Source organism: Pan paniscus, chromosome 11 (assembly GCF_029289425.2).
Source record: "Pan paniscus chromosome 11, NHGRI_mPanPan1-v2.0_pri, whole genome shotgun sequence".
Classification (NCBI taxonomy): Eukaryota; Metazoa; Chordata; class Mammalia; order Primates; family Hominidae; genus Pan; species Pan paniscus.
The window spans coordinates 32,628,650-32,772,828 of NC_073260.2; the positions used below are offsets into that span (position 1 = coordinate 32,628,650).

A 144,179-nucleotide genomic window follows, 5' to 3' on the forward strand; every position below is an offset into this window, starting at 1 on the left:
TACACTCAAGTTTCCTGGTGCTTTCCCTCATCCTGCCAGTGCCATCAAGGTTAAACTTTATCCCAAACATGTAGTTTTCTAGTTCAGATTCTTGATATTTGACAATTTTAGAAGATTTTCTTTCATTCTAATTTCCAAAGGTTCTCAGTCAAGGTTTCTTTTTCCCATAAATGTTCTCGGCCATCCAAGGAAGCAGTTGTTCACATGTCCTTGTTATTCACTCTCTTGAGGACTAAATGCATCCTGAAAGTTTTCTGAACCTCTGAGTCACAGGGCTGATCTTATTCCCAGTTTCTCAACACCCACTCAAGGATCCACTGCTCTTCTCCTTCTTTTCTTTGCAAGATATGACCAAATGGCCAAAGTACTCTAGACATAGAGCCATACATTTGGGTGGGAATTCTGGAGCTTCCACTTATAAGGGGGCTAATTTTGGGGAAAATTATCTTCTGAGTTTTATTGTATTGCTTACACAATGGGAATGATAACATCTACCAGACAGAGTTATTGTAAGGCTTAAATTAATGAACATGGAGTTAAGAACCTGACACAGTCCAGCACTGTCCAACAAAACCTGGATCCCACTTGTAAAGCTGTGTGTCACTTTATACAAACGAAACAGTAGAACAGGGTATCTTGCTTGCAAGAAAGACATGCACGTCAGAAATCTATTAACAAGAGTCAAAAATAAACTATGCTGACATTATCATTTTGTCTAGGGCTTGGTAGGGGAGACTTTTAAGGGTCTTGGTTTCAGTGAGAAGTTTTGTTATTGTGATGGTTGTTTCTATATTTTATGACACGACCATGAGACACTATATTTTCCCGTCTCATATGGGAAGCAGTGGACTGGAACATCTTGGAGTGAACGAGCTATATCATGTGCCCTCTTGCCGTCCGTTCTCCTGAAGTTGTTTCCTACTGTTCTTCCCGGCTTTCTTCACTCCAAGGCTCTCTGGCTGCCTTGTACCTCCCTGACTGTGCAGAGCATGCTTGCACTTGTTTCCTCTGGAATGTTCTTTTCAGGTCTCTGCTCGAATGTTACCATATTTCTGAGACCTTCCCTGGCCACCTTGTATAAAATCACAGCCCCTGACATGCCGACTCTTGTGTGACATATTAGATATTTACTTCCTCACATTGTCTCCCTGTATCCATGAGGGTGGGAACTTTACCTATTTTATTGATTGCTGTGTCGCCAGCATGCAGAGCAGTGTCTGGAACATTGTAGGAACTTATGGCACAAGTATTAAAAGAATAAGTGGATATTCTTCATATTATTATAATCATGAATATTATGATAAAGAAAGTGTTTCCTGGAGAGGTTGTATGATGTCTGCCTCTTTTAAACTCACCCTGAATTTGGTCATATCTGGCTTACCTAACCAACCCTGCCTCTTGGAAGCCCTTGGCCTGATCCCATTTTTCTATTGCCTACTATATTATCCACTTTTTTCACGTGGAAAACAACGGAATTGGCATGTCTTGTAGTGAGAAAGCTACTTGAAGTGACCTTGCTGCTGTGTTCCTCCCAGCCTGCCTTCTCAAGTGGTTTGCTAGAAGCCAGCTTTACAACCCAATGTATTGCTAGATGACTTGGTTCTCCTTGTTGCAAAGAGTGCCAGTGTCACCGGGAAAGGTGAAACTCAGAGCTTAGACAGTAATTCATTCTTGCTTACTTAGCACACATTTATAAAGTGCTCAGTGTTTGCCGGAATCTGTTAAATGGAGTGGACACAAACAAGAGCGGCCCCAGTGGAACAGCCAGTGAAGTCTGTGGCTAGCCTATGATGTGGGACACAACACAGGGGTGCCCTCAGGGGTCTCAAGATTGCAGAGAAAGAATCCCCACTTTGCCTAAATTCCTGTTTGTTTGTTAGAACTGGGCCAATCATGCTATGCCTGGTTATGAAAGTGAGTCATCCATGCTGTTGAAATAAACAGGCAACATCAAAATGCTGAAGGTAGTCAAATGTAATAGATTTTTCATAAGACGTGTTGAAGATACGCCACTGGGGTGGCTTCCAGTGGTTTCCAGAGATTATTCAAGGTTTCTTCATGCCTTATAGAAGTGGCCAGTTGTTTGTTTGTTTTTGTCATAGCCCTATGGCCCTTTAAAATGCTCATTATACTCAGGGATTAGGCTGTCTCACTGAATCTGGTAAGGGTCTTCACAGAGTTTGTATCAGAACACGTGCTATGTCCAGAAAGACAAAGTCATATGAGTGTCTTCAGAGGCCAAGAAGTGAAATACTAATCCTGATTTTTGTGCCAAAGACTAAAAATAATTCAAGCTCAGAGCACAGTGTATCACAGAGGTCTCATCAGCTGAGAAATCTTATTTTCCTTCAAAGTCCCGTGCTTTTCATATGCCTCCTTTATTTAAGTTCATTGGTTTATACTTCATGGAGGCAAGATCAAATACTGCACTTCTCAGTTCCTAAACTAGAGACATTATTATACCCTCATTCACCTAAGGAAAACACACAGTCTTGGAGAAGTTTCACTTTTGGAGTTAATAAACAGGTTTTGATATCATGCTTCTGAGGAGACTGGGCTCAGATTTTACCTGAGCCCACAGGCTCTTTGGGACTGTGAGATTAAAGGGGACAGCCAGGAGTTTCCTTAAACATGTTAGGTCTTACATATGGTTCTAACTATGGTCATGGTTTCAAGGGACTATGAGATAGACTTCACAAAGAATTGTTCTTGTGTCCGTGTTAGAAATTGGCTGTAGCTAGCTTGGCTTACAGACATGCTTAATATTTCGAAAGTTTGAAACACTTTGAAGTTACTTTCAAAACTTCTGCTTCTTCTCCCTATTCTTTCTGACTTTCTCTTCCCACCCAAGAGTCAGAGCTGGATATGAATTTCTTTGAGAGGGGTGGCTTGATCCTTATCTCTGCCACTCACATGCAAGGGAGGAACTCACAATATTATGAGGTGCTTACCTGTTACCAGGTTTATAAACAATCCCAAACATGGTGACTCTGTCTCCACAGGGCTCAACCCTGCCCAGTGCAGGTCCTGAAGCTCATGGCCTTAGTCCCACCCATTCACAGACTTGGCCCTTTGTCTGGGGCTCCTCCCCGTTAGAAGGTGAGGTAAGATATGTATCCTGCTGCTGTCATTGTCATCTCTGTTTTCGGAAGGCCTGGGCCAAGCCCAAGTACTGGCAGGCCTGTATGTTAGCTTGGAACCCTGCCCGGCTTGGCTTTTTGATTATGCTCCACTTCTAACACATGCAAGCTGGATTCTTGGCTTGGTCTGTTTGTGCTGCTATAACAAAATACCTGGCCAGGCATGGTGGCTCATGCCTGTAATCCCAGGACTTTGGGAGGCTGAGGCGGGTAGATCACATGAAGTCAGTTCGAGACCAGCCTGGCCAACATGGTGAAACCCTGTCTCTACTAAAAATACAAAAATTAGCTAGCTGGGCATGGTGGCGGGGACCTATAATCCCAGCTGCTCGGGAGGTTGAGGGAGGAGAATCACTTGAACCTGGGAGGCAGATGGGTGCACACCAGCCTGGGCAACAAAAGAGTGAAACTCCATCTCAAAAACAAAAACAAACAACAACAACAACAAAAACACACACACATCTTAGCCTGGGCGATTTATCAAGAACAGAAATTTATTTCTCACAGTTCTGGAAGCTGGAAGCCCAAGATCAAGGTGCCAGCAGGTTCAGTGTCTGGTGAGGGCCTGGTCTCTACTTCCAAGATGGCACCTTGAATGCTGCATCCTCTGGAGGAGATGAATGCTGTGTCAAAAAAAGCTGAATGCTGTGTTAAGGCTCACTTATAAAGGCCTTAATCCCACTCATGAAAGAGAAGCCCTTATGACCAAATCACCACCTGAAGGCCCTACTCTTAAATGCTGTTGTATTGGAGATTAAGTTTCAACATGAATTTTGGAGGGGACACAAATATTTAAACTATAGCAGCCTCTGAGTCCAACCCATTGGCTGGGACACTTGCTGGCCTAAATGAACATGGTCTAACAGAAATGTAGTGTGAGCCAGGCTTATGAGCCCTGGGCCACACGTGTAACTTTTAATTTTTCTAGTAGCCTCATTAAAAAATGGAAAAAGAAACAGGTGAAAATAATTTGGCGGTGGTAGGGAGAAAATGGAGAGATATGGGTCAGAGGATACAAAGAGGCAGATATGTAGGATGAACAGTTCTAGAGATGTAATGCACCACATAAGGATGATAGGTAATAAAATTGTTCTGTATTTGGAAATTTTGCTAGATGAGTAGATTTTAGCAGCTCTTGCCAGAAAAAAAGGGTAACGATGTGAGCTGATGGATATATTAATTTGCTTTACTATAGTGACCATTTTACTATATATATGTATCCCAATAACATCATGTTATATACCACAAATATACACAATAAAATTTATTTAAACATAATTTTAATAATATATTTTATTTAACCCAATATAACCAAAGTATTATCACTTCAATATGTAGGCAGTATAAGAAAGATTATAGAAATACTTAACTTTTTGTACACTAAGTCCTTCAAATCCAGTGGATTTTACACTTCACATCTCAATGTGGAACCACTTGTGACTAGCAGCTACCATATTGGACAATGCAGGCCCTGACCCAATTCTGCTTAATTTGGACATTGTTGTAACCTGGTTGTGGAGCTACCATTTTCTGTGAGGGCACCTCTGATGGGAGGTTACTGTCTACCAGCCAAGACCCCTTCTTCCCCTGGAGACTGAAATCAGTCTGGAAAGAGCATTACTTATAGTTTACCATTGACCAGGCCATGTGCTAAGAACTTTACAAGCAGTATCTCTTTCTAACCGCAGAACAATTTGGAGGTTCTTTTATTACTTCTAAGGCACGGCATAAGAGGTTATGTAAATTGCCCAAGGTCAGAAAGTCGCTAAGGGGCAATACCAGAATTCCAAACCAGTTTTATCTGACTTTGGAGTCTGAGGTCTTCCCTGCTGTCCTGTAGTCCCTCTCTTGCCACTTTGAACATTAGGATTTGGATGGCTGCTCTCTCCCTTGGAACCTGTCCCACCGCCGGGTCAGCCCTCCTCTCCCAGCCATACCTGTCCTTGTTTACTCACCTTTCTCAGTTGCCTCAGCATGGACATCGCAGCAGGCCCTGCAGCTAAGTCTGCATTGGTTACGGTGGTGACAAGCCTCTGTAATACAGGGTCCTAAAAAACACAGATCTACGTGAATATATGTAAGGCACACTTCCCTCTTCACTGCTTAGAAAAGCTGGTACCCTGCGTTTCTGGCAGGCTTATAGTTAATGAACACAGGAATATGGAATAGAAAGCACACCCAAAGACGGTTGCTTGGCTAATGGAGACATACTGCACGTCTCAGGAGCTTGTCTCAGGTCTCCAGGGACGGGGAGCCTCTTGTGTTAAACAGCTGGTTTAGCACCTTGTCTGCCCTGTGAGCGGGTGCAGTGGAAAGCTCTTATGACGAATCCTTAGGGACTGGAAGAATGTTTGCTAAGAGATGGATTTTTCTTGGTGCAAACACTCCCAGCCGATCTGGTTTTCTCCTGGGAGAAAAGAAGGGTTGGAGGGAGGTGTGTTGAAGATGCAGAGAGCTATGGGTGCACTCACAGACCTTCGGAACCCTTGTGGGCATTCAACGTGATGGGACCTTCAACTGTGTTCTAGCAGCATTTCTTCCATGCCCCAGGAGTAAAACACAATCCCTGCTCTCAGCTAGCTCACTGCAGACCTGGGGAGGCAGAAGTCTAGGACAATGTGAAGCCCTAAATGCAGGAAGTGTGCATTGAAACATCATGCATGACATCTGGGTCCAGATTGACTAGGAGCTGTGTGTTCTTAGATGAGTCATTGAACTCCGAGTCTCAGTTTTTCCCCCTCTAAAATTGGGATCTCACTTTACAGGAATTACTGGGTATGTAAAAGTGACTAGCATATCCCTGGCTCACAGAAGACACTTAATGTATGCCAGTTTCTGTTCCTTTAAAGTCACAAATGGTAAGCAGTAGTTAATAGAGAAAGGAGGGATGAATCTGGGCAGAGAAGAATCAGAAAACGCTTTATGAAGGAGATAGTTTGGGGGCTTGACCTTGGCAAATGAAGAGTTAGAGAGAAAGTGTTTAGAAGCTATTGGTGGGTGTCTTTGGGCAGAAGGGGTGAAGTTGTCCCTTGACAAGTAAACTCTTGGTCTGAGCATTCACCAACTCACTGTCTTCCTAGATTCTGAACTTTCTTGACTCTTCTGAGTCTGAATTAGGTCCCAGTTCATGTGTTCCCATAGCCCCCTGTATTTCCTATCTGGCACTTGTTGAGTCTTGTTGAATGTGTGTGTGCTTGATTGAATAGTGTTCCCTCCAAATCCATGTCCAGTAGGAACCTCAGAATACTAGCCTTATTTGGAAATAATAGGGTTTTGCAGATAGAATTAGTTAAATGGAGTCATATTGGATTAGAGTGGGCCTTAAATCCAATAACTGGTATCCTTATCATAAGGCCCTAGGAAGACAGAGGCAGAGATTAAAGTGATACAGCTACAAAGAATGTAAAGGATTACTGGTAACCACCAGGAGCTAGGAAAAGGCAAAGATTATTTCCTATAATCTTCAGAGGGAGTAACAGAGTGCACAGCCCTGCCAAAACCTTGTTTTGAAAGTGGGGTCCTCCAAAACTGTGGGACAATAAATTTCTATTGTTTTTAGCCATCCGGTTTGTGATAAGTTGTATGGCGGCCCTAGCAAACCAATACAGTGGGAATATTTAATTTCTTCTCTCTGAGACTAAGAGTTTTCTTCATGTTGGCTCAGTTAAACCAACACTCCCTGGTACTGTGGCCCAGTGAAATGTCTTGGAATTTGGACAACTCTTTCCCTTGGGATAGAACTGAAGTCATTAAAAGGAGAGATAATTCCAATCTCCCTCATCTAGAGTCAGCATTTAACAGACAATATGACTTTATTATTAAGGATCAGGAATATATTTGAGATAAAATTGTCTATAACTGAAAGAATGACTGTTGATCAATCCAAATGTCACTATTTTGGATACATAAATCAATTTTAATCTCATTTTTCATGTATAATCTATACAACAAATGGCATAAATCTGTTAGGTTGTGGATATTTTGTAGTTAGTTACTCCTGGCAAGTGGCCCAGGAAGGCGAGTTGTTTCCAAACCATTTATAGATGTCATCTGTGTGTCAATACTTCTAATGAACTTTTACTTAGACTGTGTGTGTGCATATGTGTTTGTGTATATATGGCTAATAGGAACATTACTATATACCTGCTTGGAGTTTTTTTTTCTTATACCTAGGGCATGTCATATTTTGATGTCCCTTCTCCTGCCTCTGTTCATTTATTTTTAGTCGAATTGTTTTTGGTGTGATGAAATTGCTCGACATTGAAGAACACAAATTATACTTATCACTGACATATTTTGAGAACAATGTTGAGGACATTGCTCATTACATGATACATTTCTTCTTAATGAAGATTAGTAGGTGAAAGTAAATTCTGATTTCAGCATCAGGGACACATAAAATTCTTTTAAAAAGTCTGATAATCTGATACAGTCTTACATTGTGGATATAGTGAATGGTCCAGTTTGTTATTCTTGCTTCCTTTTTAGCATTGGCTGCTAGGAAGCTCAGGATCAAATTTTAGAATCACTTTTCTTGTGATACATAGGATTTTCTGTACTATATTTGCTAAACTAACCTTATCTTTGAATCCACTATCTATATATATTCTCCTAAGTGCTTCTGAGAGGATTTATTTTTAATTCAATTTATGGAACAATGTTGTATTCGTCTTCATAATTTACCTTAAGTACCTCTTTGGAGCCAGGCAGAGTTGTAAATAGAATAATACTACAATTTTGTTCTTTAGCCTTCGGATAGAGGGAAAGGTAAGGATTTACAATCTGTAGACTTGCCACAACTCACTTCATTTCCATGATTCTTAATGTCCTCACTTATAATATAGGGCTAACAGTAAATTGTATCTCAGAGAACTCTTGTGAAAAACGAAATGAGACAATGGATGTAACAGTGCTTTGTAATATTATTTGTAATAGTGAAAACAGGAGACATCCTTCCTTTTACACTAAAAATCATGAGTGTGACATACATAGTTTAAACATAAAGTAGTGCCAAAAGCATAAATGAAATATGACAGCTGCTTGCCCCAACCCTTTCCATACCCATTCTACTCCTCAGAGGGAGCTACTTCTAAGTTTTTAGCAGTTTCTTCTGACATTTTCATTCAAATGTCTACTTTTTACAAATTGCATATTAAATGTCTATTATGCTACTTGAGGATTTATATCTCTTATAAACCCATGTCTTCTTTTTCTCATCCTCCAGCCTCGCAATACAATTATATAACATTTTCTGCCCAAATCTCTAGAAAGAATAACACGATCACGAATATTTAGTTTAGTGCCTAGCCAAGTATGATATGAACTCTTTCTCATTTAACTTTTTGTTTTTTATGTGGTTATTGTCTCATATTTTATTTATTCAATTTTCTATTTACTTATCGCACTAACAGTTTTCTAAACACACCAACAAATATGTCAAACAGATTAACCAGCAGTAATTCTTCCAAATGCTTAAATACGTTAGATAAAACCTATCAATTGTATATATTTTTTTCCATAGGGATTTATTTCTTACAGTTTCTCTCTAGGCCTGGTGCACATCAGAAAATTCCATTTGCCATTCTCCAGTGTTGAAGCCTTTAATTCCTAAGTCTTTTGACTTCCATTTTCTTGACACAGTTTTTCTCTTGCTGAGGTATATTTTTTTTAGTAGCTTCTAGAGAAATTTGCCTAAGAAGTAAACATTTTTGAGGCTTTCCATGTATAAAAAATTTTCCATTTTTCATTCTAACCTGAATGATAATTGAGCTTGATATAAAATTCTACCTTGAAAAAAAGTTCTCTCCAAATTTTTAAGACCGTGCTTCATTGACTAAAAATCCATGCAGATGCTGATAAGTCAAATGCCTCTTATATCGGTTCCTTGTCTGTGACCTGCAATTTATTTCTGAAAGTTTTTGTATTTTCTTTTTATCTCTGGTGTCTTAATTCTTTTTTCTTTTATTTTCTTTCTTTCTTTTTTTTTTTTTTTTTTTTTGAGACAGAGTTTTACTCTTGTTGCCCAGGCTGGAGTGCAATGGCATGATCTTGGTTCACCGCAATCTCCGCCTCCCAGGTTCAAGTGATTCTACTGCCTCTGCCCCACAAGTTGCTGGGATTACAGGCATGCACCACCATGCCCAGCTAATTTTATATTTTTGGTAGAGACAGGGTTTCTCCTTGTTGGTCAGGCTAGTCTTGAACTCCCGACCTCAGGTGATCTGCCCATCTCAGCCTCCCAAAGTGCTGGGATTACAGGTGTGAGCCACTGTGCCCAGCTTAAAATATTATGATAATTTGCATTTTGTGAATCTGTTGCAGTTTTGGTCCTAGGCCTGCATGGGCCCTTTTAATGTCAAGCTTTGTATTCTTTATTTCTTCCCTTCCTTTTTCTTGGTTCTATTTTTCTTTAACTATCATTATTGGGATGTTGCTCCACCTGATTGATCCTCTTTCCCATATTTGTATCTTTCTGTTTTGCTTTTTGTGGACTTTCTTTACTTCAGTACTTGCAATGAACTTTTACTTAGGCAAATATATTTTTAACACTTGAGTGTTTTCTTTTTCTCTATTTCCTTTCTATAGCACCCATTTCTTATTTTATGGATGTAATATCATTTCTTACCACTCTAAAGATATTAAATGTAAGATTCTTTAAGAAAAAAAGAAAAAAACCTTTCCTAAGCTCCCTCTATTCATCTCTTTTTCCAATTTTTTTTTTAATGTTTAACAAATGGAAAAACATTCCATGTTCACGGATAGGAAGAATCAGTATCATGAAAATGGCCATACTGCCCAAAGTAATTTATAGATTCAATGCTATCCCCGTCAAGCTACCATTGACTTTCTTCACAGAATTAGAAAAAAATTACTTTACATTTCATATGGAACCAAAAAAGAGCCCATATAGCAAAGACAGTCCTAAGCAAAAAGAACAAACCTGGAGGCATCATGCTACCTGACTTCCATGGTGCTGGAACCAAAACAGATATATAGACCAATGGAACAGAACAGAGGCCTCAGAAATAATGCCACACATCTATAGCCATCTGATCTTTGATAAACCTGACAAAAACAAGCAATGGGGAAAATATTCCCTATTTAATAAATGGTGTTGGGAAAACTGCCTAGCCATAAGCAGAAAACTGAAACTGGACCCCTTCCTTACACCTTATACAAAAATTAACTGAAGATGGATTAAAGACTTAAACATAAAACCTAAAGCCATAAAAACCCTAGAAGATAACCTAGGCGATACCATTCAGGACATAGGCATGGGCAAAGACTTCAGACTAAAATGCCAAAAGCAATGGCAACAAAAGCCAAAATTGACAAATGGGATTTAATTAAACTAAAGAGCTTCTGCATAGCAAAAGAAACTATCATCAGAGTGAACAGGCAACCTACAGAATGGGAGAAAATTTTTGCAATTTATCCATCTGACAAAGGGCTAATATCCAGAATCTACAAGGAACTTAAACACATTTACAAGAAAAAAAAACCCCATCAAAAAATGGGCGAAGGATATGAACAGATACTTCTCAAAAGAAGACATTTATGTGGCCAACAAACATATGAAAAAAAGCTCATCATCACTGATCATTAGAGAAATGCAAATCAAAACCACAATGAGATACCATCTCACACCAGTTAGAATGGTGATCATTAAAAAGTCAGGAAACAACAGATGCTGGAAAGGATGTGGAGAAATAGGAATGCTTTTAGACTGTTGGTGGGAGTGTAAGTTAGTTCAACCATTGTGGAAGACAGTGTGGTGATTCCTCAAGGATCTAGAACCAGAAATACCATTTGACCCAGCAATCCCATTACTGGGTATTTATCCAAAGGATTATAAATCATTCTGCTATAAAGATACATGCACACATATGTTTACTGAAGCACTATTCACAGTAGTAAAGACTTGGAACCAACTCAAATGCCCATCAATGATAGACTGGATAAAGAAAATGTGGCATATATACACCATGGAATACTATGCAGCCATAAAAAGGATGAGTTCATGTCCTTTGCAGGGACATAGATGAAACTGGAAGCCATCATTCTCAGCAAACTAACACAGGAACAGAAAACCAAATACCGCATGTTCTCACTCATAAGTGGGAGTTGAACAATGAGAACACATGGACACAGGGCAGGGAACATTACACACCGGGGCCTGTCGTGGGGTGGGGGACTAGGTGAGGGATAACATTAGGAGAAATACCTAATATTGATGTTGGGTTGATGGGTGCAGCAAACCACCATGGCACGTGTGTACCTTTGTAACAAACCTGCACGTTCTACACATGTATCCCAGAACTTAAAGTATAATTTTAAAAAAAGTTTGTTTCAACTAATTTATTTGAAAAAATAATGTTGATGGTATTTCTTCGATGCCTAATGATTGCTTTTGTTTAAAATGAAGCCATTATTTGGATGGTGTGTGTGTGTTTGTGTGTGTGTGTGTGTGTGTATGTGTGTTGGGTGACTGCTTGTGAACCTGTGGGCTTCAGTTTGGGGAGATCAAGGACCAAGACAGCTTGATCACTGGTGAAATCATGGAACTTGTGTGCATGGTCTCCAGAACTACTTCATTTTTCCAGAGATAGATCTTCAAATCTTCTACTTGAAACATTTTAGATGACTGAACTGTGGTGGTAATCTGGAGAGGGCTGAAGGGGTTGCGGTTCAGGAGGTCAGCTTCCTTGTAAAGGGCCTGTCTCAGTCGGCCACCTCAGCCTTGCTCGCCACTGTGCCTGGTGCCTCTGAGTCTGGGGTCGCTCTGAAATAAGCCTCTGTCTGACCACTGGGGAGGATAAGAAGGGGTAATTATCTGACTGCCTATACTGAAGAAGGGCTTGGGGAGCCCCATTCCTCTCCATATAGACTTTTAGCCAGTCTCTCTCTCATTTCTATGTTTCACTGCTCCCTCCAAGTACTAAGCTTCCCCCTACTTCTTTCTCCTAAGTGTTCTGCAGGGGAAACTGCCCACTAACTTCTCATGATTTTTCCATCCATCTGTCGGCACTGAGTTTGTAATTTCCTCTGCTAGGCTAAGTTCTGAAATCTGTTGAATTCTCATGTTCTGAAAATGTTTTTCTCTTCTCTTTGTCCTTGAATGTCTTTCATCCATTCCTTTACTGCCATTCTAGTGAGGCTATGGGAAAGAGAAAAGTCAAATAAATTTAACATATTTAGCGGGGAGCCCAATTTGATTATCCTAATAAATATATCAGTATTTCTAAAATTTTAATCAATTTTATTGAGGTATAATCTACATATCATAAAATGTACCCATTTTAAGTGTGTAGTGTGGCGACTTTTGACAAATGAATATAGCCGTGCAGCCACCATGATTGAGATATGGGACACTTTAATTGCCCTGAAAAGTTTCTTCTTCCCCCATTCAGTCATTTCCCCTACTCTTGGGCCCAGGCAACCATTGATCTGCTTTCTGTCATTAGAGATTATAAACATATTGTTTTTGCTTAAGAAATGGTAAGAGGGGTTATGTGTTTGTGGAGTTATAAAGAAATGGTTTTTCTTCTCTGTATTAAAAAATGAATACATTTTAGGAAAAATGTAAAATGCAAATCTGATAAAAGAGTGCTTTGTAAACCATAATGTGCTTGCCAAATATTGCTTAACAATTTTTTATTTTATTTTATTTTATTTATTTATTTTTGAGACAGAGTCTCTCTCTGTCGCCCAGGCTGGAGTGCAGTGGCGCCATCTTGGCTCACTGCAACCTCAGCCTCCTGGGTTCAAGTGATTCTCCTGACTCAGCCTCCTGAGTAGCTGGGATTACAGGTGTGCGCCACCATGCCCAGCTAATTTTTTTATTTTTTTTGTAGAGAAGGGGTTTCACCATGTTGGTCAGGCTGGTCTCATACTCCTGACCTCGTGATCCAACCACCTTGGCCACCAAAAGTGCTGGGATTACAGGGGTGAGCCACTGCTCCCGGCCAACAGTTTTTTAATATCAGTTTACATGTCACTGAAAATTGACTGGAAGATGAGTATTTTGCTATGAGAAGGTGGGTAGAGGCTGGGCCAGGAAGAAGGGTATGGGAGTGACAATAGGACCAGCTAGAGATTTCCAGGTAAACATCTACCACGTGTGTTTCCGTTTGGAGAAACTGGCTACTAGAGAACAATTATTAACTCAGAAGTGAGCAGCCAGTTAAATGTCTGTTAACCCCTTCATATTTGGAGCAGAGAAGGATTGTGTCCTCAAGAAATATATAAGGAAGAATTGACAAGGTAACATGTTCAGATGGTATTTTCCCCATCTGTTAGCAGTACAAATCCAGATAGTCTAATTATTCAACAGCAATAAACATAAGCAATAGTTTACAGATCTGAATTAGCAAAGCTTAAATTAATAGCCACTGTTTCTCATGGACATAAACAGAATGGAGGGCTGAAATGTTCCTAGAGCCAGGAGGGGTTTTCAAGTCCTTGAACTTCAATGTTTTAAAAGGGCAGAAAAGTACGCTTCTTTAGGATGAAGGTGATTAGTAGCTGGTTGGAATTATATGACATATAAAATTTTCTTTTTATTTTAAATTTCAATAAAAATGCTTGAACTTTAAAAAAATGAAAGATGGTTTTTTTTAAAGCTTGAAATTTGATACCACAAATATTCTTTATAGTTAACATGTATTCTTCATGGACAATAGAAATGAAGAAACAAAGTGGAAAGGGGAGAGAGGAAACAATTTTCATCTCTCCAAACACTTAAATCCAGTTTAAGAAAAATCAATAACCATATTGAAGTTATTGTGGAAAAATGGAGCAATTAAAATTCACTTTACACCTGAAGCTGCATCCTAAGAACATTTTTAAAAAAAATTTTGAGACTGAAAGGGAAATGTAATTGGGAATTTAATGTTTTAATTTATTGAAAGCACTTCATAGCTAGGATTTCTGATAAATCTGAACATTACTAAAAAGACAAATCAGTTTTATCAGCAAGAATGTTGCTGAAAACAATACCGTAAGGCGTGAAGCAGAATAATATATGTCAATTTAGAATTATTTGATTGGAGTTGGCGACCTAGTTTTTGCTGTAATCCTGTTCTACAAACCTTAGTGTTTTTCTTGCTGTTCTCTCTTTCCTAACCCTTGACTAAGGGAAGTAGACACTGAGTGAATGGTCAAACAGCTATAATAAATGATATCCATAATAGTCTTATTTGCCTTTGCAAGGCAAGTGTTAGCATGGTGTAAACAGTTTCTTCAGTTGCCAAACAAGTATCCATCTGACAGTGGGAAGGAAAAAAGAAGAAGAGGAGGAAGAGGAGGCCAATCCAGCTCCAGCCCTGAAACTGTAAATATTTTCAGATACTTTCTTGAATTCTCTCTTTTAGAAATACATTACTACAAAGGGATCTGAAGAGAAAAAACACAATTAATTGGGAGATCAGTGGCTTTATGACTGAGTTTTTACTTAGTCCCATTTTACTACAGTAAAAATAAAAGTAAAGCCTAAGTGTGTTTAGTAATGGGCTTGGGATATTTTTATAGTTAGAGTATAGGGTTCAGGGCACTGAGTTAAATGCACTTTGGCCCATGCCTCAAGGCATGGAAGGTTTGCTATCATTACAACTATCATCACCACCCCCACCAATTATATGTTTTTGTTGTGAGTTTCTTGTTTTATTCAGAGAGTCTGGGGAAAACAGTTTGTGATGAGTTTGGTTCATTTTGTTTAAGATACTTGATATTTAACTGTGTTTACAAATACTCTGTAACCGTAAGCCCTATTTTAGTTTACAGCACAGATATGAATAGCACTAAACTGGGCTTCAGGAACCTGGGAATTCTAGCGTAGGCTGTGCCAGTAGCATGCTCACTGTGTGATCTTGAGCAAGTCTTGCCATCTTGGTTTTAGTTGTTTTTTTGTTTGTTTTTGGTGGTAAAATATACATAACATAAAACTTACCATTTCAGCCCCTTTAAAGTGTACAGTTTAGTGGCACTAGGTATATTCACATTGTTATGCACTCATCACTATTATCCATCTCCAGAGCTTTTCTGTCATCTCAAACTGAAACTCTGTACCCATTAAACAACAATTTTCCGTGGTCCCCTTCCACAAGGCCCACACAACCGTCATTCTACTCTTTTTCTCTGTGAATTTGATTTTTCTAGATACTTCATGTAAGTGGAATCATACTGTTTGTCCTTTGGTGTTTTGCTTATTTCACTTAGTATAACATCTTCAAAATTCATTGATGTCATAGCATATGCCAGAATTTCAATCCATTTTAAGGCTGAATAATATTCTATTATATGTGTACTACATTTTGTTTATTTATCTGTCAGTGGACATTTAGGTTGTTTCTGGCTTTTGGTCATTGTGAATAATGCTGCTGTACACATGAGTGTGCAAATATTAATAGCAGTTTGAGTTCCTGCTTTCAATTATTTTGGGTATATATCTAGAAGTAGAATTTTTGGATCATATGGTAATTCTATGTTTAACTTTTGAGTAACTGCCATATTGTTTTCCACAGTGGCTGCACCATTTTACATTCTTACCAACAGTGCACAATGGTTTTAATTTCTTCACATCCTCGCTAACACTTAACAGTTGTCATTTTCTGTTTTTTTTTTTTTTTTTTTGGAGGGGAGTTTGTTTTTGTTTTGTTTTGGTAATAGCCATCCTAATGGGTGTAAAAAGGTATCTCATTTCGGTTTTGGTTTGCATTTCCTGAATAGCTAATGGTACTGAGCATTTTTTTCATGTGCTTATTGGCCATGTGTATATCTTCTTGGGAGAAATGTTGATTCAAGCCCTTTGCCTATTTTAAAATCAGATTGTTTGCCTTTTTGTTGTTGTTGAGTTTAAGAGTTCTTCATGTATTGTGAATGTCAGTTCCTTATGATTAGTATTTCCTTGTATTCTATGACTTGCCTTTTCACTCTCTTTATAGTATCCTTTATGCACTAAAGTTTTTTATTTTAATGAAGTTAAATTTATCTATTTTTTCTTTTATTGCCTGCACTTTTGGTGTCAGTGTATTCCCAAATATTTTATCCTTTTTGATTCTATTGTAAACGGAATTTTTAAAATTTCCTTTTCACATTGTTCATTGTTAGTGTGTAGAAATGCACTGGATTTTCATGTTTTCATCTTTGATTTATGAGGATAATAACAACCTGACTTGCAGGGATTTGTGATGATGAAATTTATGTCTAAGACAGGCCTTATTGAATCGCAGGTGCTCAATAAATGGCAATTATTATTAATAATATTATTACTGATTGATTTGTTATTGGCATTCTGGGCTAGATTCCCATAGAGAAAGTGTAGCTCAACTCTAAACTTCCAGGTTATGGAGAGGTATCAGTCATTGGAAAAACAGCTTGATCTGGGGTTAATCCAGCCTCTGACATTTCTTATCCTCATGATCTTGAAAAAATTATTTCACAACTCTAAACTGGAGTGTGCCCATTTGAAAATTGGGAATGGTAATATCTGACTGATAGTATTTCTGTAAAGATCAAAGAAAGTAATGTGTGTGGTATATGCTAGATCTGATACCTAGCACACAGCAGTGATTATTACTATAGCTAGGTACCCTACAGCTAGACTAGTTGGGCTTAAAGCTTGACTCTTACACTTACTAGCTGGTGAACTTGAGCAAGTTATTTCCCTCCTGTGCCTCAGTTTTCTCATCTATAAAAGGGAGATGATAGTGGTACCTACCTTGTAGTGTTGTTTGGAATTAAATGAGTTAAGATATGTAAAGTGCCCTGTGCCTGGCATATACAAGCAGTATGTGATGGCTATTATTATTATCATCATCATTGTAGCTACTATAGTCACCTTGCTGCCCTCTATCAGAAAGTATATAGATTGCCTTATAAAACTATTTATAATCTTTTTCCCCCACATTAAGTGAATGATGTCTTTTAAAAAAAGGAAAAGGAGGAGTCTCTACCCACAGACAAGAACTCCCCCATTGGGAGTGCTTCCTCTGTCTCCTGCTTGCAGTGACACCACCTGGAGGGAACCCACCACCCCCCTCCCCCCACCACCACCACCCCCAGCAGCTCCAGCAACAGGCCTGCCAGAGATCTGAGCAGATGTTTCTGCTTTTCAGACCCAGGCGTTTCCTCTCTTTTAGGAGCACATGCCAGCACAGTCAATATCTGGAAACCCGCTGCTTCACAGTAGGGCTGAGAACTAAACTGGTACTTTACTAGAAAATGGTAATAAAGCAATTTGAATTGCTTTTCATCCTCCTTGCTCTTAACAGCTTTTTAGGTTCATATGAGACCAATCAATTAATCCTGCTTCAGAGCTACAGGAATGGGGTGTTTTCCAGCCTCTGAATAGGAGATGGGCCCATAACAGAGATTTTTCCAGCCATATTTCACAAGGACCATTTAGTCTGGCATCTAGAGCAATGGTGGGCAGAGGTGCCACTTGGTTGGCACCATATTCTTACAGCCTGGCCAGTTCCCCAGGTGCAAAAGAATGGCTTCTACCCCAAAGGCAAACTATAAATGTGATTCTTCTTTGTATAGTCTTTTCCTTCCATTCTCACTTCCTTCAATCCCAGGTTTCTGTATGAAAGAGTTAATAAGGTAGAGGATGATTCACCTGCATGGAAACTGATATGTACATTAAAAAAGGAGCTGCCATTTCCTTCCTGATCAAGTGTGATGTAGTTCCTTTGAAAGCCTCCTCTCTCACCTTGAGGAAGTTCTTACAGATCTCAGCATCCATAGATCTGTGTCCAGCACACAGTAACACTCAGAGAATAATGGTTGAAGTGGATTAAAATAGAAATGAAATGAAAATTTAGAAAGAATGGAGGCGAGGGAAGGATTTTTTCCTATTTTTTCATGACCAAGTATTGAATATTATTATTTTAAGAATTCATATATTTTAAAAATCTTCACATTAAAAGATAAATGGGGCTGGGCATGGTGGCTCATGCCTGTAATCCCAGGACCTTGGGAGGCCGAGGAGGGCAGATCACTTGAGGCTAGGAGTTCGAGACCAGCCTGGCCAACATGGTGAAACCCCGTCTCTACTAAAAATACAAAAAGTAGCTGGGCATCGTGGCAGGTGCCTGTAATCTCAGCTACTTGGGAGGGTAAGGCAGGAGAATTGCTTGAACTTGGGAGGTGGAGGTTGTAGTGAGCCGAGATCTCGCCACTACACTTCAGCCTGGGTGATAGAGCAAGATTTTGTCTCAAAAAAAAGAAAATTAATAAATAAAGACAAATGGTTAGTCCATAAATGGAAGGTAACAGATTAAAAGTGGTCAATGCCCGTGGACGAACATATTTACTCTGGCACACGAATTGGTGTTGAGAGAAATTTATGTTCTTCTTTCATTGTGAAATTAGTGGAGGGTATTTATCCACCTCAGCACAGATATTTGCCAGAAGTTGTCTCAAGACCTCAAGCACAACTTGTTTAGACATTTTCCAGTTGTAATTTTTTTCTAGGCTGTTAAAAATATTGACTTTGACAGCTTTAAAATGATGGCCTCAAAATTGGAATAATTTACATTCTGGAATTAAGATAATTCAAGCATTTCTGCTGGCAAGGACCGAGGGTAGGAGCCAGTTATATAAATCCCAGATTTGTGGGAGACTGAACCATTAGCATAGATTCGTCGTCTGTGGATATTCAGAGCAGTCACCTTCCCATGTAAATGAATCTTTATGTCTCTTCCAGGCAGGCCCAGATTCTGAGCTATTTTCGTAACTTCTTTCGGATCAGGTGATCTGGAAGAGGGTGGGCGAAGGCGTCAGACTCGGGCCACACTCATGTTGCCGGCCTCTTGGTGTTCTGCAAGAGACACAGAAAGCCTGAGGAAAAATTCTAGCCACTGTCTGGCTGTTGTGTGTTTACCTTAGACGTTCTCTCCTTTAACTCCTGAGTCTCAGTCCCAGAGAGTCAACATAGAAGGCATTCAGACCAGCTCAGTGGTCCTGGACCTGACCCAGCTCTCTCTGCCAGATTCCAAACACACCTGCTAAACAGATTCTTTTCTCCCAGCGCTCTGCTGACATTTCAGCTGGAACCAAAGTCACTCTCTTAGTCCACAGCATTCCTCTGACTGCTAACAGGACCATTTGTCCTCTCCATTCCTTAGGAGCTTCTCTTTGACTCTGACTGGAAACACCTAAGTCAAAAGAAAACTTGGTCCAAACCCTGAGGCTATGGCTGGGAAATAATGGAGTGGTAATCATATTCAATAGGAAACAATGAAAGCAACAGCTTCCCTCAAATGGATTCATCCTCATCCTTGGTACTAGGTACACTTGTGCTTGTCACATTTTGTCATCCTCGAGTGGCTCTGAGGTGTCATCCAGATTTCACAAGTGAAAAAAAGATTAGAAAAACTAAAGAATTTCCCCAGAGGCACCTGACTGGTGACTAGGTCAGAGGGACCCCAAGCCCATGGTTTGGATATTTCAACTGTCACCTCTAGCAAAGATGTAGATGACTATCCCTGTGGAAATCAAGAGGTGGAAGAGACACTGGAGATGACAAGGGCTTCTCCCAAATACGTATCATGTGCATGAGTGTAAGTTCAAATCAGTCACAGCATCATGGTCATTTGGAATTCTGTGATTGGAAGATATATTAAAGCCCTTCTAAATCAAATCTTTAACACTCAAAGCCTGACACCCTTAAGCATATGGCAGATTATTAACTGGGGATGATTTTGACCCTCTGGGAACATTTGGTGATGTCTGAAGGTATTTTCAGTTGTCACAACTTGGGTGGGACGCCTGTGGGTAGTAGAGACCAGGGATGTTGCTAAAACTCCTGCAATGCTCAGGACAGCCACACCCCACCCCATTCCCTTCAGCACAAAACAGAATTATCCGAATCAGATCATGTCAGTAGTGTTGAAGTTGAGAAAGCCTGAAAAATGGAAAGGCAAGATGAGAGAAACATGGACACTGGAGATCATCTGGATCAAGCCCCTCAATGTTATTAAAAAAAGAGACCCAAAATGGTGAAGTCACTAACCCTTGGTCACACAGCAAGCTTTTGGTAGAGTTGGAGTTGAACTACACTGGACATGAGCATATGAATAGCTATATTAATAAATATCTATAATAATATGAACAATCACAATTGCAATGCATTAATAGAAAAATGTAAAAAGAAAAATATTGACAGTTATTATCACCAGGGATAGTCACATTTACTCTGCATATGTAGGTACAACAAGTATGACAGGAAGATACTGCCCATATATAATTCCTGTTTAAAAAAAACTTTTTTTTTGAGCAACAAGAGAGGAATGAACCAGCGTAAAATCTCACAGCTCATAAGAACCTGGAATTGAACTCTTTTCTCTTAAATCAAAGGCCTTTGGGATGACCAGCAGGGCCTTGGTTCTTTCCATGACTGAAAGGGCATTAAAAAGAGAAAGTTTATACCCATATACATGAAAACCGCAGGATATTCAAACATCTTTTGTAGTATCACAGTCATCTGCATTTGATATATCTTTTGAGTCTATTGCTATGAAGGATGTTGCATTTACTCCTGCAGGCTCTGCTATTGGGTATATAAATCGCTCTAAAATTTCTGGAGGATAATTAAGCACTATGTATGAAGAGCCACCCTTTGATACAGTGATTTTACTTGTTGGAATCTGTCCTAAGAAAACAATCAGAGTTGCAGATAGATTTATGCACAAAGATATTATGATAATAATAATGGCTGGGATTTATCGAGCTCACACCATATGCCAGAGTCTGTTTTAAGTGCTTTCCATGCATCATCTTATTTGCTCCTCATAACACTATGAGGTAAGTATTATTCTCATCCCAATTTATACATGGGAAGCTGAGGCTTAGAGAGTCTCAGTGATTTGGCCAAGGTTACTTGGCTACTATATTATAAAGGGAATTCAAGGCCAGGCAAACTGATTCACAGGGTTTCTTCATTTTAATTGCTATGCAATACCAACTGATAGCAGTAAATTACACATTTATCAGGAAACATTGGAAAGAATCTGATGTCTAACATGAGTGCACTTGGTTAGGGGAATTATGACCTGTTTCCTCTTTTGGTATCTTGGCCTAAAGTAAACCTGGACTATGTCTTCCTTGGGTAGAAAAGGACGGCAGATCTGCTTGGAGGCTTTGCAGATAGTTCACACTTGTGCAGTCTGTCATTTAATAGAGCTTAACTCTGGTCACAGGAAGGAGAAAGCAGCAGACTGGAACTCAGACAGACCTCAGTTTGAATCCTGGCTTGCCACATCCTAGAAGCTCAGCCTTTGATAAGGCACATTTTCTTCACCAAACCTCACTTTCCACATCGTTAAAATGGGGAAGTCACATCCACCTGGTGGAGTGGCTGCATGAAACCCTTGACTTGCAGAAGTGCTCAATGACACACAGTGGGTGCTCACTACGAGTTAGGTGACTAGAAATAGGCAGAGATGGAGCCCTGCATTGGTGACCTGAGAAGGAAGGCTTGCTGCTCTCTGAGGGAAGGGGATTCCCAGCTGTGCTTGGGGAAGAGGAAGTCAGCGAAAGCCACTTAAGAACGTTGAATTCTTGTGGACAGGTCCTGTAAACAGCTTTAGAACAATGTAAATAGGATAACTGACAAGTCCTGTGAACAGCTTTAAAACAATGTAAATAGGATAACTGACAAGTCCTGTGAACAGCTTTAGAAAAATGTAAATAGGATAACTGGCTGTGAAAATTAACACAAGCGGGAAAAACAGACTCTGAGAAATCCAGAGACCTGAATGCCTATGGGAGAGGGCTCTTTCTTCTGTAGAAGCCCAGGCAGGGTCTTATGGCCCCCCATCTGGGTGAGCACTTGAGGTGCAGAAGCTTGGAGAAGAATGAGTAATCAAGGAGCTGCCCCAGCCTCAGATCAGACCTACTGGACCCTAACTCTGGAGAATAAAACTGGGGATGTCACTGCAGTGACTGGATTCACATTTCTTGGTCAGCCCCCAGAATAATCCCTGCTTCAGAGGTGACTCAGCTTGGGAAAGGCCAGCATTGATGGCCCCTTATCACAAGTGTTTGACTCACAGAGTGTGACAGCTGGAGGGGGCCTTGGAGTTAAATCATCTCAGCCAGCCCCTCCATTTGAGAGACAAGAGAGACTCAGAGAGGAGAAGGGACTTGTCTGATGTCCACACAGTTACTAAGCAGCGGTGCTAGAACACCAGCCCATGCACTGCTGACTCAGAATCCAGAAGAGATTTTTTCTTCCCCTAGCACCTTAATGCTGTTTATTTGTAATCGTTGATGATCTATTCATTGAATTATGTGTCCTTGCTCATGCATTTAGAGAGCTTATGCACATTTTGTACACGCAAAGCATGTATGGTGAAAGCACGGAAGTATATATCCATTCTGTCAACAAATGTTGTCAACTCTTATCCAATAATGTCTCTTGAATCCATTTCCATCTCTCTGGTTCAGACTTATCACCTTGCTTCTGGATCCTTGTAAATGTCTAGCTGATTGTCTTATCTTCAGTAACTGCTTCTCTTCTGAGACATTTTTCAACCCTGCAGACAGAATCATTTTTCAAGGAAATATTTCCATGGTTCCATTGCTTACCGGACAAAAATAAACTTCTTAGGAAGACATTCAAGGCCTTTTATGATCTGAGCCCATCCTCCCTTACCAGGCTTTTGCCTGGTAATCTAATGCTTTTGCCTACCCATGCATGACACCCATACCTACAGAAGCCACTTCAGGACTCTGTGCTCTTTTTCACAGTGTTCCCTCTTCCTAAAAGGCCTGTCTCCCATACTACAGCCCTGGAACTTTTGCTCATCCCTTAAGCACAGCTGAACCATCACCTTCTTTATGAAGCCCTTCATCATGCCTCTCCAGGCAAAACCCATCACCCTCTCTGCTCTGTTTCTCCAGCGTTCTGCACACGCTTGCATTACAGCTCTCCTATTGGATTGAGACGAGTTATTTATTTGCCTGCCTGCATCACCAAGGAGTCTGCGAGTGAGCGTTTTCACAGCAGCGACTATGTCTATCACATTCACTCGCAAGTCCTAGCATAGGGCCTGACACAGAATAGGTGTTCAATAATGTTTTATGAGTTAATGAATGCATAAATTATTGAATTAACACACATAAAATTATTTATTGCTTGTAAGTTGCCCCATCAAGCAAATAGCTAGATAGATGTTTACCAGACCTGGAGGGTATATTTGGCATGGTCTGAATTAAATTACAGCTTATGTAGGACAGAGAAATGTGCATGGATAGAGAAAACATGAGTGATTTAAATATAGCCCCAAATAAAAATCCTAAGAGAAGACATGTTGAATTGCAGGTATGGAATAGAAGTGGGAGCTGCTTCTCATGTGGGCAACTTTACATCCCATACTCTAGGGTGAGTAGTGGCAGGTGTTTATTTGGATAATGAAGATGTGATAATTTCCAAATGCAGAACCAGGGAGCCCAGCTAGAATGCAATAATTTTTTTAAGTGAACCTGATGAACGCTAAAGTGTTGGGTATGGCGTAATGTTTTCTAGGCAGTCAGCATAAGAGAGCTGGTTCTTTATCAAGGACAACTCCTTGCCGAAGTTAAGTCCTGAAATCAACTCCCCTCCACCATTACCACCAAACATGGACCCACGTATTTAATCCCCATATTTAATCCCTCATGGCTTTAGACATAATCTTCTGACTTATGTATGTGTTAGATCTGACCTCCTGTGTTTTGAACTTTTGTGTTTAAGATAGTAATTCTTAGGGGGACTTGATGTTCTTCAGTCAGTCTATGTTCAGAGGAGAAATGAAAGCTAGGAAGTTTTCACCAGCATTTTAATAGAGCTTAATTGTAACTCTCAGGTGACTTAATTGACAATGAAGTCTTTTAAGTCCATGTCTTGTCATTTGCTAATATTTTATATTTGCCCAGAAGAGGGGTGGAAATGGGTTTAGAAGACAGATGAGAAATGGTTCCATTGAATTTTTAAAAATTACATTGTTGTGTTATGGAAGGTTGACATTTTTAGCTAAAAAGATTAGGATTAGTTATTTTTAACTATCCATCTACACTTATTTTTTATTTAGATGAATAGGTTGAAGGCAGAGTGAGTTGAGCAATATTTCTTTACAGTAAAGAGTACAGGATGCTTTTATATTTGACATCCCATGGTATCTTTCTAACAACCTGGGATGTAGGACTTAACAGACCTATTATACAGATGAGGAGTCTGAGGTGCAGGGAAGTGAAGTCATTTTCTAAAAGAAGTGAAGTGGTGCCAATGGGACTTAAACAGATTTTTGTGACTTCCATTGCAATACTCTTGAATGGTTCAGAGCTCCTGAATTCCCATCTTATCTCCACCACCTCTACTAAGTGATATGACTTGGGCTAAGTTACTGTACTCTCTGCACTACATTTTCCTCATCTGTACAATGGGCATAAAGGTCTCCCTCTCTCAGGATGCCCTGAAATCAATTGAGGAAACACACAAAGTAGGGAAGGAAATAAGATTGGCAAATCCAACAAATTGCAATTGCGTCCCTCTGTGTGGTTGAAATGCAGGGTAGGAAGTGGGAATGGTGAGACTTAATGACTTTAATATATTTGTCCAGTCATTCAAGATCACAGGATTTGCATTTTATCCCAAGGGCAGTGGAGATCATTGAAAGTTGTAAGGTGATCATTTAAGAAAATGGGAAGCTTTGCATTTTCTAGCAGAGTCTATCTGGCATGAGCTCTTGTAAGAGTGTCCTAATTGGTCCCCAATCCTACATTCTCTCCTTCTGCAGTCCAGCCTCTGCAAGATTATCACAGTGATACTTCTGCAACACATCCCATCATCTCCATCTCCAGCTTACAAACCTTCACCAACTCTGCATTTCTCATAGGATAAAAGTACAAACTAGCATTCAAGGCTCTTCACTGCATTGTCTCTGTCAATTCTTCTGGCTTCATGTTGCTCTCTCTTCCCCAAGATTCTGCAGATTCTCTGCAGGGGCTCATCCCGATTAAAACTCCATGACTGTTACAGCTGTTTCTTACCTTTGTACATACTGCACCTGGGGGTGGAATACTTTGTTCTGATGTGTTCCAAGATGTATAATCCTAATCATCAAGACCCAGCTCAGCCAGCACTGTTGCACCTTACTGTAATAATGTGCCTATCTCCTCCATCAACTGTGAACTTAGGAATAGTGGCATGCCTTATTCATCTCTGAACCTTCACATGTGGCACAATGCTCAGCACAGTGTGGATGCCACAAATGTGCCACGAACCCATATGGGCTCCAGGATTAGACTGCCTAGTTTTAACTCCAGCGTCATCACTCACTAGTTATGTAGATTAATGTAAACTATATGTATCTTGGTTTCTTTATTTGTAAAGTGTTCCTACCCTCTGGGGTTGATTATATGTATTTATATATTTATATGTAATAGTAGTATATAGTGGTATCATACATTAGTATACATAGTGTGTTTAAGTATATAGTGTACAGTATTTGTGTATATATGTGTGTGTATATATATATATATATGCCCCTTTATGTGTGTGTGTAGTATATGTAGTGTCAATAAAAGAGCCTGTTACATAGTAAGTCCTCAATCAATGTCAGTTGTTAGTATCTTGACGGCAATTGGAAACCATAAAATGTTTAATGACTTTCTCCTCCTGGATTACAGTTAACAATGGAGATACAATGAGACTTGGCATACAGCAATCTTTGAAGTCAGAAGTTAAGTTTATGTTAAATTTCCACTTTTAGCAGAGCAAACGTCTACATTTTCCCAGTTTCCAAAAAAAAAAAAAAAAAAAAAAAGGTTATCAACCAAAAAACAAAAATTGAAACAGTATCCTGGAATGGGAGATTGACCCCATTCCCCCCAGGTTACTATGGATGAACACATTCATGCTGAACCACTCTAATGACACATGCCAGTAGCATCTAGAGAGAGACAGCTCTGTACCTAGTGGTGAAGTGGCTAAAGTCTGTCTTTGGTAAATCCTTTCTCTTGTTCTTTGTCTATTTGCACATCTCAGAGTTGTTCTAGCTTCAGATGATGCTCAACCCTTCTTACTTTTCTTCGCATATCAAAGCTTTTTGTCTGTGTTCTCAATCTCTCAAGATGCTTTTCTGTTTCTGCAGTGGTGTGATAGTTCATGGGAAATGGCTTTTCAGATTAATGTGTTCCAATTGCCATGTCGGAATCATCCCAGATGAAAATAATCCCTTAGCAAGCGCTTTGGTCTGAATGTTTGTGTCCCTCCAAAATTCAGTTGTTGATACCTAATCTCCAATGCGATAGTGTTAAGAGCCAGGGCCTTCTGGGAAGTAATTAGGTCACAAAGGCAGAGCCTTCATGATTGGGATTAGTACCCTTATGAAAGAGGACTGAGGAAGCTTGTTCTCCCTTTCTACTATGCGAGGACACAGCTAGAAGGCACCATCTTTGAAGAAGAGAGAGAGCAAGCCCTCACCAGGCACTGAATCTGTGGGCACTTTGATCTTAGACATCCCAGTTTCCAGAACTGTAAGCAATACATGTATGCTGTTTATTAATTACCCAGTCCAAGATTTTCTTTTTATAGCCGCTCAAACAGAGCAAGTCATGGAAGACTGATTGGGATCATGAAGTATTTACATATCTAAGCCTCTTAACTGACAAATTTCTGGGGATTTCAATGTCCAGCTCTATGTTGATGTTTCCAATGACATATTTATATATATGTGTGTGTATATATATATATATATATATATATACACACACACACACATATATATACACACACATATAAAATTGTTTTCAATGACATATATAATATATATTATATGTTGCTGCAAATGGACTTATATATCTATAAATGGAGTAATATATATGTCTATTTGCAGCCATATATAATAGATATTATTTCCAATGACATATATTATGTATAATTATAATATATAAATGGACCAATCCCTATGTCAATTTATATACATATATGTGTGTGTGTGTGTGTGTGTGTGTGTGTGTGTGTGTGTGTGTGTGTGTATTCTCACCCTCAGGGCTAAACTTGTTCCACTTTTTTGAAGTCCCAGTTAATAGCTGAATGCCTTGTAGGTGGATTCAAGGATGCTTGGGAAAAGGGTCATCTCTGGTGGTGGTGGTGGTGGGTAGCAATGGGGAAAACAAGAAAGAAGGAAACCTAATAGAACCTCTGGGAGAGATGCCTATACTCCATTTGGCCAACTTCCAACTCAGAAAGAGCTCTGGATGGGAAATAAGATGAGTGAATGTATTATATTATGAAACTAATGGCCCAATCTTTAATAAATTGAATGATTGTATTATAAATAATATATAACATATAAAGCCAAAAATGCTTGTTCTGTAGACCTGTTTATTCAGCTGCTAAGATATATACTAGGCCACTTTCTCTTTTTTCCATTAAAAAATCTATTTCATTGAAAAAATACAACATCCTCCTGACATAAATTCTGATGTTATTTCTTAGATATGTGAAACTTGATGAAAATATAGAGCTCCCTAAAAAGGCCTGGCAAACCAGCTGGTTAATACGTATCTGAAAGAACAAAAAGGGATATAATGTGAAACTGTGTGTGTTTGGGGATGGGTGACATAAGAAATTGTGGATTCTAGTTCCCCATCTTGAACTAACTAACTGTATTACTTTGGGTAACTTACTATTAAATCTTTTGGACCTAGAATTAACCCATTAGAAGACAACTCTGAACTATGTTAAATATACATTCTAATAGAATTATGTGTTCAAATGACTGGAGGATCACTAAATTCCTTTCTTGATCCCTGATGAAAACATATAGCAGCCCCCAAGAGCTGGAAAGGTCTTCAGAACTCATCTTTCTAGCCTCCCGCCCAAAATGGGTCCCGATGCACACTGCGCTTCTTAGAGCTTTCTCTCGTGCTTTTCTTAAAAGATCTCCCATGAAAAAGAGTTCTACAACTTGCCTCTGTAAGTCAGTCCACTGTTTAACAACACTTACCGTCATCCTGGAGTTTTTCCTCTTATACTGAACATCGTAGAATGCCTTAAAGAACACACACACACACACACACACACACACACACACACACACACACACACACACACCCTGGCTGCAGAGGACTATTCAGATGCAACAGGTGCAATGAGTTATAGATCTTACAAAGAGCACAAAGAAGCACCCAGTCAGCAGGAACAGCAGTTGCCAAGAATTTAATTCATCAGGACAAATCCAAATTTACAAAGAACTAATCCCACATAATGGATAAAGGACAAAAAGGAAGGATTAATGGGGGAGAAGGGACTTTCTAAAAATTCACATCTCAAGTCCACTAAACTCCTCATTTGGCCTGCTTCATTTTCCTTCTTTTCCCAGCCAATCTTTATTTAGTTTTCTTAAGAAAAATGAAGTTGACTGTGATGAATAATTGCAACCTAAGAACATGTATGTGTTCAACCGCCTTGAAGTTAGTTTGTTTCTGGGTGCAGAATAACATTTATATCAGAACTATGGAAAGACTGCAGTTGAAAATAATGAATCCCTTCCTCGTGACCTATGTTGTCTTTGCAGAGTCACAGCAAAAATCTGTTTCTTCTCCAATGAAAAGAAGCCTTCTTTCTCTCAGCCATGGAAAGAATATTCTCCTGGTGACAATCCAAAATGAAAGGCTCAGTCTACCACCCAACAACATTCTCTTCAAGACTTACTATCAGCACTTCACTGGTAGGAATTCCTGCCCAGGTTGGAAATCAGCCCTGTTGTGCTGGTTTTAGAGATTACATTTTTTTCCCCCTGGTATTTGTACCTTGAGGATGACCTACATGTAAAGGAATGGAAGGAGAATGACTTCTCAACAAACATACATACCTTGGCTTCAAGGACTCAGGTCTTCCCCTGCTTTCAAAATATTCTTTTTAGTTAACTTTGTTGGACTTTCTTACTCCCTATCTGTTCCTTATCTTCTAATATATGAGCCCCCATTCTCTATTATTCTCACCATGTACTCTCCCATTTGTTGAGTTCATTCACATCCATAACTTGAAACCTTATACCTCTGTAGATGACCCCCAAATCTTCATCTCTTGTAATCATTTTTCCTCCAATCTTCCAACTCCATGATGAAATTGGTCAATTACACATTGCTTTCTGGATGTTTTATAGCCATATCCAGTGGAACTTGTTCCAAACTGAATGAATCATAATTCTCCTCAAACAAAAACTACTCCTCTATCTAGTTGCCCTAGGGAGCAATTCAATATATTTTTGAATATAGACTTAGGTCTGTGTTCACCTTTTCTGGAAAGTCACTACCTTTCTTTTCTATTCTTCGAATATCAGTTTGACTTGTTATTTTCATGCTTTATTACTGTCCTGAACTCCTTACTAGGTTTTCCATCTCTTCCTTTGTACTCCCACACACATTGAGTGTATATTTTTACATTGATTTCACACTAGTCTTTCTGTCTTTCTTTGTTTTGCCATGAAATAGCCTCATTTACTGTTGAAGACAACCCTGAAATATGCTAAATGTACTTTATAATGGAATTATGTGTTCAAATGCCTGTCTCCCCATAAGAGTGTAGGGTTTCTCAAGGTCAGCTTTATCTTTCTTACCCCAAGCATCCTGTACAGTATTTAGTGTCAAGGCTCAAGATGGTGCCTGAGGGTTGACTCTAAACCTTGGATGCGTTTTCTTGGGCCTGCATGTTTTGTTTTGTTTTGTTTAATTTGTTTTCTGTTTTTGTAAACAGAATTATTTTTCAACTTAAAAATTCAAGATATTTTATACAAAATTTGTTTTTCAAGTTTACATTGAATAATCAGAATGGTTGATAATGCTGGGCTCCATTCTTACTCAGCAACAATGGATGGGGCAGATAAATGGGTATTCGCTTTAGACAAAGCATGTCTGCTCCAGCATGTCCCTCTCTCCACCACTTCCCAGTGATACCCAATATGCATCCCCCTTCCTGATGAAAGTCACCTTCCTCACATGTCACCTGTAAGCAATTGAGCTTGTGTTCCTTTCCTTTCCTTTCCTTTCTTTTCCTTTTTTCTTTTATTTTCTTTTCTCTTCTCTTCTCTTTTCTTTCTTTCGTCTTTCTTTCTTTCTTTCTTTCTTTCTTTCTTTCTTTCTTTCTTTCTGTCTGTCTGTCTCTCTCTCTCTGTCTTTCTTTCTTTCTTTTTTTCAGAGTCTCAGTCTGTCATCCAAGCTGGAGTGCAGTGACATGATCTCAGCTCACTGCAACCTCCCCTTTCCAAGTTCAAGTGATTCTCCTGCCTCAGCCTCCCAAGTAGCTAATATTACATGCACTCACCACCACACTTGGGCTAATTTTTGGTAGAGACGGGGTTTCACCATGTTGGTCAGGCTGATCTCGAACTCCTGACCTCAAGTGATCAGCCCACCTGGGCTGCCAAGAGTGCTGGGATTACAGGGGTAATCCCAGCCACTACGCCTGGTCGAGTTTGTGTTTCTGATTGGAGCCCAAAGTAGGTGCAGAAGATGTTTATAGAATAAATGCTACCTTGCTATATATAATCCAGAATTTCTGAGTGATACAGGACTTCAGAGATTTTTCCAGACCCACATTCCTATTAGATGTTAAAATCTTTACAGAGGTTTGGGGATTCATTTCAATTTCCTGACAATGACTGAAACTGCCTGCAAACTTAGTGAGGATCAGTTCACTGTCTTCACAGGCAGCTCCTCCCTCATAGGCAGTCAGAGAGCTCTAATTGTTGGAAAGGCCTTCCTTGTACTGAGTTAAAATCAATTAGAGAACCCCATAAAAGCATGTATCAAAATGCTAAGTGGTATGGTGTGAATTTTTAGGTACAATCTGAGTGTTTGGAGAAACTAGAGATCACACCAATTTGGGAAGCCAGGAAAGATTATAGACCATTCTTTGAAATAGGTGATACTTAATATGAGCATTGACAGAAGATTAGGATTTTGTCAGAGGAGAATAAGAGGAAGGCTATTCCCAGGGATGAAAACACCAAGCAAACAGGCATTGAAAAGGTTAGCCTGGAGTGCATTGCCAACACTTGGGAGGTGCAGGTTGACTGAGGCATGGCACGTGAGTAGGGGAGGGAAGATGGAAGAGGGTTTTCGGGGAAAGGGTGGGGGAGTTCTGAGGAGGGGTTCAACACTGCCAGGCCTTTTATCCAACTCCTACTTACTTGTTCATTCCCATTTCCAGCACTTCTGCCAATGTTCTCCACTGATCCAGCTGCACATCTGAAGTACAAATGCAGCTTCCTTGGATCAACTCTCCACCTAGGTACTTCCTTGCTCCCTTGTAATGCATCTTGCCCACCAGGACCAGGACAATTTTCCTAATATAATATTCTGATTAGGTATTAGGCAATTCTCTTACCAAATGTACCTACTTTTTTGTTTTGTTTTATCTAATTTTAAATCCCCTTTCCTGATTTTTAGTGACATAAACCCATGCTATCTACATAAGCTTGTTTGGTAGAGACAGGGTTTCTCCATGTTGGTCAGGCTGATCTCGAACTCCTGACATCAAGTGATCCACCCACCAACAAACTTTGAGAAACAAAATTTGTTTCTCAAGTTTCTTTTGAATAATCAGGATGGTTGATAATGCTGGGCTCCATTCTTACTCAGCATCGATGGATAGGGCAGATAAATGGGTATTTACCCCCACACATGTCTCCCTATGGCTAACATGGACTCCTTGTTGCTGTAGACACACACACATACCATGAGGGACAAGCGTTCCCACACCAAAAGATGCCGGTGTGAAACGTGCGTTTCATCCCTTCATCTTTTACTAGTTGAGTGACCTTGGGTAAGTTCCTTAACTGAGTCTCGGTTTCCAAACATTTTAAAAAATGAGCTAATAAGGCCAATCTGGTAAAATATGTGAGAAGACTGAGATCCAGTAGCTTCTATTTTTTAAGGCTTTTCTAATCTCCCAAACAACTGAGCATTCCCCCCATTCAATATATGTCTTGCCTAGAACTTTAATACACCTCTTAGTAGACTGTATTTTAATTATTTAATAATAAGAACTAACTTTTTGGAACACTAATTTTCATTTTTCAGGCACTGAGATAAACACTTTACATGTATTTTTCCCCCATTTAATCCTATTCATCTAGCCCTATAATCTTGTTGTGCTTATCATCCAATTTATAACTTTTTGAAGACAACACGTCAGATTATTGTTCAAATTATTTCTGTCAATTATTTGCTTGGCAGATAATAGATGCTTGTGGTAGGCAGAATTATAAGGAGACCCTCAAGAATCCCACTCCATAGTGTACATACTCTATATAATTTCCTGCCTTCGAGTGTGGGAAGGATCTGTTAATATGATGGATGCCAATCTTGGGAGTAGGTTACATTATTTGGTAAAGGTGAAGAGATTTTTGCAGATGTAGTTAAATTCCCTAATTACTTGGCTTTGAGAAACTTATCCAGGGTGGGGCTAACCCAATCAGATTAAAACCCTTAAAAGAGGGACTGAGTCCTCCTGGAGGGAGAGAGATTTTCCTGATGGCCTTGAAAAAAGAAGCCTTCATGTTGTGAGAGGGCCTGTTGAAGACGGCCATGTGGCAGGAATATGACAGTGGCCTCTGGGACCTGATAGGGGTCTCCAGCTGGCAGCCAGCAAGAAAATGGGACTTCGGTCACAAAGCTGCAAGTAATGAATTCTTCCAGTAATCTGAATGAGCTTGGAAGTGGGTTCTCCTCCAATTGAGACTCCAAATAGGAATGTAGCCCAGTAGCATCCTCATGAAACCCCAAGCAGAGAAGCAAGCTAAGCCATGACTCGACTCCTAACTCATGGAAAGTGTGAGATTATATGTATGTGTTTTTTCAAGCTACTACCTTTGTGGTAAATTGGTATGCAACCATAGAAAAGTAATACAGCACTTGATAAATGGTTGAATGAATAAATGAACCAAAGTCTTCATGCATATGCTCCAGATGCCCTTGTTATACATTCCTACAATGCTGGATCACACCTTTCCATATTCTGGATAGCCTTCTCTTTTTTAATATTTACCCATTTAAATTCTACCCATTCTTAATGGTCCAAATCTCCCCATGAGTCCTTCATGGCACTGACCTCCAGGGAGCTCACCATCTAGGTGAAGTGGTACCACTTGGGGCCTCTCCATGATGTGATAATCTTCTGCTTGGTGCTGCTCCTTGGTGGTCTCCTGACTCCCTAGGCTTCAGGGTAAATTTGTGAGATATTTGTCTGAAGCTGACAGTAGTAATAATGCAAAGAGCTGAGCTTGACAGGAGAAAGGATGTAAGGAGAGAAGGGGAATATAGACAGAGCATTGGCCATCATCTTCTACACCAGAGGAAGAGAGAAAGAATTCTTGAACAAAAATAAATGTAGATACAAGATAATTTCTTGATACAAACATCAAAAAAGTAACATTTTAGCAGTTAGAGTACCCATCACTCAATGGGTCCTAAATTCATATTAATTTTGCATTACCTTTCTTTCTCTGTACTATCATGTCTAACAAAATATTTTTGAGGAATGTCTTATATTTTACCAAGTATTTTTATTTCTGTAATCTTACCACAGGTCAATGAACTAGGTATTATATTTTCATTTAACAAACGTGTAAATCAAGTTATGGGGACATGGAATAACTTGCTGACAACTCAGTCACCTAAACTGTGATGAAATCAGGATTATACCTAAGTTTCTTACTCTTGATACTCTTTTTTACTAATACCCACAAGATAATAATGAAGTGTCAATGTCTGTATAAATTTATTTCAACCATATTCTGAGCTGCTGGCTGGCTCAGGCTGACAGGAGGGCAGGGAGGCTCTGACGAAGGGACTCAGAGAGGAAGACATAGTTCTTCATCCCACAATAGCTGGGAATTCTTGTGTTCATAAGAAGCATTTGAAATTGGAAATTATAATACCTAGCAGTAAAGGGAAGTGTGTGTGTGTGTGTGTGTGTGTGTGTGTGTACAAATGAAAGAACATGCTTCTCTAAGCTGCAAAGGGATTTAGAAATTCCCTTCTTTAAAATGATCAAGTGGGGTGGTAGTTGCCTACAAAAAATACTGCACATAGCAATGAAGGTGGAATGAGGAGATTAAATGACTCAGGGCTGGTGAAAGAGAATGAGAGGCGAATAATCTAGGAGGCTTTGGGTTCTTCAACTGGCAAGTCAATGAACTTCTCCCCAGGAAGCTGGAGATGTTGTTCTTGCCTCTGGGGGTTGCAGTGTGACATGGAAGACATGACAGAGTTAACATTTACTCATCTATTCTTGCAGAAAATTGAGTAAAAGCTTTCCTATCTCCAAATCAAGTATCAGTTATCAGTAAATTGCCTTTTCTGCTGTTGACAATTCTGTGTTCAACCCAAAAGACTTTCTTCTTTCTCTTTAGGGACACAATAATAATAAGAGTAATAATAACGATGATGATAATGATGCACAATCAATGCTTTTTAAGTGCCAGACATTGTGCTGCATGGTTTACAGATCCGATTTCATTTTGCCATGAAGATAATCCGGGGAGATTTTAATTTTTACCTCCATTTTGCAGATGAGGAAACTGCAGCTTAGGAAGGTTTAGTGGTGTGCTAAAAAACTGACATCTGGGAGAGGATAGAGTGAAGTTTGGGGAAAAGACCTGATTATATGCCCTCTAACTCTGAACAATTAAGCTATATAACCATTAAGGTCATTGAGATATATGACTTCTGAGTTATATGACCAAGGAGCTATGTGACCACTGGCCTATATATATCACAACTGAGCTATCTGTTCATAGACCTCTATAGCTACTGAGCTATATGATCACTGAGCTCACTACTGAGTTACATGACCATGGAGACATATGACCACTGAGGCTTATGACCACTGGGCTATGCAACCACTGAGCTATCTGGCCATAAAGCCATATGATCACTAAGCCATATGCCAAAGTGCTGTTTCACACAGGTGGTTTTAGGTATGAAAATAAATATTTTATGGTATAGAAATAAACATTCCCAGTCTACCTGTCTCACTTGGCATCTTCTTCTTCTAATTTTTATGAGCCAACAGTAACAATAGGTAAATAAAACACAGCTAAGGCTTTAAAAGAACAAGTGACGTGGACATCTGACATCATGTCTCCATGCCTCACTAGTTGTGGGAACTTGATCAATTCAATTCAACAAATGGTTATGGAGCACATACTGCACATCAGATGCTGTGCTAGGACCTTGTTTCCATGAAACTTAGAGAGGAAGACACGCGTCAAGTAATCAGACACAAGTGAGTGTTACAGACAGAGGGCTCTGGAAACAGTGAGCAAGGATATGTTCCCAAGTCATTTAATGGTTTTGACCAACCTTAGTTTATCCAGCTAAAAATGGAGATGATAGTAATACCTGATCTACCTATTTCATGAAAATCAAAGTATTATATATGACTGTGTTGTATGAACTGTAAAAAATATGTTAATTATCCTATTATTTGTGTTTGTTATTGTTAGAGTGATAAGATTTCTTATAAGTTACTAAGCTCCCCATTACATTTTGCTTGCCTGTGGGTATCATATCCCCAACTTGTAGTCTAAAAAAATTCTTAGAAGGTACAAATTCAACACTACGCGTTAGCCAGAATGTGAATATTAACCAGCTTATGGACTTCAGAACTAATGCGTACATTAAAAATTTGAGCAACAGAAATATATTAGCATTTAATACCCTGAATCACATAAATCTTGAATAGTGAGTTGGGTGAAAAAGATGTGGATTCATAGCCTAGATATATAGTCGCCTGGAGATTACAAAACAGTAGCTGTGGCTCTGGGTTGATAAACTTGGTGGGAGATTTTACTTCTTTCTTTCCCTCTTCTGTTTTTTTCCAGTTGTTGCAAGTATTTGCCTCAAGAAAAGGAAATAGTTCTATTTACTCAAACACATATGCATTTCCCATAAACTCTACAGTCATGATCTTGAAGTGAGATCTCAAAACTAAATTTCTAAGAGAATCAGTTGGAAACTGATGCTTTATGTAGAGAAGGAAAAGCTTTTACTCAATTATCTACAACAACAGCAGGGGAAATGCTGAAAATTACTGACATAGTAAATGGATTTTTTTTTGCATAAATGTTCTCTGTTTTCAAGTTTACTTTAGTGTGAAATATCTTTATTATGAAATGGTCCCTTTATCTCATTCCCTTGTTTCTCGAAAAATAGACTTTTTTTTTTGGTCAGAGGCAATGGGCCAATCATCATGGAAGATAGTTTAGTCTTAAACATCTGATGGCTCCCAGGACTTGATTTTTCATAGTTAGATGGACAATGTTTGGTGTGATTGTATAGAGTGGTTTGATCTTAGAAGTAGCAGATATATCTTCCTATTTTTTCTTTTTTTTTAAACAGCTCTATTAAGATGTAATTTACATACCATAAAGTTAGTCATAGAAAGTGTCCAGTTCAATGGCACAGAGTTGTGCAACCATCAACATAATCTAAATTTAGGACACTTTCATCACCTCAAAAAGAAACCCCATATTCATTAGCAGTCACTGCCATTTCCCTCCACTCTGCCATCCCCCAACAATTGCTAAAACACTTTCTGTTGCTGTGGAATTGCCTATACTGGACATTATATATAAGTTATATTATACAATACATGGTCTTTTGTGACTGATTTCTTTTACTTAGCAGAGTGTTTTTGAGATTCAGCCACATTGTAGCATATTTCAGAACTTATCCCTTCCCATTGCTGAATAACATTCCATTGTATGAATATACCACATTTCGTTTATTCAATGTCCTGCTTTTTTCACCTCTCTGAAATGTTTGCCTTTGTTGATAACTACTTAGAAATTCTTCTCCCTTGATTTTTATAGTACCACTTTTGGTTTTGCTCTAATTTCTCTGGCTATGATACTTCAAACTCTGTCACGGGATTCTCTTCTTCCACGAACTGTTTAACTCTTGATGCTCCTCAGATGCATCTTTAGACTCAGCAACAGGAAGCCCTGCCTGGAGCATCTTCTTGAAGGCCCCACATGTCACAATCTCCCAGTACATTTATTAAAGGACACAAGGGCACCACTACAATTGGGATACAGTACGCAGTACTGGGACTGTATGTCTCATAACCTTAAACAACTGCTCTCGTGACTAACGCTGTTCAGGCTTGGGGAAATCCTTCTCTACATCTGTTGACCCGTGTAAAATTACATGGGTCATGTAATTTACAGTTATGTAAAACATAACTGTAAAATTAATGGTTCATTTCTGAATTGAAATGTTGCTTTAATAATTTCGTTGACATCTCCAGTTGGTACTGCCTCAGTTTTCTATTTTGTCACTACAGTGAAAAGAACATGACTATATAAGAATCTTGATTACAACAACATCATTAGTGATTTTGTTGAAAAGAAGACAGGAAGATAAATTTCATGGGATAAATTTATAATAACTCATGAACTGTGCACATCTTTTTTTATCCCTCATTTGCACATTGCTGGGCAATCAACAGAGCATGCAGACATTCAAAATAATAATTGAACTCAGTCATCCTATTAATTTTTGCCAAATTTTAGACACATAAAAACCATCATTTTATACACTCAAACTTGTATTATTGTGAAGATATCTATCTATCTATCTGTCTGTCTGTCTATCTATCTATCTATATATATATATATATATATTTTTTTTTTTTTTTTTTTTTTTTGAGATGGAGTCTTACTCCGTCGCCCAGGCTGGCATGCAATGGCATGATCTCGGCTCACTGCAACCTCCACTTCCTGGGTCAAGCCTCAGCTTCCCAAGTGGCTGGGATTACAGGCACCCCCCATCATGCCCGGCTAATTTTTATATTTTTGTAGAGACAGGGTTTCACCATGTTGGCCAGGCTGGTCTTGAACTCCTGACCTCAGGTGATCCGCCCACCTCAGCCTCCCAAAGGGCTGGGATTACAGGCGTGAGCCACCACATCCGGCCATAAAGGTATATTTTTAAAAGCAGGAGGATTAAACATTTTATTTAACAGCCTTTTGGTTTGATGTATTGCTTTCCATTGGTAGTCTTGCCCAAAGCCCCTCAAACACAGACTGTCTTCAGGGATCTCCAGTAGGACTCCTCTCTTTTCACTACATACCGCTTCTCAGGGTGAACTCATCCATTCTCATATTTTTAAATACCCACAATTTGCTGTGGAACCCAAATTTATTTTTTTCCAGCCCAAATTTTTCTCTTGTATGTCTTTAATGCTTAACTTGGACGCCCCACATTGGACACAATAGGTCGTTAACTAAATGCAGTCTAATTCCACTCCTTCTCAAACTGCCTTCCCCTGAAACCTGGGAATCATCTCCTCCTTGTCCTTCTTCCTCCCCTGCTTTTAAAATAGCCTGTTGGCAGTTATCTTCTACTGATTCCACTGACTTGATGTCTCTTTCATCTTCTCTTCTCTATTCCCAATTTCCACCGTCTTTGTTAAGATGTTCCTTATTTCATGTTTATTTTTCTACTAGTCGTTCTGACTCCAGGCTTGGCCCTCCCTTCCAGCAAAAGTCTGGTCAGTTTATAACCCTGCTTAAAATTTTCCAATGGAGCTTTAGGAAAAGGTCCAAATTCCTTGACATGATATAAAGGATGTCTTGTGATCGAGCCATTGCCTCCTGTTTCTCACAGCCACCTCTTGAAATAGCTTCCCCCTTGTTCTTGTGCTCCAGTAACACTAGCTTTTGGTTTTCTGAATTGTGCCATTCCTCTTCCTGCCTCAGTGCTTTTGTACTTGCAGTTTCCTTGGTCTAGAATGTTCTCTCTTGCCTTACTCTTACCCTTTACCTAGTGTTTGGATAAGTATATGATAGAGGTCTGTCTCTACCATACAACGTCTGTCCCTGCTGTGCCCTCCTTCTGGGCAATCTCTGTATATTTTTTCCTTTATAGGTTAGGCCCTAATGGTTCTCTGTCACATAGTAAAAACTCATTATATGTTTGTTGAATGAATAAAAGGTTCATTCACTGTTGTATCCCCAATCTTTAGCAGAATGCATGGGGCCTAGATTAACTGCTCACTAAATCCTTAATAAATTAAATAAATAAACTCATGCATTCAAAAGCAGGAATATCCAGGTATTTGCTTGAGGAATGGCTTTTCAGAGCTTGAGTTTCCCTCAGAGGTTAGGTAACTTGTCCTTTAATTCACTGAGCTTAACCAAGTGCTGGCTATGGACAGAAACATAATAAATGCAGTGCAAGAACATGGAGTAGATCATATAGTTTGCCTCTGCCTGCATGTGTTCTAAATTCCCTTTCTTGCAACAGGTGTCAGGAGGCTGGCTTATCAAGTGAGTGTTCTAGAAGTCTAAAGGAGGAGGGAAGGGGTGGTATGTGATTTGGGCATGTAATTAAGGGACTATATATTAATAGAATCAATAGTTCAGTCTAGACCTAATCTAGCAAATCAATGGGTCACTCAGCTGAGGATGAAGACCAGTAACATGGTCCACAGCAGAGCGTGGGGTCTGGGATAAGAAGAGGAAGTGGCTGAGACAGGTACTGGTTCTCACCTGTTTGTTGTGATGGAGTAGGTGCAAGAGCTATGCTTAAAAAAAATAATAATCCTCAAAAGTTTTAACTAATTCAGTAATCCAAATGTATTAAGATTATTTTGGCTTCAAGTAATGAAAGTGTGGTGGCACGTGCCTGTTGTCCTAGCTACTCAGGAGACTGAAGCAGAAGAATCACTTGAACCTGGGAGGCAGAGGTTACAGTGGGCCAAGATTGCACCACTGGGCAACAGGAGTGATACTCTGTCTCAAAACAAACAAAAAAAAAAAACAAAAAAAACCCTAATTCTAAGTGGCTACAATACAATACAATACAATACGGAATGTATTATTTCATATTACAAGAAATTCAGAAGTAAGGGGTCTCCAGTGTTGGTTATTCAGTAGAGAGATGGTAGTATCAAGAATGAGGGTCTTTTTTTCTTTCACATCTGCCACTGTTGTCTTTATTCTCAGCCTACGATTCTCTCTTGGTTGCAAAATGGCTGCTGCAGTTGTACATAACACAGCCAGACAAGACAATGTCCAGAGAAAAAGAAGAGACCAGCTTTTCTTATGTGTCTTTTGTTGTGTTTTTTTTTTTTTTTTTTGAAAAGATATGCTTTCCCACAGTTCTCCAGCTCACACCTCATTGGCTGGAATTACAACCATACCACCATACAAACCAATGTCTGTTCAAGGGGAATGGGTTCATAACCCACTCCTGGGGCTGGAGCTAGCAGGGAGCATAGGCACCAACAGTAATTTTCTTCCCCAGGCTGCCTCTACCTTGAACTTCTGACTCAAAACCTTTGCCAAAAAAATATCCTTTTTCCTCCAAGCTCCTGCTCCACTGGAGAAGGACTGAATTTTAAAAGAAATAATGAATTTTTGTTTGTAGACTCCTTTATGTACTGGAAACATAGTCAATGGGCCTACCTCCATGGATTGGGTGTAAGTTATGGAGCCTGGAGAGCAGTCCAGAGATGTTGGAGATTAGTTGCACGATGCATAAGAGTGATTATGTTTAATCACTCTGTTTTCTCCCCCCTCTTATAAAAAGCCACCTAGGTGTGGTTTGCCAATAGTATCAATCTGTTTCAGCTTCTAGGCCAGTAGTATTTGCAGTTATGTGGCCCTGGAGTGACATTTTCTGTCACCATTAACCAAAGGAGCCACATGAGCCTAGTATAACAGAATATTCTAATACAGAAATGAAAGGTCTTGCAGCCTTGCAGGCTGCAAAAGAAGGACCCACTCTCAGCCTATTATCTTTTGCCTGGCAGTGTGATTTCCTTAGACAAAGCTCCAAGTTTGGCTTTATATCCACAGGGAAAGAAACTGGTCAAACTAGTTTATTTTTAATCCTTTGTTTTCTCTCCACCAGTTTTTCACTTTGAAAACCTTTTTAGACCACCAAACAGATAAAGTTATGTCAAAGAAGAAAATCAATCAAGCTGAATGTTTCATATATGTTCAATTCAATTCCAAATACACTTTTCGAGAATCTACAATGAGTACAGTATAGAAACAGATATTGTGGAGAATACATAACTTCATAAACATGACACTGTACACACACATTTTCTGAGAACATATTTTGTCTGAGTACTTGGATAAGTTTGGGGATGAATAAGAGATTTTCCTGTTTTCAAAGTATACATGTTCGGGGTGAGAGAAGGCAATACAGACACGTAAATAATCCACAGAATTTCATTATGATATATCAGGTTAGTGCCAGTGGCTGTGGCATCAAAGAAATAACCAAGCCAAGGCTAGAAAGAAAGTGAGGGAAGCCATTGCCCTGGAAAAAATTTTTGGGTGAGTATAGAGGAAACTCTTTGCCCTAGAAGTGATATTTAGGTGAGTATTGAAGGGAAATAAGGGTTTTACAGATGACCTTGAGTCTCAGTTTTCAAAAGTAGAAATAAGACATTTACACCAAAAGCTGTAAGAAAAGACAGAATGTGCAAAGTTCTCTAAGAGGGCATCATGGAATGTTTCGAGGACGATGTTTTGTTCTGGGCTTTAACTATTGAATGGGGTATTGATGTTAGAAATGGGCCAACAGTATTCCATGCAGAGTGTACACTGTAAATGTGACAGGAATAAGACAAACTAAAATAATTTATTTTTTTCAATTTTTTTTTCCCTTACCCTATGTCCTAGCCTGGAAGAATTTTTTTTGTTTATTGAGTTAGCTCCAGGGCTCTTACAGGAAAGTTCTAAGAAGTCAGGGAGGCTGAAATGATATAGATATGAAGAGCTTAGGAAGGGAGACAAAAGAACCTGAATGTGGGCTTGAAGAATATCTTGGAGTGGGAGCTTAGAGTTGGGGAGAAGAGAGACTTTAGGTGAGCCTAGGCATATCAGGGGAAAGGAAGGAAAGAAATGGGAGAAGAGAGGTTTTAGGAAGTTTTTCTATGTTCTCGCTTTGGGTATGTTTATGAAAGACTGCAGTAAAGATTAAATTATTTGTATGTCTATTTGGGTCAGGGTTGATATACCTATGACACACACTGAATCAAGATGGTGCCATATGGCATGTGGGCTTTATGTGAGTTACATTTGCTAAGGCATGAAAGTGGTAGAGCACTAGCAGAACTGGGAAGCAAGAAATCACACCACATAACTAAAAACAGGGCTGTCTAAAGGGAAGTACTGGCACAGAGGTTAGGTTTATTCAAAGAAGTGGAAGGCTTAACAGTCAAGGTTAGGAAGGTGATACGTGTTCGTGGGCAGAGCAGAGCCTCTGAAGTTTCTGAATAGGATGGCTCAGTATCAGAGTGTGTTTTAAGACCATTACATTGATAGCAACATCGGTGGGAAAGGCGATAACAGGGTAAGGGATAACAATTAAAGAGTTATTGCAAAACCTGATGCCAAATAACAGATTTGGAAGATTTTTCATGGATTTAATTTGTTTGTTTATGTGACTCAATCAAGGGTTTGATTCTATCTGGATTCAGCCTTAGCCAGAGCTACAGGATGACAATGTGTCCACCAACCTCATTACTGTATTTTATTTCTATTATTTAGGAGTGATGGAGGACTTACAAAGTGCTCAGGGTGGATCTGGAGTACAATGCAATAGAGCAAGTTTTTATTGAGCCCCCACCAGGTGGCTGGCACAAGGGCCTTGAGCACTGGGCTTACCATATAATTAGAGTTACCAGATCAACACACAAGCCAGCCCCCAGTGCAGAGGGAGACAGAGGGCTGTAACTTAATGAGAGGCAGATGTCAACGGGGAGCAGATGTTTGCAGCTCTTCAGTTATATCAAATTAATCATCTCCTGACTTCAAGGTGCTTCTTGGAGTCCAGGAAATTTCCCTGTAATAAATTGCTCCTGGGATTGATTTTTAAAGTGAGAATGTATTTGCCACTGTCTTGAATGCTTTAGAACAATTCTTTCTAGAAGCAGAAGAAGTTTTTTAATATGGAAAAATTTAGGTGAAGGTTAAACAAGACCAAATCTAAGTTCCCAGACTGGTTTATAAAAAACAGAGGGGCTGACCACTTTTTACTAATAAAATTAGCTGCTGGTTCTGCTCCACCAGTCTGCCCACTTTTGCATTTATTTAACAAATAATTTTCACAGACACAATATGTACTGAAGCTATAACACTGAAGGAAAATGTAGAAGCCAACCTCATGGAGGCTGCAGCATTGTAGTAAATAATCACACAGATACGTCTATAATTACAAATGGGGAAAGTGCTATGCCAGAGAGTTACGTGGTTCTTGAAGATAGTTAATGCAGGGATTCGATTCAAGTCAGAGAGAGCAGAATAAATCTTTTCTAAGCAAGAGATATTAGCAGAGTTCTTCCTTCTCTCTTTTTGATCTCTTTCCTTCTCCCTTCCTTCTTCCTTCTTTGTCTTTCCCTCTCTTCCCATCTCACCTTTCCTCCTTTCTCTTTCCTCCTTCCCAGTCTACTTGCTTCCCTCCTGCCTTTTCTTTTCCTTTTCTCACTTCCCACTTTCTTCCTTCCATCATCATTCCTTTCTTGTCTTCTGTTTCCCTCCTCACCCTGTCCTCCTCCCCACCCTGTACTTTTCTTCTATTCTTTCCCAGATAGTAGTTGAAAGCTTGTTAGGGACTCAAGCCCTGCACCATACCCGGAGGGTTGATGTACATACAGAGATGAACAGGAAACCATTTCTCTTCAAAGTGCCTAGAGATGATGCATAATTAGTTGAAATTCAGGACAGTAGGTATTATACTGGAAGCAGATACAGGTTTTTCTGGGAAGGGCACCAGACTTAGGCCAGGGTATTGGGAAGGAGCAGGGGCCAGGTGAGAAAATAGTTTTAGAAGTGGTGGACATTTGAGATCATTCTTAGCAGACAGCTAGGAGTTAGTTGGAAAATAGGGTGGAGGACCTTGTGGGCAGGGGAACACTCCCATGTTTAAAAACAAGAAAAGTGTGATGGGACAGTTGCATCTTGGGGAAGACAAGATATCCAGTATAACTGGGGTAAATGATGTGAGCTGGGAAGATCCAGAAGATGAGATGGTTGGAGATATGGTAGGAGCCAGATGGAGAAGAACAGTGCAATATATTGTCCTGTGGGCAGTCATTGAAAGCTTCAAGAAAAGAGCCACATAATCCAATCTACTATTTAGAAAGATCTTTCTCAACAGTAGTGTGGTCCCACCCACTCCCAGCAGATTAAAAAATCATGTATCTTTATATTTGGCTTTTCCAAAACATTATTTCAGGCTGTGAGGTCTGGCGAGGGCTGATGGCCTCAGATGTGGGAACAAAGTGAAATCTCAAGGTATTTGACTCTGACAGTATTGCAGAAGTCCCTTCACCTCTTGCCTAAGGTCTCTGTTTATAAGACTCCCCCCGCTGCCCCGCAAAAAAAAAAAAAGGAGTAAACACCATTGGAGCATCTTAATCGTTGGGACTTTTCTATTACTGTAGTGATGATAGGTAAGCCAATTCCTTTGTTTTCAAGGTATAAAAGTAAAAGAATCCTGAAAATGATGGCAGTTCAGAAAATATTCATTATTCTTAACTATGACTTCTCAACCTCGGCACTGTTGGCATTTTGGCTGAATAATTCTTTTTTGTGAAGGGCTGTCTTACAATAAATAGTTTAATAGCTTCCCTGGCCTCTACTCACTGGATGCCAGTAGAAAATCTCTTCCAACTGAGGACTATCAAAAATGTCCCCAGACATTGTCAAATGTCCCCTGGGGGACAAAACTGCCCCCTGTGGAGAACCAGTTTTAAACCGTATGGTTGGAAGTATTGTTGACATGAAGAAACTCAGATAAGATTTAGCCAAGGTGTACTCAGCAAATTCTTCATGTGTTTAGAGTCACATAGGGAGGGACTGATGGCATCTGATGCCAAGTGAATTCCAGTGTTGACTCCAGAAACATCCCCTCTCTGCACTCTCAGGCTCCTGCTAATTATGAGACCACCCCTTCCTTTCTCTCATCTCCAAATGACTCTAATGTGTTATCGTGGCACAGATCCTACTTTCTCTCCAATTACAAGATCAGATGGACATTTTTCAGTTTGGCTTTCAAAGCTGGTTGCTCCTCAGAGACAGCTTTGCTAAAAGCATTTAATGATCCTTGAGGTAGCCAAGCTTTAGAGGTGCCTATCTGCGGCACTGGGCAGGATGGGGAAGCTATCCGGGGTTCTGTTAACCTTCCAGGGTTACTGCATCTTCCATTTCTCTGTCCTCCCAGAGTGAGGCCTGCTGGTTTTATTTCGGTTTTGCATTTCAGATTCCTGTTTTATAGGATGCCAGCAGCAATGTTTCAGACATTTCTAGGCATTGCATGAGGCTGCTTTTCCCCAGTTAGGTCTTGGGCACTGTAGCACAGCTTCACATATTAAAATTAGGATATCTTGGAGTCACCATTAGGCTGGTGACTAGACTTCACACCCCTTGAGAACAAGGACTCAGTCCTATTTCTTTCATTTCCCAGTGCTTATACTTCTCTCAGCCGCCCTGCTGGTTGCTGAAAATGCGTATCTTCCAGGACACACAGGAGTCTTGGCCTTGCCACATTTGTCAGCAATGTGGGTTGTCTCGTCATCTGGAACCTACATTATGGTTGTGAACCCACGTTTTACCTGGAACCTTCAGCAGGGAAAGTGTATGCTATTTTTAACAGTGTCCCTATTTTTCCTAACATGGTTCTTTAACAAGGTCGTATCATTATCAGTTATTTAATATTTCTAAAATTAGAAATCATCTCACTGCTGTGGTAGCTCAAGCTTCAGGCCAGACTCTTTGAGCCTTCTCACACTGGGGCTATTGATACAGCCTCGTGGTGAGTCTTCCCGCTCCTTCTTTTTCTAGTTTATGGTTGGATTCAAAATTCAGCCAGGCTAAACTTTTTGCTCTCTTTTGGTCAGGATTTATACTTATTTAAGGCACCACAATAGCCACTTTTAAGCTAAAAAACTGGGATATAGCAGCCTGGTTGGAAGTCAACATTCTTACTCAGTGGTCTTATACTTAACTAGCTCAAATAGCTCTCTGACTAGCCTAGGGAAAAGGCCATGCAGTGAAAGGGAGTGGAGTAATGATCCTCTCCAAAGTGGCCCTCCCTGCTGCTCCCTCATAAATTCAACATATATTTGGGGATAATTAAGAGGGGGCAAAGTGGAAAGCAAGTAGAAGGAAGACAAGGGAAGGGAAGATGCATGCAATCCTTCACAAAGACCTTTCATCACCTGCAGTGTGCCAGTCCCTGTGCTAAGGCCTAAAGACAGTATTATATATGGCATGGCCCTGCCCTCACCAAAGTCATAGTTCACATGAAAAGGACAGAATGAGAGCAAAAGCATCATTAAGACTATATGAAAGCACTTCCTGGAACAGAAAGAACTTTGACTATCTCAACTAATCTCTACATTGTATAGGTACTATCAGTATGCTTATTTTACAGAGGCGAAAACTGTTGCTTGGACAGATTAAGTAATGTGTCCAAGGTTACTTTTCTGATAAAGGATAGAGCCAGCTCTGGAGCCCAGATCTTCTGACTGCAAGTCCAGTGATCTCAGCAGTCAAAAGAAGAAATCTCACCTTCCCGCCTGTGACCAGCCTCCCTCCTCCACCAACAAGCCCTCTGTGATGTCTCGGTATTGATGTCTTGGCAGTGTCTTTGGTCCTTGTGCCATGTCTAAAGACAATATTTACTTCTCCTCCCATAGGGCTCCTTGCTGGCAAAAGGATTGCTCTTCAGACATGCGGGAAAAAGATCCACAGCACACCTTCAAGGACAGCCTTAAAGCAGGAGTCTCAGGGTGGTTATTGATTACCCTGTTTCCATTTCCCATTGTGGAGCACCATTCTCAAACACCTGCAAGGGCTCTGTGGCCATAAATCAGCTCCTTGTAATAGTAATTAATATGGTGACCCACACAGGGTGAATTCTCCTTTTCCAAAGAACCTAAATAAGTGGGTCATAGAGATGAACATAACTGAAAAATGAGGGGGAACCTCCTTAATGCAAATACATTGTTTTTTTTTCTCCTGAGGAGAAATGAGGAAGGTTTACTAGCCTAAAAATGACTATCACACTAGAAAATAAGTACAAAAAGAAGTGTATAACATTTTCAATTTGCATGAATTACTTAACCTAAGTCACAGGGAGAAAACTGTGAAAATTTTAGCATTATGTGTAAAACATAGTAGGCATTCAGTAAATATTTGTTTCATAGTGAATGAACACATGGCCAAGTAATCCACTCAAGGTGGAAAAACTTTACTGGCTCAACTGGGCATTTTGACTATATTATGAGAAAAACAACTACTATGATGGTTAATACTGGGTGTCAGCTTGATCGGATTGAAGGATACAAAGTATTGACCCTGGGTGTGTCTGTGAGGGTTTTACCAAGGGAGGTTAACATTTGAATTAGTGGGCTGGGTAAGGCAGACCCATCCTTAATCTGGGTGGGCACCATCTAATCAGCTGCCAGCACAGCTAGAATATAAGCAGGCAGGAAAATGTGAAATGAGAGACTAGCGTAGCTTCCCAGCCTACATCTTTCTCCCATGCTGGATGCTTCCTGCCCTCGAACATCGGACTCTAAGTTCTTCAGTTTTGGAATTCGTGCTAGCTCTCCTTGCTCCTCAGCCTGCAGATGGCCTATTGTGGGACCTTGTGATTTTGTGAGTTAATACTTAACAAACTCCTCTGTCTCTCTCTCTCTCTCTCTGTGTATAGATATATATTATCTATATCTATCTATATATATATAGAGAGAGAGAGATGGAATATATATATATATATATATATATATATATATATGTTCCATTAGTTCTGTCCCTCGAGAGAACCCTAATACAACAACCACAAAAAATCTACCAGACTCACTGATTTTTTTCCCCCCAATAGAACTAGCCCAGTGGTGAGTGTGTGTTTGGAACAATTAGAAATTAAATGAGACTTTCGACTTGGTGCACACACCAATTGATATACATGCCCTATAATTACTCTGTGGTGCAGTGAGAAAAAAATGCAAGGGATTCAGAGTTAGAAGAGTGGGGTTGAAGCCCCAGTTCTGCCTCTTAGCAACCGTGAAACTTTGGGACAATCATTTAACCTCTCTGAGACTGGGTCTTCTCCTCTGAAGATGGAGATAACATAAACAGAGAATTGAGTTGGCAAATGGGGTTGACAACGTCTGTGGAAGTGAGCTGTCCACCATAAACTGGGATGCAAATATAGATTGGGATTCATGTTATGAATCACCAGTGTCATTAATATCATATTAATGGAACAAATGACCAACTTTTTAATTATGGTGTTAATAACTATGAACATTAATTAATTTGAAGTCGCTCCAGTCATTGCTTAGATAAGTTACCTATTGAAGCTGGAGGAAAACTTTCCTAAATGTCACTGGAAAACCAAGGGAAGTGTGGGTTCCATTCACCCTCTGGGACAATCATGGTTATTTTGGGATCAGTCTTGGCTGACAACATCTGAGTGAAGAGCACTGATGGTTTCCCTACAATGTGTTGCAATCAGAGGATATGGGACAACTGACTTCAGTTGGAACCAAACCAGAGCTGTGTGCTGGAGTTGCAGTTTGCCTATGTGTGCAGATTCTTTCCTACAGCCAACTCCAAATAGGAGATAGAGTGCATGCTTCTGTCCCTAGCAGAACCCTATTTGCTGAAGGGCAGCCAGAAAGTGAGGAGACGCTCTCAAGCTTCCTCAATTTGTTCTAACACGCTTTTCTCCCAGTGGATGTATGGATTAAGAAGTCTGGGTGAAAGATTAACACAGGGCCAGGCTAGATAGAAAACGGAGACTGGGGGTTTTACCAAATCCTCCCTATTTCTGATCTTCAGGAATTGGATACTGGAATGGAGTAAGAACATAAACAGATATATTTCAAGTTGTAAGCCCCCTCCTTCCTTCTCTTAAAAAAGCTAGTTGTTAATCTCCTTTGCATCTTAAATTTTATTTTACATAGAAGCTTTATCTTTGCCACCATTTCAATAATTTGTATCCGTGCTAGCTCTGCTTCACTTGATCAAACTAACCTGGAAAATTTGTGAGCTATTAAGAGAACATACCATTTCCTTAGGGAGCCATTTATTCTCATCCTCACTGATAATAGAAAGTCCTTTTCTGGGTTTGATACTAGCCTTCTCAATCCATACTGGGTGTGTTTTCTTCCATTGCCGGTTGTTCTCAAGCTATCACTTGCAGTCTTGTACAAGCAGAGGTGGGATATGCTTCATGGACTCATTTTGGGCTCTGTTTTTATGATTGTCAGCAATGTGGATAAGGCAATGGAAGTAAATGGTGTTGGATCATCAGTTTAATTGGTGACTAGAAAAAGAAAACACGAAGTGCGTCTATTTTCCTTCTTGTTTGGAATTCAGAATGGGTTTATAAACAAACTTTCTTATAGAAGTTATCCCCAGACTTTCTTATTTCCCACTTCAAGTCTAAGTTTGAAAATGGAGATGTCTCATAGGCACATATAGAAATATTGTCTAATTCCCTACGTGTTTAAAATTAAGACTATTAACATCCCTCACTTACTAGTTGTCCCTCAATGGATCATCTACATTGTTCCTGTCATCCCATTTAAAATTCCAGAGTCTTCTATAACTCCTCTCTCATTCTACATATATGGTGTTTGATTGGCCTATTTCTGTTCTTGTAGCTATTTTTTTTTTTTTTGCCTTCCAGTATTTATCCACCTAGATGATGCCATTATTACCTGCACTGAGTCAACCGAAAGGGCCTCTTCACTGGTCACTATGGTGCTATGCTTTCTTGCTCCAATCAGTCCTTCACCTTGCCTTGAGATCAGTCTTCCTTCTGAAAGCAACACTCTGCTCATGCTCTTCCCTGCTCTAAATATCACTAATTTCTCATTTCTAGTAAAAAAGGCCAGACTCATCAGTGTAAGATTTAAAGTCATTCATATCTCGTCCCAGCCTGCTTATACTTTTTCAAGACTTTCCCCCTCCATTCCTCTAACACCCAAACACAGTGATTCAGTCATTCCTTAAAATAGCCTGGTACTTTTTGCCTCCACATTTTTGCTCATGCTTTTCTCTCTTCCTGGGATTCCATTCTCTTACATCCTAATGTGTATTTAAAAATGCCTCTTCTATAATTAATTGCCAATGCAGACTGATGTATTGTAGTCATATGCATATCTATTATATCTCCTCATTAGACAGTTAGATGTCAAAAGATAGAGCTATGCCCCATATACCTTTAAACTTTCTACGATGGTTAATATAATGCCCTGGATAGAATACACTTTCAGTAAGTATGTTTACTGATTGAATGAGTGTGTAAATAGAGATATAATGAACATATTGTTTAAACTTTGGATTACATCAAACTCTGGAGTATAATGAATGGAAACTTTTGGAAAGCTAACTGGTGCTTTCAGAGCAGAATGGAATTGAGAGTTCTAAAATTATTTTCAGTCCCATCAAGGCCAGAGTTCCCTACTGTTCTCTTCCTTTATTCTCTCTTCATTTTTATTTCCTCAGACCCCTACCCCTTCATTGTCTCATAAATATAGCATGTTATATAGAAAAAAATGTTAAAAGCTGTTAGCATTTAAAGATATGTGGCAGTTAAATCTCTTATCCATAACTCTGCCAAACTGTCTCCACTATTCAAACACAGTACATAAATAAAGACAACTGTCTGTGATCAGATCATGGGCAAAACTATGCAGTGGGTCACTCTAGCCAAAGCCATCACTGGAACAGCTTAGAAGCCTCCTGGAAACCTCATTAATGTAGCTCATTTTAAATTGACATCCTCACATTCTAGAAAATTGGCCTTCCATTGATGTTTTGGAAGGGTGGATGAACCTATGATGAAGTTTCTAGTTACTGGCACATGTATAAGCCTATGTACAGGTGTACATTCTGTGTGAAAGGATGTCTATTTGCATTTATGGGTTGGTTTTACCCAAAAGTTTGAAGATCTTTGGAGACAGGAAGAAAGTGCAAGTCTTTATTTCAGCTTAAAAGAAGGGCCCAAGTCCAAGAACTTAGAGGTTTGGTTTGGACAGGCATCCAAAATTTAGGGTGACTATCTCAAGCTCCTGCATCTGCAAATGTGGACTGGATCAGTTGAGGACAGGCAATGTTATGACATTTTGCAGTAGTCTTTACTGTCATTAATACTAGGAAAGAGTGCCTCCTTCACCATAATACATTAAGATTTGGGGAACTGGAAAAACAAACAGGAAAAACAGAGAGAAAAAAATTGGTTTGATTACTTTAAGAACTGCTATTCTTTCATTGCCTCCAAAGTTGCGATTACATCTCTATACTGCTAATATTTGGATCAGGCTATCACATGAATGTTATTAATCAATAATAACTTTAAAATAGATCCATAGATCCAAAGAACTTGAAAGTTAATGGGGACCTTGGGAACCTTCTGGTCAAACCATATTTTTAGACAGATTGAAAAACTGAGGCTTGAAGAGAAGACATGGTTTGCCATGGACTCAGAGAGTACAACTAAGATTAATTCCAGAGATCTGATCTTTAGTTAACATGGCTTTTCTTTTTTTTTCTTTTTCCTCAATAAACTTTTATTTTTTGTTGTTATTTTTATTCAAAAGAATTTGTTTCTCTACCACAAAAATTAGATAACCACCACACCACCCAGAGCAGCAATGTCCATGGAGTTACATTGATGATGGAGAATTGGCTGGGTATTCCCAAGGTCCCAAAGGTCATAAAGGAGGGAAAAGAGAAAAAGAAAAAATATTCAAAACAAACCCAAAACCCTGATGACTTTAGGGAGAGACATTACATGACATTTTCTGTTTCTTCTCTCATTGTCAGCTGCAGATGTATTTCAGCAGGATCAAGTACAATTTGACTTGAGTTAACCGTTCATACCAATTCTAGCACCTTAATTGTACCGTGTTAGCAGCAATCAGCACATTGGAATCTCCATCTGATAGTGCCCTCCAGCACACAGCACTAACGTATTCATTTGTATCATCTCCTTTTTGGTCTTTGTCCAGAATACTTTTGACTGTATCAAACTTAAAAGTTAGCAAGGTCTTAGAAAGTCCTTTATAGCACAGGTAGAGAGAGTTATTCTCATTTCCACAAGCTATATAAGCCAGATCTACAAAGTTTTTTCATTGATATGACCCTTGAAGGAACATAGGGAGTATGATTTCCCTACATTCCACAGTTTTAGCTGACTGTCCGTTGAGGCAGAGATCATCTCCTCACCACTCACAAACGTTGCGTAAGAGACTGCTGTTTGGTGTCTTTTGAACACCGTGATTGGCTGTTTAGTGTTATGAAGATCATAGTAGTGGACACAGTGATCTGCATAGTCGAAAGCCAAATAGTATGTGGAAGAGGGGCTGAATTTAACACAGCACACATTAGCCTTTGCCTCAGTGCTTGCCACTGAGCTGTCTAGATTGGTATACCACAGCTTCACTAAGGGCAAAGGACAATAGAAACAAAAAGAGAAACAAAACTTGGCTCTTCCAAATCATCACACAGTTAGTCCTATTGTAGTGCATCTAGATGGATTGAATGGGCTGAGATTAGACAAGCTGAATTTTACTGTAATTCTCATTTTTATGTAAAATGACTTGGTTTTTGCCAATTCATTTGTAGAATAAAGGCTTAAAATGTGAGATGGACTAATAAGTATGAGAGCCATCAGCAGGGAGAGTAGGACAGCCATTGACATTCATTTTCTGGGAGGGAGCATTATTGATTGTTCTGAGCCAGGAGAGGAAATGTTTTTCTTCCTGGTGGAAGATCACTACCAAAGTTTGGAGGAGAAAAGTTAATTTGACCAGAATCCAATTTAGGGAAGTCTGCATCATGAGCCAGAAAATAATCAACTAGGAAATCAAGGAAATAGACCAGGGTGATGAGAACGTTTAACCAAGCAAGAACAGGAAGAATAGGGAGTCTTGAAATCAATCCCAAAACAGGAAGAGAATTGTAGTCAAGAGACATGGCCAAAGGGTCCCAAAGGGCAAGTTGTTTCTGCACATAAACTTGTGGTTACAGTCATATTTTGAAGCTCCTTCTTGTTCTGCATTTTTGGTTTCTAACAGTTTTAGAAACCTCCTGATGAAAGCAATTTTGTGTGTTTGTGAAATCCAGTTTTCTAATTTGTTGATGCAGCATATCTTTCAAATCTTACTATCCTGAAAAATCAGATTTACACATGTGAATATTGGTGAGGTTTAAGTCTATCATGGTAGGATTACAGAGTAGGGAAGACTTAAAATGGTCTCTGACAAGTGTTTTAATGAAGGCTCCTGAACTATACAGACCTTGTACAAAAAGAAAATCAAGATTATTTCCTGCGGTCCTTTGCCTTTAGGTAAAAGAGGCATTTTAATTTTCCCTCCCCATTTTTTTTTCCGATCTGGTAGTGATAACAAATATATTACATGGTTGAGTTAATATCCAAGAAATCTCAAATCTAAAATCATGGGCAGATAAATTAATTCACCCAAAGATATGAAGAAGTAATATTCTTTGATCAATAATGAAGCTTTAATAAACTGTATGATTTAACTTTGGGAAGACAAATGATGAATTAATCCACTTATGACTTGATTAGGCATTACATAGATATTTATAGGAAAGAGGGCAAATTCTACTAATTATAGGCTTAAAAGTTTGTTCCTAGACAAAAATCTCAAAAATATCATTAAAGAAATAGATTATGAACCTTAGGGGCTAGAGTGGGTCCACTGAGAACTGGTCATGCCAGACTAACTTCTTTTTCAGTAAGGTTGCAAAACTAGTCAACAAGGGAAATGCTAAAGACATAGTATGTCCACATTTCAGTGTTTCTAATGTGTCTGTACTTGACTAAAGATTATAAAATCCTACAAATAGAAGAACGTATGACAAAATTTTATTCCAGATCTTTAAGACTTTATGAATATGATGGCAACTGGTGCTACAATTAGATAGATAATAACTAATGAATGACCACCTCAGTAACAACTGATTAATGGATGGATGGAAACCAAGCATTCTTTCTATATGATAGTCTTCTTGGTAGTTCCCAGTTTCATATTTTGTATTAGAAGAAGACTCATTGAGCCATATTATATGTGGAAATTCCACAATGCTACCCAATATGATGATAAGGGAACTAGTATCTGAGATCCCCAAAACATGAATCTCTAGGGAAAATATTTTTTAAAATCTAATAGGGGTAGATGTAAAATGCATATGCATGTAACAGTACATGAATATACTTGTAACAGTAGTAGATCGGTAAAAATATTTAAGGTAGAAGGTAGGAAAGATATAGCTGACACAGCACACAGCACCCTGTGATGGTTTATTTTGTGTCAACTTGAGTGGGCCATGGACTGACCACATATTTGGTTAAACATTTCTGGGTTTTTCTAGATGAGATTAACATTTGAATTGGTAAGTCATGTAAAGCAGATTTGTGCTCTTCTCAATGTGGGAGGACCTTATCTGGTTTGTTGGAAGCCTGAATAAAATAAAAGGCTGAGTTAAAAAAAAAAAAAAAAAAAAAAAAAAGGCCGGGCATGGTAGCTCACGCCTGTAATCCCAGCACTTTGGGAGGCTGAGGCCGGTGGATCATGAGGTCAGGAAATCGAGACCATCCTGGCTAACACCGTGAAACCCCGTCTCTGCTAAAAATACAAAAAAATTAGCCGGGAGTGAATGGCGGGCGCCTGTAGTTCCAGCTACTCGGGAGGTTGAGGCAGGAGAATGACGTGAACCCAGGAGGCGGAGCTTGCAGTGAGCGGAGATCGTGCCACTGCACTCCAGCCTGGGCGACAGAGCGAGACTCCAACTCAAAAAAAAAAAAAAAAAAAAATCTCTCTTTGCCTGACTGTCTTTAAGCTGGGGCATCATTCTTCTCCTGCCTTCAGACTCAGACTTACATTGGGACTTACACCAATGGCTCTCCTAGTTTTCTGACGGAGACTCGGATGGGACTTGCACCCAGTTTTCTGGCTTTTCAAGCCTTCAGACCCAGATGGAACTGTACAATCAGCAATTCCCGGTCCAGACTTCTCAACCTCCGTAGTTGTGTAAGCTAATTCCTGTGAATTACTATGTCTCTCAATCTTTCTTTCTGTACACACACACACACACACACACACACACATGCACACCCTATTGATTTTATTTCTCTGGAGAACCCTGACTAATACATACCCCTTACCCCTACAAAAAAGAGGGGGTGGTACTGCTAACCTTGGTATAAGTCAAGAGAGTCATATGACTACCAAAATATCAAGATCAATCTTGGGTCCAGAACAAGCAAGGCTTTAATCAGAATATGCCCAGAGTTTCACGTTCAGTTCTGGTAACCCCAATATAGGAGGAAAAGAGTCAAACAAGAGAGAGTCCAGAAGGAAAGGACCAAGGTACCAAGGTAGATGATGCGTCTAAAGTCATGCCAATGAAAAATAGTCAAAAAAAAATGAGGCTGTTACACTTGGAGAAGATTTCAGGGAAGCATACAACAGCTGTCTTCAAATTCTTGAACAGTTATCAAAACAAAGAGGAATGATTCATTCAGTGGAACTCCACAAAACAATGACAGAGAGTGGACATTTTAAGAAGAGTTCAGCCTAATCTAAGGAAGCACTTTCTAAAGAGGGACTGGACTGAAATGGAAGTGTAAGTTTTCTTCACTGAATCCATGTGACACCAAGTCCTGGGTGGTATGAGGGTTTCCTAAGAGGGAGATTAGCATCAATTATCCTAAAGATGCTTTTTTACTTTATGAAATTGCTTGCTGTAGAGGAAATGATTGTTCTGGAGCCAAGCAAATAGTGTGATGTGATGGAATACTTACCCTACTTAATAGAAGACACTTTTCAAAGGACGTGTTCATTTATAAGCAAACTGTTAACTTACCCATTTTTTGAAGTATGCCCCTTATGAAACTTTTAGCATTAATACTTTTTAGTTACTTTAGTTTAAATATCTGTATCTTTTTGAAAGTAACATGATGGATTTTTAAAAAAAGGATTTTATAATCTACATTTTTCATTAATTCAAGCAGATTTTTCCTTAATCATTCTGAATGAATCATACTTCTCTGAACATCTGAATGACATGTACTAAAGAAGTATAATAATAATAACTTACTTTGGTTAAAAGTACTATGTGCTGGGCATGGTTTTAAGCAAGAATTCATTCATTTACAAAGTTTTACTCCCTCAGTCTTCACAGCAACTGTATGAAGTAATTACAATTTTGATAATATTTTACTGATGAAGAAGCTAAATCACAGAGAGGCTAAGTGATTTGTACTAGGACATATTGTTAGTAAGAAGCAAAGCAGGATTCTGGCTCCAGAATCTGCATTCTTTTTACCATATTATTTCTGTTTAACAAGTTTCTGATTTTACAGCATTCCAGTTAGAAGAAGAAGTAAACTTTGAAATCCCTGCACATGGTTCTCAACATCCTGCTTTAGGGTAGCTTCATAAAAAGTATCTAACTATGCTATGCTATGCTATGCTATGCTGTGGGAGAAAAGTAATTTTATTGCCTAGGTTCACACTTCCACAGAGACAGGTAGGCAGATTGAACACCTTTTTGCGTGTGAAGATTAAAAGAGATATTATATATAATCTCTCCTTTAAAAACCTGACAGGTAAAATAAATATCCCTCAGAAGTGGGAGATTTTCTCCCCCCTCTCATTTGACAAATGCCATATGGTCTACTTAAAATTTTTTGATACTGTTCCTTGAGGGAAAAGTTACTCCTTGTAATCTGAGTTTCTGTTTGAAGATAAAGAATAATCACACTGAGAATGGCTTCCAAGTAGTTTCTCAAGTTTAAGTAGCCTCCTTGTGCCTGCAGTGGGGAGTTGCATTCCAATGCAATGTGTAACTGGGTATTTTTCATGTTGTGCAAAAGCATTCCATTGTATCTTTAATTTCTACATTATTGATATTAATGATATGACTATGTTTTAGACACGGCCACCATGTCAAATGCACTTTCCACGAAGTGTCCAGTATTTCCACAAACACAGTGAGCATCTATTATGTTCTTGCCTCAGAATAACAAGACACAGGACTTATTGTCTAGGCAGAAAGCTCTGGAACACAACATAAACACAGAGAATAAATAAAGGCAGGGGAAGAGAAGTCCTTCTACCTAACCACAAATTCAAGCATTCAAGAAAAGACCTGCACAATGAACAGTTTTGTGAATTATGAATGAACCTTACCATATAACTTCTTGCTTCTTCAGTCTACCACAACAGATTTTTTTTTCCACCTCTGGGCAACTGGGTTCATGATTAATCCTTTGCATCTCTTGGCCTTTTTGGATAGAAGAGAGTATTTTAATCCGGTAGTCTACTGACATTTCTTTTTCCTGTAGTTAGAAAAACAAATTTATATTGTCTTAAAGTAATACATGATGCTGCAAGTTAGAAAAATGCAAGAAGTGAAAATTATTTGTAACCTAGTATTCAGAGATTATTTCTATTAACACTTGAAAAGATTTGTCTATCCTTTTGCATATCTATCTATCTATCTATCTATCTATCTATCTATATAAGTACATAATAAGGTTAACAAGGTTATACTATACATGTGGTTGTTTATAGTGCTTTTAAAAATAATTTAATAATATTTGCACATTTTCCTGTGTTGTTAAAAAAGGGAAAATGAGTACAACAACTTTGGAAAAAGATCTGGCAGTTATTTATTAAACTACACATGCACATACCCTGTGACTCAACAATTCCATCCTATGTATAAAGTCCAAGAGGAAATAAAACATTTATTCACAAAATACTTGTACAAGAATGTTATGTCAGCTTTATTTGTTATAGTAAAAAATTGGAAGTAGCTCAGATATCCATCAACAGGTGAATGGATGAACAAATTGGTGTATTCATACAATGGAATATTACTCGGCCACAACCACTCATGTCATTGCATAGGTTTGGTGCAAAAGTAATTTTAGTTTTTGCCATTACTTTTAATATCCCATACCATTGACAGATACAACAGCATGAATAAATCTCCAAGGCATGATGCTGGGTGAAAGAAACCAGAATAAAAAAAAAGTACATGTTGTATGATTCCATTTATATGAAGTTCTAAACCAGGACAATGGTTTCCTCTCAAGGTTGGGATAGGGCAAAGGCAACATTGATTAGAAAAGCATGCAAAAGAATTTTTCAGAGTGATACAATATTCTACATTTTAATAAAAACTTGTGTGACACAGGTGCGTACATTTGTCAGAATTCATGAAATGGTACATGTAAGATTTACGCATTTGACTGTATAAAAAGTTTTACCTAAAAAAGAGGAAACACATACACATTTTAAGCCTCTGTTTCCTTATCAGTGAGACAAATAAAAAGTGTCATCTTTGTAAAGCATAATGCCTTTATATAGCATTGTTCCAAAAGTGACAATAATCCTTCAAAACCTGGACATTTTTTCAAAACAAAGGATTGGTATACCTAATATATAAAAAGCTCACTGAGAGAAACCACTAAACTTCAAATAGGGAAATGAGAAAAATAAATAAATTTAAAATTCTAAGAAGAAATGTACATAGCCAGAAACCATGAAATCATGTTCGAACTCATTATTAAAAAATAATCTTGCTTTATTGAGCATCTACTAGGTTTATATGCATCATTTTAATTAATACTGTTGATTAATAAACTTATAAACTATATTTAACCTCACTAGTAATCCATAAATGAAAGTTAAATGAAAAACTTACATTTTTTCCTAATAAAGATTTTAAAAGTATAGTAATGCTGGGGAAAGTGTGATTGGATAAGCATTCCCAAATATACTCCATGGAATATAATTTGTCACTACTTTTTGGGAAGTGTTTTTGCCATATGGATTAAGAGTTTAAAAAAAGAATATACCCTTTGAATTTGTAATTCCATTCTGGGATCTTTTCTAGGAAATGGTCAAAAGGTGTACAAAAATGCAAGTATAAAAATATCCAATCTAGCATCTTTTATAATTGCAGAAAACTAAAGACAACCTGAAAGTTCAATGTAAAAGGCTGAGCAAATAATTTACATGATTTATCGGGAGTGCATCCACATATTGGAGTAGCAGGGACTCGTCCATTTTCTTTCCTAGGATCCCTAATTTTCATCATATTACCTCTCAGGATAACTGAGGGGCACGAAGCGGGGAGAACGTTTCTGTTTCTTGTGCTACCATGGAGAAGAGTAGGGAAACAATTAGGACCAGAGTTACTCATTTTCTTCTAAGCATGTATGCATTTCTGAGGTATAGGAATGCCTCACAAAGACAAAACACTATGGTTGGGCAAGCAACGTTTTTATGTGCCTCCTTTCTCAAGATTTTTCTCCCTCTTTTCCTTGATCGTTCCTCTTGTCTCTCCCTCTCCCATCTTTTTCCTTTACCAAGATCTCTGGGCACTGAATGAATCCTGGACATAGGAGAAGAGTCTGGGCTATGCCCACATAAGGATAGTAGATGGGTTATTGCAAACGCTGTCAGGACCTCTTCTCTGTGTGCCTGCACCTCCCTGCACACCCGTCCTATCATCCCACTTACCTTTACTCTTACATCCCACTTAACAATTACTCTGTATTGTTCTACCTGTTTATTTGCCTGCTTTTTTCATTAACTCCTTGAGGATAAGAATGATGCCTTTTTCATCCTGGTGACCCCAGAGTCAGCGCCCAATATATTAAATAGAGAGACTGTATAAAATAATTGTTCAAGCATTCTGTGTTCAGACAGCCTGGACTTTAATCCTAGCTTTGCCATTTCTTAGCTGTCTGACCTTGGGTATCACATTTCTCTGTATTTCAGTTTCCTTATTTTTAAAGTGGGATTAATAAAAATCACCAAATGTATGGAGTTACAGTAAGTATTAAATGAGTTACATGTAAAACTCTTAGAACAATGCCTAGAAGATAAGTAAGTCCTTAATAAATGTTGGCTATTAATATTCACATAGTCATAGCAATTTTAATAGAAAATTACTCAGATAAAATTAACTATACCTGATAATGAGTTCTAATCATTAGATATCAATGAGCTTGCCTTGGGGACACAGAAACCCATATTTATCTTTTCGGGTTCACTCCAAATGCTTGCTACAATGTCTGGTTAATAGTGGGTGCTCATTGAATGTTGAATGAATAGATACATGTATGGCCAGATAGTCATACATAGATAAGAAAGATAATAAAGAAGATAGAAAAGGAAGAAAATCTGTGACTGCCACAGCAAAAACAAATCCTCCATTTTTGGTGTTTTAATGACTATAAAAGGTCTCTCATTTGAAATTGGATGGGTACACATCTTTTAGGTGGAGGTCATGTGGCTTAATAACATGACATATGCACGTATCTTAATGAGAAGAGCTGAGGGAATGGAGTCTAATCTGGGCCTTAGCATTTAGTAGCTCTGTGACCTGATATAAATTACCTAAGTTCCCTGGCCCTCAGTTTTCTTCTTCATAGGTAGGGTTAAAAATTCCTACCTCTTGAAACATTTATGAGAGTTAAATATGATAAGGTATGTAGAGCCATTTCTACAATGTTGTAGTTATTGGTTTTATTTCAGTTTACATTGATGGTGAGACTCCTGGAATTCATTTTTCTGTCCAGTAAACAGTAATGGAAGCTAGTGGACATGAAGTTCTCACACAGAAGCAATGTGTAATTGACAACAGGGAGGTCATTGAGATCAGGTCAGTTATTGAATATCAACATGGAAAGAAAATTTGTTACATATGGACTTAATGGAAACGACACCCTAATTTTATGTCAAGTTGATCCAAGAAGCCTGCCTGAGATCCTCTGCATGATGTTTTCTATAGGAACATCTATTTTTATTGTATTTCATTAATTCAATCAAAAGGGTTCCCTTGAGTTGACTTATAGTAGGCTGTGATATCAAATTATCTGAAGTTAATACACAGGATACAAGTGGATGTTTTATCTTTTGACTAGGATTCCAAAGCTACATTTTATTGAGAATACCAACAACTGGGTTGTTGCCTAGAATTGACTGGGTATTTGGAATGTCCAAGGTTGCAGAGAAGGGATCTCAGGATCAGACGTGCAGTTTTTGCATTCATCAAACATTTCTGTGAGTACTGTGTCCCAAGCTCCACATGAGTTGCAAAAGATAGTGCCAAAAATGAACAAAATAAAGACAGATCTGGCCTGAAGGAATTCACTGTAGTGAGGAAGACAGATAAAATTTTCATATGTAGTTTTACACATATATACATACATCTCTGTTCTAGCGGAGATATGTGGAAAGTTCTGTGAGGACATAGAAATGCAAACAATTCATCCTGGGAGCATCACAGAGGAGATGAGATTTTTAGTGGCTTTGAAGGACAAGTAGGCGTTCACCACAGAAACCAGAGACGGGTGGTCATTCCTGGATGAGAAAAGAGGACTAGTCAAAGTAGTACGGAGGAAACATCTGTCACATGGGTTGTCTGAGGTCCCAAATGTGTGGAGGAGCAGCGAGAGGCAGATGAGTTTACATTGTTAAAGAGTTGGACTGGTAATTTTTTTGAAAATTAAAAAAAATCGACTCTAACGTGACATAAGTAATAAAAGTAATGCTTACTGCAAAATCTGAAAAACAGTACTAAATTGCCTAAAGTGAGACATTCAAGGCCTAGGTCTCCTCCTTTTTCCAGGCTCCAAATTCCACTGCCAGAGAGAACCATGAATGATGACTTTTTTTTTCAGGGATTCTTCCATATATTTTCTCCGCATATATAATACATATGAATGCATGTATATGTGCATTCATGCACACATTTTAAAAATAAAAATGTAATTATCAGTATTGTTTAATTACAACTTGTTTTTTAACCATGTAAAATTATATTTTAGACATCATTTCATATATTTCTATCTTATTTTGAATGGCTATATGGTATTCTATTATATAGCTAGACCATAATTTAACTAAAATGATGTTTAAAGTTCTTCTCAACTTATTACTCTGAAAATTTTCACTGGCTTTCTTAGCTTTCAGGTAAAGATGATAGTACGATAATGTTGATTACCATTTAAAATGCGCTTTTGGATTAAAACAATCATTTTAGAAGTGGGGGGATCTGTTCTTCCGGGCATCATCTCCTTAGAAATATCATGTTATTTGGTATGACAAGGAATTATCAGAACTTTTCGGTTAGTGGGGCTGTTGCAGAGGACGTAGCATTTTGAGCCAGATCTTGAAGCATCAGCAGAGGTTCATCAGGCAGGAAAGTTTAACTCTGTTCTGAAGAGAATGCTGCTGAACCAGATTCAGCAGTGGCCATATTCTCATTTTAATCGGTCAATCAACAAACAAGTTTTGAATACCATCAGAGTGCACAGTAGGAAGCAGCACTGGGAACATGATTCTGGCCTTTGAATACCTTATAATCTGATGGAGAAACAAGATTCATGAAGCAGTTAGTGAGATCTATTAAGCAGTAGGTAAATATTGTTGAATTATGTCCTACATAAAAGTACCATAGGGGCTGCTCAGAAGAATGAGATGAGCCTGGGCTGGGATACTGGGGGCAGTGTCTCTGGGTAGCGTGAGATGTGAGATGGACCTAGGAGGATGAGTAGGACTCCCATAAACAGGGTAGTTATGGGGGACTTTCCAGCCAAAACCAGTGTACAAACAACCATGTGGTCCACTGATAGGACTATTCAACCTAATTGTTTTGTTAAATAACCAGAAAGATCTAAATTTTCTGTCTGTGTTTTCAGACACAGAAGCATCCTATAGTTCTCTTTTGCTCATGAGTCACAGATTCCTCCTGGCAAATAAAGAAAATAATGATTACTTACTATTAATACCATGAAAATAAGTTGCAGGGCTCTGATATTGTTGATCTTTATGCCTCACCCTTCTTATTTTCAGACATATCATCACCCTTATTTCTGAGGTTGCTGGAGGGCTTTGATTCATGAATGCTTCCCAGACCAGAGTAAGACATTATAATGTCTTGACTTTCAGATGTTTTGACCATAATCAGAAACCAGCCCAAGATTAATTAAAGAACTGCCCAAACTTGATATGATGCTGACATGAACTCTTGTCCATTGAAAAACTGGTGTTGGGGACTTAGCATATCCCTTTTAACCTAACTTTACTCCAAGTGTTTTCTCAGTGTTGCATTCCCAGGAGATACCTCAGTCCTCCATGGGATTTGCCTAAGTGTGTTATAGAGATCCTCCTTTCTACCAGGATTGTGGGAAACTGAGGAGGTTTTAAAACCTAAGTGAACAAAGGATGTGGGAGAAGGAAGGTTGTCCTGGGAATTAGAAGACCTGATTTTTATCTTGGATCTGCCATTTAATTTGCTTTATAATCTTGGATGAGTTACTTCACTCATGTGACGGAACTAATTTTGCAAAAGTAAGAAATACTGTTCAATTAGGTAGAATAATGTATCTTGCTCTAAGGTTTTCTCAGGAAAACAAGGTTAAACTAATTCAGGTGTTCCTATCCTAGGGAATTACGGATGAACATGAGGGAATTCTTAAACTTCTTCAATTTTGGCACATGTATGTATATTTCTGGGGCAAGACTCCACAGTTTTTGAGAGTTCAATCTACAAAGTGTTCATGGCTTTCCAAAAGTTAATTGCCTGTGGATGACAGAAACTCTAAAACTTCTCAAGTTTGAAAATGTTATCATTCATTGATTTTCTATCTTTGTAGTAAGTCTTGTAGAGGAAATATTACAGAGAGAAGAATTGGCACAAATCCCTTTAAATTATGCTTTCTTCACTTTAATCTGAGGCTAACTCTATATTATGGAGAAACACTTTTTACTACAGTAGAGAATTCTGAGAGGCCCAAGGTCCTGTAACTTTTATCCTATTTAACTTGGAGTTGTTTGTATGCCTACAGTATTGTTTATTGAATTAACACAGTTCACTCTAAATGACTTTGAAGATATAAAACATTGGACATTTGACCCAAGAGTGTTCCTCAGGGGCCTCTAAGCTCTAACCCTGGATTAAGAGGTTAGGTACTCCACGGGAAAAAATTTGCTTACTACTTTACCTTACTTCCCTGTAAAAATGTCTTTTCTGAGTTATTATTTACTCTTACTTCCTTAGCGTTTACTCTTTTTAGTGGGCTACTATGAAGCTTGTACATTTAAACAAAGTTTCTGTGTCTTTCATAGGGACAAAGTGAAGACATTGTCCAATATGTTACCTGAGGTCCCTTACAGTCAATACGATTCACTTTTAATTTAACATCAGGGAAAAAGTGTTTTTGAAAGAGAAATTTGTATTCTTTCTATTAAAAATGACAATATGTACTTTATTTCTCCTTTGCTTCCTCTGCCAGGACTTTCAGAACTGAAGTCCGTGCTCAAATGTAATTTGCAAGAGCTTATTCATTATAGATGTCTGGGCACATCTATGTTTTCCTATATTTACTCCAATATTACTTAAATTTTTTTGATTATAAGAGAATACATTTTCATTGAAGAGGAAGTTTCAGAAAAAGTGAGAATCATGAGTTGTCTGATCATCAGGAATAATACTTGGTTACACTCCAGTATTCCAGTGTTTCTTTTATGCATAGATATACTTTTCATAATGTTGGAATCAAATTGTCCATACCTTTATACAAACCCCTCTTTCATCTAATAACATCATGGAAATCTTGCATTTATATTAATTTTTTAAGGGCATGCATTTTGATGATGGTTTGGTATTCTACAATAAAGATGTACCATTATTTTAAATAATGCTGAGGTTGATAGCTTTATAGCTGAATGTTTGTTTTCACTCTTGACTATTTACTTAGTATAAATATCTACAAGAGAAATTACTAAACTTATTTTAAAGACTTTATATACTGAGAATTTTCTTTCCATAAATGTTGCAACAATCTATACTCCACACTAACGGTGTTTAAGAGGGGCTGTTCCTCACACCATTGTCAAAACTGAGCAGCATTTTTTTCTTCTAATCTAATTCGCCTAGTAGAAAACAAGCAGATATCATTGTTTGCATTTATATTTCATTAATTTTAATGTAGTTTCATAATTTAAAAGTTTATTAACCATTTTTGCACTTTCTATGTATGAATTGCCTATTATCTTTTGCCCATTTTTCTACTGAGGCATCTGACTTTTCTTCATATTGTTTTGCAAAAGTTCTTTATATGTAAATAATATTACTTCTTTGCCTTCTAGCTTGCATATATTTCTCCCATTTTTGGTTGCCTTTCCATTGCTATAAGCAGCATATAGTACAGTGATCATAAATAAAGACACTAGTGACTCTCTGGGATCACAGAACAATAGTTGTGTATCCTTAGGTAGATTACTTAATATCTTTGTTCATGTCTTTCCTTATCTATAGTTCTATCTTCCCAATATGTACTCTGCTTGGAATAATGCCTGGCGTATCATGTGCACTCAATTAATATTAACAAATTTTATTAATCAGAATTTTATTTTCAAATATCCTGTGTTATATTGTGTCAAGATTTTAATAGTTGTTATATTTTTAGGGAATGTTAGGGGTGGGAGAATTGAAAGAACTTAAAGAATACCTGTGTCAATGTCATTAGCACTTCATGATAGCTTTGTAAAGAACAAAGAATGCTTCTATTCCAGGTTTGATTTACACCCAAAATAAATGTGGGTGCATAGAAAGTGAGGTAACAATATACTTGGAATGTGCTGGTCATCAAACACATAGGTTGTTGCACTTATTTAATTGTTCCATTTTAAATGACAGATAATGTTCCAATGACTTTTTTCTATAAGGATCTCAGGATGTCCCACAGGTCTTTAAGCCTCATCTTTTCCATCCAGGAACTAATCCAAGTTGGTCTCTCACTTAAAGGGGAAGAAACTGAGAAGCTGCCAGTCAGCCATCAACCATGAAAAAGCTCAGGATAATTTCACTTGAGATCGGAGACCCCACTAGCTGAAAATAAAGCAAATTATGTTCCAAATCTGGTTTTGAAATGAAGAGTGAAGAACCTACAATTTGAAAATAATCACATCCACTGTATCTTCATCCTCCAGATGAGGACTCTCTTACATTTTAGTTAGTCAGTGTGTAATGTTTCTTTTATTTCTGTTCTCAAAGTCTTGACATCACTAAAAATAAATGACTCAATTACACTTGTGCATAAGCAGCTGGAAAACTACCAACATGTTCCCGATGTCTAAACCGTGTAAACAGAGACACCAGAGGCAGGGTGGGGGGTGGGGAGGAAAGAAAAAAAGGAAAAGAAAGTAAAGAAAGCAAAATAATTTTGAAAATAGAATTATGCAAAAGCAGCTTCCAGGGAAGATAGTATGATGTTTATACCTTTTCTTTGCTCCCAGTGGCAACACTGCAGTCCATACACCAACTGGGTCCCGGAAGCAAACCAGGTGGAAAAAAGGATCAAGAAACTTTATAAACACCTTGCAAATCAACGTGCTCTGCCAATACACATTCCATTGCTCATCATGGGAAAATGTTGGCAGCTGTCTCTGGTCAGATGTCCCAGGGTTCTGGGGGCCTCAATCTAGAACTTAAGGACTAATAGGGAAAATTGAAACAGAATCCTGGCTGGTCTGCAACCCCAAAATACAACCACAAACCCCCTCAATTTCCAAAGACCAATCTTTTGTGGTGGCTCTTAGCTCAGAATGCACAATTACAAAAATGAAATGTTCCAAATGTCCTGTACACCCACAACATTCTTTCTTTTATTTACTGTCTTGGGTAGAAGAATATACTTTATCTCCTCGTGTCCTTTTGCCAGGAAAGCGAAGCAGGTTTGGCCAGCAGAAAACTTGATCATCTTTATTCCTTCCTTCATGTTACCAGGAGATGAAGGAAAAGGTCACAGCAGCTGTGCAGCTCAGCTGATTCACCCTGGGTCGGGCTACATGTTATCTACACTTTTCAAGGGGAGAACCTTGCTTGTGATAAAAGTAGGTCATCAGACAGTGAAAAGAGAATGTGACTTAGCCAAAGAAATGAGAAGGGAGAGCGGGGTCAAACCCAGGGCCTTGGTGCTTCTGAAACGTTGACCAGAGAGGGCGAGACGAGCATTGCTGTGTGACCTCTCTCTCTCCATCTCTTGATCTCCCAGTCTCCATTTTGCTCTCATTTTAACTAATACATGAAGTGCCTGGAGAAGCGAAAGAATCTATGAAGGGACCCTGCAAGGACAGTGGCAAAGAGCTTTCTTTTTTTTCCACACAAAGTCAGGCCAAAGGGGGATGGTTTAAATTGCTTCCAGCAGGACATAGGTTCAGCATGAAGAAAATATCTCGGAGTGAGATGAGCCTCTGGAATGCATTACTAAGGGAGTTGATGGAATCCACTTCAGAGATCTCTGAGGACACCATGGAATGCTAATCTTTTCTTAATGGCTAATATTATGGTGTAGAGGAGGAGACATGGATGAACTTTCAAGTTCCTTTCACTCCTGAGATTTGAACATACACTGGCAGAAGAATGAGATATCAGTTGTCCTGTGACATCTGCAACATCCAAACCCTGCTTCTTCTAGGTCACCTGAGGCCCTTGGGGTACCTTCCCCACCCTCCAATTGCCCCCACCTCCACCTCTGACACTGGTGATTAGGTTTAGTTCCTGAGGGTATAGATCTGGTGGGGTGTGTGGGTGGGCGGGTGGAGGTTATTGGATGGAGAAGAATCATATATATATTAAAAAAAAAAACAAAACAAGAATAACAAGTACCAGAAAGTGAGTTCAGGCCAAGATTTTTGGGAAGTGCTGAAATTTAAGTGGGGGAAATGACAATAATCTATGAAATATTCCGAGAGGTAGGAACTATACCAGAAGTGAAAAACAGAGCCAAGGCCCCCAAGCTAGGTAGGAGGAAGATAAAAACAGAGTATATGAGGGAACAGGATTTTTTACTTACGGGACTCTTGACACTCACAGTGTCAAGACAGGTAAGAGTCACAAGTCAAAAGAGTTGTGAAGGGAGGCCAGGTGTGGTGGCTCACACCTGTAATCCTAGTACTTTGGGAAGCTGAGGTGGGAGGATCACCTGAGGTCAGGAGTTCGAGACCAGCCTGGCTAACATGGGGAAACCCCGTTTCTACTAAAAATACAAAAAATTAGCAGGGCGTGGTGGCATGCCTATAATCTCACCTACTTGGGAGGCTGAGGCAGGAGGATCACTTGAACCCAGGAGATGGAGGTTGCAGTGAGGCAAGATTGAGCCATTGCACTCCAGTTTGGACAACAAGAGCAAAATTCCATCTCAAAAAAAAAAAAAAAAAGTTGTGAAGGGAGTAAATGAATGAATAAAAAATTCATAAGATTTGTTATTATAATTTAACATTCTGGAATTTATAAATGAACATAAGATTGACTTCAAGGGTGTCTTTTTATGAATTATATCACTCTTAGACCCATGCGCTTTCTCTAGTGAAAGCTAGTGGGTGGAGAATTGGGATAAACTTACATTTGCTCTTGAAGGTGTTTCATACAGGTGAACGGGGTCACATGTTTGAGAGTCATGGGGTGGTACTCATCTGCAGATGAATATGACTGTGAAGATCATCCTCTGGAGAGTAGACGATTGGATGAGTTGGTCAGGCCACTTGAAGGTCCATACCTTAGGGTGAAGACATCCTCACTGGTGCATCTTCATTGTGACAATATTTTCCTATGCAGAGGGTCAACACTTGCTTCCTTTACTTTTTTTCTCCAGAGCAACTTTATTACATAAGCGTGCTCCTTTCTATTGACTCATTTTGTAGAAACAACTCATATATTTATATGCCAGGACATGGGTTACAGATTTTACCTCCATAGAGACTCATCGACACATTTCTTTCAGTTTGTGAGTTTTGAGCTAACAAGCAAAGAGGAGCTCACAAGCAAAGGTAAACCTTTCTTTCATGCTTCACAGTGACATTCATTCCATGCTGTCTTTTGTACCATGAACTAGGATGTGGAATATGGAGTCAAAGATGCATAAGACAAGGTTCTTGACCTCAGAGCAATCCATTCAGGATACCCATTAGTCTGCATCAGGCTTCTGTGTCATGGAACCCACACAGAGAGGAGGAAAGGGATGAAGCCACCAATGATGAGCACCATGACTTCTGGCATCACATTTTGTTTGACTGAGAACCCTAATTTAATGAGAGAATGTAATCAAGGAAGGTTAGCAGAAGTCATAGCCTTTGGAGAAGATTGCTTAACATACAGTCCATTGGTTCTTCCCACAGGAGAGAATGGTAAAGACAGCTGAGTTAGAAAATTTTAACAGGATGCTGCTATAAAGACACATGCACATGTATGTTTATTGCGGCACTATTCACAATAGCAAAGACTTGGAACCAACCCAAATGTCCAACAATGATAGACTGGATTAAGAAAATGTGGCACATATACACCATGGAATACTATGCAGCCATAAAAAAGGATGAGTTCATGTCCCTTGTAGGGACATGGATGAAGCTGGAAACCATCATTCTCAGCAAATTATCACAAGGACAAAAAACCAAACACTGCATGTTCTCACTCATAGGTGGGAATTGAACAATGAGAACACTTGGACACAGGAAGGGGAACATCACACACTGGGGCCTGTTGTGAGGTAGGGGGAGGGGGCGATAGAATTAGGAGATATACCTAATGTAAATGACGAGTTAATGGGTGCAGCACACCAACATGGCACATGTATACATATGTAACAAACTTGCACATTGTTCACACGTACCCTAGAACTTAAAGTATAATAAATATATATATATATGAAAATTTTAACAGGTATACCTGAAACTCTTTTATTCTCTAAGATGAGGAACAAGGAGAATTAAATTAGTTAGAAACCACAGCAACCAAGGTGCTCCAATCCTCTAGACAAATATTTAACACTTTGGTTTTCTTCCTTGATGCCTCTCATCAGAATATTTTTAAAGCAAGAGGTCCTGAGATTTCTCTGCTCCCTGGGGGTGGGTGGAGTGACTCTTATTGTTCAATGTCAGGGATAATGCCAATCACCCAGGTCTGGGAGTTGTTGGACTGGTGGGAATTGTCTGAATCTTGCCACTGACTTTTCTAGGAAGGAATTTTGGCCTTGATGATTTTGGCTGTAAAAAGTCCGTAAGATAACCTTCCCCTCCCTCCTCCCATTTTCATCTCCTCTGGGGCAGAGGAAAACCCCAGACACCAGCTTTCTGGTAACATAAGAAGCTTCCCATAACAATGGACTATAAATTATAATAAGCAAGGCTCTTCTCTTTCTCTTCCCCTTTGTTTCGCTCCCCGAGCAATATTGTAAGAGTCTACACAATCTCATAAGGGACTTGGCTGGCAATCAGTTGAAGATACTATTCCTTTGGCAGCAGTTCCAAGTCACTAAACTAATGTATTCCTTCTTGCTTAGTTTCTGCAAAATTGCATTATGGTTCTTTGCAGCTAGGGGCTGGAAGAAGAAACCAAAGCATAGAGAAAGCTGGGGCACAAACTGACAAAGCCACTCAACCAAGCAGTGTGATTTCACCAGCTTTAAGTCACAGGGCTGTACACGTGTAGCAGAATTGCTGTTTTTTGGGGGGTGTGGCTTCCTGAGGTCCAGAGTCTCTGGTTGACCAAGAAGCAGCTGGGGCTGTGATGAGTCTCTACGGAGGTAAAATCTCTAGGCTGACTTCGTTTTCTTTGTGTGGCATGTCCTCCTTTAACTTTGTCTTTGATCTTGCTGAATCTGGCTGCGTTTGAGACTGGATGATATGCTTTGCCCAAATGTTTCTGGAAACAAAGACCATTGACTAGCTTGCCCAAGTAAACCAGAGAAACAATACTAATTGGGAAAGCCTTTTCCTGCTTACTTCGAGCCATGTGAAATGAACTTTCTTAACTCCAACACTAGCTACCTGTGTGACCTAGGGCAAATTGTTAGCTTTTCTGCCTTATTCTCCGTATTCCTCATTTGTAAGGGGACTGGGGAGGCAAATACTCTCTGTACTATTTTGTTTCTCACTTAGAATGAGCCTATGAAACAAAGCCTTAGTTTCTCTAGATTACATTATTGGTAGATGAAAACTTTTTTTTACCCCATCTCCTGAAATACAAATAAATATGTACGGTATTATCAAACCCTAATTGGGGTTTCTAATGATTATCTTAAATTTTGTTTCATAAAAAGTGAAACAAATTCAAACCAAATACATTATCAGTATGAAATAAGTAAAATTTTAGCCTGGCTTAGCAATGAAATAGAACAGCCTGGATGAAATGGAGGCCATATCTACAGATGCTCTAAGAAAGTTCAGTCTCACATAAAAAAAAAGCAAGTCCCGAAGAGTATGCAGGTCCAATTCTCATGTTTTTAAAAATTTTTTTTAATTTTTAATTTTTGTGCATACATACTAGGTATATATATTTTTGGGGTACATGAGATGTTCTGATTCAAGCATGCAATGTGTAATAACCACATCATGGAAGATGGAGTATCTATTTCAGCAAGCATTTATCCTTTGTGTTACAAAATCACGGTCTTTTTTAAAGCTTCCCTGCCTGTCCCATGTACTATATGGTTCACAAGGGGACATCTTTCACTTAGGTCTACAGTTTTAGTTCTCACCACTTACTCTGAATTATTCATTGATGTGTGCTCTGTTTTGCTGCGGATCCATCCTGCTACTAACCTCAGTGTTTATTCACTCGTTCCTGTATTTGCCCTGCCCTTTGGATTTGATGGTGGGTACCGTGGTCCCAGCAGGATTTCCGTAAGATTTCATTTCATGCAGATACACTACTTTAGGTGTGCCTGCTTGAAACTGGCCTTGGACTCTATCCATGTGAGCTCTGCTACTCTGGGCATGATGCTTAACCAGTTTTAGCTGGCTTCCTTGAGTAGCTCTTGAACATGATAATCAATACTAGGTAAAATAGGAGCAGTTAGAATCAGAGGTCTAAGAAGATTTTAACGGAGTTTCTGATGGATGAGCAGGGAACACAGGCGTAGGTGATATTCCAAAATCTAGGTGTGCAGTAGGAATCAATGATGTCAAATAGCTACTGGCAAGAGTTCAAGGTTTGGTTCTCATTCCTGATGGGGATGAGGGTTCTGTATTAGTCTGTTCTCACACTGCTCATAAAGACATACTGGAGACTGGGTAATTTATAAAGGAAAGAGGTTTTATTAACTCACAGTTCAGCATGGCTGGGGAGGCCTCAGGAAACTTACAATCATGGTGGAAGGGGAAGCAAACACCTCCTTTTTCATATGGCGGCAATAGGGAGAGGTGCCGAGCAAAGAGGGAAATGCCACCTGTAAAACCATCAGATCTCGTGAGAACTCACTCACTATCACAAGAACAGCATGAAAGTAACCACCCCCATGATTCGGTTACCTCCCACCAGGTCCCTCCCACAACATATGGGAATTATGGGAACTACAATTCAAGATGAGATTTGGGTGGGGACACAGCCAAATTATGTCAGGTCTAACAAGGTTAAGGTTCTAATGGCTCCAGGGATCCTGTTAGCCCATAATAGTAACACCTATTAGAAAACATGTCAGCATCTGTACTTACAGGACCATAATAGTCGCATTTCAGATAACGAATCCTTGCCACTGAGACATTCTTTGGGCAGTTTGTAATCTCTGAAGAAATGCAATCATGATCCTTAGTCTGTGGCTTAGTGCCTACTGGTGCTGGACTCTTTCTACCTGGCCTTTTCCTGCAGGTGGCAAGCCCAACTCACTTGGCCCAAAGAAATCATATTAACAAGGTCTTGGACATTTCAATGTTTTCAAACTTGGTGGGCCAGGTCATCTACATGCAGTCAAGGTTTCTGTGTGAAGCAGCCAACAGAAGGTTTATTGTTGAGAAGAGTGGAGTTGAGTAATAGGTGAGTGTGCAAGGACAGCATGGGGGCATGGGAAAGTAAGTGGGAAGGAGTCCAGTGCAAGTCAGGAATGAGTTAGGGGTGATGGCACTTCCTGGAAACTCAGTAAGTACTTGGGGATACATGCATGAATAAACCACTCTTTCCAATTTTCCCCAGACTCAGGATGAAGGATTAAGGCTGAAGATCAGTTATTCACACTGAATTCCAGGTTATGGTTGGACTATCAATGGAGATGACTCAATGTTTAGTCCTAAGGTGAGAGGCTACTGCTGCTTTGTACCTCTAACCTCAGTTCAAGTTGGTCTTTGGGTGTTGAGTTGTGGGAAGAAAAAGATGTGAGTGGCGGGCTGGAGAGGGCTTTTCAGGGCAATGGTTTTCAGCGCCAGCCCATTTCTGGCAAATGTATTACTCTCTAGGCAAGTGTCTATTTGCTGTGTTGATCCAACACAACATTAACTTCTGAAACAGTTGCATTCGTTTTGCCAGTTTTCCAAGTTTAAAACAGGAATGGAGTTAATAAAGTAACAGAGGCATTTTGGATGGTGAAACTCTAATTTTAAAATGCCCACATGTGTATAATTTTCCACTTTCTTTCTAAATTCCTAATGCTGGAAGGAGTCTTAGAAACCCAAACCTCTTGTTTATAGATGAGAAAACTTAGGTCATGAGAAGTAGACGATTTGCTCAAGGCCACACAGCTAGCTAGGGAAAAGCCAGGGTCAGAATACAAGATCTGAAGCTTCTAGAAAGTGCCTTTTCAACCCTATCCCAATCTTCTAATTAATGAATGGAGACCATTGAGGGGATTTGAGATGCTGCTTCAGCATCGAGGGCAACTGTATCCATGTAGAATCATGGTCATCTTTTCAGGGAAGTTTCCAAAAGGTTTGATAAAGCAGTTGGGAGGATTTATCATCAGCTGATATTTTACTTTATATCAGCTGTTTTATGCTGTGATATTATTTGTCATCATAAGCTGATTCATTCATGTATTTGTTCCACAAATACTTGTGAGAGTTGGCCATGGACCAGCACCATTGTAGAGATGAGAGAGAAGGTAATAGTGGTGAATGAGGCATCCTAAAACCTTGCCCTTGTGGACACTTCAGCTTAGTAAAGGATTTGGGAGACTATTTTTTAAGTCCTGCTTCATTTTACCTCTCCAAGGATCTCTGTTGGACTGTATCTTTACCCAGCTTCCTGCCATGACACTCTATTTGATAAAGACAAACTTTAAAAGAGTGAAACAAATGCTGGTTCCAGATTTAACCCTTAGTCAAATATTTCATGGTGAAACTACTGTACTATCTCTGAAAACAAAGCGAGAGGAGCTTGAAAAGCCTTAAATGTCAGGAAAGTACAGGAGCTACCCAAAGCAGGAGAGTGATTTATTCAAGGCCTCATATGTTGGTAAAGTCAGGAAGAGAAGTGGGTTCCTAAACTCTTTTTTTTTTTTTTGCTCCGTTACAAGAATGCATTCCTCTAACATTTAAACAATATTCTCAAAATTCAATAACACTTCTAAAAACTTAGATTATTCCTAACACAGTAGGAAAGCCTACTGAAAGGACCACCATGTAACTTGCTCACATGGAGTACATTTGTTCCCTGTTATCACCCAAGTCCCTGACAAACTGTCCTGTACAAATAGGCACTCAATATATGAGTTTAATGAACCAATGGATGGATGTTATAAGCATTGATATAAGATGTTAATTTACATTGTTCACTCATAGACATCTATGGAGCACAGTTTGGAAATTTCCTGCAGAATCATTATACTCCTAGCAGAGCTTTGTGTAGGGTTTTTGAAAATTCTGTTCAATTCCACAGGAAAGGGAAATAAAAGCTATTTCTATGTCCTCCTCTCCTCTCAGGTGAAACTCAAAATGGGTTTTTGATGTAAAGTGCTAGGCTGGTCTCTAGAATATTATGAGTCCTTTTAAATGGACTTTTACCTTCTGAAGGGAGCATGGGAAGAGGGAGATAAAATATCTCCTCTTAAACTCTCATCAATCTGGGAGAAACAGAAGATTATTTGAAGGAAATGGAGGAATACTGAAAAAGAAACTACATTAGTATTTTACTATACGTAAAACACCTTCCTATCTGCTATCTCATTTAATACCTAAAACAATTGTGTAGGTGCCATTATTATTACAATATTACAGATGAAGACACTGAGGCATAACAGTATAAGCCTGGAAATGGTAGCAGCTGCACTCAAAGAGCATTCTTCTGACTTTAGAACTGGTGCTTTTCAAGTACCTCACCCTTTTTTTGTAAACATGGTAATATCACAACCACCTGCATGCATATAGGCTTTCATCTGTGAATCACGAAGCAGGAGGGTTTGTGGCAAACCTGTCTTGAAAATGGTGGATGCCGTACATTGGTGCACATTCCCTATTTTAGTTGACAGCATCACCTTGTGGATGAAAATACATCTGGTATATGTTTTTATTTGTAAATACATGTTTACTCTGTTGATTAGGGATAATGAGCCGAGCTACCATGCTGTCAATCAGAATTGTTTGGGGATTGAAACTTCTTTTGCAGAGTTTAATTTTTTTAGTAATCAACTATTAAAATGATCAAATAGTAACACTTAACTGGCAAACAAACAGAATGAGAGCTGGTTTGTTGCTGGCCGTATTAGTTAAAACTTACTGCAATTTTGCTTGCTTAATTAATATTTTTTGAATAGTGGGAATTAGCATTTATAGCATTTGTGGCTTTGTAGCGAGAACTAAAAGGGCAAAGTGAAATAGTAGCAGCTTAGCAGAATCTCATTGTCTAAAACAAAAGGGTAGGGCCTCAAGTCCGAAGATCCTGAGGTTCTGCCATTTTAACTTCGAGTAATTTTAAACTCTCTTAGCCTTAGTTTCTCCGTCTCTAACATAGAGCAATGCCAAGCTTGTGAGAGGATCATCAAATGCCTGGTAGTCTGGGTCCTTATATTTAAGATTTTAAGGGAAAGAGTCTCTGCATTTAATGACAAGGAATGAAAACCACAAGACAATCATCCATCCAAGTGCATGCAGACAGTCTGTGCCACTCACACAAAAGATCTAGACACAGTTTAGCAGGAATCTTAGCCGATTTAGGTTCTTTTGCTGCTGTAGATTTTTGGTAGACAATTAGGTTTTTAAAAATATTTTTTGTTATAGTGAAAAAACGTTGAAAAATAACAAATACCCTGATTTTTCCCCAACGATTCCTTAAATGACAACATAAAGCTGACAACTAATTTAACAATAAGGTAAGGGTAATTTATCCTAATTGCTCTGGAGGTGATTATTTGATAGGAAAATTAGCAACCTGTATTATATTACACGCAGTGTCCTGATTAAATGTTTCCTTCAGAAGTTCTATTGGAAAAAGTTTTGCACTTTTTTTTTTAGTTCCTTTTTTTTTTTTTCTTGTAAGGGAAAGCCTTCTTGGGCAATCTATGAACAGTCAGAATGGATTTTAAGTAATGTCTCATATTATTCATAGAGTCTGGAAAAAGCCGGCCTACTTAACTCTATCTCACCAGCTTTTTTGCAGACTGCTCCCTGCCAACCTCCCTCACCGTACACCCTTCCCTCCTCCCCAGCCCAACCCTCACAGCTGAAAGTCTTGAGGGCAAACTTTCAGTTTAAATTTCCCAGCTTTTTGTCAGTTTATGTCAAAGCCCTAGCCACCTCTCCCACTGACTGCAGTGGCTTTGTTTTTTCTTCCCCTCCATTTGCTACTTGTTAGCCTCCGTGTACTGTGTCGGCACACTTACAGTAGGCAGAGCGCTGATGACAGATGGCGGGGGGGCTGGGAGCTGGGCTGCAGTGGCACCATGCCAAGGGATATGCCTCGCCGCGGGAATGAGCCGCCCAGAAGCTCTCCTTGAAGCCTTGTCCGCTTGGTTTGGTTCTGTGGGCGTGTTTGTATATGCCAGTGCACACGTGGCATGTTTTGTTGTTGTTGTTGTTGTTGCGGTTGTTTTTGTTGTTGTTTGGGCCAGTGACAACAGAGGCCTCGCTGGCTGGCTGCAGCTTTCCACTCTTGGCAGTTTCCAGACTCCCAGACAGGAAATTCTCCCAACGATTGCAGCTGTGAATTGGCCCATTTTTCTGGAAAGAGGATAAAGAAAAGAGTTTTGTGGGATTCTTTGCTTTTCTCGCACAAGCAGGGACGCGTTGAATACAAACAGGAAAATGCGAGGGAGATCAAGGGATGGGAGGGAAGAAGGAGGGATGGGAGTCATCAGAAATCAGATGAAATTCTGTACCAGTTTCAGGCAAGTGTTTGAGACACGCAAATGCAATTGCCTGGGAGCATATGCAGCGCTGTTCTCTGGAACCAGGTGCAGGTCTGCCCTAATGGTGAAACTGCCCTGGGCCTTTGTGGGGTTTTAGCAATTTGAACTCCTTTGACAGCCAAGAGGCACTCACTTTCATTCATTCCTTCAATAAATGTTTGAGAGCCGGCTCTGTGACTGGCAGTTTGCTGCGAGGCTAGGCGAGGGTACACCGGGGAAAAGAGAAACAAGATCTATCCCTTAGGGAACTAATAATCAGATAGACAAAAAGAAAGGAAGTAAACACACATCACAGTCACACACTCCTGTTAGTGTTCTCCATGCAATTTAATAGGCTACTGTGGCAGAGAAGGAGGATGATATGATGATGATAATTATCACAACTTTTAATGAGCAGTTCTTATGTGCCAAGCACTGTTCTAAAGGCATTTCTCATTTAAACCTCATAAGAACTATGCAGTAAATACTACGAAAACAAGCATTTGGGGGCCGTCAGGAAGGACGTCACTAAGGAAGTGAAATCTGAGCTGAGGTATGAAAGACGTAAAGGAGTCAGCAGCCATTCAAAGAGCCAGGGGAAAGGAACAGCAAGTACAAAGGTCCTGAGGTAGGGAAGAGCTTAAGGGTATTCACATCACTGAGAAAAGAGCTATGGGACAGGGGTGTAGAAAGTAATATAGCAGGGAGGGGAAGTTGGGGAGATTGGAATGGTGTGGGATAAACTTGAAGAAATGGGCAGGGTTCCAATCATGCAAAGCCTTGTAAGGAACATGTTCTGGTCAGGGATATGAGAATTGGAGGACTTTGAGCTGGAAGGGGACATGAGTAAAATTACATTTTTAAAAAATTTTCCCTTTCTATTGGGGAGGATGGAATGGATTTGACTGGACAAGTATGGAAGTTGGAGTATAGGAGGCTATTACTGACAAATGATGATGGCATGAATTACGATAATGGCTGAGGACATGGAGAAGTAGAGGGATTAGGCCTGTACGTTGAGGGTGGACCCAAAAGGAAGTGCCCATCAACTGGATGCAGGCACTCTGGCTCCGACCCCTGGATAGCAAATGGTGCCATTCTCTGAGAAGCAAAGTGCTGATGACGGACCAGGGGTTCCTGCCTTAGCACACACATCAAGTGCATACCGCTTTGTACACTAGAAACAGCAGTGTCCAGAGAGGAAAACTAAGGCCTGCAGATGAAGAGGAAATACCATTCACTGAGATGAATAAAGATCATATCATATGAGGAAAGAAAATAATTTCCTAATGTTTGTGAAGTGAGGTTTTACACTTTAGCTTCTCTCCTTTGTCTTACTTGATCTTTCCTATAGTACTGCAATGTAATTATGAGGATCTCAATTTTATAGATGGAGGAAATAAGACCTACAGGAGTGAACTGACTTCTTGTGGACACACAGCTAGTAATCCTGGTTATTGCTATTATTTTTTTTTTCCCGAGATGGAGTCTTGCTCTGTAGCCCAGGCTGGAGTGCAGTGGTGTGAGCTCAGCTCACTGCAACCTCTGCCTCCTGGGTTCAAGCAATTCTCCTGCCTTAGCCTCCCCAGTAGCTGGGATTACAGGCACATGCCACCACACCCAGCTAATTTTTGTATTTTTAGTAAAGATGGGGTTTCACCATGTTGGCTAGGCTGTTCTTGAACTCCTGACCTCGTGATCCATCCACCTCGACCTCCCAAAGTGCTAGGATTACAGGCGTGAGCCACCAAACCTGGCGTTATTGCTAATATTAATTGAAAGCTTACTTTGCACCAAACCCCGTTCTATGCGCTTAACACATACTGAGTCTTCATAATCATGTAAGGTAGGTTCTACTCTTATTCCATTTTGCAGAGGGAAAATTGAGACATATAAAGTTTAAATAACTTGTTCAAGGTTATAAGAACAGAACTGCGTTTCAAACCTGGGAGTTTAGCTCCCTGATCTGAGTTCTTAACCACCATACTACACTAAGCATGCTTAAATGAGCACTCTGAATTTTACAACCTCTTCATACTCTAAAATACCTCATTAATGCTACTTTTGATTATTACTCTTCCCCTGCAGTGGATTTGTGTATTTGGGGCATTTTCAGCATTGCCTTAGGCAGCTGGATACCCATTTCTCAAATATTTGCCTCCAAAGGCTATACAGCAACCATGACATGACAACTAAAGAAAGACTATACTCTGAAGTGATGTAACTTTTAGGTAGCTCTGTGGAGCAATGGATAGTGCATTGGAGTTCTAGTGGCGAAGTGATATAACTTTCAATCCCGTTTTATAATAAGAAAAAAAAATAGAACCTATATAATAGTTTGGTCTATATATAATATTTATTGGATTTTTTTTCTTTTCTGAGTTGATACATATGTCATGGAACGTCACTTTTATTTTCTTGAAAGTCCTAGAGCCAAGTAGGTAGGCAGAAAGTCACTATATCAGTTATCTCATCAATTAACTGATATCATTATATCAGTTTCATTTTCATATCTCTTAAAAGATGACCTATATCTACAACAAAGACAAAATAATTAGACCGAAAACAATCCGCATGTGTACCCCAACAAGGTCCTATAGATGATCATCTGGACAACATCTTGAATGTACTTCATGTCACATTTATTCATAGAGGGCGGGATAGGAGAGAGATTATTTTAACTTTAATTTGTTCATATGTATCTTATCAAGGTTTTTTTTGGCTCAAGTTACACCAGCAGTCAGAAAGCAAAGATGAACTCGCATTCTGGCATCGCACAAACTTTCAGTGAGCTGCTCAATTCCTGAGTAGGTTTCAAACAAGCACAGGCTTTTGTTTGTTGTTTTGTTTTGTTTTAGCTAATGATTAAATAGCTAAATAACCACAGGGCTGGGTCTTCATTCTGAAGTGCTCTAAATTGATATCTCATACTCAGATGGTGGTGAACAGCTGCCTCACTAGGTTAGTTGTTCCGAAGATGAAGTGAGATAATTTCTCAATTTTGGCCACCATCCAATCAGGTAGCAAAGATAAGACAGGCAAAATGGTTATCCCATATTTCTCAAAAGTACTGTGCAACGTTGGTGCTACGCTATGTCTAAAATGCACTACTTGGTTAGGTTTAGGGAATGTTGCAGTCTATTTCTGCCATGTATTGGCATATTAGAAGCTCTAATAAGCCCCGTAATAAAGAAACCTGTTTAATATTGCCTAATGTAGTATTTTCCAAACTGTCTGTTGTCATCAGTGCTAATGGTCAGCGGTGAGACTGATATTCCAGCCAGATTATTCTTTAGCCCATGTAAGGTATACTGAAACTAAATCCCTCTTAGGTAAAGCTCTAAGAGAAAAAAAATAGTGTCTAGAATAAGGTGTCTCCAGTCAAATGACTAGGAGCCCATGTCCTGGCTTAGTCTATTGGCAATTCTATAATTTGAGGCAACCACTGTTAAATTCTTTGAGTTTTTTTTTTTTTTATCTGCAAATGAGAAATACATCTTTCTTCAAAGGGTAGTTGTGATTTTTTTAATCCATTAGTGAATTCATACATTTAACAATATTTATTAAATATCTTCCCAGTGCTAAGTATTATACTGTTGACTGGGAATTCAGGAGTTAACCAGCTCACTTGGAATCGAATTCTTTACCCATTGGAAATCCCTGATCCACTCTTGCACCTATATCATCCTGGAACATCAGTTACTTATCCTATTTTTGCTATTACATAGGAAGAAAGATTCACCAGCAAGCCGGGTCTGTGCCAGACCAGGCCAGATGTTTTTCAGAAACTCCAAGCAGAAAAGAATGTCACTCACAGCCTGGATGGGAAACGTAAAATGTGCTAAGAAAAGACAAGCTATTTGTCAAGGCTTCTCCTACAAGAATTTTAAAAATGCTATTTTGACTTCTACCCTTTGTTCTGCTTTAGAAAAAATTCCTGGCATTTTCAACCTTTGTTCTTTCTATTTGAGTAATTCATTTTTAAGAGTCAACACCTGGCTGGGCATGGTGGCTCATGCCTGTAATCCCAGAACTTTGGGAGGCCGAGGCAGGTGGATCACCTGAGGTCAGGAGTTCGAGATCAGCCTGGCCAACATGGTGAAACTCTGTCTTTACTAAAAATACAAAAATTAGCCGGGGATGGTGGGCGCCTGTAATCCAAGCTACTTGGGAGGTTGAGGCAGGAGAATCGCTTGAACCCAGGAGGCAGAGGTTGCAGGGAACCAAGATCATGCCATTGCACTCAAGCCTGGATGACAAGAATAAAGCTTCATCTGGAAAAAAAAAAAAGAGTGAACACATGAAAGACTTTCCTTTGAAGATGAATATATTACTAAGAGGAAAGAAGGAAGAAGAAGATGGTTCATATGTACCTTGTGTTGCTATTACTGGTCCCCAGGTGGAGAAAATGTTTTTATCCCCTCACCTCCTCCTTCTTTCCTGCTGCTCTTTTAGCCTTGAAAAGGAGTTCTACATTTTAAGTGAGGTCACCCTAAGGGAAACCACTGAAATAGCCATGCAGTCCATGCAAGGCCTGGCTAGCTAAGCAAAGGGCTCATGGACCATCTTGCTTTGGCCTATGGGACAGATTTCTCACTTACATTTCCAAGATGTTAGCCCAATAAATTCAGCAGCACTCATAACTCTGCCTTGCACAGAGCTTCTGGCTCCCTGATCCAGGGGAACTTGTAATACTTGCTCAAATTGGGGTAGGTGCAATAATTATAAACAAAAACATATAAAACCACTTCACTTGTGTGAATACTCATAGGGAGATCAAGCGGATCAAAAAAGATGAACGTACTTGGAAATTAGGTGAGAATACAAAGTCTAGCAACTTTTTGGCCTTTTGCTATATACTGCTCCAAAACAGGGTTTCTGAAGCTCAGTATGATTGACATTTGGGGTACGATAATTCTTTGTTATGAAGGAGCTGTCCTGTGCATTGTCAAAAGTTTAGCAGTATCCCTGGTTGCTACATGCCAGTAGCAACTCTTCCTAGACATGGTGAAATATCCCCAGGGGCCAGAAGCAAAACTGTTTCCAGTTCAAAACCACTTCTCAAAGGCAATAATTTCTTACAAATTTTGGTGCAATGGACTCCTTTGGCAATCTGGAGAAGATAGTTAACTCTTTCTCAAATTAATGTTTTCAAATGGATAAAAATAAAATACATAGGATAACAAGGAAAAGCATTTATCTTAAAGTTATCAAAATTATGTCTAAAAAATACAAAATTGTGCAATAGTCATTTATATAGTGATTGGACTGAAATCAGAGTAGGCATCCTAGTGTAGCTTAGGGTATCAACAGAACTGCTGGGCTCTGGTGATGGCAGTGACTGTGGTAGTGTTGGGAATTGGCTCAGTCAACAACTTGCTGCCCACCTGAGCTAGCAATCTGATTCCTCTGGACCTCATAGGCTTATCTGTAAAGTGATGGGCTCTGCTTGGATCAGATTTTATTAAATCTCTGCAGTTGATATATTTTAAGCCACTGTAACCTATACAAACCTCATTTAGGCTAACAGAATCTCTCGAAGTATTATTATGCCCTTTATAAAAGTAAAGGAATTGAGAAAAAAAGAGAGGTTAAGTTGTTTAACTGGACAGGTGGTTAATGGTACGGTCAAGTAAGATTGTTGGGACCAAGAACTGGGCTTGTTTTTTTTATCCAGGAATCTTAGCAAATGCCAGGAATGTAACCACCCAGTTAATGTTGAATGCATGAAGAAGAAAATGAATGCATTCATAAATCACCGACTTTCATTTTCAGTGTTGAGTCAACCCATTTACCTCTTAACATCATACTTCTCAGGCAAAAGAGTTGTCCAGATATGGTTTAATTTGCTTACTTATTGTGTAATTCTCATTCATAAATCACACACACACACACACACACGCACACGCACACACGCACACACACACACACACGAGTTCCTTTGCTTGTGGGTCTGTTGGCTCCCATGGGATAGAGAAGAATTTCATCTAGAAGTATCTTGAAGCTCACTCAGAGCCTGAACCAGTTTTTTGTTGTTTCTTTAAAAATTTTAAGTTCTGGGGTGCATGGGCAGGATGCATAGGTTTGTTACATAAGTAAATGTGTGCCATGGTGGTTTGCTGCACCTATCAACCCATCACCTAGGTATTAAGCCCAGCATGCATTAGCTAATTTTCCTGATGTGCTCCCTCCCTCCCACACTCCCCTGCCCCGACAGGTCCCAGTATGTGTTGTTCCCCTCCCTGTGTCCATGTGTTCTCATTGTCCAGCTCCCGCTTATAAGTGAGAACATGCAGTGTTTGGTTTTCTGTTCCTGCATTAGTTGCTGAGGATAATGGCTTCCAGCTCTATCCATGTCCCTGCAAAGGATATGATCTCATTCATTTTTATGGCTGCATAGTATTTCATAGTGTATTTGTACCACATTTTCTTTATCCAGTCTATCATTGATGGGCATTTGGGTTGATTCCATGTCTTTGCTATTGTGAATAGTGCTGCAGTGAGCATACGCATGCATGTATCTTTGTAACAGAATGATTTATATTCCTTTGGGTATATACCCAGTAATCCTATTGGTCAATGTTCAAATGCTATTTCTGCTGAACCAGTTTTAATACTGTTAGCAGGATAAATTCTGCCAGACCGTTTCCCCTGTGGTGTTCACATCCTGCTGAAGTGAAGTTTCTTATAAAGTGACTAGGCCTGTGAGCACACAGTCACGGAAACTGTAGCAGAGGAACTGCCTAACAGACACTGGGGTGGGCAAGAGTGGCCAAAAAGGGAAATCAAGACAGGGTTTTAATTGAGGATTATTCTCATTTGAAATCTAGCTTTTCAAGAGGGAGCTAGTAAGAGGGAGCCCAGATCAAGCTACAGGACAAACAGAGGATCTTCTCTCTTGTTTTGTAGAAAATAAATGAGCTTGATTGTGGGCTCAGAGCTTCAAAGTTGTGGTGTGTGAGGCACACATGAATTAAAGAGTAAGTGGCCATAAAGATTCTTCTGGTGGGTTTCAGTGCTTGCTGGGTGAGGGTGACCAAGACCCTACTTTCCTGGTCTGCAGTGATTTCTTTTGCAAACTATGGTGACAAACTAACTGCAGGGTTGCAATTCAAAGGCCTACAGACAGGAAGTGTAAATGAGTGAAGCATAAGACAAAAGGGAGTAGTGATGACTTGTGGCCAAGTGGAGGGTAAACATCCCGTCTAAAAGAGGCTCCACCACTCAATTCTAGTCTATTATTGCCGTGCTAGAATGTGGGCAGTATGTTGTCAGATCTTCCAGACTTTTTAAAACCCTGAAATTTGAGTTTGAAATGTTGATAATTCAAAGCTTTAAAGACATGGTGCAGGCCAGATTTGATCCCAGGATGGCCACAGATGATCTATAAAGTCTGGCAGAATGAACAATCCCATTGTTAATATGTAGATATGTTAATATGTTAACAAGTAGATATGCTAATTGTGAAATTTTTAAAATATACATGTTATAGTGCTTTACAGTTTGCAAGTCACTTTCATGATTTTATCAGAGTCTCATGAAAACCCTGTGAGGTGCTGTTATCCCTATTTTGCAAAGGAGAAACCTTAAGTTCAGGAATGTTAAGTGACTTGTTCACAAGTCACAGAGCAAGAAAATGCAGAACCTAGGTTCATCCTCTAGTCTTGGACACCCCAGCATTCCTGCCAACAATATTGTCCTGTCTCCAAACACAGACCTTTTTCATCCTATTTAGCAGCTCTGGAGGTCAATAAGGAAACATCACTCCTCCAACCAATGGTCTGTGAAAGTCTGTTCTTACAACAAGAAAGGGTTTTGAGAGGATCCTCATAAGGAAGGAATACTGAATCTCCATTCTTGTACCAGTTCAATTTCAAACTGATGAACATTTAATATGTGTTTATTCTTTTGCTATCTCAAAATGTTTCAATGTAATTTATCATAATAAAATAAATTTATACTATTGCTTTATTATAGGTTTTGAACATTTGCTTTTAATGAAGTTGAACATCTTTTTCAAAATCTTATAAGCCATTTGTATATTCTAAGAAGAAGCCTGCTTGTGATCTTTATCCATTTTTCTATTGGATGGTTAATCTGCTTTTTCTTGTTGAATTATAAGAGCTTTTTATATATTAAGGAAACCAGATCACTTGTAGGTCATATGTGTTACAATTTATTTTTCCAGCTTGTCATTTGTTAAATCTTCCATGTTTTTTAAAGACCTATTTTTCAATGTTTTAAAAATCAAGATGGCTCTTCAAGATCATCTGATTATGTGGCTGATGCTGCTGAAAGTTGAGTTTGTACAACTTCACTAAAGAGCTTCTGCTTATCATCACAAGGGGATGGTGTAATGCTTCTCAACAGGACCTGGTTTATACCACTGTGAGTCATTTAAATTACTGGAAAAACTGACTGACCACTGGAAATTATTGGCTTATTTCCTATAACCCTCAAAGGAATTGGGGGCATCGTAGAGGGAATGTTTCTCATTCTCTCTGTATTCAGACATTGTCCTGACCGACTTCAAGGCTTTGAGAGAAAAACGAAAGACAATTCCAAAGCAAAAAAGTTTCCTAAGTTATTTTAAGTTTATGAAAAATAAAGTTAAACAGCTGCAAGTTGTGATCCTACTTATTCATTACAAGAATCCCTCCTCCTAAATGTAAGCCCATATTTTCTGATATAGGTAATGTAAGCCCATTTTGTCTGATATGTGCAAATTTATCAGAGAGCTCATACCTTCAGCCATCATTATTTGGTTCACAAGCCACTCAGTAATGTGCTTTTGCCATCCTAGCCAAAGAAGAGAGGACTGCCGTTAACCAGACAGACAAATACATTGACAAGAGAACTCAACTTTGGCCTAAATCAGTGGAGACAAAATTCACATACAGTCACTGAAGTAAAAAAGGTGCCATGTTTTTGTTCTGATCCGGGTTGCATAAGACAAGACACAAAAACAAGCCTTTCACTATAGATACTGTTCATTCAAAAATCACTTCACATCGAGTTGTGAGATTCTGAGATAGCATCAGATATATAGCTACAACGGGAAGGCCACATTTCTTCTATGGTGACTATAACTACCAAGCCAGAGAGTCCTGGCAATGTAAAGGCCAGGTTTAATTAAGGGAGAAAGGTGGCAGTGCATACACTGGTCCACCTGGGGCATTTGCTTCTAGTTTTCTTACCACTCCTAGTTGTCAGTATTTGTATACGGTAAGAAATAGAATGTACTGAGGTTGTACAGTTTTTGGCTTTTCTAGCTTAACCAGAGGTCAAAACATGGCACCACTAACTGAGGTACAGTGACCAACTGTCTGTTTCCCCAGGACTGTCCTCATTTTAGCATGGAAAATGCAGTGTCCTGGGAAACTCCTTGGTTCCAGGCAAACCAGCACATTTGGTCATTTTAGATCTTGGTCTTATCCAGATTTTTTCTCTAGTCCTGTTATTCTACAGAGGAATAAAATAAGACAAAATGATCTTACATTTAGGAGGAGGAATTCTTGTAATGAATAAGTCGGATCACAACTTTTGGAGTAAGAAATGCTAGAACAAGATGTGAAAGACCATAGTCTCAGAAAGAGAAAATACAATTTTTGAGGTCATTCTAGTTCTATGATTCCTTGATTCTGCAACGCTACCTCTATCATCTTGAGATAGTTGAGCTGTAAGTAAAACAATCTTTATTGCCATTTATCAAATAATAACTATGAACCGGGCACTGTGCTAACTCTAATTTTATTCTCATGACAGCCTTAGGAAAGAGATACTATTAGATATGATTTATAAGTGAGGAAACAGGCCCAGTTATTCAGGTAACAAATGGTGAACACAGGATTTGAATTCAAGTCTGTGTAGTTTAAAGGCTTGTGCTCACACTCATTCTGCCCTTGTCTTCCATCACCCATGAACAGTTATGAAGCATTACTCTTGCTGTTTCCCTGTTAGGAGATTGTCCCTACTGCCTATGCTGTAAGTGATCCCTGGAGAGCAGAGAAATGGTAATGCTAACAACATACACTTACGTAACATATTTTACATTGCAAATAATTTTACAGGTGGTCCCTGACTTACGATACTTCAACTTATGATTTTTTGACTTTTCAATGAGTTTATTGGTGTATTAAATACATTTTCAACAGGACATTTTTGATTTATGATGATGGGTTTATTGGGATGCAATCCCCTCACATGTCAAGAAGCATCTGCAATTCTATTTTCTACTATTATCATCCAAAAGGAACCGGGAAGTAGCTGATATTGGTTTTATCTCTATTTGTAAGAGTTAGGAAAGAGTGGTGTGTATGAGCATGGCCAGCTGTTGATGAGTATACAGGGGATTAACGGTAAAATTGGACTCTTCTCTATGGTTCATGATCCTAACTCCTGAATAGCATGTCTAGTTGGTAAAGATTGAGCAATACTGTGATTTTTTCCTAGTTGTCATCAAAGACTCCCAAAGGGATTTTGTTCAACTTTGTTACCTCCACTTTTGTGTCTTCCTCACTAGGCTATGAGCTCCAGAGAAGGCAGGTTCAAGTATCTGTCTATTGTTTCTTGATGTCCAGAGCCTGGCACTTAGATTCTCAATACGCATTGGATAAATAAATGAGTACTCTCCACATACCCTTCTCTTAATTTGATAGTGGTTATCACTACCAATTCCCATGCCACTGTACCTTCTTTCAAACTGTTCTTCTTTTAAACTCCCCTCATTCTCACATCCTCAAATATCACCTTTACCAGGCAGCTCTCCCAGCCCTTCCAGTTGCTAGTGTTCTCTTGAATATGCAGAAGTCCCATCTCCCTGCCAGTTCCCCTTCTTTTGTTGCACTTACCCTGTCTCTCTTTTATTATAGTGATTTTTAACTTACATAAGCCAAAAGGGAATAGTGGAGACTGTGGCTAACTAAAAGATAACTCTTCCATATAAAAGTAGCATTGCTACTCAATTTTAGCCCATTATTGTTATTAATAATGTGTGTCCAATGCTGTAAGATTTTTCAGATTTTTATTTAATGGAATCTAAATTTGAGTTTTAAGTGTTGAGACTCTTTCAAAGTTTTAAAAACACACAATGCAAGCCAGGTTTAACCCCAGGATGGCCAGAATTCCAGTTTCAACCATTCAGTGAATATAGTAGATATGTTGATTGTCTGTGAAATTATATTTTAGTTAACATTTAATAGTACTTTATAGATTGCACGTCACTTTCATGATTTTATATGAGTTTTGTGAAAACCTTCAAGTACCGTTATCCCTGTTTTACGGAAGATAAAACTAAAGCTCAGGAATGTTAAGCTACTTATCTGAGGTCACACAGCAAGAAAGTGGCAAAATATGGACACATTCTTCAGTCTTGACACTCCCACCTCTTTTGCCAACCATATTGTCTTATTCTTCTCTTCCTGAACATGTTAAGGGCAGACACCTATCTGACCCTTTACTGTCTTTCTTACAGTAGTGTTTTATATAGGTGCTCAATGTGTGTTTGTTTGCTTGAAGTAAAGAAAACATATAGACACACTTAGAAGTAGGAAAACAGCCAGCACAGATTATGTTTCTCTTTTTATACCAATGAAACAGTTGTGCTATAATTTTTTTATGAGTATTTTCTATGGTGTAGGAATCCACAATCAGAATTCAACCATTTCATTTCTTGGTGCAGCTCTTACAAATTCTCATAACTTCCATGCACATTGTACATACTCAAAAGTGTTTCAGTAAATATGTATTGATTAGCTAGCTCTTCCTAGACTTCCTTATGAAGTATTTGAATGTGTTGTGTGTGTGTGTGTGAGAGAGAGAGACAGATAACTAGGTGAATGTTATGGAATTAGGTAACCAAAAGAGATAAGTAAGTGGTCTCTATTTTCCAGGAGTTTATAGTTAATGGGAGTTTCTAATATGTAGACAGGGGGAAAATAGTGCCATTTTAAAGGAAAGAAAGACTGGGAGAGGAGTAGATCAAAATTTATCATTAGAAATTTATTTGATTTCAATTCAGCCCAAATATCATAGTCTCTGTCTTCAAATGATTTTCAGTCTAGGCAGAAGACAGATTTATACATGTACACACACACACACACACACACGCGTGCACACGCACTCTCTTACTCACACTCACTGTTACACTCAGCCAGAACTATTTTTACTTATTTTTAACCCTAAGGTGATTTAGGGCCATTTCATTACCTTTTGTTTTCTATCAATTTTTAGACACAATTAAATATTTCTCAAAAAGAAAGTTCATTTTTGAAGCCCAAATAGTTTCTCTTCTTTCTAGGCAACCATTCTGTGATGTAATTTATATTTTTTGTTGCTTAGCTACTTGAAAAAAAAAGGGCAACTTGCCCCGTTTTCATGGAAGAAAGACTCCTTGGTGCTTTCATTTGCATGATGCCAGGAGCTGTTACAGTCTGAATCTGAATCAAAATCACTCTGCCCCTAGGAGATGCTCCGTATCCTAATGAGTGCCTTCCTGTTCCCCAGACACACTTTCTTACCTTTTCTCTGTGGGCCAGGAGAGCTTCACTTTTTATATTTTCTAGACCCTCCAAACCAGCCCCAGGTGAACTGGGCCTCTCTCCCTGTTGCATGAACCAGTGAGTAAACCCTTGGATCATGAGTTCACTGTGGCTTGGATTCCAGGACCTCCACCAAGCCCAGGGACTCTGGGAAGAAACCAGAGACTCTGCATCTTAGGACTTCAGTCAACACCTCAGAAAGAGCCCAAGAACAGCCTCTGCAGGCACTGTTAGTTATAAGGAGTGAGATGTCGATTGGTTGGTTCACATGTAACTCCTACATTTGGACTAAGATGAAGACAGTTTGAGATTCATCAGAAGGGCTTGTTCTTTCTTTATGAGATAGGATGGCTGTACCCTACCTATATCTCCCTGTGGGGTCAGCTTCATGGGGTCTCTTCTTAATGAGATCTTAAGGGGACTTTTGTAATGATTTTATCCCACTGAAGAGTTGAAGGAAAAATACTAAAAACTGTGGATCTAAGACAATATCAGGCCTTGGAGATTTGCCTCTACTACTGTTATTTTGAAATTTAAATACAAATCTGAAAAACCATTTTCTTCTATTCAAAAATACAGATAATCAGGAGAATCACTGAATGACCTGAGGTTGTGTCATTCAGGCCAGGTGTCTGCTTTCAATACATATTGTTTGACCTCAGATTTTTGTTTTAAAATTTCCATTATGAACACTAGGTGATATTCAAGATAAGGCTCATTGAACTAGGTCAAGATAATAGCATTGGCATGACACTTACTAGAGAAGCCTCAAACATTTAGTAATTTATATACTTAGGCAGAATAAAAATGATTTGCTACTTTAATGCACTTTGTAATGGCAATGGTTTGGTGTGGTGAGTTTTCTTATAACAAGGAATAGCTATGTCATTTTGATAAAATATGTGGTAGATTTAGTTTTCATGCCAAAAACAAAAACACAGAACAACCCCCACTTCCCCACAAAACCCTAATGATGATGCCCATAGAATATAAATGATTCTTCTCCAAATGTCTGCTTTTTCATTTGTTGGTGAGGGGTACAAATGACCCCTCACTTCTCTCCTCCTTGTCCTCACTCCAATTTCACCATTATTGTAGAGGCAGAGGCAGAGAGGTGAGATGGAAAGAGTTCAGACACACTTGCCCTGCCCCTTGTTAGTGGTGCGACATTAGGCAATTTATCTGAGAATAATAATACTTCCATCACAGGTGAGAATTGTGAGAAGGTAAAATTCCTTACCTCATGCCCAGTGTAGGGTGGACCCCATTATCCAATTTCAGGTTGCCTTCACTTTCCCAGGAGGCCACTTGCATCATCTCTTCTGCTTTTTTCCCACAAAGATCCTTCATGTTGTCTCAGGATGTACCTCTGAATGGCCTCTCTTGGCTGACAGTGACCATAATGACCATAGAGGTGGGAGGGAGGGAAATCCTCCCTTCCAGAAATTCTTAAGTGGGCTGTCTGGATGAACTTTTACTTGGAGAGTATCTCTGCTTCTTGCTATTCTAGACATAAAGCAGAATGTGGAAGGTGAAGAGTCCAGAAATCAGTAGACAGCCCCATGAAAGGAAGTGTGAGATACTGAGTGAGAACATAGGCTCTGATCTGTTGCTGTGGTTTGCGATCCAGCTCTGTTACTTAATATCTGTGATGTCTTGGGCAAGACCTTTCTCTTAGGGGTCTCAGTTTGCCTATCTGTAAAACAGGAACAGTAATATGCTTATCTCATAAGATAATTGTGAGGATTAAATTAATTGATTTGTGTGAAGCACTTATACCATTGCCTGGGACAGAGTGATGCCCTGATGTCACTCATTACTGTTACCTGAAAGCGGTCCCCATCCAGACCCCAAGAGAGGGTTCTTGCATCTCGCGCAAGAAAGAATTCAGGGTGAGTCCACAGTACAAAGCGAAAGCAAGTTTATTAAGATGGTAAAGGAATAGAGAATGGCTACTCCATAGGCAGAGTAGCAGCCTGGGCTGCTGGTTGCCTATTTTTATGGTTATTTCTTGATTACTTGCTAAACAAGAAGTGGATTATTTATGAGTTTCCCAGGAAGGGCGTGGGCAGTTCCCAGAGCTGAGGGTTCCTCCCCTTTTTAGACCATCTAGGGTAACTTCCAGACTTTGCCATGGCATTTGTAAACTGTCATGGTGCTGGTGGAAATGTAGCAGTGGGGATGAACATAAGTCACTCTCATCACCATCTTGGTTTTACTGGGTTTTGGCTGGCTTCTTTATTGCAACCTGTTTTATCAGCAAGGTCTTTATGACCTATATCTTGTGCCGACCTCCTATCTCATCCTGTGATTTAGAATGCCTAATTGTCTGGGAATGCAGCCCAGTAGGTCTCAGCCTTATTATACCCAGCCCCTATTCAAGATGGAGGCACTCTGATTCAAACACCTCTGACATTACTCATGCTGTTGTTATTGTTGTTATCTTTGTTGCTACAATGGTTTAGCAACCAAAGTTGACCAGCCCTTCAACAAGTATCTGTTAAGTGCCTACTACTTGACTTGAGTTCTGCTAGAGTTTATGGATGCAGGATGAATAAAACATAGTGTTAGGATGGAGGTCAACTTTGTTGTCTGGCATTGGACATGCCTGGTGAATGTCTAGTAAGTGTTTAATAGATACATTAAAACAAAAACAGGTGTACAATAAAGAGTCAGACACTTAGAAAGAGTCAGCACACTTAGAAAGTGTGAAGCCTTAGAAAGCCCAAGCAAGGCCATTCAAAAGCTTTTGTTCTGGTTTCCTTGACTTTGGTCTCTTAGCCAATGAAATTCTTCCATACATGACTCTAAGATCCATCTTTGTGAGATGCTGCTCAGAGTAGCTCAGGCCTCCCCATATTTCCAGTGGCTGTTACCTAATGAAAACAGCTCAAATAGCTTTATGTGACACTCAAGGCCCCTTGCCATCTGGCTTCAATTTGTCTGGCCTGCCTTGCTTCCCTCAGGGCTCTAACCAAACAATTCTAGTTGCAGTTCTTGCCTTTCCCTGCCCTTGACCTTTGCCTGTACATTTTTATCTCTTAGAAAGGCTTCCTTTTCCTGTGTGCACACAGTTTTAAAGATATAGCCCAATATCATCCCTTTGTGAAGTCTCCCTTGATTTATTATTGTCTAAGTGCTTATTGTTACTTGTTCCATGAAGATGGTACTCAATACCTGCCATCTTGTATTATGTTATGTATGTGAACCTTCATCCCTCCCTTGAGATTGTAAGATGCCTTTGGCAAGAGGCATCAGAAAGGTAGATTGTCAGAGGTTGGCTGGAAAGAGTAACCACCAGAGAAAAGAATAAATGACTGTCCCACGCGAAGGGAGAAGTGAGACTGCAATGTTATTTGGAAGGAAAGAAGAAAGCAATGAGAAGAGGCTCACTAAGCTTATTAAATGTTCTTCTTCTCATAACCTTCACAGTTCATTCTAAGGAGCCATGAGCCTAAAACAGCCAAGCAGCACCCTTTGTATGGTGGGCAGACTTGTAGTAGATGGTAGAAGAGGAGATTTCAGCATGAGAACCTGTGAGATGTGCCAGCCATGGCAGAGAGTAGAAGTGGGAGGGGCTTCCTACCCAGCCCTGCAATTAGGCATGCATGTAACTGTAGGAAGGCTGGCTCTAGAGAAAGATGAGATAGAAGTTGTATTGTGCCTGGGAGAGTCTAGTATATGCCTATTGTTGAGCTCCCTTGTTCACTGAGTCTATCACTACCAGGCAGTTTCCTCACTGGTTTCCCTGCATCCCCTTATCCAGCCAAAACCAGTTCAATAGATTCACGTTATGCTTGGTACAGAGATAGAGGCCTTAACGTGGCTTTATAAGACCTGACATGGTGTGACCCAGGCCATCCCTACACTGCCCCCATGATCTTAGCATTCTAGCCTCTCTGCCCCCTTTTAGTTCTCATTCTGCCAACTGTCTCAGGACTTCTCCTACAATTTGCCTCTATAGGGAATGTTCTCACCTGGTTAACATCCATCAGATCAGACCCAAATATTCCTTCTTCAGGAAACTTCCATGAGACACTCAGATTAATCCAGATCTCAATCGACTCTATAACCTTCATTCATAACAATCACCATTATCGCAATCTTATTTTTATTGGTATAATTATTTGATTGATATCTAGCTTCACGAGACTGTAGCTCCATGAGGACAAGGAATTGTTTTAGTTTTTACCTCACTTATCACCTAGTTCAGTGCTTAACATCATCTAGCTCAGTGTTCAATAAATAATTGTTGAATGAAATGTCTTTGCCATCTAATGGCCACATATGACTATTTCAATTAATATTAATTAAAATTAATTAAAATTTAGTTTCTCAGTCACACAAGCCACATGTCATGTACTGGACAGCCACAGGTGGCTACCTCTAGATAGTACAATGCAGTTCTAGAACGTTTCCTTAGTCACAGAAAGCTCTGTTGGACAATGCTGCTCAAGCTGTTGGCATCTTCTTCATGTCCAATATGGTCAATGTTTAGATTTTTCTCTTTAAAAAAATCTCAGCTGGGCATGGTGGCTCATGCCTATAATCCCAGCACTTTGGGAGGCCGAGGCACATGGATCACCTGAGGACAGGAGTTCGAGACAAGCCTGGCCAACATGGCAAAACCCTGTCTCTACTAAAAATACCAAAAAAATTACCTGGGCATTGTGGCGGTTGCCTGTAATCCCAGCTACTTGGGAGGCTGAGGCAGGAGAATTGCTTGAACCCAGGAGGCGGAGTTTGCAGTGAGCCCAGATTGTGCCATTGCACTCCAGCCTGGGTGACAAGAGTGAAACTCCATTAAAAAAAAAAATCTCAAGAGATACTGTCTGACTTGGCCTGAGGACTCCTGGGAAGTCTGTTCTGTAAATGGAAGAAATCTGAAAATAAACCAGCAGAAGATTCTAGATAAATTTTTCACTCACTCATTTTCATTTAAGAGATAGTTAAGGAATGTTTACTATATATGGCCCTGGCCACCCATAAGGAGCAGTCTTCTTGAATTTTTCAATTTTCTCTTTAGAGAGGCAATATCACTTGATGATGAAGAATGTAGATTTTGAGAGCTTGTTTGGAGGTTCTAGCAGTGGAGCACAGCTACTCGTATACCCTTCACTGAAGACTGGCCCTCCTCTATTGGGGATGGTCATCCTCTTCAACCAAGCATGCAGCTTTGGGAAGGACAGACATGGATCGGTGAGGGAGGAAGGGGACATCTGCCCAGACAGCCAGATCAGCTGAATCAACCCTGGTGATCAGTGGGTGGCAGATGTCACAGCCAGATCACCCTCACATTCAAGAATGTAGACTTTGAAATCAGGCAAACTGGTGTTCAAATGTTGACTATGCTGTTCACTAGTGTGTGTGAGGTTCTGGGCAAGTTATGGAACTTCTCTGAGCTTTAATTTCTTCCTATAACAAACAGGAATAAAAAGATAATTGTGAGAAATAAATGAGATAAATATGAGATATTTTGATTCATAGTAACTTTATTATGATTCTTTACCATTGTTTGGAATTGGTGTTAGCCTTCTACTTTGTTGTGTCTTTTCTCTTCAAATTCTCATCAACCGTACTGACTTTTTCATTTCCAAAATAAAGCAGGCTCCCTGGCTCCTGTGTTGCCATTAAGTTTCACTGGATAACATCAAGATGGACTTTCTCAAGGCTATGAGGGTATTTTTGGCCACCTGTTCCCTTGCCTCAATGTTCTCATCGGCAAAATGAAAGCAGAGCTACTGTGAACTTCCAGAAAGGTGTGGAAGGTTTGCTTGGCTTTTAACTGTAAGTGCTGGCCATTTAATTGTGTGCCCACTTCAGGATGCAGGGAAAACCCACGAGGACCCAGGAAGTCACTCTTCACTAGGTCCTTGAGGCCTTCTGGGTAATACGTTGGGCTGAGAGCTGCATTTAGACTGTCAGTCATACACTGAGATGGAAATTCTCACTCAACCTTTGAGTTTTTATGAAGCACCATGTGGGAGGCCCTCTGCTAGAAATCGACTTTCAGAAGTGAAGAAGACATGGGCCCTATCTTTAAGGAGGTCACAGTTTAATAAGGGAGGAGGGTGATGAGAGAATTCTTCCTGGAGGATGCTCCACTAGCTAACTTATGGGTAAAAGGAAAGAAATAGGCAGAGAAGAGAAGGAGTGCTGTTTAAGAAGCAAGGGCTCCATACATCTATGCAGGGAAGTGAGAGAGAGAAAGGAGGCTGGGGAGGCGGGTAGAGAGACTGGGGGAGAGTTGGAGGGTAGAAGTAGGCAGATGGCAGTAGAAAACAGGGCTATATAGGTAGGAAAGGGTTAAGGTATAGAAAACTTTTAAGCCAAACGAAGGAGCTTGGACTGAGGGCCACGGAGAGCCACTGAAAAATTTTAGTAGTGAGTGACATAGTCAAATAAGCATTTCAGAAAGATCACTCTTACTTGCATAGAATCTATTGAAATTGGACAAGAATAGAGGTGGGGAGAAATGATGGGAGGCTGATGCAGTGATCCCAGTAAGAAATGAGGTTGGCTTGAGCGACAGTGACAACAGGAAAAGGCACAGAATTCAAGGATGTTAACAGGCAGAGCGGGCAAGTTTTACTAATCAATTTGTATAAGATTGGTGAGGGAGCTGGGTCAATAGTTATACCTAGTATTCTGGCTTAGGCAAAATGTGCTGATAGCTTTCCATCAATTAGAAATTCAGAAGAAGGAGGAGGAAAGAGAATGAGTTAAGCTTTACGTTTAAGTGTGAGGAATGCAGAGTTTGAGACTATGTAGGGTGTGCAGAAGTGTTCATGAGGCAGCCAGGTGGAAATGTGCATGCAGCAGACAGTAGTACTCACTTGTGGATGACAAGAGGGAGCAGGCTGCCATCAGCATCAGGTGGTGGCTAAAACCACATGCATATTGGAATGAATTCATTTGTTAAAATGAAGTTTAAACCAATTGAATGACTAAATAAAGGAAAGAAGGAAGTCACCCAGGGAGCAAGCAGAGGGAAGAGGGAACAGGGCTTAAGGTGGGAATTGTTTTCTGTCTTAGCAACCATAAACATCACCTTGTCAAGACTATTCAGTTTGGTTGTATCAGACTGAAGATGGAAAAACACTTGGTAAGCTACAGACATTATGCAATTCAACTCTCTAAAGACTGGCAGATTTTTAAAAATGCTATGTTTTGCTATCTTTGCAGCCAAGTTGAGTTGTAGCATGTTGAGTCTCAGCGATTGTATAATCTGATGGTCAAACAACCAAAACTGGTAAAACAAAACAAAACAGAACAGGCGGGTTTCCTGACTCAGTCATGACATGGATACAAACATGGCCATGAAAACTGAAAGCAACTGCCTCAGAAGTGCTGACCTACTCCACGGCTGGGCCTATTCTGCTCAGATTTGGAGACCCTTAATCCTAAAATATTTGCTGTCTTTCGAATAGCTCTTGGCAAGATGCTCAGAAGCAGTGCAAAATTTCAGTGTAAAATGTGATCTATTTCTCAGTTTCGTATTTGAGAAGCGACACTTGCATATAGGCTGCTACATGTCTCTGCTCACCCTACATAGTCCTAATCTTTATCTCCCTTCCACTTCCCAAATGCCAGGCTGGTGTCAGAATGGATAGAGGATTAGCAGGAAAATTCTCTCTCGTCAGCCCTGTTCCAACAACACCACAGAACTATTGCATATTCTACCTTTGCTGCAGGCTGAGTGGCTACTCTTCCTTTGAATAGGACTTAAGTGCATGGCGGGAGTCATGCAGTGGGAGTTATGCAGTGGGAACCATCACTGTGTCTCAGAGAGAAGAATTCAGCCTTAAATGATGGGGCCAGAAGTCACACTTGAAGTTTCCAATTGTTCTGTTTTTCAGCCCCCCAAAAGCCTGCAGCTTTTATAAGGAGCTCTTTCCAAAAGCAAACTATACTAGTATTTTTTTTTTTTTTTTTTTTACTTTAAACAAGAATGTTCTTTGGTTACTCAAAAACACATGAAAAGCAAGAGGGGAAAAATGGATTGGTGCTTCAGTGGGTTTTCCATGCTTGTTTTCTGACACCGTGAATTTAATGCATGTCCAGGTGTCTGCACAAATCAGAGTAGCTAGTATAGTCTGAGCTCTGGGTTTTGTTTTGTTTTGTGCAGTTTTAAGGAACTCCAAAAAAGGAACTCAGCTGTGTTATCTCCTATAAATTCAGGCACTGCTGAGAAGAATTTTACTTATATGAGGGTCTGGGGATCCTCTTTGGAGGGATCAGTAACTTAGTAATTAAGAAATCAGTAACTCAACAAACCAGCTGATGGGTGTGTCTCATTTTTGTCCCAACCATGGAGAATAAAAATCACATCTTAGTGTCACAGGAAGTGGGAAGGAACTCTTCTTAAAAGAAGAAAGTTAGGGCCGGGTGTAGTGGCTCACACCTGTAATCCCAGCACTTTGGGAGGCTGAAGTGGGTGGATCATCTGAGGTCAGGAGTTCGAGACCAGCCTGGCCAACATGGGGAAACCCCGCCTCTACTAAAAATACAGAAATTAGCCAGGCGTGGTGGTGGGTGCCTGTAATTCCAGCTACTTGGGAGGCTGAGGCAGGAGAATCACTTGAACCCTGGAGGCTGAGGTTGCAGTAAGCCGAGATTGTGTCACTGCACTCCATCTCAAAAAAAAAAAGAAAAAAGAAAAAAAAAAAGTAGATGGTCAAGGTGCATATCTTGGTCCAAAAGTAACAACAATGAAGAAAAACTGTTGTGTCTTTTTATATGATAGGTCCTGTACTGGTGTTTTATAAGCTATGATGCAGTTATTATTACTCTCCCTATTTTACAGAAGAGGAAGATGAGGCACAGGGAGATTATTTCCCTTGCTCAGGTTCACTCAATCAGTGGAAAATGGGCTTGAACCCAGGTCCATCTGACCCCACGTCTGGGCTCCTATCCACTAAGTATACTAGAAAAGAGAAGAGTTATGTGGAATAGAGCATGATTCCATACATTTTAAATGTCTTGAACTCCCAAATTAGTAAAAGCGTTCTAGGATGCCACTTCCAGGGTAGTCTGAATGAACTGAAGACAAGATTGTATAAATAGATTCTACTCAATTAGGGCTGGCAAGAGAACTAATCACAAGTCTGCTCTGTGATCTAAGTCTTGAGTGCAATACACATAAGGAGAAATATTCTGTTCCCCAAACACGCATCTCTGTCCTTGTTCTAGTGTGGTGATTATGAAGGAGAACAGGGCAGTGGCTAGAACTCTGTCAACACTGGCGATATCAAATGGCATAGCAGGAGCTGCAGGAACAAAAAGCCCAGGCCCCACATTCAGTGTGACTCTGGAGAGTCACCACGAGGGAGCCAGGAGTTGAGTCATGATTGTTCCTGAGTCAGTGCAGGAATCCTGAAATAAATAGGAGCTAATGACTTCAGTGGAGCGGGAGCACCTGCGTTTTTGCTCAAAGAGATTTCCCCATTGCTTGCCATGGACTGTCCAGATTGCCTTTGATATTCCTTGAACATACCAGTCTGTTTCCACCTAATGACCTTGTTGCAACTCTTCCCAGAACTTCACCTGAAAGGATCCTTTGTGGCCTCCACGTCATAGTTTTGATGTCATTCCTTTAGAGAGGCACTGTCTAATCAAATCAACAGCCTTTTCCCAGTGCTCATGTCCCAGTCACTCTTGGTCACATAACCCTGATTTATATTTCCACAGCACTTAAATTATCTTGTTCCATTTATTTGTTTCCATATGTTTAGTATCTCTCCCCTTCCATTGGCATGTAGGCTCCATTGTTTCAGACACCTCATTTGTTTTGCTCAGTGCCATATACCCCAGTGCTCGTAATAGTCCCTCCTTTAATAAATGCTCAATAAACACCTCTTGAATGAATGGATGGATAAATGAATCAATGAATGAAATAGAACTGTGTTGTTATTATTATGATGATCATATTGTGCTACCAAGCCCTCAATGACTGGGGGAAACGTGTGGTCCTAGATGTCTAAGATCCAGACAATCCACTCAGTAACTGATTGAGAGGAGAAAAATAATAATCAGGGAGAGAGCACACCTTCGGTAGGCTGAGGCCATTGCACATGCTAAATCATGTAACTACTGCAGATGAGGAAATGTAGGCATAGCTACATAGCTGAGAAGTATAGAGAGCAGAGATGTGCACTGGAATCTCTGGCTCCCACTCTTTTTCATTGCAAACGGAAGCCTGGGGATGAGGGCCAAGTATAGTTTTACATATTTCAGTATTTTCCCTATTGTACAAATTGTTCATAGAAAAGTTTGGTAACTTGTGTAAAGTTACTTAGCTAAGAAGTAACAGGGGAACTTCAAGATCTATGTCCCTAATGACTAGGATATAGAATCATCTTCCAGAAAAGATGACAAGGAAAGTTTTCAGAGGAGGCAGCAGAGAATCTGGGACTATCAGGATGGGGATTCTGGGAAGGACACTCCAACATTCCAAGCTAAGGATACTGCCTGAGCTAAAGCCTGCTGTGTTCTTTTCCTGCTGCCTGACATTCTTACTGATCTGCCTGAAATCCATATATTCTTGGAAACGTTGCTGCCTCTGATTTCTGTATAAATGACACAGCCGAGACTGGAGTAAACAGGATTCATGAAGGCCATTGGTTCTCCTTGAGCCATTTTATCTGTGCTGTCTGTGAACCAGACTCATAGAGTCCTGAGTGCATGGCCAGGTGTGGTCCAGCCTGGAGGTTCTGCCCTGTGAAGTGTGCAGGTATGTCTTCTGAGTGGGAAGTGGTTATAAGCACCCATTTTCATTTCATCTGTAACAATTAAATAGCCTCACAGCAGCCCCTGAGTTGCTGATGGGCTCACACCCCATTGCCATGTAATCACATCTAATCTCATTGAGCTCTGCTCAAAATAGCCATAATTGGTGGTTTTATCCAAATCAATAAAGAGAGCTTCTACATATTGATTATCATCCAGGGTATAAAATCATCATCAGTTACCTGGAAAAGAGAAGCAGGCTGCCAAGGGAAAAGGTCAGATATTCCATCTGAACAGAGGAGGGAAGGGGGAGGCGGAACCAGTGAGTTTTAAGGTAATAGTATCAAATTACCTGAAAATGCACACAGTATATTCTTGTAATTTGCAACAACAGAGAGCCCAGAAATAGGTCAATCATTTAAGCGAGTCTTCAAGTTTTCTCTCAGCGATGTGCTGAGCTAGCTTGCATGAGCAGTCTTAAAGGGGCTGGAGCCAAGCTACAGAGAGCGAGAGAGCCATGGGGCTCACAAAAGTGGTACAATTTCAGTCAAAGAGATGGCTCAAGCCTATTTCTTTGATCCAATTAATGATCAACAGAGATTCTCAGCCACTGTCATGAGTGATTATGGGAAAAGACAAAGGAGGAGGGTGAATAGACCTTTCCATTTGAGCACCCAGGACATGGAGAGTGGGAGGAACTCACCTCCAAAATGATTGTGAGGCATTTTCCACAATAGCAATGGAATACGGAGCCTGCCCAGTTCTAAAATTTATACTTCTAATTGCAGAATTAAAAATGAACACGCTGTTTACTTATTACAAGATAGAACTCATTGTCCCAGTCTTTCTAGCAAATATTGAAACAAAAATTGCATAAAATCATCCAATATCATTAATGGAAGACACAATGACAAGAAGAAAATCCACTCACAATACTGCCACTTCAACATATTAAAACTGGTCTTGGGCAATTCCTGAGTCCAGTTTCCTCTTCCGTTAAATGGAAATAGCAGGGATGACCACAAGATTATTAGAATTTGACTTTTAAAAATTCATTTATGAATGTCCTCTTAAAGTCCTTGCCTAAATGACTAAATCATTTTCATATAGCTGTGATATTATAGAAATATAAGTGGCTATCACCTTTATCCTTTCCCCTCTTAGTTCTTTCTTCATAAATATGCCATTTTAAGAGCTGCATACAATTCTGTTAAGTGAATATTTACTTAATTAATCTCCTGTTGTGAGATATCATCTTTCTACAATAGATAATATTTCAAAGAATGTCTATGGCACAAAATTTACTCTTTCTTTTGGATTATTTTCTCAATATAATGTGGAGAAGTGGGGTTTTTATGTCAAGGGTATTGTGATACCACAACCAAGGAATTAGAAAGGCTTAACCTGCCAGAAAAAATCCTATGAATGATTTTACTAGAGGGAAAACAGTCAAACCCAAAGGTAGTTTGTAATGCAAGAGTATTAGGTAGAAAAATCAGTACAATTTCCATTTTACAGATGAAGAAAATTGAGAATTTGGAGAGACTGTTTAAGAATAGACAAATATTAATATAATAGTCAAGAAGTAGACACAGCCTTCGCTTACCACAGGTGTTTGTTGAGGAAAAGAGGGCTCATCAACTCTATTCTTGTTGTGTTCTGGGCTGGATGGCTGCACTGGGACAGTGGAAAGAAAACAAGATGTTGAGGGGAGGGAACATGGTTATGTAGCTTGACAGAATAGAATCTGCAAATGGCTGACTCTACTAGTAAAGATCAATTGTGACATGCCCATTATTGATAGCTAGGTTTTCATCCCTCAAAGTGGAGGATTCCAGCCCTCCCATTTTGTGTGATGATTGAATAGGGTTCCTGCCAGGTAAAGATTTTTTTACTTCCGTGTACTTCTATGTTTTCTTTCATGGAGGTGAAAAGAGAGGTTAGATAACCTTTACCTGTTTTATCTAACTTAATTATTGCAATTATAACTTTGAATGAGTTCCTTGGGGAGATTTGGTTTATGAATAATGACTATATTTTTAATACATTGCATTACTCCAAATAAAAAAAAATCAGCAAAATAAATGAACAAAATAAAATGAGATCACCAGAGGCTTTTTTTTTTTTTTTTGGTTGTCACTCTTCAAAGTCATGGATTTGATTGTATTTGTTTTCATAAACTAATGTATTCCTAGATGACAATATTCAATATGAACCTAGAAAGTCTGTAGTCTTCCAAATATGTGGGTTACCAACAAATAGGACAAAGCCAAAGCTGGTGGATTACTGCTACTAAGCCTAGAGTTTTATCATTAATCCTGACTTCCTCTCACTATATCCATTTTCTCTGAAATATGGATCTATTACCATGACTTCAGTTATATTTTCTATGTAGATGACTACAGTATCCACATCTCCAGCCAGAACCTCTCTCAAGTTTCAGACTGGTAGAGATGGCCATCTATCTGCTATCTCTCATGGGATATTTCTTGAGTACTTGCAACTCAACTCAACTTTTATCTTCCTCTGTATTTTATCCCCTACTCCATCCCACCTCTAAATGCATTCCAACTGGATTCTTTTCTATCTTTGAAGTTTCTAGGAATGGCTCTATCATCCAACCAATCACCCAGCCAAACATGGGATTTATCTTTTCCTCCTTAACTTCCCTTATGTCTCTTGTTTAATCAGCCATCAAATTTATTTGCTTTTATTTTCTAAGTATTACTGTGATTCCCCCCACCACCCCACCCCAATCTCTGTAATATCTGTGCTGGTTTATTTATCATCTCAGGCCTGGGCCAGGGCAACAACTTCTTCAATGGCCCCCCTGTTTCCAGTCTTGACTCTCTTCAATCTGTCTTTACTTTGCTACCAAAACTAATAATATTCTAATAAACAAATGTGGCCATGTCATTTCCTTTCTTGAGACTTTTCAATGATTTAACATGATGTGCTAGGAAGTCAGTAAATGTGTGTGTGTGTGTGTGTGTGTGTGTGTATAAAATGAATGAATGAGTATAAGATACTGACCACATTCCTTGGCTCACAAGGCCCTTTATAATATGTCTCTGCCTACACTTCTAGTCACACTTTCTATAATTTCTAACTCACTAATTTTTATACTAATAGTTCCATAAACACATCACATTGTGTCACTTATCTGCACAGGCCTGGAAAGTTCTTCCTTGTTTTCTTCATTTGGATAACTTTTTTAAGCTTTTTGGGGGGCTCACTTTATGTGTCAATTTCTGTGTCTCATCCCTTCTAATTTATTTATTCTAACACATCTAATTATCCACACTATGCCAAAAACTGTTAGGCACTAGGAACAAAAATGGCAAAATGGCAAATTAGAGAGACAGACATGGAAACCAATAGATATTATTCATTGAAAGAAAGGTTATAATAGAAGAGGAATACAAGAAAATGATGAACAAGATGAAGAGAAAATAGAAGATTTTAATTATTCAAATCTACCTGTGGCACTTAGGAGCTGGGAGGAAAAGAATCTCAAGCAAATGAACCAATGTGTGTAAAAACAAGGAGGTATGAAAGGGGCTGGATGGATGATGTTATGAGTTAAACCGTGCCCCTCCAACATTCATATGGTGGACTCCTAATCCCCAGCACCTCAGAATGTGACCTTATTTGAAGACAGGGTCCTAAAAGAGGCAATCAATTTAAAATGAAGTTATTAGGGTAGACCCTCATCCAATGCGAACAGTGTTATTCTTAGAGAAACCAGTTCTTTTTGTTGAAGACTAATAGAAGACAAAGACAATTAAGCAATTGAGAGCTGAGTTTTAGTAAACTCACTCTGGTGGTTGGATAGAGGATAGATCAGAGGTAGGGAAGTGGAGAGGCTGGTTGAACACCATGAGGCTGTGGCAATCCTTCAGAAGAGAGAGGTGGAAAGCTTGGCCCAACGCAGTGGCAGGGTGTTTAGAGAAGATGAAGCAGATATGGAAAATATTTATGAAGGAAAATTGGCAGCAGTTGCTGACATGACTGGATGTTCAAGTGAATGGCACTGGCAAATTGCTTTCATTGCATTTATCCTTATATTATGAGCAACTAACTGAGCCTATGCCCGAAAGTACAAAGAGAGAAGACACAAACCAAAGAAAAAACTGAGGTAGATAATGACAGATTTCCTCCCAATGTATCTTGAGCCTTGATTCAGACCTTGTGGCACAGTCCAGACAATTGTAAGTCCTAATCCTAATGGTTCAATATTAAAAAACAGTGGGGACTTATTAAAAATCGGTTATGTATAAAGCCCACAAACAAATAAAAGGAAACTGTTAAAAGAAGTCACCAAAAGAATAATAATAGAATAAACAAACAAAACACCAGTGGGCTTCCTTTCTTCTGCAGACTGCACAGAAACTGTGATAGGTTAATTTATGTGTCAACTTGACTGGACCATGGGATGCACAGATGTCTGCCCGAGCAATATTTCTGACTGTATCTATCTGTGAGGGAGTTTCTACCAGAGTTTAGCATTTGAATTGGTGGACTGAGTGAAGTGGATTGCCCTCTCCAGTGTGACTAGGAATCATCCCATTCATTAAGGATCTGAATAGAACAAAAATGTAAAGGAAGGGAGGATTCACCCTCTCTGCCTGTCTGCTTGAACTGGAGCATTGATCTTCTCCCTGCCTTGGTGATCCTGTCTCAGGCCTTCAAACCCAGATGGGAATTTATACCATCATCTCTCCAGCTCTTAGGCCTTCAAATTACACCACCAACTTTCCTGGTTTTTCAGTTCACAGTGGGTAGATCATGGGACTACCTGGCCTATGTCATCAGTGAATGTTTGCCAATACTTCGTAATCTTTCTCTCTCTCTCGCTACACACACACACACACACACACACACCCACACACAGAGAGAGAGAGAGAGAGAGAGAGATATTCTCTTGGTTTTCTCTGAAGAACTCTAATACAAATACTCTTTCTTCATTCCTGCCTCCCTCCTTTCATTCCTCCTTTTCCTCTTTTCTCCCTTCAGCAAATAGTTACTGAGCTCGAACTTTATGCTAGGTGCTACATTAAATGCCGGAGATATGTAGACATAAAATAAACAGATAAAAACGCAAAAATTTTTATAAGGACCTTATGATTTAGTGGACAAAGGATGTGTAAACGAAGAATCATAATCTTATGTAGTAAGAGTTGTAGGCACTCAGAGCTGATTGACAATGCCTTGCTCTGCTTGAGAGAACTAGGAGAGATTTCTCAGAAGCTGTGATTCTTGAGCTGGATCTTGGAAAAGGTAAGGACAGGCTCAAAGGCTTGGGAGGATGTGGTATCTTCAGGGAAATGCAAACAGTTGTCTGACTACTGAATTAGGCCATCTCAGGGCAGACAGAAACCAAGTGAGAAGGTTGGAAGGGTGGTCTAGAGGCCTGATCTTGTAAGCCTGACATCTTTTCATTGAAATATTACCAGTTTGGTCCATGAAAGAAAAAAAACTTTTGACTTCAGAGAGCAGAAAGTATTTTCCAGACTCTCTTTTCTCAAACATGTAGGCTTCAAAAAATAATAAAAATAATAAGTTAAAGAAAAGAATCTAAACTCAGAGAGCTTCACTAGGGCAATAAATGCTTCACTTGGGTCCCACTGTGGTAAACTAAATAAACTTCTCCAAGGCTCTGGGCTTCAGCATCTTTGTGAGACAGTGTTACATAGTGGAAAGGCTGTAGAATTTGGATAAAAGTCAGCACTCAATGACTTACTGGCCAAACCACCCAGGATTAGTTGCTTTGTTTCCCTGAGTCTCCTTTTGCTTCCTGGGCAGTACTTACACTCCAGCCCTCAGTTTAACTTCCTTCAGGAAAGCTACAGTCACCACTGCTCCTGCTGGGCCTAGGAGGTTAGCAGTAAAATGCACATGTATAATGAGTGAAAGAGGGAAAGCAACTCTCTCTAGTCCTTTTGGGTTGGGCACAAGAGCCACCAGCCAGAACTGGCACAAAAGGTTTGGGGAATCAGAGCATGGCTACATCACCACCTGGAGTGAAGTAAATAATTCAGCTAAATGAAAGTACTCCAGTTGGTAGTTTTTGGCTGCAGCAGAGCCATCTAGTCAAAAAGCATAGTCCCAGGGTATGAAAAATCACAAACAATCACAGGACATTGGTACAAGGAGGAGGCTTATAGGCTGTTGATTCAAACTCCTTCATTGTACAGAGGAGAAAACCAAAAGTCTGGGAAAGCTCAGTTAACCAAGTATTATTAGGCATCCCATTACTCTTTTATTAGGAGAAATCTGGTATTAGGAAAAACTCAACTTCACCTGATAAGGTTTGATCGTTATCTTTTGGGTATGGAAAACCTGATTATAGATTGTGTTGCCAGATAAAATACAGGACATCCAGATAAAGCTAAATTTTTGATAGACACTAAATAATTTTTTTAGTATAAATGTATCCTTAATACAGCATAAATATAGAATACTAAAATTATTCATTTTAATCAGAAATTCAAATTAAACTTGGCTGTTATTATTTTTCTATATCTGGCAACCCTAATTATAGAGTGTCTTTTCATCTCCCATCTTTGCTCTGACTGTTAGGAAGCTTAAAGGCAAATGTATCATCATTGTTTTCTAACAGTACTTTATGGTATGCACTTGGCTTTATCTTGTTTGTTTATTTTCCATTCACCCTTTTCTTCATTAAAAAAAATCTAGTTGTTACAAGTATCTCAGTAAGCAACATCAAAAACTTTGCTTGGATATTAACTTTAAAAACACCCACATCATGGGGTACTAATTAAGGGCTATACTTTGTACTCAGTTCTGCAGATGTAAATGTAAGTAATACCTTCTGTCCAATCTCAAAGAGCCCTACTCAAGGCGGGGTGAGGGGGAAGACAGTTGTTTATATAAGCAATCAAAATGCAGAGAGATGAATGATGAGGTCCAAGGTCACACAGCTAGTTGGTGTCAGAACCAAGCTGTGTTTCCTTACATTGCATTCCATGTAGTGGGCTAGTTCACAAGAACTTTATTACCCATATCTACCTAAATACCTATGGGACAGTTCAGTAGGCACTGATCATTTGGCCTTCTCAGCACCCATCATTTTTCTAGGAGTAGCATCCCTTTATAGAGGCAATTGCTCCTTCTCTTCCTCAAACTTTTTAATATTAGTAGGATCTTCCAATCAGTGTACTTCTCCATGACCTCAGATGTTTGATTCAGGGTGTGGACATGTGACCCAAGCCAGAGTAGTCCTTCCCCAGGAATTCCCAAATTGGAACAAGACAAAAGGCAGTCCCTCTCTGGTGGCAAAGATGGAGATGAAAATATAAGCAACAGCCATATCCCTTGCAGTGTGGAGGAAGCCCGGCTGAGCACATAAAGTTAATACACAAAGAGTAGCAGAGACACTTACAGCATTCATGTCTTTAATTTCAGCTGTTCTCAAAGCTATGCTGCAAGTCTCCTCTATCCTTCTAGCCGAAAATAATTTCGGTCATGTTTTTGTCTCTTGCAACCAAAAGGGTTATGGCTAATAGAGATTATTTGAGCTGAATTACTATTGGCATCTTCCCAATGGGCTTTCAGAATAACGTGGCTACAGCACAGTTTACACAAAGCTCATTCTGTCTCTATGCAATGCAGAAAAGCTCCTGTTGCTTTAAAGGTACTGCTAAAAGCAGTATTTTTCCAGTCAGCTTCCAAAACACCGTCAAGATGCTTTCACTTATGACAGATTTGTATCTAGCAAGATCAACCAGCACCATGGTGGGTTAATGCTAAATAGCCAATCCGACTTCAAAATCTCCAAACTAGCTGCATGCTGCTGTTGTCATTGCTCCCATTTTAAAGATGGGGAAATTAAAACCTGGAGAGGCAAAGGAGATTTTTCAAGTTCATACATATTTGGCTAAGTTTATTCTAGAATCTATGTCTCTTGTCACTTAGAATATTGCTTGTTCCACTATAGTCCCTCTTAAAAGCTATAGCAGCTCTTAAAAGCTGCTATCATTTTTTTAGGATCTTCAATCTGGAAAAAAAGAACCCATTGATTATGACAACATAAAAAGAGCAAAAAATTCTCGGACTTTATGGTTACATATTAAAATTAGTCATTTGGGGGAGGAAACCTTAAGAAAGTTGTTAGACATAATATACACTTGAGCATCCTCATTTGTCTATACATCACAATCCCTTGTGAAGCCTTTTAAAAATAAAGATTTTTGAGTCACCTCTATTCCCAAAAAAACCTACTGAATGAGAATGTTTGGGAGATGGGTACCAGGTTTTCACATATTTAAAGAACTCCAAAGATGATTTGGATTGAACTGGTCTAAGGACTAGCATTTAGGATCAGTAATGTAGATTTCTTTTTTGAGCGGGGAGGGGGGGTTCTATATCCTCAGCTTTTAATTAACAACATTTAGAAAAAAATGTCTCTTGGTTGGATTGATATAACCATTTATACAACAAATGTAGACATACTATTTTAGCAATGTTATACCTCATTCATTTAACCAATATTTACTAATTCCCTACAAGTTGCTGGGTTCTGCACCAGCCACTTGAACTCAAAGATGAGTCAGATGGAAACCCTGCCATCAAGAAGCCTTGAGGGACAGATAATAGATGAGTATACATGATATTTAAATGAGATGGTGATGTCAGTGTACCATGGGTGGGTGTTCCAGGGAAGAAGCTGGTGAGAATCAGGGAGGGTTTCTTGGGAGAGTATTTGAACTGGGCCCTGAAGGGCAGGTAGGATTTGGACGTGCAGATGAGAGGAAGATCAACTCAGGCAGAGGAAACCGCACGAGCCAAGAATAGGAGCATGGAAAGAATAGTAGTAATAATAATAATGATAACTATAATAATAATAATAGCAGCAAGCAATTATTGAGCACTTGCCATATATGCCAATTGCTGTTGTAAGTGCTTTGTGTGGGCATCTCATTCAATCCTCACAACAAAGCAATGAAGTAGGTACTTCTATTATTCCTCATTATACAGATGAGAAAACTGAGTTACAGATAGGTTTAGTAATTTGCCCAAGGTCCGGTGCCAAATAAAGTAGGTGGGGGGAAGGATTTCTATTTTGTTCAATACGTTTTTGGGGAATGAGTGGATATTTTAATCCAATACTATCATTTCAAAGATGTGGAAACTAAGGTTCAGAAAGGTTAGGATCACTCAACTGGTTGGTGGCAGTGTTAGAATAAGAGTCATTTTAATGCATTTTCCATTATGCCAAGCATGCAGTTTGAGACTGAGAGCAAAATCTTAGTTTATCATTTTCTCTTAATCAAAAATTATTTTGAGGAACTGTGATATCTTGAAAAGTAGCTAAACCCAGAGCTAACCTCTAACCAAGATACAGCTTTTAAATCAGGAGGACAAATCACAAGGGAGAGGGAAGTAAAGCATGGTAGAGTGGAACTTGTTTTGGACAAGTCTTATCTATAAAATGTTCTCATCTATAAAGAGATGCAATTAGACAAGAAGTTTCCTAAAGGTCCCTCTCTGTTGGCTATTCTGTCTGATCCTAGGCAGGGCTTGAAACTGAGATTATGTCTGTATAAGTCTCTAAGTTTAATGGACTGAAATATAGCCTGCAATAAATAATCATGCTCTAAGAGAACCACATCTGGAGGCCAGAAAGCAGCTGTTAGGTAAATGGAGAGGGTAGCATTCTTTGAGTTTTTGTTCTTCACTTACTGTTTCAGATGATGCTGAGAAAGTCACTTGATGCATTTATGACAACCTCCAGGACCTAATCAATTTCCTCCTCCCAAAAAATGGGACTTGGCAGGAGAGAGCATCATTTTCTATGATGCTGCAAACTGAAGAAAAGACAGAGTTATCTTTGGTTGAGGCCACCTGGACACTTCTAGCTTATTGTCTATTGCTTCACCCTAGAGAGCACGCCCCATCTGGCCTGAGTTGAAAGCATTCCCTACTTTAAGTAGCAAGATAGGTTCATGTGTATTCCCTATGTTGTGCTGCATTTTTTTAGTAAAATAAATTTTAAAAATATGAGAGTTGAGTGTTGCTTATAATTCATTTTGACTGATGCCATCGCATCTAATGCAATATTTAGCTGTTTTACCTGTTTAGAAGCCTGAGAAGAGCAGTGATCCTGGAGAACATTCTCCATCTATTGTAGAACAAGATGGATGGAGAACATTTTTTCCACACAGCAACAATGATTACACTTTAAATTTATACAGCATTTGTCTCTGGAGAGTCTCAGAGAGACTTTGAGAATATTTTTTTCATGTCTCATTTTAAGAAGCCCGTAATGTCAGTTAAAGAGATCGCTTGTCACACGCAGACAGTGAGGCACAGAACTAGCCTCCGGATTTCTTGAAAATTCTCCAGTCTGTAGTTTCGTTGCTAAAGTCAAGGTTGCCCCTGGCCCAGGCACTAAAGAACAGCACTGATTTATCGAGTCCCTGAATTTTGAACACATTGGCAGCTCTCTGGTGAATGCAAAGGCAAGAAAAGATCGTTGCTCTTAAGTTTGTTAAAATATCAGAGTCAATATTGAGCATAATTGGAGAAGAGATTTATAAATATGGAAAGGAGAAGTCTAGAGAGAAACCTGAAGTGTTAGATTGGAACTGGAGATATAGGAGTAAACTCATAGCTTTGTTTTAAAATATGTATATATATATACACACATAGATGTAGAAATAGACATAGATGTGTATATATATGTATGTATGTATATGCATGTGTGTTAATGTATGTATATACATATGCATATATTTCTTACTGCTGAAAGGACCTAAAAACAATGCCATTCCAGTAGCAATGTGCACACCCGGCTCCCATATCTTGCTTTCCAAATATAATTTTTTGCTAAAAGGAAACAAGGTCCCATGGAAAAACGGTTGATTCCAAGGCTGAGGCAGGAAAAGTGTAAGATGAGCTCAATACATTTTTGGCACCAGAAAGTAGGAAAATAGAAAAATGCTCAAAGATTATGGTAACAAGTCAAAGGAAATAAGAGTCAGGTTGAAGGGCTCCTGCTGGCCAAATCTAGGACAATTTAACCATCAAAATAAATAAAGATTGTAACATTTTATGCAACCACTCGTTGCATAAAATAGGAATCCTTGAGTTCATATTGATGAGAGAGAAGAGAGAGAGAGAGAAAGAGAGAGAAAGCTCTTCCTTATAGTTCCAATACAACTTTATTTACAAAAATAGGCATTGAGCTGGATTTGGCCTATGGGCTGTAGTTTGCTGACCCTCGACTAAAGGAAGCTATTGAAGACTTTGACCCTAAAAATGGCATCATCAGAATTATTCCTTGGGAAGATACATCCAGCTACTGGATAGAAAATGGATTTGAGGGAAGAGCATAAAAGTGGAAAGAAAAACTAGGAGGCTGTTGCAATGGTCCACATGTTTGCACCATGGAGAAACCAACACAGTTTTATAAGCCAAATATACCTGGGAATTTGGCCTCACAAACCTTAGCTGGCACACAGCTGGGTCTGTCTGTCCTTAGCTGACCTTGATTCTCACCATCTTGCCAGTTTAGCCACTCTGAAATCTTAGCCATCTCTGAAATCCTATGTCAGAGTTTGTAAATCATCTTGGGAGCCCAATTATTCTGTTTCTTTGCTCTACAGTGTTTTTGATTTCGAGAGCTAAGTCTGTACTATTTGTATGAGAGGAAAAAATCAATAGAAAGAGAAAGTTTAATAAAAAAAGTACATTCTCCATTGACTTTAATTAACTTGGCCTTAGGTTTACAACTTTGGCAAGTATGGAAAATGAAAAAGAAGAGAGAAAAAACAATCTCATATCTCACCCTATAACACAAAGCTTTTTAAGAAAAAAATCTCAAATTGAAATCTGAATGTATCAGCAATTTATTTGCCAGCAACAAGTTGAAGAAAAAGGATAAAAAAGAAAAGAAAAGAAATTATCTTATAGGATGTAACAAAGAACAGGCTGGCACTTTTAACTACCGTGATAAATGGCCAAACACCAGAATGAGGCCAATGGTTTATCGATGTCATAGAACACTTGCATGTTCTTCCAGAATCAAATGGTCATGGCTTTGGTGTCTTCTCCAGTCTCATGACTTAAGATCCATAGTCTTTGAAACCTGTTGGTATTTGCTAGTTTTAGCACTGAAGCTTTCTGCCAGGGAACAAGGTTCTCTCTGGAGGAGTAATGGTCAGGAGGAATGATGTGAGTTTCTGTCTCCTGCCAGGTGTCTGCAGAGAGAAACCACGAATGCATGGATATTTCACAAAATTTCACACCCATGAGACTTTTCTGTCATTTGAAATGGTGCAGGCTATTAGTAGACAGGTACAGTAATATAGTATATAAGTACACATGCACACACGCATACAGGATGCTACACATATTCCATAAATTCACATGTGCACTCAATTACACAATAGATACATGAGTGAACATCTGTTAGCATAGATAAAGCATATATCTGCATAATCAAATAGATGGTGTCATGCAAATATAACATACTATATTTCTCTATACATTTACAGTAGGCATTTATATGAAAATACATGTAAGTCTAAAAATACATTTAAGAGTAAGAATACAAACACATCCAGGTATGTGTGCCATACATATACACACAGCATCTATATATTATATCCATGTGAGTTACATGATCTGGTCCCCATCATCCCTGACTATTTCCCCTATGACTGTAATATTTCTCCCTCCATCATTATATTCCAAACTATTCCCTGCTGTCCCACAAATGTCAAGTACATTCTCACCTTAGAGTTTTTTGTACTGGTTGCTCCCTGTAAATGAAATACCCATCCCAGATCCACCAGACTATGGATCTTAGGTCATGAGACCAGAGAAGACACCAAAGCCATGAGATATCATGAGGACTATTTTATCACTTCTTTTAGGTCTCTGTTCAAATATTAGCTTCTCAATGAAATCTATATAACCACTCAATCATTCTATTTAAAATTGCAGCCCACTCATTCCAGCCCATGTGCTTATCTAAATTACTTTATTCTAGAACTTATTACCTTATAAGATATCATATAATTTACTTATGTATTACATTTACTTTTTATCATTACTCTCCTCCCCTTCCATCAACCCCTACTAGCTGAAATGTAAACTCTAGGAGGGACAGGGCTATTTTTCTGGTTTGTTCATGAAACAAACTATATTTGTTCACTAATGTTCTAAGCAACTAGAACAGAGCTAGGTTCAGAAAACATTTAGTATATATGTGTTGAATGAATGAATGAATTGATATATATGAATAAAATGCAGATATATATGTTTGCCGAACCACGTCTATATATCACAAGTGGCAACATTTATTCCTATAAACATTCCTATGGTTAAATGTAAGCATATATGTGTTCATATTCAAAGGAACTGAGACGCATTGGTAAGGGCTGTGTGTGTGTGCGTGTGTGTGTTTGTGTGTGGAAAGTATCTGCTCCTATTGAATATGCTCAGCAACTCACACTGAAATGTGAAAGGAGTGGGTCTAAGTGACTCCCTGGGCACCCTAGCTACAGTAAACTATCACTATAGTACATAGAGAGATAAGTCCAAGGTGGCAAGAAGTTTTGGGGAAAAAAAACTACACTGGACACTGGGAGATAGATTTTGGACTCTGAGAACTATGTTGGTTCCCAGAACTTAAGTGTCAGGAATGAACTCTGTTCTCTATTAAACTTGATAACAAACTAGTTCAGAATTTCAACTCTGAAAACTTTACTATAAGGTGAGGGAGAGGGACAAGACAGAATAGTTTTGATTTCTTTAGATCTGGGCTCAAACATACCTCTCTCTTTCATGATTTTCATCAGGCTTGTCCTAGGGAATATGAACTAGCCTTACAGGGAAAGTTTCAGGTCATAAGCCATGACTTTTGGAGATTGGTGAAAACATAAAAAGTCACATATTTCTCTTCTCTGCTTTCCCCTGTTATTGACTGGATGTTTGTGCCCCCTCAAAATTCATATGTTGGCTGGGCGTGGTGGCTCATGCCTGTAATCCCAGCACTTTGGGCTAACATGGTGAAACTCCGTCTCTACTGAAAATAAAATTAGCCAGGTGTGGTGGAGGGCACCTGTAATCCCATCTTCTCAGGAGGCTGAGGCAGGAGAATCTCTTGAACGTGGGAAGTGGAGGTTACAGTGAGCCGAGATTGCGCCATTGCACTCCAGCTTGGGCAACAAGAGTGAAACTCTGTCTAAATAAAATAAAATTCATATTTTGAAACCTAATCCCTCATGTGATGGCATTTGGAGGTGGGGCCTTTGGAAGGTAATTACGTCATAAGGGCCCTGCCTTCATGAACAGGAGTAGGATACTTACAAAAGTGGTCTCTGCTGGGCGCGGTGGCTTGCGCCTGTAATCCCAGCACTTTGGGAGGCCGAGGTGGGCGGATCACGAGGTCAGGAGATCGAGATCACGATGAAACCCTGTCTCTACTAAAAATACAAAAAATTAGCCTGGCACGGTGGCAGGCGCCTGTAGTCCCAGCTACTTGGCAGGCTGAGGCAGGAGAATGGCGTGAACTCGGGAGGCAGAGCTTGCAGTGAGCCCAGATCATGCCATGGCACTCCAGCCTGGGCGAGACTCCATCTCAAAAAAAACAGTTAAAAAAAACAGATCTCAAGAGAGATCCATCACCCCTTCCACCATGTGAAGACACAGCAAGAAGGCCCAGACCAGAAACCAAATCTCCAAGTACCTTCATCTAGGACTTCCCAGACTCCAGAACTGTGAGAAATAAACCTGTTATTTATAAGCCTCCTAGTCTATGTTATTTTGTTATAGCAGCCCAGATGGACTCACACATCTTTCTTTTTCTTTTTCTTTTTATTTCTGTTTTTTGTTTTGTTTTGCTTTGTTTTGTTTTGTTTTTTGATGGAATCTCACTCCCATCCTGCAGGCTGGAGTGCAGTGGCATAACCTCAGCTCACTGCAACCTGCAACCTCCGCCTCCCAGGTTCAAGCAATTCTCCTGCCTCAGCCTCCTGAGTAGCTGGGATCACAGGCGCCCACCACCACGCCCAGCTGATTTTTGTATTTTTAGTAGAGATGGGGTTTCACCATGTTGGCCAGGCTGGTCTTGAACTCCTTACCTCAGGTGTTCCACCCGCCTTGGCCTCCCAAAGTGCTAGGATTACAGGCGTGAGCCACTGAGCCGAGCCAAGACATCTTTCATCTGTGTGTGTGTGGTGTGTGTGTGTATGTTATAGGGTAGGGAAATGTTTTGGAGATATGTTGGTTTTCCACTAATATAAAAAAGAAATCAAGTTCAGATCTGAGCTTCCACAAGCAGGTGGATAGAGACAGCCCATTTTGAGACTCAGAACACCTGTAAGACTCCTGTGACTTCTTAGGGACCATAAGAAATGGAATTGTCCTATCTGGCTTCCTGACTGCCTTGTAACTCCTCTGTAGAGATAAGGCACATTTCCAAGTCCTAATTTATTTCACATACCTTGCTCTCTGACCTAAAAAAATCTTCAAAACATTAATAAGAAATAAATACAGTGACCATGTAATTTATTGTCCAAACTGAGACACTTCTGAGAGTAAAGGAGGTGTTATTACTGGTTATGTATCTTCATCATGTTCTTCCTTCCCCTCATCTTGCCTTCCTTCTTTATTTATTTACATTATTGAGTACCTACTTTGTGCCAGCTACTGTGTAGGTCCTCCCTAAGGCACACAATGATCTGCAAAAATAACACTATCCGCCCTCATGCAGCTTGCAAGTTAAGGAGAAAGTTGCAGACACATTCTTTTAACACATAGTTCTTGAGTATCTACTACATGTCTGGTGCTCTTTTAGACACTGAGTACCACGCAATGATCAAGATAAGTAAAGTTTCTGCACTCACAAAACTTACAGAGGAACATAAAAACTGCATAATTATGAACTATGATTCTCTGAAAAAGAAGTATACAATGCTAGGAAGACCAAATTACACCCAGCCCTAGAGTGTCAGTTTGGCATGACTATTCTGAGAAAATGATGTTTGAGTGCAGGTGTGTGCAAGGGTTAACTAGATGAAGGGGAGTAGAAGGGGAGAGAGAGATTTTTTCAGGCAGAAGGAACAGCATGTGCAAAGGCCCTGAGGCAGAAAGAAACATGGCATCTTCAAGGAGCCAGAAGACAGCAGTATGATTGGAGCACAGCTGCAGGGTGGAGGGTGGAGGGTGGAGGTGCAGGTGGAGGTATGTGGATGAAATGAGATGAGTCTAGAGGAGGCAGGGAACAGACCTTGTAGAATTTTTTAGGCCAGGGAAAGACCCTACTTTCTACTTTGGTTGCCCAGGGATGTGGCAGGTCCTGAGATAGTTCCTAGGGTATGACAACAGGGAGGAGGCCAGCAAAGCAGCTGCATAGAGTGCTTAGGAAGATGATCTTGACACATGCAGTCTACTGCTTGATAAGCCACAGAACAGTCAGATGTTTTCCTATGTGGTCACACATGGAAAAGGAAGTGCAGTGAAAACTGGTGGGACAGAGGTCTGTGGTCATGATAAAAAGATGTGGTCTCAGATGAACTGGCATAGACCACGTCAGAGGGTACTGTTTATACTTATGCATTTATTTAGTTTTATTTGTTGAGTCTCTGTAATGAGCCAGAAATCTTGTCAGTCATTGAAGAATTAACCATTACCATAATAGATGCTATTTCTGCACCAAAGTAATTGTACGTTACTTGACAGACTAGGTCTATGCACCATATTTTAAGAGGGACTGTGAAAACTAGAGTCTAGACCTGTTAGACGTGATAAGATGTCTAGACATTACAGCCCATGAAGAGAGCTGAAGATTAAAGGTCAACATGATAATTGTCTTCCTAATGTCCCTAGAAGAGAGTGCGGAAGTATTCTGTTTTATTTTAGGAGATGGGACTTGAAGTAGGGGAGCATTCTAAAGAGGTCTGTCCTGGTATGTAAAATAAGAAGACTCTTTTCATAGATAGAAAAGTCTTGGGATGCAGTAAGGTCCCCATTCACAGGAAATGCTTAAAGTCTGACCTAGTGACCGTCCATGATAGATGCTGTAATAGGAACTGCCCGTAGGAAAAGAAGGTGGTCTGGAAATTTAGTCTACTAAGGGACACAGACATACACATATAACGCAAAGAATGAAATCCAATAGTGGGGAGCAGTGAGGATGGATATTTAATAGTGCCAGATGGAAGGCTCAAGCTTCCTGGTTGTACTCTGGCTCACAGAGCCTTGCAGGTAGCAAGACGCCCTCTCAGGTTTGGGAACAGGAAAGTACTCTGGCCAGATGTTCTGCTGCTCTATTAGCTCCTACTCGGCTGGTCATTGAGATGCAAATCTCTTGGATATGACACCTTTCAACTATAAAATTCCTTAGTTTTAAGCCTCAGATTTTACCAGCTAATGTTTAAGCAGTGGATTCTGCTCCTTAATGAAAGCCTGATGATAAAGTTCATTGGAGATTTTTGTTATCTTTGGTACTATTCTTATCATCCAAGGCTAGCCTTTGTGAAGGAAATAAGTTCTGAAGTCACTTTGGGAAGACAAATTCTTCCATCCTTTTTAATGGAGATCTGGCAAGGAAAAGAATTGCCATTGTTAAAAGGATTTACTGCTTACGTGCAAATTTTAGACCGTTGGACAAGTGTAGCTATTTTTACAGATATTGCCATTTTAGAAATGAGAAACCTGATGTTTAAAGGAACAAGAGTTATGCTCAATAATCTGCAGAAAGTGTTTGTATTCATCAGGGTAGACTAAATTATGTGGCAGTAACAAACAACCCCAAAGTCTTTGGGACACCAAATAATAAAAGTTTACTTCCCTCTTATGCTACTTGAATGTGGGATTGAGAGTCCCTGGGAGGCTGGCTCTGCATCATCATGTTCCACACCCTGGGGCCCAAGCTAACAGGGAAGCAAGAATTGGCATATTGGGTATCATAACAGCAAAAGAAAGAGGATGCATCTGCTCTTAAATCTGCCATTCAGAAGTGACTCGCCTTACTGTGTTCACATTTCATTGGTCAAACTTAGGCTGCAGCCCAGGAGCGAGAACTAGACTATCTGTGCACAGCCTTAGTGACTGCCATAGTGCTGGGGGGTGGGATTCCAACTCATTACCTCTGTCGCAGCAAATTCATGTCCTTCCCACTGAGTTCATTGCCTCTTCATGCTAAGTATGGAATCAGGACTGAAGTTGGCATAAGCAATTCAACTAGCTGGAAAAATCCTTCATGGATTTCTTGACACTCATCTTTTCGTCTTTTGGTTTCTTTTATTTTCCCAGAGCCCAGCCTTTTGGACATTAACATAAGTTAGTTTCCCCTTTCATGTGGCAGTGTGGTCTGGCAGGAAAACATTGGATGGGGCTCTTCTGAGAAGGTTTAACTATTAAAAACCTTGTTATGTTTTCTCAAATGAATTGTTCAAAGATTTACCTGGAACACTAGTTCAAAGGAATGATAGTTATTCTCTCCACAGAGGAAACACATTCCATCTGCCACTGAAACATCCTTCCAGCTCTACCACCAGCTTGCTCACAAAACCCTGAAACATTGTCCCTTACTGTTCCCAAATGCCATTTTTGATCCTGTGGACCCTGTGTCTTCAAGAATCTCTAGTCTGGGCTGCCTTGCTTTGTGTTTTTAAAAAAATAATATGAATTATTACAGACAAGAGAATCCTAAAGCCTCTCATTCCTCCAATCAATTAGTCCCAGTATTTATAGTAGCAATGGCAGTGAGAGAAACAGTGGCAGCTGAGAGAAATCAAATGTTTGCTAAGAACTTACACAATGAAAACAGTAAGTAAGCAAGAGAATATTGCAGCAAAACCAAAAAATGTAAATGGCAATAATTTCAGCTTGAAGCTCCTCTTCTTTGAACCTAGGGCATATAACTAGAAAATTTATAACCAATGTCCTCTTTGATGCCCTGGATGTCATAGATGCCTAGATGAGATGAGTACCTAGAATTGTCAAGTAAATAGATGATATGTGTTTGCTGCACCTTAATCTATGGCACCTTGTGCCACAAAGCGCCTTGTGCTGTTCCTCCCCAATGAGGAGGAAGAGCAAACATAAACCAGTCAGGGTCAGTGCTGGGTGGTCTACATATATTAACTTATTTAATACTATGATCTCCCTGTAAGTTAAGTTTTACTATCCAATGAAGAAGTAAAATGAAGATCAAAGAGATTAAGAAGCTTGCCTAGGGCTACACAATTAGCAGAACAAAAATTCAAACCCAGATCTGGCTGATTTCAAAATGCAAGTTGTTTTTGTTAGTTTGTTTGTTTTAACACACATTGCTGTATCTTGCTGGCCATAGGCTCATCCCTGAGAGGGCTAGCCAACTATTTGATCAAAATATAATTTTCTAAAGAAATACCAACAAGGCTTAAAACTGAACAATCTCATCATGCAAGAGGGCCCAATTCATTTAATGTGGCTGAAGCTTCAGTGGTATATTGTGGCATTCTAAATTCAGGTGATCATTTGCTACAAAGGAGGGGCTTGGAACAGGATCTCCACACAGGTTCTGTTGTGAATGTATGTAGTGCACAAACTACACAATTTTATGTGGCAGTTTTGCCTGGAAAATGATTGTAAAATGTGGGCAACATTTAGCTTTTCAGGGATGGGTGCAGACTAGAGCGAGCAAGGTACCAGGACTCAGCCAAGCCTTTTGGGTTGAGAGCTGGACTCTGTTACCAACAAGAAGTAAAGTGATAATGAGGGAAGAGAGCCACAATTCCTTCATATACACTGAGTAAATACATGTAGTATAAGAACCCAACATTTTAGATGGTAGATCAATCATTGCTAAAAATGGGAATGTTTACTTACTTGTGTCTGTAGATGAGACAATGGGCAAAATAGATTATTTGCTAAGCTTCTTGGATATGGTGACATCTGAACTTAATCTTGGAGGACATGTGTGAGTTAGGCGTGAAAAGTTGGGAAAGACACTTCAGCAAAAGTGAGAAGTATGTGCAGAAGCACAAAAACAAAGAAAGGACACTCCCCATTCCTAGAATATGTAGTTCAATATGACAGAAGGAGGTTGTGCTGAGGCATGACACTAGAAGGGAGGCAGGAGGCAGATCATGAAGAACCTTTTATGCTATGCAAAAGAATTCAAACTTTATCCAAGGACAACAGGAGGCCAAGTCAAAGTTTCAAATAAAACAGTAACATAATCGGATTTGTGATTTATGTAGACACCCTCACCATAGAAAGCTAGTTGTTGGAGATGGGAGAGAACACAGACTGGGACAGGGAGACCAGTTAGAAAATTTGTAGAAACCCAGTCCCCAAATGGAGTAAGGCAATGGGTTATAGGTAGGAAGAGAAAGAGAAGGGCGAAATAAGAATTTAAATCATCATCTCATAGGCTCCGATGCTTCATAGGTAGAGAGTAGAGGGTTCAAAGATGAATCCCACATGTCTGGCTTGGGGGAATATGAGAAAAGTGGTACATTCAAGCAAATAAAGGAAAAAGGAGGCCGGGCACGGTGGCTCACACCTGTAATCTCAGCACTTTGGGATGCCGAGATGGGCAGATCACCTGAGGTCAGAAGTTCAAGACCAGCCTGGCCAACATGGCGAAACCCCGTCTCTACTAAAAATACAAACAAATTTAGCCAGGTACGGTGGAGCATGACTGTAATCCCAGCTACTTGGGAGGCTGAGGAAAGAGAGTTGCTTGAACCTGGGAGGTGAAGGTTGCAATGAACTGAGATCGTGCCACTGCACTCCAGCCTGGGTGATAAGAGCGAAACTCGGTAAAAAAAAAAGAAGGAGCAACTCGGAGGATGGAAGGAGGGAATGTGTTAAGTTTAGTTTGGGGCATGCTAAACTTCCTTGGGATTCTAGAGTGGATATGTACCATAGGAAGTTATGCATATGAGCCTGTCGCCCATGAGAGAAGTATGGAAATTTGTATCCCTAAGATAGAGTTGGGATTTATCCAGGCACAAGCCATGGTTGAAGCCACAGCAGGGGTGAGATCATTCAGGAAAAACATGCAAACTGAGAAGATGGCCAAGAACATGACCCCAGGGAATACCAGTGTGTGCAATATGGGCAGAGAAAAAGAATTCTGGCAAAGGAGTTATAGAAAGAATGGTCAGAAAAACAGGAGAAAGGCCAAGAGAGTAGAACATGATGGAATGCCAAAAGAAGACAGAGAGCAAGATCCAAGTAAGGAGCATGCAACATAATTAAAGGTTACAGAAAAGGCAAGTAATATAAGGACTTAACAATTGTAAGTGAAGTTGATAGGGGCAGAAGCCAGACTGTCTGGAATTGAGTAAGAGATGAAGACATTGAGTATAGACCATTCTGGTATTTCCCAACCTTTCTAAGTATAAGGACTTTTTTTTAAAAACATAAGTATGTAAATTCTCACATAATAGAAATTATTCCTTGATTTGTTCAGCCAACAGTTGCCCCTTGCAACTTCTCTTCCTTCAACCCTGTATGTTCTGCCAGGACCCCAGATATTTACAGCTCAGAGGCTACAACTCATGGGGTGGCTGGGTTTTTTTGTTGTTTTGTTTTTGTTTTTGTTTTTGTTTTGAGACAGAGTCTCGCTCTGTCACCCAGGCTGAAGTGCAGTGGCACGACCTTGGCTCACTGCAACCTCCACCTCCCGGGTTCAAGCGATTCTCCTGCCTCAGACTCCCAAGTAGCTGGGATTACAGGTGCATGCCACCACACCCAGGTAAATTTTGTATTTTTAGTAGAGACGGGGTTTCACATGTTAGCCAAGATGGGCTCGATCTCCCGACCTTGTGATCCTCCCGCCTTGCCCTCCCAAAGTGCTGGGATTACAGGTGTGAGCTATGGTGCCCGGCTGGGAAGGCTCTTTTTTTTTTAGGTTGAGTCTGTGTGAGGGAAAAGGAAAGGAAAAGTTTGCATCTGAAATGTTGAGTGTCTCCTTTCCCCCTAAAGATGGAAGAGAATGCTTATATAATTGTAGTAATTAATACTTTTATTATCATTGAAACCTGAGATAGATTTTCCTGTGATTTCTATAATTCTCACAGCTGTAAGGGGAAGATAGTATCACTTATGTTCCTGATTTCCTGTCTACCAAATTCAAGTAGGAAAATGGGTTTCCACAATTGTGGTTTAATGTGAATAACTATGTAAGATAAAATGTTAATTTCTACTTCTATCAATAAACAATCAGCCAGGCATGGTGGCTCATGCCTGTAATCCCAGCATTTTGGGAGGCTGAGGTGGGCGGATCACCTGAGGTCCGGAGTTCAAGACCAGCCTGACCAACATGGCGAAACCCCATCTCTAATAAAAATACAAAATTAGCCAGGTATGGTGGCACATGTCTGTAATCCCAGCTACTCCGGAGGCTGAGGCAGGAGAATCGATTGAACCCAGTAGGCGGAGGTTGCAATGAGCCAAGATCGCACCATTGCACTCCAGCCTGGGCAACAAGAGTCAAACTCCACACCCCCCACACCCCCCCAAAAAATAAAGTAAATAAATGAACAAACAATCATGCATTCAAGAGCATGGAAGTAAACACTTGTATGTAGAAAGTGCTGAAATAAGAATTAAAATATCTAAAGTTATTTTTAAAGAGTTTTTAGTTAAAAAGACTCAACTACTCATTTCAGAAAAAGAATAATTACTATTTTCTGACCATGTCTTACCATGGTTGTTCTTAGGTAAACCAAGGAAACGGATTAGGAACCAGAAAATACTGCATTGCCTCCTCCATATACATCCATTAGTGTCGTAGGGGATATAGCTTTGAGAGCAGATTCTCTTCTATTGGAGCCTCAGTTTCTTCATCTTTTTTTTTTATTATACTTTAAGTTTTAGGGTACATGTGCACAACATGCAGGTTTGTTACATATGTATACATGTGCCATGTTGGTGTGCTGCACCCCTTAACTCGTCATTTAACGTTAGGTATATCTCCTAATGCTATCCCTCCCCCCTCCCCCCACCCCACAACAGGCCCCGGTGTGTGATGTTCCCCTTCCTGTGTCCATGTGTTCTCATTGTTCAATTCCCACCTATGAGTGAGAACATGCGGTGTTTGGTTTTTTGTCCTTGCGATAGTTTGCTGAGAATGATGGTTTCCAGCTTCATCCATGTCCCTACAAAGGACATGAACTCATCCTTTTTTATGGCTGCATAGTATTCCATGGTGTATATGTGCCACATTTTCTTAATCCAGTCTATCATTGTTGCACATTTGGGTTGGTTCCAAGTCTTTGCTATTGTGAGTAGTGCCACAATAAACATATGTGTGCATGTGTCTTTATAGCAGCATGTTTTATAATCCTTTGGGTATATACCCAGTAATGGCATGGCTGAGTCAAATGGTATTTCTGGATCCCTGAGGAATCACCACACTGTCTTCCACAATGGTTGAACTAGTTTACAGTCCCATCAACAGTGTAAAATCTTTCCTATTTCTCCACATCCTCTCCAGCACCTGTTGTTCGCTGACTTTTTAATGATCATCATTCTAACTGGTGTGAGATGGTATCTCATTGTGGTTTTGATTTGCATTTTTCTGATGGCCAGTGATGATGAGCACTGTTTGACGTGTCTTTTGGCTGCATAAATGTCTTCTTTTGAGAAGTGTCTGTTCATATCCTTTGCCCACTTGTTGACGGGGTTGTTTGTTTTTTTTCTTGTAAATTTGTTTGAGTTCATTGTAGATTCTGGATATTAGCCCTTTGTCAAATAACTAGATTGCAAAAATTTTCTCCCATTCTGTAGGTTGCCTGTTCACTCTGATGGTAGTTTCTTTTGCTGTGCAGAAACTCTTTAGTTGAATTAGATCCCATTTGTCAATTTTGGCTTTTGTTGCCATTGCTTTTGGTGTTTTAGACATGAAGTCCTTGCCCATGCTTATGTCCTGAATGGTATTGCCTAGGTTTTCTTCTAGGGTTTTTATGGTTTTAGGTCTAACATTTAAGTCTTTAATCCATCTTGAATTAATTTTTGTATAAGGTGTAAGCAAGGGATCCAGTTACAGAATTGGAAAAAAAACTACTTTAAAGTTCATATGGAACCAAAAAAGAGCCCGCATTGCCAAGACAATCCTAAGCCAAAAGAACAAAGCTAGAGGCATCAAGCTACCTGACTTCAAACTATACTACAAGGCTACAGTAACCAAAACAGCATGGTACTGGTACCAAAACAGAGATACAGACCAATGGGATAGAACAGAGCCCTCAGAAATAACGCCGCATATCTACAACTATCTGATCTTTGACAAACCTGACAAAAACAAGAAATGGGGAAAGGATTCCCTATTTAATAAATGGTGCTGGGAAAACTGGCTAGCCATATGCAGTTTCTTCATCTTTAAGTGAAGTTATTCTTCCTCCCAGGATTGTTATGAAGGGTTGTTAGCACTGCACCTGGACATAGTGGGCATTTCACTGATGACAGCTCTATTAAGTGCTTGTGTTGCAACTAATTGTTCATTGTAAAAGCAAAATGTTAGATTTATAATGGAGTGATCAAATTTAACATCAGTAATCATAGAGCAGCTTGACATTATGTGCTTTCTGTAAAGATACGGAATACTTAGCATCACCATTATTCTTACAAAAAACATATTTACCCTGAATCCAATCAAGCTTCTATTCTTAATTTCTAAATAAGAGGAAACACAGGTAGCTGAGAAAACAGCTAAATGACATCACAGAGAAATCCTGAAGCAAATCCACAATGTAGATCTATTAGAAGGCAACTGATCGGGTCTCTTCAAAAAGTCAGTGTAATGACAACAACACCAACAACAAAAAAAGTTGTGAGAGGGGCTTTTGTAGAGTAAAAGGGACACGAGACATAAAAACCAAGAAAAATGTGTGAGCCTTCATGGATCCTAGTTTGAAAAAAAATCTATAAAATATAATTTGGGGTCAATTGGGAAAATTTAAATATGGACTAGTTATTAACTGATGTAGGGAATTGCTATTAATCTTCTGGATAAAATAATGCTACTGAGATTATGTAAATTAATGCTTTTGTTTTTAGGAGATGTAGGTTGAAATATTTAGTGGTGAAGTATCATAATTCCTATAATTTACTTATAGCAAAAATATAAATACATGTGTATATATGTATATAGAGATATAAAATAGATATGGTAAGATAATTATTGAATTCAGATGGTGAATATGTGAATGCTAATTGTACAATTTTTCCAACTTTTCTGTGTGCTTGAAAATTTAGTAATAAATGTTTGGGAGAAAAATGGAAAGAAATGACTTAGTAAGATGACAACCAAACTGATTTAATTAAAAAGTAGCAAATTTAGCAGCAGAATCACAACACAATATCCATAGCACAGAAAGAAAGATTTTGTAAATGTTTATAAGAATATGGAATGCTAAAATAAGAGATGTATAAAACAAAAAGTTTATCATGTACTATAAGCAGAATCATAAATGATTTAAACAGAAATATGTTTGGCAAGCCAAGGGCTTATCTGGCAAAAATTTGAATTTCCTGGCTTTGCTCGATTTGCAGATCTTGAGAACTATCCAGGTGATAATAACTCTATTGCTCCCTCTTTTGGAGAGTAATGTAGGTCTGTCTCCTTTTATTTTTTGTAGTTTTGGTTCTGACCATCATGGCAAAACTGGGCAGACATTTTTCATCTATCCACCCATTTAGCCATCATTCATTCACTCAAGTCACTGAGCTCTGGGGATACAGAAATGGACCCAGCACGGTGCCTGTCTCAAGGAACTCTCAGCACAGTGTGGAAAACAGACATTTGAATAAATTACCACAATGCAGTACCATAGAAGATATTAGGAATGGCTATTAAAATGCTTCAGGACACCACAGAAGGGATACCCTATTCTGGCTAAAGAAGCTTGAGAAAGTTGAATTTAAAAATCAGTTAAAGGAGAAAACAAGGGACATTATATGTTCTCCAAATTTATCATATGAAAGCATCCTAAACATGTCCATTAAATATTTGTCTGTGTACAGACAACTCTAAGCCATAGAAAAATGAAAAATTCTCTTGAATTACTATTCACTTACTCACAGACCAGATAATCACAAAGCATCTCCTATATGCCATGTGCTATTGTAGATGATACAGATGAAACCTTGGGCAGACAAGTTTCCTTTCTAATGGAGTTTACTTTCTAAAAGGAAGAAAAAGAAAATTACCATTAAATCAAGTCAAAACACAAGAAAATATGATAACTCTGACAAAATTAAAGTGGGATATTGCAATAGAACTACTATAGGTTAAGTGATTAGGAGCAGCCTCTCAATGAAATGATATTTATGTTGAGACCTATAGGACAAGAAGAAGCCAGCCCAGCAAAAATTTAGAACATTCTAGGAAATGGTATATACACAATGGAATACTATTCAGCCATAAAAAGAATGAAATACTGTCATCTGCAACAACATGAGTGGAACTGTAGGGCATTATGTTGAGTGACATAAGCTGGGAATGGAAAGTTAAACACCACATGCTCACACTCATATGTGGAAGCTAAAAGTGTTGGTCTCATAGAAATCAAAAGTAGAACAGAGGATACCAGAGGCTGGGAAGGATTGGAGGAAGAGGGGGTAGGGAGAGATTTGTTAAAGTAAACAAAATTATAGCTAGATAGGAGCAATAAGTTGTAGTGCTCTATAGCATTGTAGGATAACTATAGTTAACAATAATATATAGTTTCAAATAGCTAGAAGGAGAATATTGAATGTTAAATGATACATGTTTAAGATGATGGATATGCTAATACCTTGATCTAACCATTATACAGTATATGTATTGAAACATCACTATATATCCCATAAATATATACAACTATTATGTATAAATTAAAAATAAAATAATAAGGAAATATTATAATAATCCATAGGCAGGAGTTGGCTTGGCAGGTGTGAGCATAGAGGACAAGCATGGACTGAGAGCAGTGGAGTGGGAGAGTGGGCCTAGGTGGATTAGGTGAAGGGAACAAGCTCAAATGATGTAGGGCCTTATAGGCTAAGAAGTATGGATTTTGTTCCAAGAACAATGGGTGATTTTAAACAAGGAAGAACATAGGCTCAGATTTATGTTTCAAAAAAACTCACTCTGGCTGCTAAGTATTAAGAGGCAGAATGAAATTCTGAAGAATGTCAAGGGCTAGCACAGAGGTCCACAAGAGATGATGGTGACTTAGACGGGAATGACGATGGGAGACTGGTGTTGATGGTGGTGGTGGGGAGAAATGAAAGGGATGTGGGAGGTGAGAGGAAGTTTGGAGTTAAGTATGTCACCTGGTTCTAGGCTTGAGCAGTTGAGCTGATGGATGGTTGTATCATCAATGAAAATGGAAAAGCCTAGGGGATGAACAATTTGACTGCAGGGTAAGATATGGAAAAAAGAGTCCTGTTCTGCCTGTGTTATTTGGGATACAAACTACAAACCCAGATGAAAAAATTAAAAAAAAAAGGGAGTGGGCTGTATAAGCTATAGTAAAGATCCTATTTTACTTGAATTTAAATTAATTTGTCAATATCCACTAAGAAAGTAGAAAATCCATATGCTCTAGGACCCAGAAATCCTGCCTTTAGCGATTCCCTACCGAAGTTCCTGCCCATGTACACCAAGGAGACCTGAACAAGGACATTCATTGCAGCATTGTCTGTAATAGAGGAGAATTAGAAACAACTGAAATGTCCGTTAATAGGAGAATGGATATATAAATTGTGCTATATGCTTGTGATGGAATTCAAATGTAGCTGTTAAAATGAACTAAGTCTACATGTGTCAACATGGGTGTATCTCATAAACATTATGTTGAATGGATGAAAAGTTGCAGAATCATATAGACTATATGACAGCATTTTAAAATGTATTGGGGACACACATAGATGTAATAAAATTATAAACATATGAAATAGGATACACAGTAAATTCCTGAGTGTTGTAGCTTTGGGAGAGAGGAAGAGGAATAAATGCTCTTGTGAGGGGTAACAAAAGGGGCTTCAACTTTATCTGCCGTGCTATAGTTCTTTTATTTAAACAAACAGAAGCAAGACAAGAAACAACAACCTGACCTGGTCAGTTGCTTCAACTGATCAAATGGGGCATTGCTTGGTATTATGTGGACATGTCTAATAAAGAGGGTTCAGGCCACAAATGAGTTCCTATTGCAGAGTCCAGTCAAGGTCTCAAATCCCAGTGATTGATTGGAGCCTCTGACCTAAGTTTCCTTGCCAAGGCATTTGCATTGAACATGAACACAAATGTGTAAGTTAGACATATTGCTGTGTCTTTTTGCCAGAATTTTAGCAGAAAGGTTATATTCGGTCTCACTAGTTGAAAACACAAATAATTCCAGGATTGCACTAATAACATTCAAGGGGGGTAAATCTGCTTTCTCACAGAAATTTAGGCAATGCTAGAGTAATTTAATTCATAAACGGCTCCTGGTTGTGATTGCATTAGGGCTGTGAAATGTACCACAATGAAATGGCAATGACTGTCTGCTAAAATAAGGAAGGTGGGGATATGGCCTTTCTTGGTATTTATATTACATCATGATGGAAAGTATGTGATCTTTAAGTTGTTACACAACAAATAGAGCCTTGGTCAAAATTTCACAGGGCAAGTAGTTGAAATTTTGTACTTTCGATGTTTTATATTAATTTTGATTATTATAATTTTTTGATTAATTTTCCTTGGGGATATCAGGACAGTATGATGGTACCTTGGGATGGTGTTATATGATGTTGATGGGGTGAGGAGAACACAGATTAGTCGGTTCTGTCCAATAAGCCCCTCTCTCCATAAGGAGAGTATTCTCAGGTAACTGTTATAATAGAAATGTCTCTATTTTCAATCTTTAAGCATTTTGAGATTTTTTTACTTGATGCTGGTGAATTTAATTTCCTACTTTAAGTTTGTGTAATCATGCCTAGTACTCCTCTTCTCCTTCCCCCATTTTTTAAAAGACTTTGAGTCACAACTTTGCCAGCCTAATCAGACTAGTATGGGCATCGCATTGTCTAAAAGGTTCTGCCCTGCCGGGATTTACATTATGGCTCTTTTTGCCACCCTGTCTGCTACTGGTTAAAGAGCTAGCAAGCCTGGGCGGGGCGCGGTGGCTCACGCCTGTAATCCCAGCACTTTGGGAGGCCGAGGCGGGCAGATCACGAGGTCAGGAGATCGAGAGCATCCTGGTTAACATGGTGAAACCCTGTCTCTACTAAAAAATACAACAAAAATTAGCCTGGCTTGGTGGTGTGCGCTGTAGTCCCAGCTACTGGGGAGGCTGAGGCAGGAGAATGGCGTGAACCCGGGAGGCGGAGCTTGTAGCGAGCCGAGATCGTGCCACTGCACTCCAGCCTGGGTGACAGAGCCAGACCCCATCTCAAAAAAAAAAAAAAAAAAAAAAAAAAGAGCTATCAAGACTGGAGGAGAACTGGCCAGAAAAATAGAAGAGAAATAAAACACAGTAAAACTAGTTTGACTGTCCAACTTAAAAAGATAGACTCCGAACTAAATATTTTGTGTGTAATGGGACAATATTTTGATGATACTAGGGCAATGTGCAGCATTTTTTTTTTTCTCACGGTGAGCTCTTGTTCCAGGTTGGCTTGTGCCTTTCATAACTAGTGTCAGTCCTAGACAATTAGAACAAAGGGAGTAGAAAGAACTCAGGATATGACATAGGGGACATACAGCAGTTAGAAAATAGAAGATGTGGGTGGAGATGAGTCAGAAATATCCAGATAGACATGAAAGAATTTAAAAATATGGTGGGAGGATGTAGAGAGGAGACAGTCACCAGCAACCTTGGGGATAGTAGAGGAAGGTCATATGCTTTCAGGAGAAGTCTCCTCACAAGGCTACTTTCAATATGGTGTAGGGTTATACACAGCAGTGATGACTGGGGAGGAAATAAATAGGTGAAAGACAGGGCTGTCTGTAGCTATGTCAGGTAATCAATCCAGAAGTTTCTGTGAGCCTCGCTGAGGGGACACTGAGGAGCTGAGAGACAGCACTGTGTTTAGGGGCTTTCCAAACAGGGACATATGACCAGAACCGTGGATTCCAGTTTTCAACAGCAGCACCTTGCTCTAGATGGGGCCAATAACACCTCAGCAGTGATCAGTCCAAGTATCAGAATAGATCGGACGCTTCCCAGTAAAGATAAGAGAGGATCCAAGGACACCTGCTGGAACTTACGCCTTTTCTCTCTGCTTTGAGAGTATGCAAAGAAGCCTTGTCATCAGATCCAGAAATCATCTCAGGATAAAGAACAGGGAGGGTTCAGGACACTATAAGATGAAACACTCACCTAAAGTAAAAGAGCAGCCAGAAATAAGGAAAACTTTAAGCCATCTCTAAGAGGAAGGTGAACTTAAAATATATCCAACATTTTATGTGAAAAGAGATTAAAGTGGAAAAAAGATTGAGATATTGTAAATTTCCAGTTCTAGGTTTCCCAGCTACCTAGAGAGCTGTGGGAGGGGAATTCGTGAGAAAGAACAGATCATGAGACAAAGAACTTATATTTTCTTTGAATATTTTAGTGTAATATGCAAACTTTTGACTCTACCAGATGTTTATGGTTAGGGTTGTACCTAATTTTTTTTAATTGGTGGATAATATATACGTGTGTGTGTGTGTATATATATACATTCACAGCTCTCTTCATGTGCATTTCATGACTTCCAAAGAATACAGAAACACTTATCAAGACACAAAACATTTCCACTACTCAAGAAAGTTTCTTCATGCCCCTCCTCAGTGAACTACTGTACCCTCTTATCTGAGGCACTGATCTATTTCTCATCATTACAAAAAATGTTATCATTTCATGTAAGTGAATCACACACTTTGTACTCTTGTGTGTCTGACTTCTTTTGCTTAGCGAAATGTTTTTGAGCTCTATCCATGTTATTGTGTATATAAATAGTTCATTCCTTTTTTATTGCTGAGTAATATTCCATTAATTGATGTTTGAGTTGTTTCCATTTTAGACTATTACGAATAAAGTTATTACGAACATTCTTAAACAAACATTTTTATGGACATTTGTTTTTATTTCTCTTGGGTAAATACCTAGAAGCGAAATTGCTAGATCATAGAGTCAGTATACATTTGGCTTTATAGAAAACTGACAAACAATTTTCCAAACTGGTTTTACCACTTTATACTCCCACAAGTAATATATGAGGGTTATTGCTGTTCTATATCTTCACTAGTATTTGGTGTTGTCAACATTCTTATTTACAGCCATTCTAATGTGTGTGCAGTGGTATCTTATTGTGGTTTTGACTTGTAATTTCCTCACGACTAATGATGTAGAGCAATTTTTTATGTTCTTTTTGGCCATTCATATATCATCCTTTGTGAAATGTCTGTTTAATTCTTTTGCCTATTTCTTTAAACTGTGTGATTTGACATCCATAGGAGTGTGCTGCTCAGATCTCCTTTGAGAAAGCTTATTTTGGGAAATATAATTGATTGACAGTTCCCCATTGCTGCTTTCAACCAGTGCCTAAGTACTGGGGAATGTGAGTCTAACCTATGCCCACCTAACAAGGATTCCTCTAAAGGGCAACTTTTGCTTAAAGATTATTCATCAGCCTGATTAAAATATTCTGAGAGTGTGTTGCAATTTGAGGCTCTTCCTGGCCAATTTTTCTTTCTTTCTTATCTTGGACAGGTATCAGAATTGCCCTGGGGTTAGATGTCTTTCCTTGTTTGTGTGCCACCACTCCCCCACCAGTTTATCTTCACAGATACTTCAACCAGTACATCTCTAGCACTTCTAATCCTATTTTGGCATCTGGAGACACACTTTGTTTTTGTTGTTGTTATTGACTTGTATGAATTCTTTTTATACTCTGGATACAAGTCCTTTGTCGGAATCTGTATTGTAAATATTTCCTTCCGGTTTGCATGTTAATTTTCTTAACAATGACTTTTTATGAGCAGCAAGTTTAATTTTGATAAATACAACTTATTAATGTTTTCTTTCATGGTTCATGCTTTTGGCATTTTAAGTTATTAAATTTATTGGCATGATGTTCATAATATTTCATTATTTGTAGAATCTACAGTGATGTCTTTCCTTTGTTCTGATATTGGTAATCTCTTTTATTGAAGATCATATTTTCTTGATATTGGATATTAGTATTTTTTTCTGGATTAATCTACCTAGGGGTTTATCAACTTTATTTATTTCAAATAATATATTTTTGCAGTTAGTGATTTTCTCTATTATTTAACCATCTCCTATTTCGTGGATTTCCATTTTTCTTTATTATTTCATTCTTTCACTCGCTTTAATTTTCTCTCTTTCTTTGAGTTTCTTAGAATGAAATTCTAGAGCTTTAATTATCAACTTTTTATATTTTATAATGTATTCATTTAAAGCTATACATTTCCCTCTAAGCAATGCTTTATCTCTATTCTGCAAATGTTGGTAAGTTGTGTTTTTCATATCATTCAGTACAATATACTTTCTCATTTCCCTTGTGACATCTTTGACTCATGGCTTGTTTATGAAGTGTGTTGAATTCCCAAATATTTGAATATTTTTCAGATGTCTATCATACTTAATTTATTGCCTTTTATTTATACCCATTTAAAATAATTTTTTATCATTTCACAGAAACATAAGAAACTTGTAATAAATATAATTACATTTACCATTCCATCATTTCTGCTACTGTTGTCATATCTTTTACATCTACATATGTGTTAAAACCCACAATACACTGTCATCTTTCTTTCTTTCTTTCTTTCTTTCTTTCTTTCTTTCTTTCTTTCTTTCTTTCTTTATTTCTTTTTTTTTTTGAGACAGAGTCTCACTCTGTCACTCAGGCTGGAGCGCAGTGGTGTGATCTCTGCTCACTTCAACCTCGCCTCCCAGGTTCAAGCGATTCTCCTGCCTCAGCCTCCCGAGCAGCTGGGATTACAGGCACCTGCTACTACGCCCAGCTAATTTTTTGTATTTTTAGTAGAGATGGGGTTTCACCATGTTGGCCAGGCTGGTCTCGAAATCCTGACCTCAGGTGATCCATGTGCCTTGGCCTCCCAAAGTGCTGGGATTATAGCCTTGAGCCACCAATTATCTTTCTTTTAAAAAGTATCTTAAAGCAATTCAAAGAAAAAGTAGTGTTTTGTATTTATCGACATATTTATCATTTACAATGCTTTTCATTTCTTCTTGTAGGTTTGCATTTCAATTTGGCATTAGCTTGAAATCTTTTTAACATTTTTTTTTGTAGTGCATACCAACTGGCACCATATTTTCCTAGCTCTAACTTACCTGAAGATGTCTTTATCTCATCTTTATTTTTGAAGCATATCTAATTCTAGATTAGTAGGTTTTGTTCTGTTTTACTTTTAGTAGTTTAAATATACCTTTTTCTTATTTTCTGGCTTGTATTATTTCTGATGTGAAGTCACCAGTGAATCTTATCATTGTTACCTTCTAAATAATGTTATTTTATTCTCATTGCTGTTAAGATTTTTATTTATCTTTGATTTTCAGAAATTTGACTATTTTGTCCTAGGTATGTTTGTTGCGTGTGTGTTTATTCTTCCAGGTATTCACTGAATCTCCTGGATCTGTGGTTGATATTTTAATTTGCTTTTGTAAAATTTTTGGCCATTTAAAAAAATTTATTTTTCTTCCCTTAGATTCTTCTAAGACTCCAAGTATACTTACAATAAGAATCCACTTGATATTTTCCCACAGATTACAGAGGATCCATTTTTTAAAGTATTTTTCACTCTCAGTTATTCAGTTTGGATGTTTTCTATTAATCTCTCATCAAGCTTGCTGATCTTTCCTTCTGTAGTATTTAATAAGTTATGAAGGTCATTCAGTAAACTTTTCAATTAGATTTTAATTACAGATACTGTATTCTTTATTTCTAGAATTTTATTTTCCTTTAGCTCCCTTTAAAAAAATTATTATTTTGATTGGCTGAGGTTCCTCATCTGTTTATTCATCATGCTCATCTTGTACTTTACAGCTTTGAGTACATTTATTCTAGCTACTTTAAAGTCCATATCTACTCAATCCAATATATGTGTAGTCTATTTTCTTTTTCTGTTTACTTTTCCCCTCCCTTCCTTTATGGTTTATATCTTCTTGATCCTCTACATGGCTGGTAAGTTTTGATTATTTAGATTTTGTGGTTCCTACATTGCTGACAGTCTGGGTTTTGCTGTTTCCCTTTAAAGCTTCTATCAGCCTCTCCCTCCCTCCCTTCCTCCCTCCTTCTCTTTCTCTCTCCCTCTGTGTGTGTGTGTGTGTGTGTGTGTCTGTGTGTCTGTGTGTCTGTGTGTCTGTCTGCAATTCAGCTAATTCACACACAAGCAGATCAGCTTGGTCTTGTCAAGGCTTGATGTTAGTTCAGATGCATCAGGCTTTCAATTAATCCTTACTCCATGATTAAAGTAGTAGCACTGCCCCCAACACGTATCTTTTCTGAAGACTTACATTCATGGCAGAGGTGTTCACTGAGGACAATCTACTCTGGAAATCTGATCTCCGTTTGTACTGTGTGACCTCTGTGATCGCTCATCAGCTGACAGTTTACGTGTAGTTATTCCATGCCAGTCTTTGTTGAATCTTGCTTTTTTTTTTTTTTTTTGCAAAACTCTGTCACCCAGGCTGGAGTGCAGTGGCACAATCTGGGCTTACTGCAACCTCCGCCTCCCAAGTTCAAGTGATTCTCCTGCCTCAGCCTCCTGAGTAGCTGGGATTACAGGCACGGGCCACCATGCCTCGCTGATCTTTGTATTTTTTTTTTTTTTTTTTAGTAGAGATGGGTTTCACTATGTTGGTCAGGCAGATCTCAAACGCCTGACCTTAGGTGATCCGCCCACCTCGGACTCCCAAAGTGCTGGGATTACAGGTGTGAGCCACTGTGCCCAACCAAATCTTGCCATATTCACATACAGATTAGTATTTGGGCAAAGACTTAAAGAGATTCAATGGAAATTTCTGGAGGTCTTTTTGGTACAGTTCTCTTATTTCTAGTACCTTGCTTTATAAATTCTAGCTGCCACAGCAGTCTGAATTCTGATCTCTGTTTCCTTTCTCTAGGGATACTGATGCTTTCAGTTTGGGGTCAACTTATATGAAATATTTTAAAATATTCTCATGTAGGAACACAATATGAATGTGGAGCTTACCTGTGTGTTTCCTGCTCTCAAGATTATAGCTTTGCACTCTTTTTTGTCCAGTGCCTGCAAACGATTTCTTCATGTACTTTTATCTTCTTTCAGAGTTGCTTACAATGATAAGTAAGTGTAAGAATGATGCACGTTAATTCAACATGGCTAAAGTCCATGACTATTGTAAAAGGTTACAAGAAAGTATTGCCATATCTATCTATCTATACAGATACATATGCATATATGTTATATGCATATAATAGGTATGCACACTATATACATAATACAGTATGTGATATGCATATATGTATGTATGATATATATGTTTATTCACATACATACACATATGTATACCGATGCATTGTTTTACACTTCCCTCAATGTATTCTTTCAGAAAGATGTTTCAAAGGGGTCCTATTTATTCTTCACCCTACTTGAACCAAGCTGTAGAAGTAAAAGATTAAAATTCTTTGTTTGGGAGAATTTTTCGTTGATGCCTTCATGACTATGGGATAATGTCTAAACCCCTGACAGATTTATGTTGAGCAATCCTCACACTCTGGCCTCATTTCCTGCCATTTCATATTCCACTCTAGTCCCCATACCATTTATGGCCCCCAGTGATCTACTTGTGATTTCCTAAATATATCATCCTCTTTCACACCTCCATGTCTTGCATATGCCATTCTCTCTGCCTGGAATGCCTTTTATTCCTTCTGTTCTTTCTTTTTTTTTCTTTAGAAAGCTCTTTCACCTTTTCTGCAAAGGTTGTCTATTCTCCACCAGAAATACTAATTATACTTTCTAAATTCTTCCTCTGCTATTTCATATATCTCAGTGAATTGAAAGTATATTTTAATGTATCAACATCCCTACTTCCCATCCCTATTATACTATAAAATTACAACAGGACCATGTCTTATTCATTGGTGTATCCTCACCACATTCATACTATCTGGCACATGGTAGGTTCCCAATGAGTGTTTCTAATTAGATGAATTAATTAATATGTGTGAAATGAAAAATAGATATTTCTATTTTCTAATGGTAATACTCCTAACCCCTAGATGGTAGGATCTAAAGTCCAAGTCACATGTTTCCCATGCTGTCCAACATCTACCCTGCCTCCTGGTTGCAGATCTGAATTGTGTTATTTCTCAAAGGCCATTAAGAAGTCTTCAGAGAAAGCACATGAAATTACCTCCAGTGCTGGTTTGCAATAATGTCCTTTTGTTCTCAGATAGTCTCCAGTTGACAGCTATCAAGGTTGTTCTAATTTGTGTCAAACCGGCCATCTACAGGGAACATTTTGGAATGGGGAAGGTTCAGGAGACAGAAAAAAAGTAATGAATATAAAGTGTAAATGCCATAGTAAAGTAATAGAGACATATAATAACAGCAAGGGAAATTTGACCTTCTGGCCGAAAACTCGATCGTGAACCAATTGGAGAACTTTAGAAAATTGGATCAGCCTCAATAGTCACAGAGTAAACATGGGAAGTGCAATCCAGTCTTATTAAACATAATGCACACTTAATGCATAATTTTATTGCAACCAATTTCATGCTACTGCTTTAAATGAAGCTGGGTTTACTTCCATTGCACCAGTCCACTACCATTAGTGCCTCTTAAGAGAACGGCAAGGCCAGTAAACTGTTACTGGGCTGATCTCTTCCTCAGCCCATACTTTCTGCTTCATAAATTCACCCTGCTCCCACAGCTTGTACAGAAATCTTGTCTCCATTCAGTACATGGCTTTTGAAACACTACACTGTTTTGGCAAGTTGTTTGCATACGGGAATGTTATAGTATTTCCATTTATACCAGTACGTAAGGCACTGAACCTTTGCCTTGGGAGAATGTTTGTCTGAATCCCAGACCTAAGAGCTGGGGTTCTTATTATCTGTAAATTCAGTCTGGGGAAAACCTAACGTCTGCATTGTGATAAGAAAGGAGATGTGATTCTGAATCAAAAAGAGAGAGACTAAAACCCATAAGATGCATCTTGTCTATATCTTGAGGCTTGGCTTACTTTTTTCTGTCCATGTTAATTTTGGACTATATGCCCTCAAATTCTGTTTGACTTCCTCTGAGGTCTAGTCTTCGCATATCTGAATATGAATAGGATAAGGTGAGGTGCTGAAAAAGATAAACTCTGGAGCCTGATGCCTGACTTTGAAGTCTTGGTTCTGCTACTACCTGTGTGAGCTTGGCACATCACTGTACCTCTCTTAAGCTCAATGTTTTCATCCATAAAATGAGGTTCCTAGCCATCTTGTGATGAGGGCAGACTGAAAAAGCACTTTATAAGCCTGAAGATGGTTGCATATATTATTGTAATTAAAGAAAATCATCAAATGTGATAAATTATGAGTAAACCAAATTCTGTCAAAGCCACAATTATTTCTAAAACTTAATAGGCATTAAAAGTCTAAAGATATCAAAAACACATTGCACATATTTTAAATCTTTCACAAAATTCTGAATTCCCTTCTTCAAAAAAATAAAATCTAAATAAAAATTTTGTATTGAAACAAAATTTCTGAAAATATTTTCCAGCTGCTATGGGATGAGAAAGCAAATCGTACCAAAGCCTATGAAGACATCAGTAGCAGAAGGTCTTCACAGATCTCTGGGGCTCTTTAAATCCTGAACAATGCCTTGCTTTCCCCTTGAACAACTCACTCCCCACAGGACTCCCTTGAAAGTGCCTGCTCTTCGGAACCAGGAAGAGCTCTGACACTGGGGTTTGTAGTGGCCTCATAAGGGGCGCTCTTGAGGTGGCCACAGGAGATCCAGAAAGAAAATTACTGATCTGCATTCTGAATTTTGGATTCATCTATATTTCAAAGAACATCTATAAAAGAACGCAACTGCTCCCAGATAGTTAAATGCTAACCCCAGCCAAAGTTTTCTACAATTCCCAAAATCTAACTAGTGTTATAAAGGGGAACCATGTTCCAGTTGTACATCATGAAATGGCTGCTCAAAAACATTAATAGAAGTCATTTCAACATAGGATAGAGTTGGAGGCTGTGTCACTGGGGAAACTGAGCCTAATTTGGGGAGTGGGTATAGGCAATAGTCCTTCTACCCCTAATATAACAACATTCTTATATTATTTTTTAAAATCCCTTATATGTGTATCAAAAAGAAAACAAATTTTTCTACCAAAAAGACATATGCATGTGTACGTTTATCACAGCATTACTCACAATATCAAAGACATGAAATCAACCTAGGTGCCCAGCAATTGTGTATTGGATAAACAGAATATACATATATACCATGGAATACTACGCAGTCATTAAAAAGAACAAGATTATATCCTTTGGAGCAACATGGATGGAGCTAGAGACCATTATTCCAAGCAAATTAATGCAGGAGCAGAAAAACAAATACTACATGTTCTCATTTATAAGTGGGAACTAAATATTGGGTCCTCATGGATATAAAGATGGCAACAATAGACACTGTTAGAACTAATAGAGGGGGGGAGGGAGTGGGGCAAGGTTTTAAAAATGAACTGTTGGATACTATGCTCACTATCTAGGTGACAGGATCATTCATATCCCAAACCTCAGCAGCATGCAATATACCCATGTAACAAACCTGCTCTGAATCTAAAATGAAAGTTGAAATTATTTTGAGAAAATTCCCTTATATATGTTCTCTGTCCAGTTCCAAATGGAATTAGAGGTTCATTGATTCATTTACCAACAAACATCAACTGAGTCCAGGATACTGTTGGCTAGCCCTGTGCTAGGCATGAGGGTTACAGAGATGATACTGCACTAAAGAATTGATAATCTATCAGTGAGATAATACAGACATGAAAACAGCATACAACAAGATAGGGTGAAATAAGGGCCACAAGACAGATAAAATTCAAGGTTAGAGAAATTCAAAGAGAGAGAGGCCATCCCCATCAAACAAATATTTATTTTATACTGTATCAAATTTAGTTGTTATTAATTGATCATGATTATAACAATCTTTAAAATCCTTTCCAGATTTGAATTATAATTTTAAAAAATCTGTGCAGCACACATCACCTGGTCTTGGGCACATGGAGTATCTGTCCAAATGTAATGTACAGCATCTATGGTTCAAAAGCTCAATGTTAATACGTTAGTAATGATGTTACACCTGATGGGGACAGCATAAGATATCCCCTGCTACCTGTTGGTAGGTTGAAAGGATCTGTCAAATCTGGAGTTTTAATGAACCTAATCTTTACTGGCAAAGTAGCTAACTTGCCTCCTGGAACTTTTTCTGCAAAATTGTTAGTTATTGTCCTGCTCACTTTACTACTTCTTCTCCTCCTCCTCCTCCTCCTCCTTCTCCTCTTTTTCTTCCTCTAATTCCTCCCTCTTCTCCTTCTTATTCTTCCTGTCCTTCCCCCTCCTCTCCCCTCTTGCTTCTCTTCCCCTTTCTTTTCCTCCACTTTAACATTTTAAAATTGAGGTGTAATCGACATAACAGATGAATGATATGTGAAACTCATCATTTTAAAATTTACAATTCAGTGTTTTTAGCGTATTAATAATACAGTTGTGCAACTATCAGCTCTATCTAGTTTCAGAACATTTTTTTCCTCACCACACCCTCCCCCATAAAAAAAAAAAAGCCCATCGCTTTTAGCTATCACTCTCTAAGCTCCTCATCTCTGCCCTAAACAAAAACTAATTTGTCTTTATGGATTTCCCTATTCTGGAGATTTGTATCAGTAGAATCACACATTGCATGTTTTTTTTTCTCTGTCTGATTTTTTCACTTAGCATAGTATTTTCAAGGCTTATCCGTATTGTAGCAGGTATCAGCACTTCATCTCTTTGTATGGCTGAATAAAATATATCACAATTTGATTATCCATTTATCAGTTGAAGGACATTTGGATTATTTCCACTCTTTGCCTATTGTGAATAATGCTTCTATAACCATTTGTGTACAGCTTTTTGTGTGAACATATGTTTTTTATTTATCTTGGGTATATACCTATGAGTTGAATTGCTGAGTTGTATGGCAACTCTACGTTTAACCTTTTGAGAAACTACCAGACTGCTTTTCAAAGCAGCCACATCTTTTTGCATTCTCATCAGTGATGTAAGAGGATTCCAGTTTCTACTCATCTTCAATGCTTGTTCCTGTCTGTCATTTAAATTAAAGCCATCCTAATGGGTATGAAGTTGTATTTATCTGTAGCTTTGATTTGCATTTCCTTAATGGCTAATGATGAACATTTTTACATGTGGCTTATTATCTATTTGTATATCTTCATTGGAGAAATGTCTATTGGAATCTTTTGTCAATTTTTTAATAGGGCTTTTGTTTTTATTATTGAGTTCTAAGACTTCTTTCTATATTGTAGATACAACTATCCTTTCAGATATATGATTTGCAAAAATCTTCTAATCTGTGAATTGTCTTTTCACATACTTGATGGTGTTCTTTAAAGCAGAAATATTTTTCATTTTGATAAAGTCCACTTTATCTTTTTCTTCAGTTGCTTGTGCTTTTGGTATCATACCTAATAAGACTTGCTTAATTCAAGGTCATGAAGATTAACTCTCATATTTTCTTCTAAGAGTTTTATAGCTTTAGCCTTTACATTTAGGTCTTTTGCCCATTTGGAGTTAATTTTTGCACAGTACATGGTGTGATATAGGAGTCCAACTTTATTCTTCTGCATGCAGATATCCAGTTTATCCAGGAGCATTTGTTTAAAAGACTATTCTTTTATTTTTAAATGTCTTGGCATCCTTATCAAACTGCATTTTATATCTTGATCAACACAGGATATACTCACATAAGAGACTTGGGAGAAAGCTACCATGCCATTCTAGATGAGGAATCTGGTCATCCAGCTAATCCTGGTAATTGTATTATATTGGTGCAAAAAAGTAACTTGTGGGTTTTGCCATGACTTTCAATGGCAAGAACTGCAATTACTTTTGCACCAACCTAATACATTTGTTATCAGATTGGAGAAATAATGACTAAGCAAGAAGTAATAAGCAAAAAAAAAGTATGGTAGTTCTCTGTGAGTGGGTCCAAGTTTTTGTTACATTATCCACTTTAATACTAAGCATATGCTATAGACTAGAGGTTGGCATGTAGCAAAAATCTTAGTGAGACCTGAAGTAGCATGCAGAGCTTGTGTTCCCAGCAAGAAAGAGTTCTATGAGTTTTTTGGGATTGTGTGAGCAGTACTAATTTCAGAGACATTGCAAGTGGAGAAAGGAAGGGAGGAGACTTTTCTCTTTCTGAGCATCCATGGTCGAACAAGATAGGCATTCACAGACTGGAATGACCTGTCATCCCTATGTGGTCTACAGATTTAATGTTATTTTATATGCTGATTTTAACATGATAATTGCCACAAATGTATCTTTTGTTAATTATTTCTTTTTTATTTATTTTTTTATTATTATACTTTAAGTTCTAGGGTACATATGCACAACGTGCAGGTTTGATATATAGGTATCTTTATATACTCTTGTATAAAGATTAACTAGCAAAGGGACATAGGCAAGACCCCACTCGTTCTGCATGACAGACATTCTCAGGAATGCTAGCAGGAAGTCTTCTGAAAGTAAGGTTATGTGTGTGGCTGATGAAACTCAAGGTATGTCCCTGGACTTTGGAAAAGCTGATTTAAGAATTTCAGAGAATGACTAGCTATGTTTCTACAACATGCCACTTGGAGCAGGGAAAGTGGAAAGAGAAGGTGAAGCAACAATCAAACAGGCAGCTCTGACTGTAAACCTATAGAGGATCTCAAGAGAGAAGGAGTCCAGGAGTAAAAAGGTCTGTAGCAAAGATAGAATAAAGACCATATATCAAAGGACAACATGACAAATGATTGTAGAGAAAATTCAGGATGTAGTGAAACTGTTAGAAAGTATGAAGAAGACTAGAAAAGGTTAAGCAAACATGACTGGAGGAAATCAAAGCCTAGCCATGGTTTCCACTGTGCTCCACATCATGTATCTGCTTTCACATCCTTACCTCCCACTAATGCATCATCCACCCACAATATGGTCTGGCCCCACCACCTTCTATAAAATTGCTCTATCAATGATCACCAGGGACCAACGCAATTCAAAATCTTGCTTTTTTTCAGTGCAAACTTCACTCATCTTCTCCATCATGTTGAAGAGATCAAACATTTCTGCATTTTGACACTCCTCTCTTTGGTCATTTGCTTCCTCCTTCCTCCCTGATTCCACCCTCTCTTTTTCCATCTCCCAGTCCTTTGAAGTCAGCATTTCAGCAAGTCCTACAATTCACTCACACTCTAATGAATCTTGTATAGTTTGTCCTATAATGAACTCATTATGTTTCTTCAAAGATTGTCATCTTCCTCCAGCATTGATTGTTACTATAAATGCCAAGCTGGTCTCCCAGAGTCAGCTTCTCCCTTCCCCATTCTCTCTAGGTTCATTCTCACTGGGATCTTTCTCCATCATATATGTGACCATCACTCTCTAGTGCCTTCACTGATTCCCCATTGTTGACAGGATCAAGCCTAACACAAGGCTCCATTTCTGTTTCTGTGTCTTTAGGACAAGTTTCTTGGTTCTTAAGGTCTGGGCCCCACTGTGGACTGCGGCTTTGGGATTTTCTCATGATCTCCCTACTCTGGTCCTGGTTGCCTTCTCATGACCCTAGTTCTTGGATCATGAATAAAGCCATTGACTCTCCATTCCATCATTGCATATGAAATATTATCCAATGGCTCACACTGCTTATAAGGTATTCCGTGATTTGGCCCAGGTGACTTTGTCCATATGCTATTTATTCTCTCTCACACGCATACATGCACACACACAAATATCCCTTTCAGTTGACTTGAAAATCATTATTTACCCAAACATACCCAAACCATGGTAAACCATTATTTACCCAAAATACCTTTGCTTGTATTAAACATGCATACATGTGCACATGTAAACACACACATAGCTATACATAGCTAAATACATAATGATAACTTAGCTTTGCTAGGTGTGAAAAAGGCTTTCAACAGTGGTCCCTAACCTTTTTGGCACTAGGGACCAGTTTTCTGAAAGAGAATTTTTCCATGGATCAGTATGGGGGGATGGTTTTGGGATTATTCAAAGCAAATAGACCAGGAGGGCCAGGGGACAGTAGACAGTGTAATTCGGCTGAGAGTCTGGGAGATTCAAAGGAGGGTCAGGGAGCTGGGGGAGCTACTTAATGAGTGAGAAGCTATAACAGTGATATGTGCACTCCTCGGACTCTGTCTTACTCCCTTTGGGCTGCTATAATAAAATATTATAGACTGGGTACCTCATAAACAACAGAAATTTATTTCTCATAGTTCTAGGTGCCGGAAATTCCATAATAAAAACATAGGCAGATTTGAGGTCTGGCAAAGACCCATTTTCTGGCTCA

At 39.1% G+C, this 144,179-nt stretch overlaps 1 protein-coding gene and 1 pseudogene across 1 annotated transcript; both read right to left on the bottom strand.

The window, feature by feature from the left end:
• Nucleotides 1–17,909: 17,909 nt before the first annotated feature.
• On the bottom strand, nucleotides 17,910–77,420 carry LOC134728526 (uncharacterized). Its single transcript, XM_063593938.1, has 3 exons — nucleotides 76,821–77,420; nucleotides 57,403–57,551; nucleotides 17,910–18,960 (listed from the first exon to the last, which is right to left on the bottom strand). Coding segments are annotated over exons 1-3 (621 nt in total). The 5' UTR covers nucleotides 77,292–77,420; the 3' UTR covers nucleotides 17,910–18,959.
• LOC100987852 (E3 ubiquitin-protein ligase COP1-like) lies at nucleotides 51,956–56,078 on the bottom strand (annotated as a pseudogene).
• Nucleotides 77,421–144,179: the final 66,759 nt, after the last annotated feature.

Excerpts from the sequence above, each read along its gene's own strand:
- LOC134728526 (XM_063593938.1), bottom strand. The coding sequence starts at position 77,291 with ATGACTCCCATCCCTCCTTCTTCCCTCCCATCCCTTGATCTCCCTCGC. Across the intron at positions 57,552-76,820 it reads TCATCAGCGCTCTGCCTACT|GAAAAAGAAATGTCAGTAGA; the intron begins GTAAGTGTGCCG and ends TTCTAACTACAG.